The 144,179-nt window shown below is 41.5% G+C and overlaps 2 protein-coding genes across 8 annotated transcripts; one reads left to right on the plus strand and one right to left on the minus strand.

The window, feature by feature from the left end:
• The first annotated feature begins 1,305 nt into the window (after positions 1 to 1,305).
• On the plus strand, positions 1,306 to 99,529 carry LOC144605400 (homeodomain-interacting protein kinase 1-like). Of its 7 annotated transcripts, XM_078420585.1 has the most exons (19): positions 1,603 to 2,083; positions 3,750 to 3,867; positions 14,349 to 14,639; positions 23,078 to 23,212; positions 24,053 to 25,142; positions 50,101 to 50,224; positions 56,190 to 56,309; positions 60,359 to 60,445; positions 63,327 to 63,511; positions 64,772 to 64,934; positions 66,181 to 66,400; positions 70,482 to 70,600; positions 74,000 to 74,134; positions 79,589 to 79,731; positions 81,751 to 81,924; positions 86,115 to 86,324; positions 87,259 to 87,509; positions 89,239 to 89,351; positions 93,721 to 99,529. In XM_078420585.1, exons 4-19 carry the CDS (start codon positions 23,206 to 23,208, stop codon positions 94,207 to 94,209), a joined length of 3,630 nt encoding a protein of 1,209 aa, XP_078276711.1. In that variant the 5' UTR covers positions 1,603 to 2,083; positions 3,750 to 3,867; positions 14,349 to 14,639; positions 23,078 to 23,205; the 3' UTR covers positions 94,210 to 99,529. The 7 variants fall into 7 exon arrangements, with proteins under 7 accessions (XP_078276712.1, XP_078276713.1, XP_078276714.1 ...); XM_078420586.1 differs by lacking the exons at positions 1,603 to 2,083; positions 3,750 to 3,867 and adding an exon at positions 1,306 to 1,417; XM_078420587.1 differs by lacking the exon at positions 3,750 to 3,867 and having other exon boundaries at positions 1,602 to 2,083; positions 79,592 to 79,731.
• Positions 99,530 to 122,441: 22,912 nt separating this feature from the next.
• On the minus strand, positions 122,442 to 124,163 carry mcee (methylmalonyl CoA epimerase). Its single transcript, XM_078420307.1, has one exon. It carries the CDS (start codon positions 124,140 to 124,142, stop codon positions 123,669 to 123,671), a length of 474 nt encoding a protein of 157 aa, XP_078276433.1. The 5' UTR covers positions 124,143 to 124,163; the 3' UTR covers positions 122,442 to 123,668.
• Between the last annotated feature and the right edge of the window lie 20,016 nt (positions 124,164 to 144,179).

Below are 144,179 nucleotides of genomic sequence, written 5' to 3' on the forward strand. Positions count from 1 at the left end.
GGTTTGCTGATGTGGAAGTCAAGGATCTAGTCGCAAAGGGAGGTACCGAGGCCCAGGAGCTCGGAGGGGATGATAATATTGAACTGTGGTCAACAATATTGGTCTGTGGTCAATGAACAGCACCCTTATGTATGTATCCAGAGGGTTCAGAGCAGAGTGGGGATTCAATGAGATATAATTTGTTGTTGAGATGATGTGGTGATAGGCAAATTGAATCTGATCCACCTCATTTCTGAGGCACAATTTTCTTTGTGCCCTAATCAATCTCTCGAAGCATTTCATTATGGTGGATGCAAATACTATTGGGCGAGAGTCATTTAGGAGGTCACTGTGCTCTTCTTGGGCACCAGCATGATAGATGGTCCATGAAGCATGTGAGAAATTCAGACTTCAAAAGCAAAATGATGTCCTTGAATACTCCAGCCAGTTGGTCCACACAAGTCTTCAGCACTCAGTGTGCCATTTGGGCTAGGTGTTTTGCCTGGGTTCTTGTGGATTGCAGAAATGTTCTTTGTGGAAGGGAGTCTGCAAGGTTGTGAGCATAAACTATGAATTCAGAGTTAACAGAAGCCTCCTCTTTGCCTGCAGGAACCAGGAAGCAGGAAATGGATGAAAGTGCCAACTAAAATGAACTTTGTAAGTTTCAAATAACAGTTGTTCAATTCTTTGGGAGGGTTTTGAGTATTTGTATTGTGAGAGGCATACAAATGACAGTCGGTAAACATGTAACTAAGCCTTGTTTTCTGATGGGCTTTGTCATCAGAGGGATGAGTCATTGGACACGGTTGGTATAGTCAGTGTGAAAAGCTCCAGGTTAGTTTAAGGGTTAAATTATAAGGAATATCAGTTCTGATTGCTAAAAACGAAGGCAAGGCAAATCTGCTGTCATTACGTAGGCACTGATTAAGTTATTAAAAATAAATCATTTGAACTGACGAACTTTATGCGATTGAAGTAGAATTTTTTTTCTCCGGGATGTCTTGCTCCCTGAGTCATATGATGACTCGTTGTGACTACTTGTTTCACCGTCTGATCTGCCACTTGTAACATCACATCACAGCCTCCGTCATTAAGCCCAGTTGCGTTGGGAAGGTGGGAAACTCCAAGCCCCACACTGCATAGCCCACGATGTCGCACATGCGCACAGTCCATCCCCATCGGTCATGACGTCCGCCCGCCGACTCCCACGCCGCGCGGCAGCGGAGACGGGCGTTCGTGCGAGCCAATCAGAACGGGCGATTCGGCGCACGCTGCGCGAGAGGCGGGCGGGACTTCCAGCACAACATTCCAAATCGATGTGGTAGGTGATCGGCGGCCAGTCACTTGTGGGACGGCAACCGGACGGGTGGGTGGGGTAGAGGAAATCATTCGCATTAAAAAGAAAACGGCCGGGGAGCGGGAAAAGAAAACCCTTGGGGTGATGCGAGTCGGCGTTCACGTTATAAGCGCCTTTCCTATTCGTTTGTTGGAACCTCCCCCCTCCACTTGGTGGGGGATGTTTTGACGTGTGTGTAGCGGCGCAGGGATGGCAGCTTCCAGACGCTTCTAGAGCGGCGACGCTGCGTCGCGCGTCCACCTTTGGTCACGCGCACGCACGGCCGCGCGTCCGTCTTGGGGTGCGCGCACGCACGCCTGCCCGCCCGCGCGTGCTGCGAGCGCAGAAACAAAACAATTGGAGAGGAAAAAAAAAGAGAGGTCCCGGAGAGAGTCAGGGTCGGGAGAGGAGAGAGAGAGAGAGAGAGGCCATGCGGCCTGCCTCGGGCACCCCGCCGCCCCGTTACCGTCGTTGCTGTTGACACGGCTGCCGCCTGTCCTTCCCCTCACCCCCCCTCCCTCTCTCCCTCCTCTATCCCCACCCTCCGCCACGGACGCCTCGGCTTTAAACCCCCACAGGCCGGTGGTTGGGGGACGGCGATCCACGAGAGCGAGAAGAAGGAAGCAGGCTAGCGAGAGCGAGAGAGAGAGCGACATGGTGGGGTCGGGACGGGGTTGTCCGGGCCTTCTGATGGTGTCTCCGCCGGGCGACTGCTGGCATTGACCTCCCCCAACCCCAGACAGTCCCTCCAGGCAGCACCACAATCAGGTGAGACTCTACTGGGATCAGGCGCTTGCACCTTTTACCTTCTGGTGGTAGTGGAGTGGCGATGGCAAAGGGGCTTGGTGGGGAATGGGCATTTAAAGTTACGCTGTCCACTTAAAGATCTTTGCTCTTTATAATTTTTATTTACAGTGTGGAGGGGTCGGTCGGGTGTCCCACATTAAAAGTAGCACATTTGCTGACACCACCTGGCTGTGTGCTTACTCACCCCACATCCCCCTTTTACAGGAATTACTGTGATCAGTTTGGAAAGTTATGAAACGGCTTGTCATTTGAAATAGTCGTTAGTGGAAGAAGGGTTTTTCCCGTGTGACGCCCTTTTGGAACCTGGTTATTAGTTCGCTAGTTCATCGGATCCTAAGTCCAGTCCACTGCGACGTGCCTTTCTGCCTTTGTTTGGAGTATTGGTTTAGTTTGTGGCCCTGACGTTACTTTGGATAATTGAATCGCTGTATTTTATCACGCCAGATACGGATTTCTGTAACTCACCAAGCTATTGATTTTCTGGATAATGGCGCAGGTAGTGTAAATTTGTGAACAATACTTTGTTTTTCATCCTTTATAGACCTGGGTTTTTCAGTCTATGTTCCAAGGCCAATCCATCTATGAGCACAGAGGTTGATACTTTGGTTGAAATTGTTTACACTGCCTTGAGCATTCTTCTGATTACCGTTTCGTAACTCACATCCATTATTTTTGATAGTGTTCTCATTTTTGCAAGGAAGCCAGATATATTTTATTCTTTGGTTTAACGATGAATATTCAATGTTTTGAATATTTTAGCTACTATTTTACAGGTTTTTTGACACTGATGATTTTCAGATGTTTGGACGAATGGGGCAAGGAATGCTTGATAACTATTGCCATTCATTTCAAGGGAAGCCGTTTAGACTTATTTTGGATATGGTCAGCACAATGTTAATAGAGAAAATGTCACTTTAATGTTATCAATCCATGCTTGAATGTTGTCAATTAGGCATGAGTTGCTTATTTTATGTTTGTTTGTAAATGAATATTAATATTGAGTAACTATTTGGGAACATCTCCAGTTCTGACCTTAAGATATGTCAGTCTAACAGCTGAAGGTAGTTTCACCTTGGACATGGCAGCCATATTGGTACTTTAATTTATGTCTTTAATTTTTATTAAAAGTTTTCTGGAAATACATGAGCTAACAAGATAGGGATATGCTAACCATTTTGAAGGTTGAGAGACCTTGCTAACATTAAAGTAGGTTATCCAAGAAATAACCCATGGTGATTTTTTTTGGAATAAATTGAGAGATGTAAATTGTACAATGTGATACATTAATTTAAATGAAGCAAAAGTTCTGCATTACTGTTAATTTGTCATTGTTGGGCTGACAGTGACTCTTAAACAGTTTTTTCCTCGCACAATTCTTGTGCGTGTATTTGTTTTGTAAAGTTGTTGCTTGGTTATTGTGTTTTTTTAAATATGACTATAGCAGTTTCAAGACATTGCTGTTCTGTATGCTGTTTTCAGTGTAAAACAACTTAGTTACCACTTTTATCTGGCTGCTTGAAAGATATAATTTATGTGATGACCCTGCCTCAAAGTCTAGTATAAATTGTTCTGGTTTGTTGAATGTTTACACTGTTGCATTACATTTTGCCCTTTTGATCTTTCTTAGCTGAATTTGCAAATAAACTAGTGAACTAGAGAGGACCTTGTTTGACCACCACTAAATGATGTTGAAACATCTTGGTTAAGGAGAAGAAAATGCAGGCTTTCCACTATCACTATCTAGGGTATGTAAATGAGGGCATTGATTGCCTGTCATGTCCCTTGCAGCCAAACGACCTCAATGTTAATTATGACAGACAGTTAAAGTGTTAAAGTTCGTTTCTTAAAACAGACAACATAAACAGTTAAAGGTAAACCAAGCAAAGCTTTAATTATCGTCAGACGGGAGTGGGGGGGGATCAGTGCTGAGGGTGTATGACCATACTCAGCACTCCCCTTGCTTCCACTCAAAGATACAACATTTTGGCAGCATTTTTATACAGAATTTGCAGCCAGGATGTTTAACACAACATTTCCTTCAAATCAATCACAAACTGTATCAAACACAATATATTTGACACCCTACAGTCATAAAATATTCTATACAATAAGTCATTAGTCGTAGGTAAGGATCAGGCTCACCCTGTTCATTTATTCTACCATTTTATTATTTCCGTGGTTTCCAGGGATTATAAGTTTCAGCTACCAAACATCCTTATGAGCAATTAGCATTCCTTCACTTTCAACAATATAGAAGCCTCAAAAGCATACAAACAGGTTTGCAGACAATGGCCAAGCATCCCATCAAGCAAAGTTAATAGCCATTAACTCTTTCAAAATAATGAGTTCTTGGGCAAGGCATGAAGCAGAAGAGCCAATTGGTGAATGTAAAGGAACAAACATGGGAGGGGAAAGGCTCCCTGAGTGCTTCTTGAATAACTGCAGCTTGTGGGATTCCAATTAATAATAATAATAATAATAATAATATTCATTTATTGTCATTGCAACGAGTACAACGAAATTAAAAAATAGCCAATCCTGACGGTGCGTACAAACATATATGCAATAAATGCAAAAACAAATAAATACATAAATACAATTAAATACAATTATATTAAGTACAAGATTTTTTAACGGTGTTGCCTAGTGCAAAGGTAGTGTTCAGTTCTCGTATGGCCCTGGGGTAAAAACTGTTCTTAAGTCTGTTTGTTCGGGATTTGATCGACCTGAAACGTCGACCAGAGGGCAGATGAACAAACAGACGGTGGCCGGGGTGGGATGGATCTTTTATTATTTTGCCTGCTCTACTGAGGCAGCGTAGTCTGAACAGGTGCTCCAGGGAGGGCAGTGAGCAGCCGATGATCTTCTGGGCCGTCGTGATGACCCTCTGAAGGGCCTTCCTGTCCTTTTCTGAGCAGCTGGCATACCATGTGGTTATACAGTATGCCAGCACACTCTCGATGGAGCAGCGATAGAAGGACAACATGAGCTTCTCCTGCAGGTTGGTTTTCCTGAGGATCCTCAGGAAGTGGAGTCTCTGCTGTGCCTTCTTTACTGTGGTGATGGTGTTGGTAGACCAGGTAAGATCCTCTGCGATGTGCGTACCCAGGAACCTGAAAGCTGGTACCCTTTCCACACAGACCCCATTGATGTAGAGTGGGTCGTAATCTCCACTGGTTTTTCTAAAGTCAATTATAAGTTCCTTTGTTTTGGAGGAGTTCAGGACCAGATTGTTCACTGAACACCATGCTGCCAGCCTTTGGATTTCATCCCTATAGGCTGTCTCATCTCCTTCTGAGATGAGTCCAACCACAGTCGTGTCATCCGCGAACTTGATGATGGTGTTGGTGGGATGGGTGGGGGCGCAGTCGTGAGTGTAGAGGGAGTAAAGGATGGGGCTCAACACACAGCCCTGTGGTGAGCCGGTGCTCAGTGTAATGGTGGAGGAGAGGTGAGGGCCTATTTTGACGGTCTGGGGGCGGTTGGTCAGGAAGTCCTTGATCCATTGGCAGATGGTTTGGGAAAATCCAAGGTCGGAAAGTTTGGTGACCAGTCTGCTCGGGATGACCGTGTTAAAGGCAGAGCTGAAGTCGAGGAAGAGCATCCTCACATAGCTCCCCTGGTGTTCAAGGTGGGTCAGTGCAGTGTGAAGAGCAGTGTCGATGGCATCCCCTGTAGACCTATTTGCTCTGTAGGCAAACTGGTGTGGGTCGAAGGTGGGTGGGAGGCTGGCTTTGATGTGCTGCAGGACCAGTCTCTCGAAGCACTTTGTGATGACCGGTGTGAGTGCGACCGGACGGTAGTCGTTAAGACCGCTGATGACAGACTTTTTCGGCAGTGGGATGATTGTGGCGGACTTCAGGCAGGGAGGGATGGTGGATTTTAAAAGGGACAGGTTGAAGATTTTTGTGAAGACCTCAGATAATTGGTCTGCACATTCCCTCAGCACTCTGCCCGTCACACCATCGGGGCCTGCAGCTTTCCTGGGATTCACTGCTCTGAGCACGCGCTTAACATCATACTCCTGCACAATGAAGGTGTTGCTGTCAGGTGCTGGAGAGGGTGTTATGTCTGCCACTGTAGCTTTCACCTCGAAACGAGCAAAGAAACAGTTAAGTTCCTCTGCCAGCGAGGCGTCGGCAGTCGTGCGGTTGCTGGTCTTGTAGTTGGTGATGTGCTGGATGCCTTGCCATACCCGCCGTGGGTCATTGTTGGAAAAGTGGTCCTCAATCTTCCTCTTGTAGGACGCTTGGCATCCTTGATGCCTCTCTTCAGGTTGGTTCTAGCAGCACTGTATAGAGCTCTATCACTAGACCTGAAGGCGGTGTTACGGTCCTTGAGGAGAGACCTGACATCCTTTGTCATCCAGGGTTTTTGATTGGGATACAACCGGATGCGTTTGTCGACGGTGACATTGTCAACACAGTTTTTGATGTAGCAAAGTACAGTTGATGTGTACTCCTCCAAGTCATGATCCTCAAAAATATCCCAGTTGGTCCTTTCGAAGCAATCCTGCAGCTGCGAGGAAGCTCCTTCAGGCCATGTCTTAACAGTCTTTATGGTGACTGGAGCTTTCCTCCTGAGTGGGGTGTATGCTGGAGTTAGGAATATGGACAGGTGATCTGACTGCCCCAGGTGTGGTAGTGGTGCTGACCTGAAACCCTTCTTAATATTTGAGTAAACCTTGTCTAGTGTGTTTTTCCCCCTGGTAGCACATCTTATGTGTTGTTCAAGTTTCGGGAGAACTGACTTTAGGTCTGCATGGTTGAAGTCCCCGGCTATGATGTGGGCTGCTTCTGGATATGTGCTCTGTTGTGAGTTTATTGCACCGAGCAGGTAGCCTAAAGCTGTGCTAGCGTTAGCATTTGGTGGGATGTAGACTGCTGTTACTATAACCCCTGTAAATTCGCGAGGAAGGTAAAAAGGCCTGCATTTAACTGTTAGGGACTCCAGATCAGGAGAACAGTGGCTATCTATGAACAATCTGTAGAATGGTTTGGGTAAGCAACTTTGAGGGCAAGTTATGATCAATAAACACACTTGGTAAGCTGAACAAGAGGACACGCTTGATGTTGCATTACTTTAAGTAATTGCAATACACCCATGATACAGCAGCTGCAGTGATGCCTTTGGAGATTATGATTACAGTGTCAGTTTATCTTTGTATTAGGATACGTCACTGCCTGGGTTGGCTTTTATCAGTTGAGATGAATTGCTGGGGTAGTTTGAATCTTTTAAATTGGTTAAATTTTGAGAAACTGATTTCTACACTGTTAGCACATTAGGTGTAAACATTACCAACAATTTGGACTAGTCCGACTGCATTGACAGTGCAGCCAAGAAAGCACATCGATGTCTGTACTTCCTCAGAAAGCTAAGGAAGTTCAGCATGTTTCCAATCACCTCCTAGAGCTGCACTATGGAAAGCATCCTATCCAGATGCATCGCAGCTTGGTACGCCAACTGTTACCACAACAATTTGCAGAGAGTTGTGAATGTGGCCCAGTCAATCATGCAGCTATCTCTATTCCCCCCCCCCCCCCCCCCCCCCCCCCCCCCGCGGTCAATCAATACCATCTAGAAATGCTATGTCAGGAAAGTAGCCGATGTGTAGGTGTGCTCACATTGATTTGGGGGGGGGGGGGTGTACTCACACCCTGATTAAGGTGTACTCACACCCTGGTTATTCTCATTTCTATCTGGTGGAACATTCAACAGCTTGAAAGCACATGCCAACAACTTCAAGAACAACTCGAACTAGGGCTGCACGGTAGCCTAGTGGTAGAACTACAGCCTTACAGCGCCAGAGACCTGGGTTCGATCCTGACTACGGGTGCTTGTCTGTACGGAGTTTGTACTTTCTCCCCATGACCTGCGTGGGTTTTCTCTGAGATCTTTGGGTTCCTCCCACACTGCAGGTTTGTAGGTTAATTGGCTTGGTGTAAAATGTAAAATTGTCCCAAGTGAGTGTAAGGTAGTGTTAATGTGCGGGGATCGCTGGTCGGTGTGGACTAGGTGGGCCGAAGGGCCTACTTCTGCGCTGTATCTCTAAATTAAATTTCTTCACTGCTATTATCCAACTCTTGAACGGACACCTCTTATGCAAAGGATGAATTCCCAATCTTTCAATTTATCTTATGGCCCTTGCACTGTACACTACATTTTGCTTTCTGTTCATTTTCTCTTTTGCATAATCTATATATATATTGTATGGTCTGCCTGGATAGCATGCAAAATAATTTTTTAACTGTATTTTGGTATACGCGCCAATAATAAATGAACATGAATACTATTTATCAGAACAAATGGGGAGTGTAGGCTATAATGCTTGCAGGTGTTCTCCCAATGCAGTTTAGTAAAACCATAGAACTTTTCTGTTTATTATGAAGGCTATTCTGCCTTTAGTTTAAAAAATAAATTAAGTACATGCTTCTTTTGGAGATTGGAAGGTTGAATGTAAATGCAGAATTTGACCAGACTTTTGGCCTACGTAATAGTAACAGCTTTTGATCTGGTGCTTTTCAACTGAACTGATTCCCTCAGGATTTCGGAGCCATATTTAACCTTGATCTGCTTATTTTTTCAATTGCATGTGGTATCTTATGCGTGAACAAAATACTTGTTGAGAAAAATAGAATTACACCTGCAGATCTATTTTGAAGTGTCCATTTACATAGCTAAAAATCTAACTCATTGAGCCAGTCGGATGAAGTTAACATTTTTACGGCTGACAGAGTAAAGCTCTGAGTCAAAACATGAATATTTGAATACTAATCTGTCTAATTATTGTGCTGGTATTTTTGTTAGATCATTAAGTGATTTAAGTAAATTTAGCTATATCAAGCCAAAGCCAGTGCAAACCTACGTGTCTTAGCAGTGGATTGTAAGCAGTTAAACTCTTCTAGTAGATATGTTGATGTTTTGCAATTGGAATGAGAATATTAGCTTTTGATATGTTTAACATTTGGATTGAAATGGAAACCATTGGAAAGGCTGGTGTATAACTTTAGTTTCTAGCCGTACAAAGTTTAATGTTTAGATATTATCCCTGCAAGTTTTAAATTAGTATTTCAAGGTTCAGCTTTGAAGACTCATCATAGGTTGAAATAAGCGTGAATAAATAGGATATAAATTGTGGTTACTCGTTGGTTTTCTATCATTCCATATGAAGCATCTTTCTTTGAGAGCTTGTAGTTACGGTTGCATTTGGAAAAAGGTGCAATCTTTCATGTACATTAAAATTATGGGCTAGAAATTCCCTCAAAGGGAATTGGGGATGTGGAATGGAACTATTAGAACAATAATGTGCAAGAAATTTATGTTTGAAGTGGGTTATTGGGCCACTAGTGACACTAATGATCTGGAGTTTGTTCATTCAGTAAAGTTTTGCTGTGCCACTTTAGCTATTTAAAGGAGCTTCTCCTCAAATTTCAACAGCACTTGAGCTCTACATTCCAAATCTTTTCACTAATTTGAAGTGTACTGGGCAGCTTTCTTGGGTATTGGGGTTGGCTAAGAGTGTGATTTGTTCATTCACTATAGCCTTTGAGAGATTTTAGCTGGGGGAAATTACCTCTGCTGTAAAATCTTTGCATGGGTGATTGCTTAAAGCCTTCAGTAACCTGTCAGAACCATTGAGGATATTTTTATTTGGTACATTACAGTTTTTAGTTTTTATTTTACCTGTGCTTTGAAGCATGAACATTTGTCTAACATTGATTGCACTGCAGTTTATTACATCATTTCTATCCCATCCCATTTGATTTCCTCGTGTATTTGAAATGGTACCCGCAGTGATTTCTGTTGGTTCCATGTGATTAATCAAGATAATTTATAGTTGGTGTTTTTTCTGTAGAGGACTAACTAAAGTCTTCCATGAATCCCAAAGAGAAAAACCATGCTGTTTTCACACATTTTTGTTTAGCAAATACCTGTTTTATACTATCAATTTGCAATGCATTGTAGAAGTAAGTTGAAGAATAATGCACCCAAAATATCTTCTGTAAAGGAAAACAAAAAGAATTCCTAACAACCCTCAACCTTTCTAACTCTAGTTAATAACTTGAAGATGGAGTCACTTCATTATTTTATCTTCTACTTGTATTTTGTTTAGGATAATACTTTTGTATAATCGGTGCTGATGACCTAATTTAGGAGGAACTGGGTGGGAGTCGTTTATAAACTTGTCTACGTTCAAAGCTGCATGGTAAATTTGTGCAACAACATTTATCTTTGTCATGACTTTTCAGAAGCTTTGTTAAGTGTTTGAAATGTTCTGAAGCAATTAGTTAAGTAGAGGACATTGTGCTAATCCCTAACCGGTCAGTGCTCTATGAATACTGTCAACTGGGGATTGATAGCATTCTTTCTTGCAATGCAAGGTTTAGTAATTTATTAGAACAGGATTGAAGAACGAAAGTTAAATTGCAACAGTGACCTTACAATTAATTGTTGATTCAGCTCCGTTGATAGTTTCCTAATCTAATTTTTTGTGTTTGATCCATTGTGAATTTGGGTAATTCCTTTCTAATCTCTTGATACTATGTTTTTGAGGGTAACATTTTTGCCACTCCTTTGTAGTGCTAAATGGAAGAGCAGCAGCTGTAATCTTTTGGTTTGACATGGAGTTAGGATTACTGCAAAAATAATTGTGTTGGTAAAATTAAATAAATTGTTTACATAGTTCATGTCTTCAATATATAATTATAGAAGCTTCATATAGTGTTTTTGACTAGCCCTATGCAATTCATTAGTTTTTTTTTTTGGAAACCCTTGTGGTAGTGATGTTTAGAGTAGCACATAATTCAACTCAATTAATTGCATGCAAGTTGAAATAAAGGAATATATCAGCCTATTTTTGTTTTATTAAAAAAACGTTTGTGCCTCGTAATTCAAAACTATTTTTCTCTGCTTCCGATTTTATGTTATAGCATTTTTACATTGGTTCAACATGACTCACTAGGTGTTTGGAAGTTACTACCATAACCACTGGTACCCTCTTTGGGTCAGAATTTAGCTGCTAGTGTTTTCTTCAGTACACTGGACTGATGAATGGTGATGAGCCTCAGGAAGGAACTTGTCAGGCACAGTCTAGAGTTGAAGGGGAAAAAATTGTATTGAACCACAGACCAGAACAGTACATAATATAGTTGTATTTACATTTGATCTTGCAAGAATCTCCATATTGTTAGTGTATTTCGAGGCTGAAACTGCACTGGCATGTACACTGTACAGCAATCTTCCAGAACATATCCTTCCCACAATGTTGTCTGACTGTGTCAGGTTCTGGCATTTGTCTCTAACATGATTGCAACCATTCATTTTTGTTGCAATCTCCAGAGATTCCTCTGATCGTGCCAAATACTAAACATTATTTAAAATATGCAAAACTATTCCCCAAAAAACCCTTGTCCAAAATCAAAATGTACTACATCGTCATTATGAAAACAGCTTTTGTAGCTTATAACATGCACACTTTCACCAGACTTCTACCAAATGTCTGTGAATGGCATGATTCAATAGAAAGTATCCATCTTCATTTAGAGGAACAAGCATCCTACTTGAATTTTGTCTGTGTGCCTCTGTCTCCCACTTGAATTGTGCATACTTATTATCTTCCACAGGGACCCCTCGTCAATACAATGTTTTATAATGTTTTTGTGGTTGACCAGTGCCTACTGCTTTAGAAACACCAAAGCCTGGTCAAAGGCATCCATGTGGCTGTAACCAGTTAAGTAATGGCCAATACTTTTTATTTAGCAGTACATTCTTGCTCTGTAAAAAGTAGTTTGTTTGAGGTTTTATTAACTCTTCTGGTGTTAGAATTTGAAGTTGTGGGGCCATTGATAACATTTGCTGTGGATTGTAGTGAAATTAAGTTTTCGGGGCTTGTTTTTTCAGTATAACATCATTTCATGTGCAAAGGCTGGTCGTCATAAGACCTCGTGTACGTGTTGGTGAGACCAGAATGGTGCAGGATGTGCTGCAGGGAGTGACAATATTTGGGAATAGAATGGGTCAATGAGCATGTTGCGGCTGACGTCCTTGGATAGGAAGTCGGTGAGCTTGGTTCAGGTATTCAGGCATGTTATATGCACGGATTGGCGTGCAGGGGATGTGGCTGAAATTCAGCATTTCTTGATTTTATAGTTAGAAGTATTCTAGGGCTGATGATTAGCCAACTGTGTCCCACTAACATTAAAATGTTGCTGAAAATAATAACTCTTTATTGTTTGTAGCTATATTCAGTTGGGAAGGCATTTTTAAAATATACAGTTAAGTAGAGAAGCTGATTTAAAATAAAATTAAACTGAGTTTCAGAAAAGTTATTTGATTTACAAAATCCGAATCAATCTCAGTTTCCTTGTATGGCACCTTTGCTTTAGAATGATATAAAATATAGAGCCATAGCTAACATATACTTTATAACATTTATTTTCATGCCTTTATTGAAATTGAAGGATTATTGGGTACATTCACCAAGTATAATGTGATCAAAATTTCCCCTGGCAGTGTAAATTCCTGATGCATTGAATCTTTTTAGGGTAGTTGGTTTATTAACATTGCTAGATTGCCCATCTTCCAAAATTCATCTTAATTGTTATGTTAAAAAAGCAGTTTTGATGTTATGGTACATAGTGTGGATTTGGCTAGCTTTGACAATTCCGTGTGTTACATTAGAAGTACCACAAGAAACTGTCATTTACTCAACTGGTATTCTGCGATAATAAATATATAAGAAAATTATTTTACGTCATTCTCACACTTGTAGCCTTTATAGAATTCTCAGTTATAAAAGCTGTAAACAAAACAATTTTAACCAGTACATCCTTTTGGCCATTGTGGGTGTGTCTGAAATGTTAGTAAGCAATACAGAGGCAAGCATTGTAATCATTCACCTGTTCTTTTTTTCATCCTAATCAAACAAATTTACAGCAGAGTAGGTGTTATGTAGTCCTTTGCTAAGAAAGCTGCTAAATCTGATCCTACCTCGATCTTGTTGCATCTACTTCTTGGTCCTGCCATGTTAAATGTTCAACCAATAACTTTTTAAGTCTGGACAGAATTCTGCCTTTACCATTCTTTCAAGGCAGCGTGCTCACATCACCACCATGCTTGAAGTGGAAAAAATCCCGATCAACTAGCTATAATCCTTTTAAGATCGTGTGACCATTAAGATTTATCTTGCAGGGATTCCAACTCGCCCTTCCTGACATTATTTTTCATTTTAAATATCCTTGAAGCCTTTGACTTCTACATTATTAGTTTGATCCAACGACTCATTCTTAAAATAATTTCTAATATCTATTTTAATTTGCGGGTTTATCTTAATTTGCATTCAACCTTTTTTTCAGAAAGTAAAGGATCTAGGTGAATAATCTAAATGGACATGCAGTTGGTATTAATGGAGACGGGCATTGTGCTTTAGAAGAGATTACACTGTGGCCATGTCAATTTATTTTAGTGGTTGCTGTGATTCATAATCGTTCATGATACTTGTCAAGGGAGAAGGTATTTTGGGCAAAAATTTATCGCTTTACAAGTTGATACCCCAATTGTTTACCAACAGTATGTAAGGGTGTTGCCTTATTTACGCTATCATGTTTGTGGGGCTTTTTTCTTTGTCTTCTGAGATATATCATTAAGAATGAAACTGGACTCATTTTTCTCACCTTTGCAGATCAAATGCTAACCAGCGAGCACATTTTTTATTCGTAAATTGTATTCATAAATACCTTGGAGATGTGACAATTTGTGATTTGAGTGTAGGAGCCATGGGGAAGATATGTGGATTGCACATGGGGGTAGTTTAAAATAGTTTAGCAAGTAGTGAATGAGATATGATTCAAATCTGATATGATCCTGATTTAAAAATAAATACATTCTGAGGTGTGAGAAATTTATTGATGTTAGCACAACTCTTTAAGGCGTGGCGGTGGGGGGGGGGGGCGGGGGGGGGGGGGGGGGGGGGGGGGGGGGGGGGGGTGGGGGGGGGGGGTGAAGGGGATAAATAAATGATTTATCAACTATTGGGAAGTTGCACCAGGGCTTGGAGTTGTATGTAATTATACATGCAAATTTACCTTTAAAGATCACTTTCTACAAACTGCAATTGTTCTTTCAGTGAGCACTAGGAACTAAGTAACGTGACTTAAAAATAAATTGTCACTTTCCTACTTATTGTGGAATTTCTATGTTTAATGAAGTTTCTCTTTTGTTTATGCAGGTTCCTGCTGGAAAGGAGGGCAGACTGATCCTGGTGGAGAAGTGAGGAATTGGAAGTAAGTTCTGGTGCCATCATTTATGGTGAAGCAACTCGCTATTTGAAAGGAGGAGTGGTGCTTAAACAAGAAGCTATCAGTGGTGTTACTTGAATTGAAAATTTGTGCTGGTGGAGGAACTTATGCAGAGGATCTAGTTTGAGAGAATACTGACTGAATAACAATTGTGGACTGGGGAACCTCTGGATGCAACTTTGCCTGAGGAGAGCTGCTGGCATAACTGCTGCTTCTACAAGGTAGGTTTGCCTTTTGTTTTCGATTGGCTTGTGTGTTTCGGGAGGTTCTGGATAGTTAAACCATGGCAAGAAATGGTTTAACTGGCAAGAAATGGTTTAAATGGCAAGAAATGGATAAAAAATTTCCATGAGCAAAAGCAGTAATTGAATGTTTTGTAGTGGTGTTAAACATAACAATCAAAACAGAAAGTGCAGCAGGCGCTTGACACATCAGGCAGCATCTGAAGTAGGGTCCAGACCTGAAATATCGACTGTCAATTTCCCTCCACAGATGTTGCCAAATCTGCAGAGTTCATCCAGCACTTTGTGTTTTGCCTAAGATTACAGTATCTGCACTTTCTTGACTCCATACATGTGATGACAGTGGATTAAAAATGCTTTCTCATAGTGAGTGTTATGTAGACATAATGTTATTATATATCATTTCGCCTTTTTAATTTTACGTGTCCTTCATACAAGTGATGTTGCAATGGTTTTTGCGGGTCAAAGACAACTTTGTCTTTCTCAGTTCATCTGGAAAGTAATTACTTTTGGATCATTTGAACATTTAAAGGTCAGAATGGCTATTTTAAGCATAACACGAAAATAGAATGGGGAATCGTCAGTGTGTCTGAAAACCTTATCTGTTAAATGTTTGAAACAAAACAGAAAATGTTAAGTACACAGCTGAATTATGATCATGTACAAAACTTCGGCCCTTGCTCTTTGCAGCCACATGAACTTACTTTTTCATTTGCTCTTGTCCTTTTTAATGTTGAGGTCATAAAGGTTTAGGAGAAGGTAGTGCTATTGATTCTCGTGCATTATTAGAATCTTAACATGACATGTTTTAATATTTGTTAGTAATGCTATATCTAAATAAATGGATAGCTTGCTATGGACTATCCCAAGCTGACGTTAAGTTTGAGGCAAAGTGGTATGCAACTAATTGGTCTCCGGGGACAAAATAGTTTGACACACTAAACTGCAGGAAATCAGTTTAGATGGTCAAATATTCTCTCTTAATTGAAGGATTATTTTTGCTAATCTTTATTACTTTCCATACCACCAGTCTGGATACCCTTTTCCAATTTGTATTAGTGTCCTCTATTTTCAGAATAATATTCATGTCCTCTGCTATTTTTGTGTGTGCGGATGCACTGCAATTGGTTTAACTGGAACTTTAAGATTGTCCCATAGTCTTGCATTCTCAGTATTCATTATTTAAAGAAAGTTCCTTCAATGTCATGTAAAGGTGCAACATCGAAATGGGTCCTTTGGCCCACCAAGTCGACATTGACCAGCAACTATTCATTTACAATCATGCTTCATTAATTATTTTATATTCTTCAGACATTCTCAAACTCCTCCCAGATCCTACTGCTCTCCTGTTGGGTGGGGGGGGGGGGGGCACTCCCCTGAATGTTTTCAGTTATGTCATGTGAAACCATACCGCTGCAAATCCACATGAGTGATCTTCTTACCTGATCTCACAATAAAAAGGGCAAAGAGCCAAATGGATTATTTAGAATGACTCGTTTATCTATCATAAGGCTGTACTTGTACTGACTCCTTCATCAACTCACTCACTCATGTTAGCACTGGCAGTTTCTTCCTGTGATTATTAAACTTGTTTGCAGCTTGTTTCTTCCTTTTTCCCTGGAGTAAATGATGAACATTTGCTTTATAATCCTTTGTTATTTTTGGGTGATTTCAAAATTCATAAAAGTTTGTTCTTTCAGCATCCTTCAGCTTTCTGACTCTTCAGCATCCTACATCTGGAATCTGACAAAGACCACACCTGAAATTCACATTAATAGGCTTGGAAGCAATGTATTTGTCAAAAACCATCAACCTGCTCTGGGTTTTTGCTTTGATTTGGTAAAATCTGGAGACGCGTCTTCCACTGACAACTCTGAGACCAGCAACTGGGGGTGCCTTGAAGGTGCGGTGGTTACCACTGTTGCACATTTTCCCCAGAATGCATAGATTATCCTTATTGTTTCCATTTCCTTCCCCATCCTAGCGATGAGCATGCTAATTGGCCACTGTAAATTATTGTAGCAATGTACTGTCATATGCCCCTGTGTAATAGGCAGGAGAATTGGGAGATGATGGTTGTTGCTGTAGATGTGAGAGAAAACAGTTATAGGGACGGAATTGGGGTAAGGGGATTACTTGGTCAGCTGAATGTCATATCACTGCGCTGTTAACTGCCCGAGTGAAATATGAGATGCTGTTCCTCAAATTTGTGTTTAGCCTCATTCTGACAATGGAGGAGACCTAGGACAGAAAGGTCAGTGTGGCAATGGGAAGGAGAATTAAAGTGTTTAGCAATTGGGAAATCAGGTAGGTTCAGGCGAACTGAGCGAAGGTGTTCAATGAAGCGATCGCACAGTCTATGTTTGGTCTCGCCGATGTATAAGAGTCCACATCTTGAACAATGGACACAGTAGATGAGGTTGGAAGAGGTGCAAGTGAACCTCTGCCTCACTTGAAAGGACTGTCTGGGTCCTTGGACAGCGTCGAGGGAGGAGGTACAAGGACAGGTGTTGCATCTTCTGTGGTTTCAGGGGAAGGTAGTTGGGGAGGGGGTGTTTAAAAAAAACCTGCAAATGCTGGTTTAAACCGAAGGTAGACACAAAATGCTGGAGTAACTCAGCGGATCAGGCAGCATCTCAGGAGAGAAGGAAAGGGCGACATTTTGGGACAAGACCCTTCCTCAGACTTCAGTCTGACGAAGGGTCTCGACCCGAAACATCACCCATTCCTTCTCTCCTGAGATACTGCCTGACCTGCTGAGTCACTTCAGCATTTTGTGTCTACCTGGGGAGGGGGTGGTTTGGGCTGGAAGGAATGAGTTAACAAGGGAGTTGCAGAGGGAAAAGTCTGTGCAGAAGGCGGAAAGGGATGGAGTTGGGAACATGTGACTAGTGTTGGGATCCCGTTGGAGGTGGCAAAAAAAATTGTTGTATCCGACGGCTGGTGGGGTGAAAGGTAAGGACTAGGGGTCTCTGTCTCTGTTGTGATGAGGGGAGAGCAATGGCGGAGCTGCGGTGTACTGAGGAGACATGAGTGAGGGCCTCATCTATGATGGTAGAGGGTAACCCCAGTTCCCTAAAGAACGAGACATCTCTGATGTCCTGGTTTGGAACACCTCATCTTTCTATTCATCACTCTTAACCTTAGGAAATCTGGTAACCTCAAATTGGAAAGCTCAGACCCATCGTGTTTAGTCTCTTCCGTCTAATCTTTTAAATTACATTTTTTTTAAAATACTGAATGTAAAGCTACAGGCTGTTTTTGTAAATCTGTACTTTTTGTTTTCTGGAATCCTGTCAAACCTAATATCCTAATTTTAAGCTTGTGTAAACTTCAGTTTAAAGTCAATCAAATCATTATTTTAAAATGTGGTTAAGTTACTGGAAATTGCCAATTTTTTATTTCAGAATTATTTAGTTGATTTTATGCATAACAAAATGTATCTTCATAAATGTGCTGCTCTTCCAAATTTCTTAACCAATTTGTCAATGCTTCAAGTTTAACTTTGTTGTGTCACGCATGCATTTAAATATTTACATTTTTGTAATAGATATATTTCTTTAAGACTGAATTGGTTTGTTTTAAGGATAGTATTTGTCTCAACCTCATTTTTTAAATGTTACTAGAAAATGCTAGAAGTACGCAACAGGTTGGGCATCATCAATGGTGCGAGCAAGAGAGTTAATGTTTCGGATCAGTTACTTTAAGTGGGAACCATCAAAGGTCAGCAGCCCGAAATATTCAATTTTCCCCTCGCTTTGGGCGTTGCTTGACCTGTTCAGTATATCCAACAAACGTTGTCCTTTTTTAAACAAAAATCACAACATTTCCAGGTTTTATTTACTTTAAATATTTTTGAATGGTTAATGACAATGATTTGGATGGATATGCTGCTTCATGAAATTATCACAACTTGTGTAAGTTTATTCCCCTTCCGGTGTTAACTTTACCTATCTATGAGTGGGGGTGGGGGGAGGGGGGATAAGGGGGATTGAGTGGGGGGGGGGGGTGAGGGTCCTAGATCAATACGGGAGAGGCTTTGGGTCCACGGCTCGCTCTGGCTGCAGCCCTGGCGCCATGGGGCCGAGGTGAGTGGCACCCTCTCCCCTTCCCTGTCTGCCCTCTCAGATCCTGTATATATATATATATCCGTCTCCATCCTCAGATCCTGTATATATATATATCCGTCTCCATCCTCAGATCCTGTATATATATATATCCGTCTCCATCCTCAGATCCTGTATATATATATATCTCTCTCCATCCTCAGATCCTGTATATATATCCGTCTCCATCCTCAGATCCTGTATATATATATCCGTCTCCATCCCGCCATCCTCAGATCTTGTATATATATCCGTATCCATTCCTCCATCCATCTATCCGTGATTTCGCCAAAACCGTAAACTGTTGTGCCACAATTTTTGCACCACCTTAATCACCACTCTCCCTGCCAGTGCCTATAATATTTAAATTTAAATTGGAGGTATATTTTTTAAGTTAGAGGTTTTAAAGTTAAAACATTTAATTTCTAACCGATTTATTGAAGGACTTCAGCGTGTGACATCACAATGGGACCCGCGCGTCTATGAGATGAGCTCGCCCCCCCCCCCCCCCCCCCCCCCCGGGTACAATTAATGCAGATATATGTATAACATGTGGACCTGCAGCCAAAACGGTAAACCGTAACGCCACAATTTTAGCACCACCTTAATCACTACTGTCCTGGCGACTGTTTATAACAGGTTTTATTTAAATTGGTCGTATATTTTTAAAGTTACAGACATTTTAAAGTTTAAAACTCATTTCTAAACACATTTTTCAAAGTGCTGTGCATATCACGTCACCAGAGCACGGCCTCTCTTCACTCGCATAAACAAGATGGCCGCCGTTAGCGGAGCCGTCCGCCCACAATCAGGGACTCCCCTCTCCTCCCGCTTCTCTCCCCTCCCTTCACTCTCCCCCCCCCTCACTCTCCCACACCCGGGGGATACTCCCGAGCAGAAGGGAGGTGGTCGGACTGATGGTCCACTCATCCGTCCCTTCAACCCACACACGGCGTCCTCGAGTCCCCCCTCCCGTCCGGGCCCTGCACCCCGCACCATCGCCGCAGCGGCCAGCTTCTCCTCCTCCTTCAGCGGCCGCTTCCACCGATGGCGGCGTCCATTAGGGCCGCTGCCACCGACGGCCCCGTCGGGACTTCAGAAAGATGGCAGCCGCTCTCCTCCTCCTCTCGTTCAACCATCTTGTGTGCGCCTCTCTCCCCTCCCCACTCTCCCAGATCCGCCGCCGCCCGCCACGAGTAGTCCCACCTTCGCTGCCCGCCTCGAGTAGTCCCACCTCCGCTGCCCGACTCGAGTATTCCGGTGCTCCCTCCTCCTTCCTGCACGCTCTGTAAGTGCCTTTCGCCGCCAACGGCTCCACGGAGGGGAGTGGAAGTGGGGGCCGAGTGGGTGGAGGGAAGGGTAGAGGAGATTGGGGGAGGTGGGGGACGAGAGAGAGGGGGTGGTGGTGGGGAAAGGGGAGGTGGGGGAGAGTGGGAGTGGGGCTGGGGAGGAGAGAATGGGGGGGTTGGGAGGGATAGTGGGACAGTGGGGGGGGGGGAGAAGGGGGACAGTGGAGGTCAGGGAAGAGTGGGGAGGGAGGGAAAGGGGGGATGGTGGGGGAAGGGGTCAGAGTGAAAGGGGGAGGAGGGGTGGGGGGGGAGGAGAGGGGGTGGGGGGAAGGGGGTGGTGGTGAGGGGAAGAGAGTGGGGTTGGGGGGAAGGGGGACAGTGGGGGTGGGGAAGAGTGGGGGGGGACAGTGAGTGAAAGAGGGAGAAGGAGAGAGGGTGTGGGGGGAAGGAACAGTGGGGGTTAGGGAAGATGGGAGAGTGGGGGGTAGGGAGGGTGTGAATAAGGTGGATTGAGTAGGGGGTTGAGGGTGCTACACCAATACAGGAGAGGCTTTGGGTGCAAGACTCCTCGGTCACACCCTCTCCCCTTCCCTGTACCGCCTTTAATTGCGCTCCCCCTCCTCTGGAGGAGCACGGCACCACAGTGAAGGAGAAAGAAGATGGCCACTGGCAGGACGGTGTCAGTGACTCCCTTTCCCTTCCCCCCTCCTCACCCACCCCTCCTCACCCACCCCTCCTCTCCCCCCCTCCTCCTCTCCCCCCCTCCTCCTCTCCCCCCCTCCTCCTCTCCCCCCCTCCTCCTCTCCCCCCCTCCTCCTCTCCCCCCCTCCTCCTCTCCCCCCCCTCCTCCTCTCCCCCCCCTCCTCCTCTCCCCCCCTCCTCCTCTCCCCCCCCTCCTCCTCTCCCCCTCTCCCCCCCCTCCTCTCTCCCCCCCCCCCCAAATTGAGATTCTTTTTTTTTTTTAACAGACAATTTATTTTAAAGGAAAACTCGATTTCCCCAGGTCACAATGGGAACCCTATGAGCAACTTGGTCTAGTTTATTACTAAAACTCTGTTTGTATATTTGTTTGCTCATGCCTGTGATGTAACCTTATTTTTGTGCCCCGTCACACAATGGCATGACAATTTTAGGACCACCTTACTCACCTTTGTCCTGGGGACACCTTCATCCAGGTTTCATTCAAATTGGTCTTATATTTTTAAAGTTAGAGAGATTTAAAAATTAAAAATTAAAAAATGACCTTATTAAACAGATGCTGGCCATGTTCTGCGTATAACGTCACAATGGGACCCCGCCCGAGTGACAGCCAATGGGGGGGGGGGCTAACTAATAAATGCGCCGGGTGGACCGGCGTCCCCCACTCACCCGCGCCCCCCCCCCCACTGGGAGGACCGACGCCCGTCCCTCCCCCCCCCGCCACGGCGCTGCCGCTGGGAGGACGTGCTGCGTTTTCGACTTCAGTCTGCGTGTGCACATTTGGGGCCCATCGATCTATTAAAGATGCTCTCTGACTTAATGGGGGGGGGGCGGATGGAGGATTGAGTGGGTAAGGGAGGGGGGTGGATTTGGGGGGGGGAGGAGAGGGGTTCAGGGAGTCGAGTGTGGTGGGAGGGAGGAGGGCGGATAGAGGGGGGTTCATGGGGGATGGAGTGGGCGGAGGGGAGGAGGGGGTTCAGGGGGGTGGGAAGGGGGGAGTGGGGGAGGGGATGGTGGTATACCAATGCAGGAGAGGTTTGGGGGGTTGAGGAGGGATGGGGTGGGGGGAGATAAGTGTGGTTGTGGGAGCATAGAGTGGGGGAGGGGAGGGTGCGAGGCCAATGCAGGAGAGGATTGGGGGTTTGAGTTGGGATGAAGTGGGTGAGGGAGGGGGGGGTTGGGGAGGAGGGGGTGGAGTGGGTGAGGGGGGTTCAGGGGAGGGGGTGTAAGAGGAGGTTCAGGGGGATCGAGTTGGGGGGGGGGGGGGAGTGTGCTGGACCAATGCAGGAGAGGTTTGGGCCCAACAAATCAGCTTGGTCTAGTTGTTTATAAAGGTTTAAGTGTCTCATTAATCTGCCTTATTCTTTTTTGGGGCCCTTTCTGGTGCATTAATTATCCAGCCAAGTATTCTAAAATATTCTCAGCTGAAATATTTCCTTCCTTCAGAAACTTAATTAACTCTTCTGAATTCCCTGATAATTTGTCTTGCTTTCCTTTTCTCTAAAATTTAGAGATTGAGTACCATAACTCTGATTTGTGATAGATCATTGATACGGTGTATATTACTTTAATAAAGATGTGCGCTGAACTTGACAAATAATCATCTAACTGTAAATTTGTGGTGAAAATTTTAATCCAGGAGAATTAAATGTGAAAACCAGAACTAATTCCAATGTGATGTGAATTGGTACTCTATCTGCTCCTCGTAGATTTTATTACTGTGTCGTATTATTGAATTCTGACAAAATTGATAGTGTGACCATCTTAGTGAAGCAAAACTACTCTTCTGCTGCTCTGGATTTATTATGAAAAGATTAACTAAAACCTAAATCTAACAGTAAATTAATTAAATGTTTAGTCTGGCAATTAGAAGGTATTATGGAAGATAATGGCAAATGAAACGTGAGATGGGCATGTGAGAGTGAAATAAATATAACCCTTTCTCACCCCACCCCCATAAAAAACCCTCCATTTAAACTGATTTACAAAACGTTACCTTTTTTCTTTGAACGGCTGTTTAGAAATATTATGTCCCATACTTCATCTGCTCTTAATGTGTGAACCTATTTTTGTAGGAGGTGAGGCAGCATTATATGGCCATAGCACTGACTTCCAGAAAAGGTCGCTTGAAAAATTTCCATCCCTGATGTGGGTTGCAGAAATCTATAGTAATTGCTCAAGGGCTGCCCTCCCTTACAATTAGCTAGCTCATTGCTAACACCGTTCCTGCTTTGTATGATTTGGTTCTACTCCACGTGACGCATATATATAACTAAATAGCAAAAGTTTATTTTTCTTTTCTCCTGCTCTTTCTTTTGCACAGTTTTCTCACCGCTAAGGATACTGCCTCCAGCTGAGTTATGACCGCTCGAGTGCTGGCAGGGCAATGGTACCTCAACCAAGTAACCACCCTTCATGTGTGAGCTTAAACAATGATTGGCAGCGGGCTACATGACAGGTGGGGGCAGCACATCTGATTTCATTTTCATCTTTAGTAGTTGCCCATGCACAGGCATTTTTCGACAATGGTTATTGGTTAGCTATTTGAAGCAGAAGCTCAAATTTTTTATTGCATTGCATGGTTTAGAATATTTTGGTCAATTCTAGCACTCACCATGAATTGGCTGAGAATTCTCCCTGCAAAGCTGAAGATAAATATCGGACCTTTCAACCTCGGTGCCACCTCCAATGATGTGTTTGGCACAGATTACTTATAAATACTAAGAATTCTACTGTTATGACCACAATTGCACATTTTTAAATGTAACCCCAGGTGAAAAATCTTGGGTTGCACCTGAATTTGACTTACCAAAATGTGAAACTTATATTTTGCTTTGTGCTGCAGTAACACCTACATCTGAAGACGTGTCAGGGCAAAGCAATAGGTCGTTCAGGAAATTCCTCTTGATTTTATGCTTATAAATTTCAGGAATTGGAAACATATTTTACTTAGTAAGTGTTAAATACTATTTGCTGCATGTTTCGATTTAGGGGGAAAACAAAATCATAAGGACTTTTAGTTCGGTCAGCTTCAGGAATATGTCCAAATTTGAACTTGTCCACTTAAGTTTTAACAGAGTAAAATGCAGTTTTTTTTTGTTTGAAAAGGTAGAGTAAATGCTTCCTTTCTGTTTAAAACACCATGATAACTCTTGTCTACTCTGCTTGCTAGTAAACAGGAAATGTTTGTTTTAGTGTTTAATTTTTCAGGAATGTATTTTCAAATTTTTGAATTACAGTACGTTTTTGTGTGCCCAACCAGTGAATTTTATAAATGTTTGTCTTTTTCTTTTGACAGGTATGGCCTCACAACTGCAAGTGTTTTCACCAATGTCAGTAAAGTCCAGTGCCTTTTGCAGCGTGAAGAAGTTGAAAGTGGAGCCCTCCAACTGGGATGTAACAGGACAGAGCTGCACTGTAAAACATTACAATCAGAGCAAAAATCCACCAGTGACTCAAGGACAAATAAATCTGCCCCATCAGGCACCGAGTGTAGTAGTTTATGACCTGAATTTGCACCTCACCACCACCTCTGGGCTGATTCCAGTTACGAGTGCTGATAGTGGGGCCTGTACGGCAGCGCTCTCTGTGGGGTCTTCAAACGGAGTGCAGAGTTTGACACGGAGAAGTACAGTGACGTTGTTGGATACCTATCAAAAATGTGGTCTGAAGAGAAAAAGTGAGGAGATTGAAAGTAGTGGTAGTGTGCAAATAATTGAGGAACACCCACCTCCGATGCTTCAGAACAACACTGGCAGGACTGCGGTGGGTACTACTGCCACCACCACATCAACTGTAACTTCAAAGAATGGCAGTTCCACTAATGAAGGAGATTATCAGCTGGTACAACATGAAATACTTTGCTCAGTGACCAGCAGTTATGAGGTTTTGGAATTTCTTGGTCGGGGCACTTTTGGACAGGTGGTGAAATGCTGGAAAAGGGGCACCAATGAAATTGTGGCTATCAAGATCTTGAAAAACCATCCCTCCTATGCACGGCAAGGGCAGATTGAAGTGAGCATTTTAAATCGGTTGAGCACTGAAAATGCAGATGATTACAACTTTGTTCGATCCTATGAGTGTTTTCAACACAAGAATCATACCTGCTTAGTGTTTGAGATGCTGGAGCAGAACCTGTATGACTTCCTTAAACAAAACAAATTCAGCCCTCTGCCATTGAAATATATTCGACCAATTCTGCAGCAGGTGGCCACAGCTTTAATGAAATTAAAGAGCCTTGGTCTAATTCATGCAGATCTGAAACCAGAGAACATAATGCTTGTGGACCCTACTCGGCAGCCCTACAGGGTGAAAGTTATAGACTTTGGTTCAGCCAGTCATGTTTTAAAAGCAGTTTGTTCCACATATTTGCAGTCTCGATATTACAGGTTAGTGTAAAGTTCTCATTTTGTTCCTTGCGATGGTTGTAGATCATCTTGATAATTCCACATCACAATCAGGTGGGGCTCGCACCAACTAGTGTTCAGTCTTGATATCACTGAAGCCTTGAATACTTTAGTTCCTGGGATACGTAAACATCTAATTGGATAAATTTGGTAATTTCATCGGCATCTATGCTTAAAGTGCTCAGCTTAAAATTATTTAAAAATAGACAATAGGTGCAAGAGTAGGCCATTCGGCCCTTCGAGTCAGCACTGCCATTCAATGTGATCATGGCTGATCTACCATTTTGCCCATTTGTCTGCCATTTTGGGTAAATTTATGTCTAGATTCTCGCTTTAGACATGTGCATTTCTACCTTTTAATTCTGTGGTTGCTTCAAGGAGTGGGATGGGCGTGAGATATCAAGGTACTGTCTATAACATCAGTGGAGCAATAAATAGAAATGGAAATTTCTCCAAAGACGTACAGGTATGTAGGTTAATTGGCTGGGTAAAAGGTAAAAATTGTCCCTAGTGGGTGTAGGATAGTGTTAATGTGCGGGGATCGCTGGGCGGCACGGACTTGGTGGGCCGAAAAGGCCTGTTTCCGGCTGTATATATATGATATGATATGATATGATATGAAATAGTGGTTAGTATAAAAGTTGTTTAAGACTTTAGTTGTTTTGTTGGTCTGACTGCATTAATGTAGTATCAGAATCCGTAGTTACGGCAATTTCGGTGCTTAGTTTATTTTGGCCTGAAACAATTGCTTACTAATTGTATTGGCAAGCAATATTCAGCCCATTAGATAGATACTATTTTAAGTCCAGAAGTGTTAGCTGCTGAGCTATTGAAGAAAAGAATGAGACAAATCAGAATTTAAAAAGTGAAAATTTAAATTTACACTGGTAAAAGAACCAAAAATTCCAACTGTGTTCCAAGACTGAGAGCCATGATTTGCAATGAATGGCTATACTGCTGACAGTAAGGAAACTGTCAAGTCGGCTTGAAGGAATGCTGAATGTTGAAGACAGTGCCAGATATGAAAAGTTGGAAATCAGATTTGCATGGACGTGGTTTTTTTGAGGTAAAATGTGTGTTTGAGGGAACTGCCGAAGCTTTACCAAGGTCAATGATATGGGGAATACTGAGGCATTTGTGGTTGTATTATATTTAAGATGTGGCAAAGCATGAGTTTATATACTTTTCATTGTCCTAAATATACCAACTTAATGTATTTTTAGAAAGAAATTCAAATAAGAAACCAATTTAAAGTTTGAATCTTATGGTAGCAACTCAGTTTGCATAAACATATGCATTGTGTGGTGTGCATAGTATTATGAATCAACAGTAACTGCTTCTACCTTTTAGCAATACTATTTCACTTTTGGTAGTTTCTCTTAAAATTCGATAGCTTGATATTTCCCAGAGTTGTCTGGTGATTTGTGTACAATAATTTGAATATTAAAGCATAGAAGCAAAAAAGACTACTGAATTCTTGAAGAAAATTTGTCTGAAATCTTGATTTAAGATGTGTTTTTGTAAGCATTAATCCCATTTGCAAGTTAAATTGAGGTGTCAGATGAAGGTAAATGTTTACACAAGATATTAACATAAAATAGTATTAGATGTTGAGAAATGTGAATTTAGAATATTTGAAAGTATCCAAGGCAGTATTTGAATTTTGATTGTTCTGCATGTGCAATATGAATCTTGCAGAAACCTAGTGATTCCTGTTGGAGATTCAGCATATCTTTATTGGGTGCACTGTTGAAGAATTCTGCACTACAAAGAAAGGAAACCAGTAGGTTTTGTGAAATCAGCCTACTGATAAATTCATCCTGCGACAAAATACACTGAAAATTGTATACTTTGTTGCCTTAGGTGTATGATTTTATTTTTCAATCACTGCCTAGAAAACATATTGGCTGTAATAGTGACCCGTCAGGATCTTGTACTTCTCAACGTTCCACCCTTATTCTTCCAAACTAAAGAGTACAGACCCAAAGTGTTGGGATAGAACAATCCTCTCATCCCAGAAATTTGCCAGGTGAATTTCCTTTGGATGGCCATTGTCTCGATTTTTTGGTAAGGACTAAAGCTCTGCACAGTACTCCAGGTGTGTCCTCTTCAATACCTGTTGCAATTGTACCAAAATCTTCTTTTTAATCTCCAAACCATTTTCCATAAGGCCAATAGGCTATTTGTTAATTTCACTTGCTGGACCTGCCTGTGATTTTTGTGATTCATACATTAATATGGGTGGCACAGTGGCGCAGCAGTAGTTACTGCCTTACCTTACAGCACCAGAGACCCGGGTTCAATCCTGACTACGAGTGCTGTCTGTACAGAGTTTGTACATTCTTTCTGTCACCGTGTGGGTTTTCCCCGGGTGCTCAGATTTCTTCCCACACTCCAAAGACGTACAAGTTTGTGGCTTAATTGGCTTCGATAAAGATTGTAAATTGTCCCTAGTATGTGGGATAGTACTACTGAATGGGGTTCAATGGTCAGTGCGGACTCGGTGGGCAGTAGGGCCTATTTCCCAGCCTTAGCTTTAAACTATAAACATTTAGACCCATTTAAACTAATCATTCATTTCCAGTGTCTGCATTAAGATAATGTGCTTTTAATTCCTCCTACCAAAGTACATAACTTCACAATTTCCCACATCCTACTCCATTTGTCAGATTGGTAATTCACTTTATATCCCTTTGCAGGGTCACAGTATTCCTCTTGCCCTTCCACATATTTTTGCTCTCTTTCTCCAGGTCATAAATATAAATAGCAAATAATCCAAAGAACTGACATCAGGAGTACTCCACTAGTTGCATTCTTCAACCCTGAAAGAGAGCCTTTTATTCTAACTTTTGAAGAACTGTTTTGAATTCATGCCAACATCCTTCTTCCAATATCATGAGCTGTTAATTAGTCATAATTATCACAGCTCATTATTGTCAACGCAATGGGTCCTTTCTGTATGTGAACACCTCTGACATCTTTTGACGTGGGAAGATTGGGGTATGGACCAGCTACCACATGGTTCTTGACTGAGACAGACCCAGTTCTAATGGCATGGACTCCACAACTGTTGGGAGTATCTCCCTGCTGCAGCCTCCTCCTATCTTCTCAGCTATTGCGATACTTCATTTAATTTGCTGTTCATAAAGTGTTGACTTCGTTTGATTATATTAAACTTCCCTAAATGATTGATCTACTTCATCTGATTGTTGCTTCTATAATCTAACAATAGATGTTAAACTGCATTACTGTTTCCTGACTTTTGACCACCTTCTTCCTTGTACAAGGGCTACATGTTTGCAGTTTTCCAATGCACTGAATCACTCCTGGTGTGTTCTGAATAATTTCAAACAATGCGTGCAGTGTCACTGCAACCACTTCCTTTAAAACTCCTGAATGTGGGTCATCAGGTTCTGGTTACTTGTCTGCCTTTAGTTCTGTGAATTTCTCCAATATTATGTCCCTTGGGATTTGTACATTTTCTGCCATGTTGTTTGAAATTTGTTTTCTGTGACCATTGGGGTATTTTCAGGTCCTTCATAGTCCTGCAACAGCTTCAGTCACAGGAGATCCTGAATGTTGGATGTTTTTCTATATGTTGGGGGTTGTAGGGTGTTTTTCTATATATCCATTTCTATATTGTAATTTAATATCACATGCAATTTTTTTGCTAAATCAAATTTATCTGTATTACAACCTTTTTAATCTTACTAAACTCGCAACTAAAATTAAGAGTACGGATGGATTATAGTAATAATTGCTTATTGTGATCTAAAGTATTCTTTATGTGGGGCAAATATTATGCTGGGGTCTATTCATAATTGTGGGTAGATATGTCCAAAATTGGTCATGCTATGAGCCTTCTAGCTGTGGCTCTTTGCTGCAATCTTATTAGACTTCCCAGAGGACGACTTTCTTCAGTCAGAGGGTGGTGAATCTGTTGCCACAGACGGCTGTGGAGGCCAAATCAATGGATAATTTTAAGGCAGAGATTGATAGATTCTTGATTAGTAAGGATGTCGGGTGTTATGGGGAGAAGGCAGGAGAATAGTGTTGATAGGGAAAGATAGGCCAACCATGGTTGAATGGCAGAGTGGACTTGATGGGCCGAATGGCCTAATTCTCCTAGAACTTATGAACCTTGTGGATTGCAGGGAAAATGCTGGGAACTATTGGCCAGTGAGCCAGTCTGAGGAAAGGTCTCGACTTGAAACGTCACCCATTCCTTCTCTCCTGAGATGCTGCCTGACCTGCTGAGTTACTCCAGCATTTTGTGATGCCTTCGATTTGTACCAGCATCTGCAGTTATTTTCCTACACTAGTTATGTACGTGGGAGGTCGTGTCTCACAAATCTTGAGTTTTTTGAAGATGTGACCAAAAAGGTCGATGAGGGCAGAGCTGTAGATATGTATATGGACTTCAGCAAAGCATTCTACAAGGTTCTGCATGGTAGGCTGCTCTGGAAGGTTAGATCGCATGGGATCCAAGGAGAGGTAGCTAAATGGATAGAAAATTGGCTTTGTGGAAGGAAGCAGGGGGTGATGGAGGAAGGTTGCTTCTCAGACTGGAGGCCTGTGACGATTGGTGTGCCTCAGGGTTCGGTGTTGGGCCTGGTACTGTTTGTCATCTATATCAATGATTTGGATGAGGACACACGGTAAGTTTAGCAGGTTTGCAGATGATACAAAAGTGGGTGGTTTTGCAGATAGTCAAGATGGTTGTGAAAAATTGCAGCAGGATCTTGATCAGTTGGCCAGGTGGGCTGACGAATGGTTGATGGAATTTAATGCAGAGCAATGTGTGTGGAGATCTGTCCTTTTTCTTTGCTTCAGCCACTGGACTCCGCATGGGCTTTGCAGCATTGTGTGCTAGGTCTCTGATTATTGTCATCCAACTGACCGCGAACGCGAACTCGACATGTGAGGGGTTGCTTTTTGTGTAGTCTAACATGAGCAAGACCTAACCAAGGAATGTAGAACAGAGGGATCTAGGAGTGCAGGTATATAGTTCCTCGAAGGTGGAGTTGCCAGTAGATCGGGTGGTCAAAAAGGCTTTTGGCACATTGGCCTTAATCAGTGTTGAGTATAGAAGTTGGGACGTCATGTTACAGTTGCATAACAAGTTGGTGAGACTGCATTTGGAGTATTGTGTTCAGTTCTGGGCACCGTGTTATAGAAAACAAGTGTTATAGGAAAAATGTCAAGCTGGAAAGGGTACAGAGATTTAAGAGAATGTTGCCAGGACTAGAGGATATGAGCTATACGGAAAGGTTGAGTAGGACTATTCCTTGGAGTGCAGGAGGATGAGGGGTTATCTTATAGAGGTGTATAAGATCATGAGAGGAATAGATCTGGTAGATGCACAGAGTATCTTGCCCGGAGTAGGTGAATCGAGGACCAGAGGACATAGGTTTAAGGTGAAGGAGAAAAGATTTAATAGGAATCTGAGGGGTAATTTTTTCACACAAAGGGTGGTGGATGTCTGGGACAAGCTGCCAGGGAAGGTATTTGAGGCTGGGACTATCCCAACATTTAAGAAACAGTTAGACAGATACATGCATGGGACAGGTTTGGAGGGATCTGGACCAAATACAGACAGGTGGGACTAGTGTCGCTGGGACATGTTGGCTGGTATGGGCAATCTGGGCCGAAGGGCCTGTTTCCACACTGTATCGCTCTATGACTATGATTGGAACCGGGAGACGCATAGTTGTGCAGATTTACTTCCTATTGGGCTGGGAATTCTGCCCATTAAGGCCAATGTACCATATTAACCTAGCAACAGCAAGCAACTGTACTGTGCAGTAAAATTAGTTAGTCATTAGCTTGTGGCTGAGATAGTCAGTGACCTGTAACCTTTGAAATAACCAATGCCAATGTTTAACATATAATCTAAGCAAGCTGGAAGCCCCATGTTGTCATCAAGTTAGGTATCCTAATTTGATCAAAAATCCATTCAGTGATTGCAATCCAGTGGTCTGCCTATCCACAGTTTCTGCTAGGGTAAAACGATTGGTGTGCCTCAGGGTCGACAGAAATACAATTAATCTCTGAATAGTAAGTTAACATTGATTGCAAATGTAAATGTAAAAATTGTCCCTAGTGTGTGTAGGATAGTGTTAGTGTGCGGGGATCACTGGGCGGTGCGGACTTGGTGGGCCGAAAAGGCCTGTTTCCGCACTGTATCTGAAATATGAAAAAAATAAAAATAAGTATTCTACCAGGTTACCGCATGAAGGAAGCTCTGTCAATTGTTTTACATAAATCAGTAACTAGAGAGCTTGGTTAAGCTTCTGGTTGAGCTTGTTTAATGTTTAAATAGTGTTTTGAATTTCTGGCATTGCAATGGGGTTCAAGATATCACTAACCAGGAGACTGGCTATCTGAATAACAGGAACTCGTACATTAGACTGCTATTCATTAACTACAGTTCAGTGTTCAACAGTATCAAACCCTCCCTACTTATCACCCAGCTCCAAGACTTGAGCCTCAATACCTCTTTTTGCAACTGGCTCCTTAGCTTTTTGCACCACAGATCTCAATCACATGGATCAGTAACAACATCTCCTGACCGACTGTCATCACAGGTGCACCTTAAGGCTACGTGCTTGGCTTTCTGCTCTACTCTAAAGACGACCACAGATTTATAGATGCCAATGGCATCTATAAATTTGCTGCTGGCACCACTCTGGTTAGCCGAATCACAGGTGATGAGTTAGCCTACAGGAGAGTGATAAAATACATACTTGACTAGTGCCATAACGACTACGTCTAGCTCAATGTCAATAAGTCCTATGAATTAATTGTTGACTTCAGAAAGGGGGAGTTGGGAGACCATAATGCCAGTTTTCATCAAGGGATTCTGTGGCGGAGGGAGTAACCAGCTTCAAATTCCTGGGAGTTAACATCTCGGATGACATCTCCAGGGCCCAGTACTTAGATGTAATGACAAAGAAGGCGTGCTTGCTCATGATAGAAGTTTAAATAAATTGGGCATGTTGCAGAATACTCTTAACAGACTTCTACAAATGATTGCAACATGGCCCCAGTGTGGTAATTCCAATGCACGGAAAGGCAAGAAGCTGCAGAAAGTGTGGACTCAGCCCAGTCGATCATGGGCACAGCCCTCCCCATTGTTGAATGCATCTTCATGAGGCATTGCTTCAGGAAGGCAGTATGTATCAAGGTATTAATATTGGTTTATTATTGTCATGTGTACTGAGTTACAGTGAAGTTTTGCTGGCATGTTATCCAGTTGAACCATATTATTCAGGAGTACACAACCCAGCTATGCACAAGTGCAACAGGTGCAAAGAGAAAAATCTAGAGTGTAGAATAGAGTGTGACAATTCACTGAAGAGCTCTGACTGCAGTGGCAGGCTCATTTAAATTGGCTGTAGTGTCTGAATATGGACCAGGCCATCAACTCCAAGCAGTTGTGAAGGATTTCATCGGTTTCCTCAGTCCTGGACTGTATGATCTTTTGTACTTAATCCTCCTGCTTCAGTTTTTGTTTGTAAACCAGGATTAGAAGCACAGATGGTCAGATTTTCTAATATGTAGTTGAAGATGGATTTGGAGATGTCCTGTTATACTGCAGTGGTGGAGACTGTTTGGGCCTCCTGTGGGACAGGAGACAGGCTAATAGTATTTTTGCAGCACTCTTTTGAGGTTGGCCTGGTTGAAATCCCAACTATTATGAACAAGGATTCGGGGTACTTTGTTTCAAGGCTTATTGGTAGCGATGTGCAGTTCCCCCAATGCAAACTTTTAATCAGCATGGGGTGGGATGTAGACTACTGTCAGGATAGCCAAAGTGAATTCCCAAGGCAGGTAGTGGGAACGGCACTTCACTTTTAGATGTTCCAGGTCGAGGAGGAGTTCACTGGGACTGCCATGTTTAAGCACCCCTGTACCTAATCTTGCTTGAGGATATCCTATGGTCCATTTGGCAGTCCAAGTCGCATGGTGCCTTCAGTTGAAGCTTCAGTTGAAGCCATGCCTCTAAAATAGAGCTCACAGCAGTCTCTGAATTGCCCACTATCAGTGCCATGCTCTCTTACTGCTACCATCAGGTAGGAGTCAGGGGCTTGCACACCACTAGGTTTTGGAACAACTACTTTCCTACAACTGTCAGGTTCTTGAACCACCCACGCAAGCCTAATCCTACCGTGAATACCACAATCCACCTCTTGCACTGCCATGGACATATTTTCTAATTGTGTTTTGCACTAATGTTTTGCATTTCTTTTTTGCAGTCTTTATTTAGTGTCTTGTGGAATTTGTGTATTTTGTCTTAATTTATTTTTTGTGTTTTTTCGAATCTGAGTCTGATGCAGCTGTTTTTCTTTGTACCTGTAACTTGCTATACTTGCTCATATGACAGTAAACTTTACTTGACTTTACAAGCAAATGTTCCCTCAAACAAGGTGCTGCTTTAACTTACAATCCAATAGTTTTCTTTTGACATTAACCATCCATATTCTCTAAGGATGCTAGCCAATTGTTATAATTGGGAAAACTTTATTAAGTTCACAGGTTTAAATCAAACTTTCATATTCCCTACAAAATTATGGCATCTGGTTCTTCATGTTTGCCCTGCCATTCAATATAATCATGACTGATCTATTCCAGGCCTCAAATCCTCTTATGTGCCAATTATCCATAATGTTTACTTCTGCAATGTTTCAGATTATTTTTTTTTCTCCTCTCTAAATATTTCTGGTGACGTAATCTCCACAAAACACTGGGGTAGCAAATTCTAGAGATTTGCCACACAGAAGAAATTACAGAAGCTGCCTCAGCATACATAGTGCAGTAACAAAAGCATGAATTTGAGTTTCACACCTATTAAGGTGCATGAATGGTTTCATTTGAATGCTGATATACATTTGAATGCTGAATGCTGAGTAGAAGTATTTGTTTTGTAATGATTTCCATCATATCAAAGTGTTCGAGTACATATTGTAAGAAAATGTTTCCTGGTATGTGATGATACTCAACCTGTGTTTCTTATCGATTTGAGGGTTAGCTTGTGTCAGAATGTAACATTCCTGCATCGGTGTCAGAAAGATTGTGTTCAAGTCCTAAGGCATTAAGAGGCTGAGGTTGCTGCTTTAATATGTGCCATGTCAAATATTTGAAAATACTGACGGAGTGCTGCTTTGTTTGAGGTGATCCTATTTGAAACGGTAAATCAAACCAGGTCTTTTGCGAGTACTATTTTGTGTGGATTGATTTTATTCTCAGTTAATGACATTTAATTGAGGAAAACATAATCAACTGGCCATTCATTCAATCCATTGTGGAATTTGTGTGATTTGGGATGCAATTGGCTTAATGAGTTACTTTTTGTATTGCATTGAAATATCTTGAGTTGTAATTGCATGTGCTTCCTAAATGCACAAATTTGTGATTTTTTGTGTTTAAATTTTGCAGAAAATGGGGGGGGAGATATAGCAGGGAGAACTTATTTGTTTTCACAATAAATCAGTCGTAAGTATTTGACAGGGTATAATATAATGATGTTTGTTTGATGCTTTTGGTGTGCCTTTTTTGGCTTTTGTTTTATGACTCCCTTTCGTGCTTGCATTTAGGTACTTTAATCTGAAACACAAAGGTGCATTAAAATACATGCATGTGGCCTGCTCGTAAACCAAGACGATCAATTACAGATGTTCACCTAATTGGTTTTTTTTAGTGTGGGACTCACATACCGATGACTGGAAATGAAGCTTGCAATTTTGACTCATGCAGGAAAGTGTGTTTTTGCAATACTCTATTGCATACAATGGACGGTTTGAGTCACAAAGTTTTACGGTCACAGTTTTTTGTGGTCTTTATATTTTCCACAGCAATGCGTTATTGTACAAACCACATTAATCTTGTAAAATTAAAACATTGACAAAATAATTAAATAAAAATACAGTTGCTCATTTCAATGCAACTTTTGTCAATCGGCTGCTTTTCCATCACATCTTCCGCACTCTATTCCTTTGCCAACAATGCTGCTCTTTTTTTAAAAAAATTGAAATTAATGATGTTTTATTTTGGTACCTGTTTTTTTAGAGCTTTTATCGAACTATTAAATGTAAATCATAAAAAACGAGAACATCTACATTTCTATGTGGAAAATGTTGGTGATTCCAATTAATTCTATTTTTGTGATCTCCAATTGGCAGATTTTTCCCCAAAGGCTAATCCAATCTGAATAACTCCTTGTGTAGGAAAGAACTGCAGATGCTGGTTTAAATCAAAGGTAGACACAAAATAGTGGAGTAACTCAGCGGGACAGGCAGCATCTCTGGAGAGAAGGAATGTGTGACTTTTCAGTCGAGACCCTTCAGACTGAAGAAGGGTCTCGACCCTAGATGTCACCCATTCCTTCTCTCCAGAGATGCTGCCTGTCCCGCTGAGTTACTCCAGTGTTTTCTGTGTACCCTGAATAACTCCTTCATGGTTAAGGCATATCATTTTGTAGTTCAAGAGAAGGTGGTTGGGGATAATGAAGATCAACAAAGGTTTGTCATAAGAAATTGATGCAAATAGTATTACATTGGATAAAAGCAGTTTAACTATTAAGGTGTCTCAAATGAGCATGTATTTAGTATTTGCTACTAATGTGAAGCTCAGCTATTTGGAGAGTACCAGGAATTTTCATTAGTAAGTCCTGAGCTATTTTAATGAACATTTCCGGTTTTTAAAACACAAACCACGAGGATTATATTAAACAACAGAATAAGAAAATGTGAAACTTTTTAGTTGTGAAAGTAAAATCTTGTAATTTTTGCAATAGACGTGTTATTAACAAAAAATATATATATACTCGAGCACACAAGTTCATAAGAACTTTGAAAAGGGTTTTATAAAGTATTCCAACCCATTGTATTTATATTTTCATGTCATTTTCAAATAATATTAATCATCTTGCAAGTTGTTTACCATGAATTCTGGATCGAAATGCTGAGCTTATCCTAACACTCTTTGTGATTAAATTTTGAATGGCTTAATTAAAAAAACAGCAAGTTTCCTAGAAGCATAAGGAAAAGGCAAAAATGGGTATGAATGTAACAAAGTTAGTAGTGGTGACAAAAACTATCATAGGTGATATTTGGGTACAGATGAAGGGATTCAGATTAGTTTGTTGTATATACACGAGGGTGCAATTAAATTCCTAGTTCACATGAAGCTCGGAATAAACTGATTACATATGGTAATAGTAAATACAACAATAAATGCAATGACAAATGCAAAATAGCAGAATGGTTCAAGGTTGTTTTGCAAAAGAATGTCAAAGTACAATAACAGAATAATCAAATGTAGTACAGTTAGTCAGTATGTGGACGCATCTCTGGGATTGGGGTGTGAAAGAGTCAGAGAGCAGTGAAGAAGCTGTTGCTAAATCCAGTAGCCCAAGCTTTCATGTTATTTTTATCTGCTTTCGGAATATGAAAGGCACAAAAGGGAATCGTCAGGGTTACAGGTATTATGGATTATGCTCCCAGCCTTACTGAAGCAACATGCCAAGAAGATGGACTGGATGGATGGAAATGATGAGCCTGTGATGGATCGGACTATCTCTACAAATTCAAGCAATCATGAGCAGGGCATTTGCCAGTGAGACTTAGAAATTATTCAGAAGGGATGAATCTATTTCACATCTGTGGATGTGCTGAACCTCCATAAAAGCCTAAGAAAGTACAAATGCCTTTTTTAATCACTGCATCGGTGTAAAGGGACCAGAAGGTCTCTGAACTTAAAGCTGTCTGCCATCTTTAACACAGCTCCATTGCTGAAGACAGGGTCAGGTGAAGAGGCTAGAATAATCTTGGATTGTGAACGCAGGGCTGAACATAAAATAGGCCCAAGTGTCTAACCCATCCCAAGATACTATCTACGCTGATCCCATTTGCCTGCATTTGGTCCATATCCTTCTGAATGTTTCTAATCTATTGACCTGGTAAAATGCCTTTTAAATGTAACTTTGTCAGCCTCTACCTTTTTATGTCCCTCATTGTACAGGTCTTCAATGTCATCCTTAAGCCTATTCGCTCTGGGGAAACATTCTCAACCTATCCAATCGCTCCTTGTAATTCACTCTCCGTCAGGCAACATTCCTGTGTATCTTCTCTGCACCCTCTCCAGCTTAATCACATCTTTCTGACAGCATGATTTCCAGAACAGCATGGAATACACCAAGTGTGACTAACCAATGATTTGTACAATTGTAAATAAATGCCCCAACTCTTGTACTCAATGCCATGGCCGATTGAAGGCAATCCTACCACATGCCTGACATTATGTTATAATTAAGTGGCTGGAGGTGAAGTGAATGAGTTCAGTGTATGATGGTGTGAAAGTGCAAAATCTGTCGCAGTTAAGGTAAAACGTTTGCATTTCTCTGGAATAGCGCTGCCTGAATAGGAGGAGATAGGATATTGAGCATCTGCATTGTCAGACTGAGGCATCTGATCTCTGAAGTTGTGCATCAGTGCCCATATTCTGGTTTATAGGGAATGCCAAACTTAAAATGCTTGCATATGGTGCAGTGTGTAGCGTGGAAATGTTGATGCTGCAGTCATGATTGAACAGCTTCCTGTGGGTTCAGCAGGGGATGGATTATCTGGAAAGCCTTTTAAATTTTCTGCTCTAATGTCAACACAACAGCAGCAGACATAGCAAAATGCAGATTCTCTTATCAGATTTGAGACAAATCAGCACCTCTTTGTCTTCCGTAAGTTGAAGACAGTTTCTGCGCAACTTAAAACCTTGCAGAATGGCAACTTGCAAGTATTGAAATTATTAGCCAAGAGAGAGGAAGGTGACTTAGAGGGGCTAACATCAAATTAATGCAGCATTTGAATCTCCTCGCATTTGCTGGTGATGCAGGATTAACAAAATCATATTTTGTGTAGTTACTTGTAATTTATAACATTATAAAATGTTGGTAGAGTGCAGACAAAGGCAAAGCCATGTTTTGCTCCCTGTTAAAATTGATTTGTAATGCTTGAATGTAATTTGAGTATACACAAGCCAAGCTCTAAATGGGGAGCATTAGCTTTACCCTCTTAGTTAAATTCCTTATTCTAAAGTTAATGTCATATTATTACTGAAGAAACTGCTTTTATTTACTGTTTAAGCCAAGCTATTTGGCTTAGTTGCTGGTTTCTGCCAATGCTTTAAGTTTTATGTGGATTGTTATGATCAACTGAGCTAGTTTAAAAGAAGCTAGGCACCAAAAAACATCTGCATTTTCTCTATTTAGTCTAAGTTATACCAAAGGCTTGTTACACGACAATGATAATGGGGAAATATAAAGATTATATATTTGGGGAAATACACAAAGTGCTTGACTAACTTAGCAGGTAAGACAGCATCTCTGGAGAACCCGAATAAGTGATGTTTCGGGTCAGTTCCCCTTTTCAGAGATGCTGTCTAACCCACTGAATTGCTCCAACACTTTTAATCCTTTTTTGATAGACAATAGATGCAGTAGGCCATTCGGCCCTTCGATCCAGCACCACCATTCAATGTGATCATAGCTGATCATTCTCAATCAGTACCCCGTTCCTGCCTTCTCCACATACCCCCTGACTCCGCTATCCTTAAGAGCTCTATCTAGCTCTCTCTTGAATGCATTCAGAGAATTGGCCTCCACTGCCTTCTGATGCAGAGAATTCCACAGATTTACAACTCTCTGACTGAAAAAGGTTTTCCTCATCTCCATTCTAAATGGCCTACCCCTTATTCTTAAACTGTGGCCCCTGGTTCTGGACTCCCCCAACATTGGGAACATGTTTCCTGCATTTAACGTGTCTAACCCCTTAATAATCTTATGTTTCGATAAGATCCCCTCTCATCCTTCTAAATTCCAGTGTATACAAGCCTAGTCGCTCCAGTCTTTCAACATATGACAGTCCTGCCATTCCGGGAATTAACCTAGTAAACCTACGCTGCACGCCCTCAATAGCAAGAATATCCTTCCTCAAATTTGGAGACCAAAACTGCACACAGTACTCCAGGTGCGGTCTCACTAGGGCCCTGTACAACTGCAGAAGGACCTCTTTGCTCCTATACTCAACTCCTCTTGTTATGAAGGCCAACATTCCATGGGCTTTCTTCACTGCCTGCTGTACCTGCATGCTTCCTTTCGGTGACTGATGCACTAGGACACCCAGATCTCGTTATATGTCCCCTTTTCCTAACTTGACACCATTCAGATAATAATCTGCTTTCCTATTCTTACCACCAAAGTGGATAACTCACACTTATCCACATTAAACTGCATCTGCCATGCATCCGCCCACTCACACAACCTGTCCAAGTCACCCTGCAACCTCATAGCATCTTCCTCACAGTTGACACTACCACCCAGCTTTGTATCATCTGCAAATTTACTAATGTTACTTTTAATCCCTTCATCCAAGTCATTAATGTATATTGTAAATAGCTGCGGTCCCAGCACTGAGCCTTGCGGTACCCCACTAATCACTGCCTGCCATTCTGAAAGGGATCCATTTATCCCCACTCTTTGCTTTCTGTCTGTCAACCAATTTTCTATTCATGTCAGTACCCTACCATGTGCTCTAATTTTGCCCACTAATCTCCTATGTGGGACCTTGTCGAAGGCTTTCTGAAAGTCAAGGTACACCATATCCACTGGCTCTCCCCTGTCAATTTTCCTAGTTGCATCCTCAAAAAATTCCAGAAGATTAGTCAAGCATGATTTCCCCTTCGTAAATCTATGTTGACTCGGAACGATCCTGTTACTGCTATCCAAATGCTCCGCAATTTCGTCTTTTATAATTGACTCCAGCATCTTCCCCACCACTGATGTCAGATTAACTGGTCTAATTTCCCATTTTCTCTCTCCCTCCTTTCTTAAAAAGTGGGATAACATTAGCTACCCTCCAATCCACAGTAACTGAACCTGAATCTATAGAGTTCTGTCTGAAGAAGGGTCTCGACCCGAAACGTCACCCTTCCTTCTCTCCTGAGATGCTGCCTGACCTGCTGAGTTACTCCAGCATTTTGTGAATAAATACCTCTGAATCTATAGAACATTGGAAAATGATTACCAATGCGTCCACAATTTCTGGAGCCACCTCCTTAAGTACCCTGGGATGCAGACCATCAGGCCCTGGGGATTTATCAGCCTTCAGTCCCATCAGACTACCCAACACCATTTCCTGCCTAATGTGGATTTCCTTCAGTTCCTCCGTCACCCTAAGATCTCTGGCCACTAGAACATCTGGGAGATTGTTTGTATCTTCCTTAGTGAAGACAGATCCAAAGTACCGGTTCAACTCTTCTGCCATTTCCTTGTTCCCCATAATAAATTCCCCTTCTTCTGTCTTCAAGGGACCCTTGTTTGCCTTGACTATTTATTTTTCCTCTTCACATACCTAAAAAAGCTTTTACTATCCTCCTTTATATTATTGGCTAGCTTATCCTCGTACCTCATCTTTTCTCCCCGTATTGCCTTTTTAGTTATCTTCTGTTCTGCAGTTCCTTGTGTCTACCTTATATATTTGTACATGTTCTTGGGCATAATATCTGCTGGTGTTTTCACTATTTAAGTAGACTAACATGTGATTGACAAAGTTACTACTAACCCATCAAATGGGTGCCTTATCCAGAGCCATCATTTAAAGACTTCTGTGCACATCTGCATTTACACACATGCTTTACTGATCTTGTGTATTTTTAAAATTGGATTTAACATTTAGTTCAATAAACACCATGGTATAGTACAGTGCAGAAACAGGTCTAGATATTGGATTGAAAGTGAATGCGACCACTTTGAGAGACGAATGTCACTTCATATTCTATAGGCCGTGGCAATGTACTGGCTTTATCTAATGAACTACGAAGAGGGAAGTATTTTATTTAAAAAGAACTAGATGTTACTGGAAATTTAAGTAAATTATTTGAAACAGAGTTTGTCTTTATAACCAAACCACGCATTAAGAGCCAATGATCTGCACCCAATCAAAAGCAACGGTCACGAGAATTAGAAAGGCACAAAAACCTTTATAATGAAGATAACTAACCAATTTATGTTGTCTATTCAAGGGCCCAAGTCAATTCCAGTATTATTTCCAGTAAGCATAAATTTAGGAACATGATATCACCATAGTTCCATAACAATCACAGCCAGAACAGTCCAGTGTATTGCAAATAAATGACAATTATGTGCCCAATTTTACATTGTTGCATTTTTAATTTAAACATTCACTGACTCGATAGACTATTCAATATTTAATTCACTCTATGACACATTTGTTAATTGTATCCTGACATTAACGGAAATTTAGCATAGGGATTTTAGCCTTAATATGTAAATACTCATCACTATGGCCTTAATACACTTAGTTTTTTTCATTTCCTAGCACATTCTTTAGATATGCAGCTCTTATCTTACTTTGTGCACATTTTTTGCCTTCCTTCTCTGCTACTCCCTGTCCTCTCAATCCTTCCAACGAAATATCTTGGTTCTGCCACCACTGGCAGTGCCTTCAAACATAATCTCTGACAATCCTCCTTAAACTCTTTTTGTTACATAATTAAAATACTCCATGTAAAAACATTTCTGCAAAACATCATTGCAGACGTGCAGATCTCAAAGTCATGGCACAGCATTGCCTGCACCATTAATTCTGTTTGATACTTGAATTTTCAGTATCCTAATTTCACTCTCCTGCACCATATTTCAGAGAGAAAATGATTTGCACTTTGACAATTTCAAAGCATTTAATTGAAAGATTGTCTATTTTTCAAACCTAGTTCCAAAAGGAGCCTATTTTTCAAATTGTGAAGTTCAAATCTACAATATAATTGTAAAGTTATGGTTTTGTAAGCGTGTTTCAAGTGGTTCTTGGATTAAATCGATTTCTGTACTAAAATGCTTTTAGACTCTCTGTATAGCCAACAAATACTAGTACTTCACCAGGTGCTATTATATAAAACTCGGGTCATCCTCCATCTAGTTTTTGTTGGAAATGATTGTTTTGGTATCTATTGACCTGCATTTGTTTCCCATGTTCTTTTTAAACAAACATGGGCATCAATGGAGGGGTGAATAATATTTTAAGCCAATGAATTGTTGACCTGAAATGGAAAAAGGCAAAGACAAGTTTTGAGATGCAGTAAAAAAAGGAAATGGGGGAATCAAACAAAAGAAAGATCTAGGGTAGGGATGGAGGCCGATCAGCTGAATGGTGGCTTGCTATGTCAAATAAAAGTAGTATAGAATTGATCAAACTTTGATGCGTCATTTTGTACACATGTAGATGTGCATAAAGAATTGTCGAGTAGTATGTTAATTATATAATCTTGGGTAGATAATTGTTCCGCAAGTGCTCCGAATACAATTACTTAATCAAGCTTGGGTGTAGAGAGAACATTGCACGAGGTCAGAAGCAAGTCACACCTAAATCCATTTATTCTGTTATATAAACTTTAGATTTGTATTTTATATCAGTCCAGATTGCTACAGGTGGTATACCAGATTAATGTATGGCTACATCAGTCGTTGACCAATTTGCTGCTGCATTCATTCTTCTTTCCCAATTTTTTCCCCTGCTTTTTAACTCTTCACATTTCTGTATTTGCATTCACATTGATTTCCTGCTTTGTCTAAGTATTTGTGCACTTCAGAGGAAGGAATACAAACATTTTTTTCTTCTTACTTTTGGCTATTTTTGATCTCAGAATTTTGCAAAAGGTTCAGTAATTCAAATTATTATGATCAAAATGTTCCCAGTACTTGTCAATCTAGTCCTACTAGGAATTTGTAAATAAGTAAACTATTGTGACAGAAAAATGCATCGTAGTCATAATTAAGAATGATCCAGGAAATTAGTTAACGTATGATTCTACTGTCAAATTGGAATGTAGAAGCTAATTATTTACTTGACAGATTATGAAGTTATCTTCGATTGCAAAATAGTTTTGTATCTGGTAAGGTATTCTCATGTAGCCCATAAAGTTTACTAGTGTATTTTAATTGGTTAAGATTTTATAAAAACATTCTACCATTTGAATCAGACATTGGTGAGCAAAACTTATGGGAGAAGGAGAAAAATTATCACCACCAAGACTTCTGATCGTAACTTCAAAAGTAATTTAGAGTGAAAATGACGAGTTGGATTTCAAGATCTGAAGCATCCTCCCTCTCCATGTGATTTAATATATTATGGGTCAGATCTTGCTTGAATGTACCTGTTGCTTGCAGTAATCCCACCTCATTCTTTTCTAGTCTGTGGGTAAACTTTCAGCAGTGCATTTAAGTTTTATCTACCTTAGTGCTGGTCTTTGAAATAGTGTAGATTGTTTACTTAAATCTATATATTGAGGCATTAATCTATGCATAATTGAGTACGAGAAGTATGATATTGATGAGCCAGGTTTGTCTACAGATGCAAAGAAAGTTGTCCTGTTTTAAATTATTTATGTCAGGTTATGGTTTAGTTTATAACTCGACATGTAATTAGAGACGTTAGTAGATAGGAACTACTTTGTATTTTCTTCATGCTTTCACACTGCTGAAAGTTTACCCACTAAAACAATACAGAATGGTGTTTTTTAAAAGGCTTGAAATGAACATTAGATATGCAAAATCTTAAATGAGACTATCAAATTGAGTCAAGTTGACTTAACTGTCATAGGCACTCAGGTGAGGTAGGTCCAGGTAAAAATGAAAATCTTCCTTGCACATCACAGGCACATAGACTGACAAACTCACAAAAGTGTAAATTATACATAAATTGCACACAGTTCTTCAAGACAATAACATGATAAAAGACTGCATAAAACAAATCATTAGTGCAAAACATAACAGGGTTGTGGGGTTGATTCAAGAACCTGATAGTTGTAGGAAAGTAGTTGTTCCTGAACTTGGGGGAAAACTTCAGATTTCTGTATGTCCTGTCTGACAATAGCAGTGAGAAGTTGGTATGGGCTTGATAGCGGGGATCCTTGATGATAGGTTCTGTCACCTTGAGGCACTGCCTCATGTAAATGCTTTTGATGGTGGGGGTGGATTGGACTGAATCCACCACGCTCTGTAGCCTCTTGCCATTGTGTGCGGTGGCAGCCCATGATGTCACCTGTCAGGATACCTTCTACAGTACATCTATAGACGTTTGTTAGAGTCCACGGCAAAATTCTTTTAAATTTCTATGGCAATAGAGATGCTGGCCTGCTGCCCTTGCGATTGTATATATTTGTTGGGTAAATCATCTGCAAGTTAATGCACAGGAATTTAAAGCTGCTAACTCTCCACACTGTCGACCTACCGATGAGTCAGAGAGTGGTGAATCTGTGGAATTCTTTGCCACAGAGGGCTGTGGAGGCCAAGTCAGTCGATATTTTTAAGGCGGAGATAGATGGATTCTTGATTAGTACAGGTGTTGGAGGTTATGGGGAGAAGGCAGGAGATCGGGGTTAGGAGGGAGAGATGGATCAACCATGATTGGATGGTGGTGTAGACTTGATGGGCCGAATGGCCTTATTCTACTATCTCTTATGACCTTATGAAACTGGCAAGTGGACTCCTGACTTCCTCTTTCTGAAGTCAACGATTAGTTCCTTGGTCTCGTTACGTTAAGCTAGAGTTAGTTGATGTTAACTCAACCGGATGTTCTACCTCTCTCCTCTTAGCAGAGGTAATACATCACCTCTACTTCGATTATCCACAATGGTGATGTTAACACCGGTTAATGGATCGATGCTCGTCGCAGTGTAAAGAATAGACCAGGGAGTTAAACATGCAGTCATGGGCTGCACCTGTGTTGATGGTCAGTGAGTAAATGAAGGATCCAGTTGCAAAGGGAGGTACAGAGTTCTAGGTCTTGGAACTTGATATAACTCGAGTTGGATTTCAAGACCTGAAGCATCCTCTCCATATGATTTAGTATATTATGGGTCAGATCTTGCTTGAATGTACCTGTTGCTTGCAGTAATCCCACCTCATCCTTTTCTGGTCTGCATTTATCTTGCCCAGAATCTCCTGGACATCAGTTGCATAACTCTGGGATCTTGACAAAGCCCCATCTGTGAAATGTCCTAAAAGCTCTAAGAGTTGGTAGAGCCCTGTCCAGAGCTTTGCTGATTGCATGGGATTTATAAAAAACTCTAATTCTTTGATTGAAAACCATGCAGAAACTATTCAAAATGAAATAATGTGAAACCCCATAAATCTTAATTGGAATTGATCATGGTGCGGGATCTGAGTGCTAATTTTCCCAAGTGTAAATGCTAGGGAATCTCAGCAAGATTTGTGCTCTTCAACTAGATTCTTACAGGAGTCTAGTAATGGAGCAAACTGCAGATCTGCTTTCTGAATCTACTGCAAAGTTTGGGATTTTCACTTTAGAGCATACATGTGGAAAAGTCCTAGACTTCCAATTGAACAGAATTTCTAGAACTGCTGGCATTTAATAGCAAAATCTAGGCATTAGGTTAATTAGAAACATAAGTATCCTTCCTCACTGAAATATTTTTCAAGCACCACATACACTTGGGATCTAAAATGTCGGGACGAAAATTGTCTTGAATAAGTATGCCATTAACAATATGGCTTTTCTAACATTTTTATTTCTTGGAACTAGAAAATCCTCAGAAGAGTTTATTTTCAGTGAGGTTAGGGTACAGTGCAGAGGGATAAACTTGTAATTAATACCCAATACGTGAATGGTCATACTGAAGTATGGGTGCACAGTGATAAAATAACTTGTATTGACATATTTTGCAGTTAGTATAATAAACATGTACAATATTCTTTATCATAAGATTATAAATTACATAGACTTTTTCAGAGAACTTGGTGAGTTTGTCACACCTATTCTACCTTGGATTGTACTTGGTTATGGCATTGCTCTTACAAATAAAACCTAGCAAGCATTTGTATCCACCTGTACCTGGATACAGAATTTCATTGAAGTTTAAACATTAGAACCTTGGAAATGTTGATTGCACAAAATCAAATGGTTTTCAGTAAATCAAACTACTTAAAATGAACTTGGTTGTAAGCTTGCTAGCAACAATCAAGTCACGATAAAATATTTTCAACTGAATATGCCTGCATTGTGGATCATCATTAAAGAGTGGAAATTAAAAAAAAAAAAAGATTTTGGAGATCTAAAACAAATATTCAGCAATTTGGGCAACACAAGTGGAAATGGAAACAGTTAACATTGAGGTGCAGAACTGGTGAAGATATGTGTTAATTTTAAGTTGCAGGAAAGATGTGGAAACAATTGAATAGAACAATTGGAATATTTAGTTTGTCTCAACACCCGGCCATAGGGACATTCATTGCTGGGAAATCTGTGGAGGAGTACATACATTTGTGCCAGGTAATCTGGCGCAGTGGAGCGCAACCTGAGTAGATGCCTTTGTTGAAGTACAAATGAGTATGTACTATAACCAATGTTCTGTTGGGTGGCACTAGGTAATGTAACAGTGTAGTGAGTTCAGGTATTTAATTCCAGGAGCACAAAGACCTTGGTCCCAGCGCAAATTGGAGGAACAGCACCTCATATTTCGCTTGGGAAGCTTACACCCCAGCAGTATGAACATTGACCTCTAACTTCAAGTAACCCTTGTTTTCCCTCTCTCTCTCTTTCCCCTCCCCCTTCCCAGTTCTCCGACCAGTCTTACTGTCTGATTGAATTTTATCTCTGTTTGCTTTGTTGTTACCTTCTAACTAACAATGATCCATTCTATATTTTTCTTGATTTCCATTCAGTTTGTCATGTTGTCATACCTTACACTTCCTTATCTATGTAGCTCCCACAAATTATAGTCAACATTGCCAGTAAAGTGATCTGATCAGGTATTTACATTATACTTTGGATTGTATTTGTATTTTTCCACTGCGGTTTTAGGTGTGGTTTCTTGTCCGATGGTATCCTGTGTACCTCCTAAGTAGCTGTTGTTTCTGCTTGATTTGTCAGCAGGCTGTTTAGTCATTTGAAGAGGTATATTTTGTGCAAAACTTGATTTGAAAAATGTATGTATTTTATTTCTCTGCCAAATGCATTTATTCTAGTCATGTGAAAGGGAAGGGACATATTATTTTGATCGTTTCCAGATTTAAATTTAAGCAGTTGACCAACTTTATTTGTGTATGCGCGCACACACGCACAAGCACACACACACACCTGCTTAAATTTAAATTTGGAAACGATCAAAATAATATATCCCTTCCCTTTCACATGACTAGAATAAATGCATTTGACAGAGAAATAAAATACATAAATTTTTCAAATCATGTTTTGCACAAAATATACCTCTTCAAATGACCAAACATCCTGTTGACAAATGTGCATACTTTATTTCTAAAATCTTCAGTGTAATTATCCTATCAGCTTTATAATCCTGGGATTTACCAGCAAGGGAGTTGATCAGTCTGGTGCAAGTTGTTCACTTTAATCCAGTATCCCTGTCATTTCCTACTATACTTGTTTTAAAATGAATCAAATTAAAAGTCGGTTTACCCAGTCTCTAACAGCATAGGTTCAGGGGTGGGTTGCTTCCTAGAAATTGGACCGTATTGCAATTTTCAATGTGCATTTAAAAACAAGTTAAAATAAAAATAAATGTTATATTTATTTACTTTTTTTCACAAAATTCCATGAATGAATTTTATTCTGTGTCAGACTTTTGGGTACTGATTTGTAAATTCTGCAAGGAGAATCAATTTACAACTTTACAATCATTTTACTACTTTTGACTTGAACCTTTTCCAGGTTTTCAACCTTTTTTAGAAATTAAGCACAGCTATATTTAATGCCAACCAGTAGTTTATATAATTATTAGTGCACAGGTTGTTTGAAACTGTCTTAGTGCAGAAAATTGCTCAGAATGCAGGGGAAGAAAAAATGAAATATGGTTAATCAAAATTAACATCTAAACATTAAGCCATGGTGGTTGAGTTAGGTGAAAGCTTGCTTTCAACGGATGTTTGTCATCTTTTGTTTAAAAAAAAGCAAAGACTTCTTGTGAAGCTTAGTTTCAATGAATATGGTGGAGCGTTACATGATACGATAGCATTGCTGCAAGTGGTGTGGAAACTATGTATGAAAATGAACAATGTTTGAAAATTGAGTTAAGATGGGATGAGTGAGAAGATAGAGGGATTTTGCCTCAAGGGGAAAAGGATTTTGACTGAATTTGGGAGACATTCTAATTGGGTGCAAATGTTCCTATTTGTCTGGGAAGAGAATAAGGGCGACTGAACTGATTAAATTAATTTGAATTGGTGTGGAATGGAGGGCTGGCAAGGAGGTCATTGGCCAAAGAGGATTTCAAAGCAAAACAATTATATTTTGTTTTAGTCAAGTCGTCAATTTTATTAGTATAGCACATTTAAATACAACCCATGTTGACCAAAGTGCTGTACATCAGTGCAGGTACGAAAAAGAACATACAATAGCACATAAACCTAACGACACATACATAAACAGTTTACAGTTTACAGCGCCCTCTCAGAGGGCCTCAAACGCTAGGGAATAGCAATAGGTTTTGAGCCTGGACTTAAAGGAGTCGATGGAGGGGGCAGTTCTGATGGGGGGAGGAATGCTGTTCCACAGTCTAAGTGCTGCAGCCGCAAAAGCGCGGTCACCCCGAGCTTAAGCCTAGACCGCGGGATAGTCAGTAGCCCCAAGTCGGCCCACCTGAGGGACCTGGAGATTGAGTGGTGGGTTAGAAGAGTTTTGATATAGGGTTTTGTATGCGAATAGGAGGAGCTTGAAATCGATTCTGTACCGTACTGGGAGCCAGTGGAGAGAGGCCAGAATCGGGGTGATGTGGTCCCTTTTACGGGTTCCCGTCATGAGTCTCGCTGCGGAGTTTTGGACCAATTGCAGGCGGGACAGGGATGATTGACTGATTCCAGTGTACAGGGAGTTGCAGTAGTCTAGGCAGGAGCAAATGAATGTGTGGATGATTTTTTCAAGGTTGTCAAATTGGAGGAATGGTCTGATTTTAGCTATGGTACGAAGCTAGAAACTGGCTTTTACCACAGAGTTGACTTGCTTGTCAAACTTAAAACCGGAGTCAAATAGCACGCCAAGGTTTTTGACATGCAGTTTGACTAGGGGGATAGGCTTCCTGGTATCGTTTTGATGGGGGGGGGGGGGCTGAGTAGGATGACCTCAGACTTGCTCTCGTTTAACTGAAGGAAGTTCTGTGCCATCCAACATTTTATGTCCTCAAGACAGTGGCTGATTAAATTTGACCGGTTGTTGGGTTTCAGGGGGAGATAAAGCTGTGTGTCATCCGCATAGCAGTGTAAAGAAATGCCGTGCCTTTGAATGATTTGGCCGAGGGGGAGCATGTACAGAGAGAAGAGTGTAAAGAAATGTTTTATTTTGATAATTGAACATTTCAGTTTAGTTAACACAAGTTTTTGAAGGCCTAGTTTGGCTGAGGAAGTAGGTAGGCAGAGGCATATAATTAATGATGAATAGGGACTAAGAAAATTGCTCTGGCTTGTCTTTTTTTCAGTTGTTCGTCTACAACTGTGGCAAATAGTAGATACTAACTATTTGCTTAAATGACTTATTAGAATTTTTTTGAAGTTATAATAATAGAATTTTCTGATTTAAAAAAAAAAAAGAAAGAATTTTCTGATTTATAGCAATTAGTTATAAACTAATTAGTTACTTGGGAAGTTATGACAAAAATATCAACCATTCATTTCTTGAATTTCTACTGATATTAATTGCTTCAATTTTGATTTTTTTAAAATGAAGATTGCCTGCTATAATATTTGATTTTCTAGGACTGTTCATAATTCCTTTTGTAATGGCAGTGGGATGTTTAAAATGATTAAACAATTAAACCAGTGTGATGGTTTCACTTTACAAAAATAATACATATCAATCATACATGAGTGGTGGTACATTACGGTTTGTTCCTTTTCCCCCCCCAGAGCTCCTGAGATCATCCTTGGACTACGATTCTGTGAAGCTATTGACATGTGGTCTCTGGGTTGTGTTATTGCTGAGATGTTTCTGGGATGGCCATTATATCCAGGTGCATCAGAGTATGATCAGGTATGGACAGTCTTACAAAAAAATTTAAAAATTAGATTTCAGATATTATTTTTCTGCTGAATTATATTCAGTCCAAGTTGGATCCAATTGTGTTCACTGCACTTTAAGAAAGATGTAAAGTCCTTGGAGTGGTGCAGAGTAAATTGGTGCTCGTGCATAAAGAACAATGGGAAAGTATGGATTGAAGGAACAAGAAATGAAGTGAAAATCAAGGCAAATGACATAATGTATGTCCTTTGATTCTGTGACTCAACGTTGTAATTGATTCAGCATCAGGTAGTTGTCTAAGCTTCGCTCTATGTTCTTGACTTCACCTTTGTTGGAGTGCAATGATAGGCTTCTGCAATTTTCCCAAATTCTGTTTCAGCATTGTTTTTGGTTAGTCATCTGAGAGTGGAATTTGGGAGGCTTACATTTGGTTGTTTTTGACTACATGTGTTTACAAATTTAGTTTAATTTAAGATGTAGCATTTTGTGTGTTTTTTCTCTGAGATTGCATAGTAATTTTTTCACCTAGTAATGATTAGAAAGCTGTTACGTTTTTGAGTTTGTAGCATGACATTGTTGTGTAATGTTATGCTCTCAGCACCACCTAGAGGTAGAGTACCTGTGGAATGTTGTTTACAAAATATTCTTAAATTGGAGACATTTTACATAATTTGAGAAAATCTAGAATTTCCAATTTTTCTTTTGTGATTTACCATTGGCGTTGGTCTGCTTTACTTTGTTAAATACAACACTTAACAAAGCCCATTTTGAGACAACTGATCTTTGCCTGCTGATCTTTGCCTGGGTCCAAAGAAGGGTCCAGACCCGAAATGTCACAGTGTTCCTCCTCAGATGCTGCCTGACCAACAGACTTTCTCCAGCATTTTGTTTTTTGTGCATCTTATTTTGACCTGCTATGTAGCACTATTCTTTGGTATTTTAATGTACTGTTTTCTAAATGAAAATTTTGTCTCGGCATGTTTTCGACAATCAGTTGTCAAATTAAGATCCTTCATCTTTACTTTCCACTGTAACAACCTTCCTTTAAAAAGCTTGGCATCAAGAATCATAATTTTTTAGTAATAAATGGTCACCACGTCTTGAAGCCCACATTATTGAGATTTTTTTTGAGGGGGTGTTTGAAAAGGAAACATTGATATTGACCGTTGAACTAATATGAAAATAAATAAGGACAGTTGAAGCTTTTATTTTATAGTGAATTAGTATGTGATGTTGCATAAGTTAGAAATGTCTTTGACTTGCAGTAATTGACATGTATACATGTTAATGTTGAGGAAATACAAGGCCTGATTATGCAAAAGTGAGATTAAGAATGTTATTAAAGAAATAATTGCTTCAATTGTGCTTTTGTCATATATGCCAAACATGCAGTGAAATTATTTTCTTAGAAACGGAAGGATAGTCCAGTAGGTTATTGCAATAGCTAAGCACACCCCCGATTAGCAAATTGTTCAGAAATAGTCCACTGATCCTGCATGCTAGCGGCGCCATGTTTTGGCGCCATTTTCAAAGGCTAGTCCGGGTCCAGTTGTTTTGAGCGATGCCTGTTCATTAATCACCGCTTTTATAAAAGTTCTTTTAGATAACAATTTTGCAAAATTTGTAAAGTTTGCAAAGTAATGTGAAACAAGTTATGATAGTGCTTTTCCTTAATAATGTAGGAATGTGAAGACCACTTATTGCTGCAACCCTACTGTTAACTGACCTAGTGTAGGCAGGGAATTGAAAATGAATTTCTGGTCATATGACGTTACCTAATGAGCCGAAGAAACAAAATTGCTTTGTTTTAGGGGTTTTAAGCTTCTTTAACCTTGTGTATATTAATAACTATCTAATGCTATTGGTTTTCCGTTATGTACAGTCATTGATATTCATGCTTCCATGTGATGTCCTTTCATTACATATTAAGACAATAAGAAACTGGAATAATGAATATGTCCTAAGATTGTGACTAGACTTTATTTTCCTGTTTCCTTGACAACCAGATCCCACTGTACAGTTATCTTTACTGCTATCTTAATTGAGCAGTGTGTATCCCAAAATGGAGATTGAGTCTGAAGCATTGCTTATGATTACAATTCAGTTCCAGGGTTATGCTAGTAGATGCATTTCCCAATTTGGCAGAGTTAACTTACGTGAGTGAGGCCTTTAAAAGGTCAGTTAGGCTAGATATGCCTTTGCTCCCTCAGAATCTGATGCCTGGCAGAGGCCAAATGATTGTTTTAGAAAGTTCTGTTCCGCTCTTTACTATTTTTGCAACATTTGTTCCTCACCCATACCAGAAGAATGTAATCACATTATTTCCTGTTGCTGTTTGTAGCATGTTGCACATAAATTGACAATTTATTTTCTCCCATTCTACTGAAATGTAGTTCCAAATGTTAATTGGCATGAAATACTATGGGGTGCTCTGTCTGAGGAAAATATGATCAGAAATGCAACCTTGCATATATAGTGGAGGAAAGAACTGCAGATGCTGGTTTAAATCAAAGGTAGACACAATGCTGGAGTAACTCAGCGGGACAGGCAGCATCACTGGAGAGGAGAAATGGGTGACAATAGGTGCAGGAGTAGGCCATTCGGCCCTTCGAACCAGCACCGCCATTCACCGTGATCATGGCTGATCATGCACAATCAGTACCCCGTTCCTGCTTCCCATATCCCCTGACTCCGCTATCATTAAGAGCTGTATCTAACTCTCTCTTGAAAGCATCCAGAGAATTGGCCGCCACTGCCTTCTGAGGCAGAGAATTCCACAGCTTCACAACGAAAAAGTTCTTCTTCATCTCCGTTCTAAATAGCCTACCCCTTATTCTTAAACTGTGGCCCCTGGTTCGGGGCTCCCCCAACATCGGGAACATGTTTCCTGCCTCTAGCGTGTCCAATCCCTTAATAATCTTATATGTTTCAATAAGATCCCCTTTCATCCTAAATTCCAGAGTATACAAGCCCAGTCGCTCCAGTCTTTCAACGTACGACAGTCCCGACATTCCGGGAATTAACCTCGTGAACCTACGCTGCACGCCCTCAATAGCAAGAATGTCCTTCCTCAAGTTTGGGGACCAAAACTGCACACAATACTCCAGATGTGGTCTCACTAGGGCCCTGTGCAACTGCAGAATGACCTCTTTGCTCCTATACTCAACTCCCCTTGTTATGAAGGCCAACATTCCATTGGCTTCCTTCACTGCCTGCTGTACCTGCATGCTTCCTTTCAGTGACTGATGCACTAGGACATCCAGATCTCGTTGTATGTCCCATTTTCCTAACTTGACACCATTCAGATAATAATCTGCCTTCCTATTCTTACCACCAAAGTGGATAACCTCACATTTATCCACATTAAACTGCATCCGCCCACTCACACAACCTGCCCAAGTCACCCTCAACCTCATCGCATTTTCTTCACAGTTCACACTACCACCCAGCTTTGTGTCATCTGCAAATTTGCTAATGTTACTTTTAATCCCTTCATCCAAGTCATTAATGTATATTGTAAATAGCTGTGGACCCAGCACTGAGCCTTCCGGTACCCCACTAGTCATTGCCTGCCATTCTGAAAGGGACCCATTGATCCCCACTCTTTGCTTTCTGTCTGCCAACCAATTTTCTATCCATGTCAGTACCCATGCCATGTGCTCTAATTTTGCCCACTAATCTCCTATGTGGGACCTTGTCGAAGGCTTTCTGAAAGTCAAGGTACACCACATCCACCGGCTCTCCCCTATCCATTTTCCTAGTTACATCCTCAAAAAATTCCAGAAGATTAGTCAAGCATGATGTCCCTTCGTAAATCCATGCTGACTCGGAACGATCCTGTTACTGCTATCCAAAAGCTCCGCAATTTCTTTTATAATTGACTCCATCACCTTCCCCACCACCGATGTCAGACTAACTGGTCTATAATTTCCTGTTTTCTCTCTCCCTCCTTTCTTAAAAAGTGGGATAACATTAGCTACCCTCCAATCCACAGGAACTGATCCTGAATCTATTGAACATTGGAAAATGATCACCAATGTGTCTACGATTTCTAGAGCCACCTCCTTAAGTACCCTGTGGTGCAGACCATCAGGCGCTGGGGATTTATCAGCCTTCAGTCCCATCAGTCTACCCAACTCCATTTCCCGCCTAATGTGAATTTCCTTCAGTTCCTCCGTCACCCTAGGATCTCTGGCCACTAGAACATCTGGGTCAACATTTCGTGTCGAGACCCTTCTTCAGACTGATGTCAGAGGAGTGGGCGGGACAATCGCTGTTCCAGGCGTATACTGATCCTATCCCCAAACTCTACCTCCACTACATTGACGACTGCATCGGTGCTGCCTCCTGCATCCATGCAGAACTCACGCACTTAATCAACTTCTCGACTAATTTCCATCCTGCACTCAAATTCACTTGGACCATCTCCGACATCTCCCAACCGTTTCCGGATCTCACCGTCTCCATCACAGGAGACAGGCTATTGACCGACATCTACTATAAACCTACTGACTCCCATAGCTGTCTAGACTACAGTTCTTCCCACCCTGCTTCCAGTAAAGACTCTATCCCCTACTCCCAATTCCTCCATCTACGCCGCATCTGCGCCCAGGATGAGGTTTTCCATACTAGATCATCGGAGATGTCCTCATTCTTTAGGAAACCGGGGTTCCCCTCTTCCATTATAGATGAGGTTCTCACTAGGGTCTCCTCGATATTTCTTCTGCTCTTGCTCCCCCTCTCCCCATTCGCAACAAGGACAGAGTCCTCCTTGTCTTCACTTTCCACCCCATCAGTCGTCGCATACAGCATATAATCCTCCAACACTTTCACCACCTCCAAAGGGATCCCACTACTGGCCACATCTTCCCAACTCCACCCCTTTCTGCTTTCTGCAGAGACCGTTCCCCCCGCAACTCCCTGGTCAACTCATCCCTTCCCACCCAAACCACCCCCTTCCCAGGTACTTTTCCCTGCCACTGCAGGAGATGCCAACACCTGTCCCTTTACCTCCCCCATCGACTCCATCCAAGGACCCTTGACAGTCTTTTCAGGTGAGGCAGAGGTTCACTTGCACCTCCTCCAACCTCATCTACTATATCCGCTGTTCCAGGTGTCAACTTCTGTATATCGGCGAGACCTAGCGCAAGCTCGGTAATCGTTTCACTGAACACCTCCGCTCAGTCCGCCTTAACCTACCTGATCTCCCGGTTGCTCAGCACTTTAATTCCCCCTCCCATTCCCAATCTGACCTTTCTGTCCTAGGCCTCCTCCATTGTCAGAGTGAAGCCCAGGGCAAATTGGAGGAACAGCACCTCATATTTCGCTTGTATTTATTCACAAAATGCTGGAGTAACTCAGCGGGTCAGGCAGCATCTCAGGAGAGAAGGAATGGGTGACGTTTCGGGTCGAGACCCTTCTTTAGATTTCGCTTGGGTAGCTTACACCCCAGCGAAATAAACATTGACTTCTCTAATAGTCCTTGCTTTCCCTCTGTCTCCATCCCCTCCCCCTTCCCAGTTCTCCCACCAGTCTTACTATCTCCAATTACATTCTATCTCTGTCCCGCCCGCTCTCCTGACATCAGTCTGAAGAAGGGTCTTGACCCGAAACGTCACCCATTCCTTCTCTCCAGAGATGCTGACTGTCCTGCTGAGTCATTCCAGCATTTTGTGTCTATCTTGCATATATAGTGCTTTCCAAACTACTTTCCTTTTCTGCAATTTAGTTTTAATTTCCATGATTGTGAGAGCAATTACTCCTCTGTTCTGTGTTTATGCGAGTTTCCACATCGTTTTTCTAATGGTATAGTTAATATATGCTGAACTCTGTAGTGGCATTCAAAGTGTGGGTGGAAACTTGGTTGGGGAGTAGGAGGGATGTCGGGTTGTTGTTTCATGTGCAGGAATTTTCCAAATGGAAAATTTTGGACTAGACTTTGGAAAGAAGAGTTCATATGTTCTGTACTTTCTTTCAGATTCGCTACATTTCCCAAACACAAGGTTTACCTACTGAATACTTGCTAAGTGCGGGAACAAAGACGACAAGGTTTTTTAACAGAGATCCGAATTCAGGATATCCATTGTGGAAGCTCAAGGTTAATCATATCTGTTTTTAAAAAAGACTGCACTCAGCAAGGATGTTAAAAGTTACTATTGCAAATCACATTTGCCTGTTCTAAACATTCTTTTGTTTTTTTTATGCAATGTTTATTTCAGTTTACAGCTGAATTTGTAAATGGCCTTGTATTTTCGGTGACTGTTTAATAATGAAGAAAAAAGAACTAGTTAAGTGTGTAAAAGAAGTATACAGTGCCCTTCATAATGTTTGGGACAAAGAACCATCATTTATTTATTTGCCGCTGTACTCCACAATTGGAGATTTGTAATAGAAAATAAATCACATGTGGTTAAGTGCACATTGTCAGATTTTATTAAACACCATTTTTATACATTTTGGTTTCACCATGTAGAAATTACAGCTGTATTTATACATAGTCCTCCCATTTCAGGGCACCATAATGTTTGGGACACATGGCTTCTCAGGCGTTTGTAATTGCTCAGGCGTGTTTAATTGCATCCTTAATGCAGGTATCAGACAGCTCTCAGCACCTAGTTTTTCCTCCAATCTTTCCATCACCTTTGGAAACTTTTATTGCTGTTTATCAACACGAGGACCAAAGTTGTGCCAATGAAAGTGATGAGACTGAGAAGCAAGAATAAAACTGTTGGAGACATCAGCCAAACCTTAGGCTTATTAAAATCAACTGTTTGGAACATCATTAAGAAGAAAGAGAGCACTGGTGAGCTTACTAATCGCAAAGGGACTGGCAGGCCAAGGAAGACCTCCACAGCTGATGACAGAAGAATTCTCTCTATAATAAAGAAAAATCCCCAAACACCTGTCCGACAGATCAGAAACGCTCTTCAGAAGTCAGGTGTGGATTTGTCAATGACCACTGTCCGCAGATAAACAGCAATAAAAGTTTCCAAAGGTGATGGAAAGACTGGAGGAAAGACTAGGTGCTGAGAGCTCTCTTATACCTGTATTAAGGAGGCAATTAAACACACCTGAGCAATTACAAACGCCTGTGAAGCCATGTGTCCCAAACATTGTGGTGCCTGAAATGGGGGTCTATGTATAAACACAGCTGTAATTTCTATGTGGTGAAACCAAAATGTATAAAAATGGTGTTTAATAAAATCTGACAATGTGCACTTTAACCACATGCAATTTCTTTTTCTATTACAAATCTCAAATTGTGGAGTACAGAGGCAAATAAATAAATGATGGGTTTTTGTCCCAAACATTATGGAGGGCACTGTATGTCAGGTTAGATCTGATGCAGAATTTAACGGTATTAATTTCAGTGTCACGTTGGGCAAACATTAAATTCTGGTTTAAATTATTTGTATGTTTTTAGATATTTTTATTTACACCATTTAAAAAATATTTATACTATTTTAAATGTGAAGAATAAAGAAAATGAGTATTTCTTACATTGGCAGGCTGTGGTGACTGGGGTGCCACAGTAGTGGGTGCTTGGGGACTGACTTGTTAACTATTTATATCAGCGATTTAGCTGAGGGGCCAAATGACATATTTGCAACCTTGCTGATGATGCAAAACTAAATTAGATTGTGAAGAGAATGGAAATTGCCAAAAGCTTCTGGAGGATACGAACAAGTTTAAATGAATGGATGAGAATGTGACAGATGGATTACAGTGTGGCAAAAATGAGAACTCAATGCCTCTGAAACACAAAATAGCAAAGCGTAGAGGGCCTTGGAAAATGCTGATGTTTAGAGACTTGGGTGTCCTTGGATATGTCATTGAAAATTAATGTGCAGATAAGGCAAGCAATTAGGGTGGTAAGTAGAGTGTTGGCTTCATAATGAAAAGATTTAAAGGCAGGAGTAAACGTGCCTTACTGAAATTAAAGTGTATCTTGAAGACCACACCTGAAGAATTATGTGCAGTTTGGGTCTGATTATCTAGAAAAATATATATACTTACCATGAAGGGAATGGAATAAAGATATATTGAATTAGTTTGTTGAAATTAAAACTTGCTAGGAGAAGGGATTGTATTAACGGGTTTGTGATAAGAGTTTAGAAGTGATGAGATCTCTTTGAAAGTCACAAATCGTACAGAGCTTAACAGTTTGGATTCTGAGAGGATATTTTTTTCCTGATAGACGAGTTTTGATCTGCAATCACTGATTCAGGAAGGAGTATGTAATTTGGACGGATGAGAAATGTCTTTGTTAATGATGGTGAATCTTTGAAATGATCTACCTCGGAATGGTGCGGAGATTCGTTATTCATTCAAACCTGTTACCAATAGCTTTGTGGATATTAAGGAATCCAGGAATGTGGGGATAAGCAGAAAAAGAAGAGCTGAGGTGGAAGTGCAAATACACTGTGGTCCCTTTTAACATTAATGCTACTCCGTTCTCATAATTTAAATGACACTTTTTTTCTATAATGTGCACTAAAATGGATAAGTTCACCATTTTTGACATTTATATTCCATCTGCCATGTTCTTCCACTCACTTGGCTAGTTTGTTTCTCCTTGAAGCTTCTACACCTTCTTTACTTGCAGTCCTACTTGGAATCATTAGTACACTTAGAAATGTGATGTTTTGATTCCTCCAGGAAAATTGTTGATATAGATTGTGAAAAGCTGAGCTCAAGCATTAAACTCTGCATACCCCACTAGTTGCAGCTTGCCAACCTGAGAACGATCTATTGATTCACATTGTTTTCTGTATGATAATCAATTCTCAATCCATATCAATATAGTACCCCAATTCCATGTGCTCCAATTTTTCTTTACAACCTCTTGTGCAGGACCTTTATTTACAAAAATCCAAATGCATTGGTTTCCTCTTCAGCTGTTAGTCACAAACCTTAAAACAAATCTCCAGTTCAGTCTAATATGATTTTCCTTTTATTAATGTACACTGTGTCTGTTCAATCCTTTTCATAATGTACTGTTGTTATGCCCCTCATGATAGATTTAAGCATTTTGTTGATCAGTGGGGTCACGTTTACTTCCTTCTAATCTACAAGAATAATTTTAGTAGCATCTGTAGCATTCTGAAGGATGACAACCAGAGCATTGTTATCACTAAAGAGAGCACTTACAAAACTTTGGCTGTGTATATGATATGGTCCTGGGGAGTAGGTGGCCGAATAGCTCACTAAATACGTTTTCACTATCTTATAGACAAGTGCTTAATTCATTCACAGCCTTTCCTATTGGATCATTGATTCTCTAATATATCAGATCCAAAACATCTTTTCCTTTTTCATGATTTGATCCAAAGAATCTTATCTATATTTCATGAATTCAGTTCCACCTTTATTAGAGCAAATATGACTCATTCAATCTATACATAAGTCTCACATTATTGTCAAGTTGGATGTAATATCTGACTTCACGTAAATCAGGGGTATTACAAGGGCTATGTCAAGTTGTATATCACATCTACTATTAGGTGACGTAAATAAATCCTATTTCTGTTTTCTGCCCTTTGGTATTTTTTAGCTTGATTCAGTGATTCTAGTTTCACAGCAAGCCAGGATCCTTTCTCATCAATGTATTGTTCTCCCATATTTAGAGTGCTGCACTACTCTCTTCCTTTTTGCACTCTTTCCAAAAAATCTACTGCCCTGGAATATTTAGTTGCTAACTTTGGCACCCTGCAACCATGTTTCCATAATGAGAATTAGATAATATCTGTTAACTTTGATTTGTGTCAATCATGCTATGAATACATTGTCATTTTAAGTTTTTCTGCATCTTAACATAGCTGCTTGATGTGTTGTAACCAGCTACATAGCTTACTATTTTTTAAACTTCCCCTTCCTACATTTTTTGCTCTTCTTCCAAAATTTACGAACTTTAATTAGTAATCTAAAAATATTATTGTATTTGACCCTTTTGGAAAATTGATTTGTGTGCTCCTGGGAAAAAAATAGTTTGCCGATTGTCAAGTTAGTTATTTATTCAGCACTCTTATCTGAATTCTCTATTCAGCACAAACTGCATATTTAATTGACTTTGTTTATATTTCATTGTTACTATACTTTAATAAACTTCCATAATTAACTTTTTCTCTGAATTTTTTTACTGTTTAGACACCAGAAGAGCATGAGTTGGAGACAGGAATCAAATCGAAGGAAGCAAGAAAGTATATTTTCAACTGTTTAGATGATATGGCTCAGGTAAGCATTGAGCTTAATGTTTGGTTTACTGCAGAGTGTAGAATATTTTTCCTGTAGATGGATTCATTTAAAATTAACACCAATTAATAATTTAGATGACAGCGTGAGAGAAGCACTGATTATTGGGGTTTCAATTCCATTGTAAAACATGATATTTTTTGACTAGTACAAAAGAAAAGTACTTTGACTTTGAGTTGCATTGCAGTAGAGAAGGGGGGAGGGGGGGTGTTGTTTAAGGGAAGAAAGCAATGGAGGAGAGTGCTATCTAGGTCAGTGCCGGTCAGTCAAATTGAACTAGCTTTCAGTTAAAGGAGCAGAATCTATACTTATACCCAGGGAAAGGGAGGAAGCAAAAACCATTACCTTCACCACAGATAGACACAAAAAGCTGAAGTAACTCAGCCGGATAGGCAGCATCTCTGGAGAGAAGGAATGGGTGATGTTTCGGGTCGAGACCCTTCTTCACCACAGATTGGTTCTTTAGTTGTTAATTCCATCTCCCTCTCCATTGAAGCCCTTCTGAATCTAAAACTGATGTAGTATTTGGTAACATCAAGTTTCGGACATAATATCTCTTGTCCCTGAGGAAATCATTTTTCCATATCTGTAATGTCTACAGGTTTTGCCCTTGTTGAAGAGTGAAAGGACAGAGGTTCAATCTATTCACTCACGTACCCTAACCATTTGAAATCTAATGTTAGCAACAACAGCTGCTTGGCCTTAGTGTGTCTGAGATAACAAAATACGTCAAGTGCTTCACATGAAAAAAAAACTTGACATAACACTAGTGAAGATATTTAGGTAAATGATTCAGAAATCTCCACAGAAGGTTTTTTAATTTTTCAGGATGTTTTGGGTAATATCAAAGTTAGTCATTATTGCATCTCTCCTTCATTTGAGAAGGTGTTGGGTTCTCATCTCCATCTTGCACTGCTGCAGATCCTCTGGTGATGATACTCTTATGAATGCTGTTGGGGAGGGCATGTCCAGATTGGATTTGGCAACAATGAAAGAATGGTGATATATTTACAAGCTAGTGTGCGATGTGTCGGAGTCCTGTACGTGATAGAGTTCCCATCGGACTGCATCCTCGACTTTGATGTAGATGCTCGGGTGAATAACAGCAGCGCATTTTTTTCCATGACAATGACTAGCCACCATGGTAGAGGGAATGGAGGCATTGTGGAAGGAGTGTCAATCATTGGACTGTGTTGTCCTGGATGTCTGGAAATTATTGGAAATTTGAAAGGCTACATTTAAAAAAAACAAAATATTAACGCTATCTTCTCTTATTCGCTTACCCAAAATAGCTTTGTTTTTCTTTTGGAATGGTTGAATTAGAGCCTTCTACAAGTTAGTAGTTGAGTTGCGCTTAAATATATCAATGGAGTTGTATTGCTGAGTGTTGGCGTTTCTTGCTGAGATAAAGGCGGGGAGATTTTTCAGGGGCAAGAAGCTGACCTGGCTGCTGAGTGGGCAGTCAGAAGGTTGCCAACTGATTGCTTGGCAAGTCATGCCACAACTGTGCCCACTTCTTCCGGAATGTGAATGCCTGCAGTTATTTCCATAGCTATTAATCAGATGATCTGGCGCTTTATTTATAGTCCAGTGCCTGGATCAAGTGACTACTCGCTGTGTCCATCAAGGAAATGAGTGCTTGACAATGGCTTGATGAGATGCCAGACCTTTCCCTTGTCATATTTTTTTTAATTTGACATTTCTAATCTGAGCCTGTAACTTTTTGGCTTCCCTTCTGTTTCATTCTGAGACTATTGATGGTACTTTGGACGGTAACCATAACTAGAATTTGATACAGGATTCTAGAATATATGTAAAATTTACCATTGGGAAGTTTAGATTTTTGAAAGGACATTTATGGAAGGATTACATATCTAGCAAAAAAAAGTTTGGCGTATATCTTGATTTACTATCTGATGAATTTAAGGGCTTCACAGATTAAATTATAAATGCAAACAAAATTAAGTATTAGGGCATAGAAGTGCACATAATTTGTAACATTAATTGATATAGAATTATTGTTTGTCTTGTTTAACTATCCTTGGCTATAGGGAAAGTTTGGACAAACTTGGATTATTTTCTCTGGAGGTAGGGGGGAGTGGGTCCTAATTGAAGTGTATAAACGTATTAAAGGTATAGATAGGACAAATAAGGATCTTTATCCCATGTGAAAATATCAAATACAGGCGAGAATAGTTTTAAGATGAAAGGGGCAAGGTTTAAAGGAAGTGTATTAGGCACATTTTTTTAACTGAGTAGATAGAACCAAGAGTACGAGGCCTCGGGAAGTTCTGGAGTCAGATAGCAACATTTAAGAAGCATTTAGACTGCAAGCAAGCAGGCAGGGAATTGGAGGGATGTAGACCATGTGCAGACAAATGGGGTTAGTTTAATTGGATTTATGAGAGGCATAGACATCATGACCAGAAGAACCTGATCCTGTGCTGTGCTGCAAATATTTGGGAGGAGGTCCCATGAATCCTTTCATTACTAAAGTGAACAACTCTAATCCTGAAGGTTATTTCTAAAGTATTGAGGATTTTTTAAATTTAAAAATGCGTGGAAATACTGCTTAAACGTATTACAGGAAACTGGATATTTAATTATTAATGATAATGCACAAGCATGTACACACTTGAGTGAAAATGGTTAATCTCCTGCCTGTTCAATTTATCCTTGTAAGTATTAAACTGCATGTCAATTCAGCTGGCGTTCAAATTCTGGTCTGATTTCAGATTTTGATGCCATAGTAACCCAACATATAATGGTTTAGGTTATTTAAAATGGTTAAGGATTAGTCTATTGTTGTTTTGTCTCTTTAATGATGTACATTTATATTGTTTAATGCTTCTTGTACTTTCAGGTGAACATGCCGAATGATTTGGAAGGAACAGATATGTTGGTTGAGAAAGCAGACCGAAGGGAATATATTGATTTGTTAAAGAAAATGTTGACAATAGATGCTGACAAGAGGATTAATCCGTTAAAAACCTTAAACCATCCATTTGTTACCATGACACATCTGCTTGACTTTCCTCATAGCAATCAGTAAGCCATTTAGATTGTACAGTTTTGTGCAACAAAGCTCTTTAGGACAAGATGTGAATGTCATTTTGTTGAGACTTGCTGAGCACTTAATCTAAAATACTTCCTAATATTACAGTCGCTTACCTTGTCTATAGCCGGCCTGGCACATGCCTGTACTGCCTATTAATTATTCTTTTGTAGTCCTAGTTTGCCTTTTAGTTTCCATTAATGAGCTTGTTTATGACTAGTTGCCATGCCCGACTCATCCATAATCCCTGTGCTTGTTATCCTGCATTTTCTCCTGGGAAAGCAGTGTCTCTTTTTAAAATTCCCATTGTTTTTGTAACTCTTCCAGGAGCTTGCACTGTTTTTTTAAATCATCTCAGCACTCGTCTGTCAAGATACATGTGCGAGTCATGTTCTGGTTACTCTCAGGCCCAATTTTGTAGTTCTGCAAATGATGTCCATTCCTCGGGCGGCATGAGCCTAAATTCTGAAAGTTATTTTGATATTTTCCTTTCCACCCTCACTCCCTTCAAATCCACATATACACTGCCACCCCATCATTGAGATTCTAACCCCCCTCCTCCAATTCATCCCCATGTTGTCTCTTGTTTGTTTTCCCGTTTAAAACAACCTCAACCAAGCTATTGTCACCTGAATATCCCCTTTTTAGGTTTTAATGCAACATTTTGACAGATAATAATCTGTATAAGCTAATTTATTTCTGATATTTTTCAAGATGCTATTTAATTGAATGTTGTTCTTTCTTCCGGGAAGTAGGGCCATTATTTCATGCTGCTTTCATGCTGTGTAAGAGCTATGCTGCGGCTCCCAACATTTGGTGCAGTTTGCAAAAACTTACACGAAGGGAGCATGTAGTTTTGTGTACTCAATCTACAGGCTGGAAAATATGCCTTCTTCCCCTGCTTTGATTGATGAGAAATTAGACACGAGCAAAAACAATTTAGCTGGACATAGATCTTAAACAGCACCCAATTGAATGTTAAATAACTTATCTGTAATTCCATGAGATCTTTATTTATGCTAAGCATATGGCAGTCGAAGTGCCTATCATCAAATCATTATTTGAAAGGTATTTGTTGTAGGCTTAATTTTTAGAAATAGATCATGTAACCTTTCTTCACTGGCTCACTGCAACTTGTTTAGAAAAGAAAAATGTGCAACATTTATGTTAGTTATTTAATGTTAACGTGAGCTGCTACATTTACATTTAAATTTGATACTCCCATTTCTAAATTAGATGCTTTTCTTTTATAGTGTGAAATCCTGCTTTCAAAACATGGAGATTTGCAAACGGCGAGTCAACAACTATGAAACTATAAACCAGAATAAAAGCCCGTTTATTGCACATGTTGCACCAAACGCAAGCACAAACTTGACGATGGCCTTCAATAACCAACTCAACACCATGCACAATCAGGTATGAGCCACTGTACATAAACATATCTTGGAAGCAACAAAAACAGCATCCTCTCCAGTCAATTTTTCTCAATGAAATGATCATGAGCAGTCTTAAGGCAGTTTCTATTAGACAAGGATGCAAATATAACATACCACTGCAGGCACACACGGAAGCAAGATTTGACATGGAAATGACGATTTCACATCGTCAACAGAATAATTGTTGTAAGATTAAGGGAGAGCCAACTCATTGCTGTTGTAAGGGGATGTTTTTTTTCTGACTTTAACCTGCAAAACACTGAACAGTGAACGTATCTGGAATTGTTGCAAAATTCCTCACATAATATCCATTTGGTTCTAAAATTGTCACACAAGCACCTTAAAGAAGAACTGGAAATTTGCTTCACTAAATTGAATATTTATGCTAATTGTAATTTTGATGTTTTAAATTAATTTATATTCTGAAATTGAAGTTTCAGTTTATTTGATTGGACAGTGAGTTAGAGTCTACATTGATTGGTCTCTGATCATTGAAATTCATGCAAAGAGGAGGCCATTCAACATACCATGTCTCTGCTGGGTGAAAATAAAATATTCAGTGTAATTTCACTGTTTAGTTTGTGACCTATTGTCTTTTGGCATCAGCTGCATATAAAAGTATAATTTATTCAAAGTACAAATACAAAGCTTCTCTATCATCTTTTTAATTCCAAGTTCTAAACTCTTTCCCATACCAAATTTCTCTGGGTGAAAACTTTCCTGCTTACTTCCCTTCAATTTATCAATTATTTACAAAATTTCCCTCCATATTTAATCTCTTTGATAAAGGAAATGTTATGTGGAAATGTTATGTACAAATGTTGTAACCATGAGCACTGTGTTCAAATGTAAACCACTGTACACCAACAGGAAAGGACCTAGTACTGACTTTGTAAAATGCACTGTACTTCAGTGTCTTCATAGTAAGGCCAATGAATTCGAATTACATTTTGCATTAGTTTGCCAAATAAAGTGGGGAAAAAATGAAGCTTTCACAGCTATATTAAGATAATTGCTTTGTATGGTGTGTATTGGATCTTTAAAGGGCAATAATTTCAATGTTAATTCCTTCACTTCAGATTTTTGTCACATTTGTTACAGATATAATTTTTATTCTGAACATTTTAGTTATATGTTATTCTATTAGATGTTTAAAAGAAAATGCAAAAGTTTATGCACTTCATGTTTTTCTTATACCTATAATTAACAATGTGAAATTTCTTTAGGCCAACACCCTAGCTCCTACCTCCACTGCAGCAGCTCTTTCATTGTCCAGTGCAGATGTATCTCTGCTCAATTATCAATCTGCACTCTATCAACCTCCAACAGCACCTGTGGCGGGTGTTGCACAAGCAAGCATGCCTCTGCAGGCTGGAACAACACAGCTGTGTGCACAGGCTGACCCTTTCCAGCAAGCCCTCATCGTGTGTCCACCAGCATTTCAAGGTGAGTGTCTTCTTTCCGACTAGACTCTTTTGAAACTTGAATGTCTTCTGTTTCACTTGTCGTTTAAACATATGGAATGACCAGCTCATAAGATAAAATTAGTCCTATCATTTTGAAGCATGCACTTTAGGTTCTTGTTTGCTTAGCTTGGCATTTTCTTTTGTCAGGACAGATGGACGTCCTTTATGAAAAACTTTATTTAGCTCGGTTTGAATTTTCTTCAGCATGACCTGAAAGCAATTAATAGGCTCTGAGGCGTTTATTGCTTGTTTTATAAACTGGTTGTGGAATGTATTGACACAAGTTTGTGTTTGCTAATTTTGACTGGAGAATATTTAAAATAGTGTTTGGCTGGCATTTTCTGTTACTTAAATAATCTTTGACTAAATTCACTGAGGATTGAATCTTTTTGCGTGTTTGTGTATAGTTTGATTTGAGTTTCTAGTTGGACGCAAAGTAGAGGAATATAAATGTGAACTATAAAAAGGCATTAAAGAGGAACATAAAGTGATAGAAATTAGTAAAGACAGGATAAACAGTTGGGAGGAAATCAAGCAAGTAAATGTGAATAAGCACATCAGTATGGATATGTGGAACTCTACCTATAATTATTTTGTTAAAGGTGGTAGAATGTGGCATCGTCTGTTTAGAAATAATTAAATCTATTGGGTATTTAATATTTTGAGACTGTAAAAAGCATATACATTTATCAGTGATTGGAGAGTCCTACAAGCATTTTGCCTTTCCAAGTAATGTGATATTAGTACAGGTGTCAGAAGCTATGGGGAGAAGGCAGGAGAATGGGGTTAGGAGGGAGAGATAGATCAGCCATGATTGAATGGGCCAAATAGCCTAATTCTACTCCTATCCCTTATAACCTATATGGTCAGAAGAATGTAAACGCAAGAAATAGATGCAAGAGTAAACCATTCGCCTCCTTTCGCTTGCCCTGTAACTTACTGAAATCCTTTCCTCATCATCGCTGCTTGGCTGATGCTTTACCTTGACACTCTACTATCTTGATACCCCTTGCATTCCCTTGAAATCAAAGTGGTTATTTGTCATATACACCGGGTATGAATTGAAACAATGAAAGTCCTATTTGTTAGTTTTCATATGCAGTTGCTCTTTAACTTACGATGGGGTTACGTTCCAATAAATCAATCGTAAACTGAAAATATCGTAAGGCAAAAACACATTTAATCATATCATATCATATCATATCTATACAGCCGGAAACAGGCCTATTCGGCCCTCCAAGTCCGTGCCGCCCAGCGATCCCCGTACATTAACACTATCCTACACCCACTAGGGCCAATTTTTACATTTACCCAGCCAATTAACCTACATACCTGTACGTCTTTGGAGTGTGGGAGGAAACCGAAGATCTCGGAGAAAACCCACGCAGGTCACGGGGAGAACGTACAAACTCCTTACAGTGCAGCACCCGTAGTCAGGATCGAACCTGAGTCTCCGGCGCTGCATTCGCTGTAAAGCAGCAACTCTACCGCTGCGCTACAGGATCGAACCTGAGTCTCCGGCGCTGCATTCGCTGTAAAGCAGCAACTCTACCGCTGCGCTACCGTGCCGCCTGCATGTGATCATGTGACCGGAAGCGAGCTGCGCCTCGCTGCTGTTGCCCAGCGTTTGCAAAATCGTAAAGTCGTAAATTGAGGAGCATCTGTAAATGTATTCTGTGACTGAGCCTTCTGAGAACACTCGGTAGAAAATATCTAAAGTTTCTTCTCGTCACTGTCCTGAATGTCCAAACCCTTTATTTTGAGACTGACCTACTGATTTTCAATGCCCCAGCCAGGGGAACAATCCCAGTCTCTGCCCTGTAATAATTTTGCATGCTTCAATGAGATCACTTTTCATTCTTCGAAATTGGAGTTTAGTCTATTTAATCTCCCCTCATAAAACAGTTGCTGCCCCATCTTCTCCACAATCCCAAGGTTCCATCTGGTAACCTGTTGTTGCACTTCCCCTATTGATATCAAGTCATTCCTTAGATGGACATACTAAATCTGTGCACAAAGTTCTAGTTGCTGTGTTGCTAGAGCCCTGCTTGTTTTGGAGCAAAATATCTTGTATATTTAAAATCATCTTTCATTCAACATAATATTTGGCTTCCTGATTGCTTAATATAACTGAACATGAACTTTCAGTAACTTATGTAGAAGGTTACTGTTATGTATTGTTCGGGACAATAACAATGGAGTAAGTAATTTAACAGTAGTTTACTAATTAACGTTGAACTTAACATCATCACAACTTACCAAAAATGGCTGCAGCTTTTCAAACTGATGGTGTTTCCAATCCACCGTGTACACCCATGATGTTTCTGGCCGGCAGGGATGCCAGCACGCATGGCGGAAGTTAACCATTTAGGACAGTACAATTACCTAGGTTCTTTTGAACACCCACACCTTTCAATAATATTCCTTTTAAAAGTAATACTCAAATAGATGACTATTTTTGGTTTAGCTGCCATGTCCTTGCCTACCATCTTAACCCGTCTCCATCTCCTTGAAAGCTCCTTGCACACCACACCCTACACTATTGCTCCACACCCTACACTATTGCCATCATATGAAAACATGGATATATTGCATTTGGTCTTCTCACTCAAATCAATGATGTTGCTTGCAAATACTTGGGGTCTCAGCACTGAGCCATATGACACCTAGTAGTTCAAAGCTCTTAACTCAAAAATACTTGTTTCTGTTCATTAACCACTACTCTTTCCATCCTAATCCCATGTGTAATTTTGTTTAGTAACCTCTTAAGGTGGTACTTTATTGAAGGCCCTTTAAAACTACAAATACATGACAAGTTTAAGTAATTTTGGCTGGTAAAGAAGGTGTACTGCATATTTGCAATCATCAATTAAGGCACTGATAATAAAATATGGCAAATATATCTTGCAGCTGCATGAAACTTTGGGTCATATTTGGAGTATTGTGTGCAGTTCTGATCGCTGCATTAAATAAAGGATATGGAGGCCTTGTGAAGGATGCCGAAGAGGTTTACCAGGATGTTGCCTGGATTAGAGTGCATTGGCTATAAGAAGAGGTTGGACAAATTTTCTTGGATTGTTTTTGTAGAGCATTTGAGACTGAGGGGAGACCTGATGGAAGTATATAAAACGTTGAGAGGCGTGGCCAGAGTAAATTAGCCAGACCCTTCCCCAGGGTGGAAATACCAAATATTAGACTGCCTCATTAAGATGAGGGGAGGAATGTTTAAAAGACTTTTGCGAGTCAAATTACTTCTACACACAGTTGTTGATGCCTGGAATGCACCACCAGGAGAGGCAGTAGAAGTTACCATAGCAAAGTTTAGTAGGTATTTAGATGGGCACATGAGCAGTGAAGAAATACAGGGATGGGGAACACATACAAGCAGATGGGATTAGATTAAATTGGCATCGTTGTCAAGCCAAGATGTGGACTGAAGGGCCTGATGCTGTGCTGTTCCATGTTCTATATTTGCTGGTCAAAGATAATTCCCCATTTCTGAATCCATGTTGACTGCTCAGTCCTATTATGTGCTTTCTTTCTGTGCACAAATATTGGACCAATGGAGCTGAGCATCATTGGCAGAGCAGGCTTCATTAACTGGAATATTTGATTAATTGATGCATGTTAAGTCTGCCATGTAACAGATAACATCGATTTCATTGTTTGTCCTGTAACGACTTTCTTAATTATGGACTCCACTATTTCCCTGTTATTGAAGTCAGACTCATTGGTCTGTAGTTTTCTGTTTACTCTCAGAAGAACTGATACCAATAGTTCCCACAGTTGAGTACTGTGATTTGTGATTTAAATGGATGTAACAATGGTTTACAAGAACTGGATTTACACCTTTCATTTGGTTCAAACCAAGGTTTGCTGTTTGAATGGAACATCAGTATCTAGCTATGATTCTGCCATTCTATTTGTTATGACCTCTGTAAAAAGACCTTGTTAAAGTACCAATGTAAAATTGTTTGATCTTTTAACTCTTTATTTATTTTTCTTCACAAGCCAATTGTTAGAAATGATCTAAAAGCATATACTGCTACTTTTCTTGACAGGGCTACAAGCATCTGCAAAACATTCTGGTTTTTCTGTTCGAGTGGAGAATGCAATGCCTGTTGTACCCCAGGCACCAGCTGCACAGTCAATTCAACTTCAGCCAGGTGTTCTTGCTCAGGTAAGTGGTTGACTAGTTCATGTTAAATTCAGTTTTGTTTCCTGCAATTCCCGGTGTTTCTGTCCTTGAAGGTGGGGCTCAATGGGTAGAATTATCTCATCTTGCATCAGTGCTGTGGTGTCAGCAGCAGTAACTATTAGACACAAGAGACTGTAGATGCTGGAATTTAGAGCAAAGAATAAATGGCTGAAAGAACACTGTGGATTAAGCAGCATCTATGGTGGCAAAAGGATGATTGACATTGTAGGTCAAGATCTGGTATCGGGACTAAGAGTCAAGAGGGAAAATAGCTAATATATAGAAGTAACTGGGAAGGCAGGCTGGTAGGTGAATTGTGGATCCAGATTTTTGTAGTGGGGAAGGGGGAATGATGGGCAAATGGGAGATAGGAGAAGAAGGGTACAGCTTGGGAAAAGTGATGGGTAGGGACTGGTGGTGGACATGCGGGAGATGAGAAAGTTGGACACCCGGAAAGAGAAACTGAATGGACTGGTGGGAGTGGGAAAGGAACGCTGAAGGTGGGTTACTTGAAATTAGAAAATTCATGGTTCATACCTTTGTCTGTTAGTCACCCAACTGCATTGAGGGGCTGTTCTTCCATTTTGTATTTGATCTCACTGTGGCATTGTAGGATGCCCAGACCAAACAAGTTGATATGGGAAGGGAAGATGTAATGACATCCAGCCAGAAGCCCAAGCTGGCCATTGTGAACAGGATATAGGTGCTCTGTAAAATGGTCACCTAGCCTAGGCTTGGCAAAACTTGTAAGGTGAATGTGGGTCCATGGTAGCTTCTGGAGTAGCACAAATAAAGTTATTTTAATGATATAAGGCAGCTTCCCAGTGCCCAATTTAACATTTTCTATTTTCCTATTTTCCTTGTAAGAATTACGCTAGGGAGCTTCAGATTGCGCATATGGAAGATTAGAGCTATGTAAAGCTTGTGATTCATGTCATCAGAGATGTTACTTAACCACAGGTAGTTAATTACATTAACCTTACAAGCTTGTATAACTGCAGAGTTCTTGATTTTTCTTGTCCTGTTTTGCCTCTGACTCAAAACTTTGGCTTTTTAACTGAGTTGGAATTCCACCAAAACAATATCTGCTTGCCTTGGATGAAATTTGCAAACAGTTTTGACCGCTGGGGCTACAATTACCAGGCCAGTTCAGTCTGGTATGAGAATAATGAGAGAGAGCAGTTGTAAATGTTCTCTGGTAGCTGTGGTCATTGGTATCATTGTATCCCTTTCTTGCTGAAATAATACTAACCAGACATTGAACCAGGTTCAAACCTGGTCATTCAAAAATTCCCAGGTTAAATTGGGCGAGTTTGTTGAACAGGCAGGGGAATGCAGGAATCAAACATTTTTCCTCATTGATGCTCCAGGGTTTATATTTACTTTTATTTTAACGAAAACTTAGATAATTGAAAAGCAAAAAATTGCCGGAATTAAAAATCTGAAATGAAAATAAAGTACTGCAAATGTCCATCAGATCAGGCCACAACTGTAGAGAATGAAATACAGTTAAAGTTTCAAGTCGATTATTTTTTTTGTGCAGATAATATACATCAATTGCAGAACTAAATTTTTGTGAAGACTGTAGCAACTTTTGAAGAATTTTTATAAATATTAAAATTCTGTTGACCTGGTTGAAACAAATCAGTTCATTGCAAAACCATCTGCAAGTTCTGAATGAAAAGTTGAAACAGTTCCACAACAATTAAACAAAATATAATTTATGAAACATGATCTTGTGAGTTAACTGAAAAGAGGCAAGGAGAGAACAAGATTGGTAATGTTAATTCAAACTAATTTAAAAGCTTCGGAAGAGGCACATTCAAATTCTTGTGTCCAACACGCCAATATATTTTAGTACTGGAATTTAGAAGGATGAGAGGGGATCTTAGAGAAACATATAAAATTCTTAAAGGATTGGACCGTCTGGATGCAGGAAAAATGTTCCAGATGTTTGGGGAGTCCAGAACCACGGGTCACAGTTTAAGAATAAGGGGGAGGCCATTTAGGACTGTGATGAGGAAAAATGTCTTCACCCAGAGATTTGTGAATCTGTGGAATTCTCTACCACAGAATGCCATGGAGCCCAATTCACTGGATGTTTTTAAGAGTTAGATTTAGCTGTTGGGGCTGAAGGAATCAAGGGATATGGGGGAAAAAGCAGGAACGGGGTACTGATTTTAGATGATCAGCTATGATCATATTGAATGGCGGTGCTGGCTCGAAGGGCTGATTGACCTACCCCTGCACCGATGTTTCTATGTTTCTACATATGTGGGAAATTAAATTAAATTAAAAAGTTTTTATGTCCCACGTCCGCTGAGATTCAGCTGTGCACAAAACAAGTAAGTTGTCATGGCATATTTTTAGTGTTCATGTGACATCAAGGTGGTTTTGAATCAATGAACATCAATGGCATGTCAGAATAATTTTATAAAATGAGTTCCCTATTTAAAAAAAACACAATTACTTAATTGATATACAGGTATCTAATCGTGCAAGTCGTTGGTCTCAACTTGGCATTGTATCAATAATTGTTGAAGCCTATTATTGTACCACTGGTGTGTTGTTTGATATTGAAATACAACCATTGTTCATATTTAATTTTGTTTGTCTTTACCTGAACACAGTTCTGCAATTTGAGGATCTTGTGCTTTGCCATGGTTCAGATTCCTAATTAAATTGAAAACAAGAGATATGGCCACAATTGATTGTATTCAATTAAAAAATCTCTTGCTCATTACTAATTTTCTTTCTTTTTTGTCTAGGATTATAACAGTTAGGAATAAATAACTACTTCCTTTTTTTTTTGCAGTATTGGAAAATGTAATTTAGAACATTTTGTAGCTTTGAATGTTTTATTGATGGGGGTCAGAAGTGTTTATCTCCCAATTCAAGATTTTGAGACTATACATCAATGCTGTCGTTGTTTCATAATTTTGTTCAGGAGTAAATTATACTTTAAAACTAGAAACTAGTATTATTTGTAATAATATAGGTGCAATCTTACCTGTTTTATTTTTAAAGCTGTGATGGGGATCCTTTTTCCCTTTTACATAGTTGGCAGCGTTCCTTTTTGTTTTCCCCATCTTGTATACGTCAAATGGGACGAGCAGCTGAGTCGTAATGTTTTTTTCCTTCGCAAACCCTGACCAATCGCAATCTTTTATTTGAATAAAGGAGCGTGGGTATGAGGCAGATTTTGGAAGATTCCTGAGCAAAATGAAACTTAATCAAAATTTTAATTCCTATTTCACTTGGTATGTTATTTATTTCACATACTCAGCTGATTTTTATACAATCCAAGGAATCAAAAAGGAACGTTGCACTTTTTAAAAACTAATGTATCATATAACTAACTACCACCCCACCCCATTACAGGGCAGCTGCACACCGCTGATGGTGGCCACTCTACATCCTCGCGTTGCCACTGTTGCTCCGCAGTACGCGGTCCCTTTTACCCTGAACTGCGCAGCCGGCCGGCCTGCGCTGGTCGATCAGACGACCACAGTACTGGTAAATGCTCCCACTTGGTGTGATTCTGTGCACTAACAGATGCTCCTCTGAGGCTGCTGCAGAGGAACAGAAGCATGTATCTCCGTGTGCCAGCTTATATATTTTCACGTCATTAGACGTCTCCTCTGTTCTACATTTCCGAGCAATTTGAATGATGAAAGAAGCTATACTTGAAGCCAATACACTTAACATTTCTAAAAGGCTCATAGTCTAATAACGTATTTGTTGAAGCAGAGGATAGAAAATTAATTTCAGTATTGCTTAACGGTTTGTTTCCTTGAGTTATCCAGAAAAATTCAAAGCAGTCTGAGGTTTTAATTGGCTATAGAGTAGAGTAATGAATGGAAACATTAAGGGCAGGTGTCATATCCAGATATTTTCATCCACCTCGAACCAAACAAAGTGAATCCACCTCAAACCAGGCAAGTTCAGCTACAGAACATGGAAAAGATGAGGTAAATGATTACGATGTGTACAAAAATCAGTACTATTGTGTGGATCCTGATATATAAACTAGACCATTTAAAAATCAGGTCAGGAATTACTGTCATTTGTTCCTTCTCATTTCTACAGTTCAAAACTTGCGAGAACCTAAATGACCACTGGAATGAGAAAAGAACGCGATGTGCAGTGACATGATGAGGAATGGGAGATGGCTTGCATAGAACATTAATTTTGGATGAGATGATTGGGGCCAAATGGGTTTTTTAATGCTGCAAATTCCTTAAATTCCATTGATTTCCCCCAATATTTTTCTTTAACAGTTATGTCTTTTACAAATTGTCCTTGATATAAAAATCCCACGGTGCTTTACTAAATTTGGAGCTGAGCCACAGGGCGATATCGAGGTAAATGACCAAAAGCTTGATCACAAATATTAAGAGTATCTTAAGGGAGGAAAGAGAGATAGAATAGCAGAGAAATTTAGAGAGGAAATTTAACTCAAGGCCATATCTCAAAGATTGTAGGAGATTGGGATGGAAAGAGGGTGAGGCTACTGAATGATTTGAACACAGGGATTTCAAAATTAAGACATTGCTTAATTATGATCCATCAATGAGCAAGGGGTTGATAGAAAATTAGCACTTTGTGCAACAGGATTACAGAATTTTTGGTGACCAGTCAAAGAAATGATGAGAGGCTGTCCCTGAGGTTTGTGGGAATAGTCAAGCCTAAATCAGATGAGAGTTTTAGCAGCAGTTAATTTGAGGCAAAGTGATTTAATAGAGATTTAATAATAGGCCACTTTAGTTACGTGCATTGATTTTGTCAGGAGCTTATCTTTGGGTCAAATATGACACCAAAGCTGCACTAAATGTAGTAAAAACTTGATGATAAAAAGGAATGAGTTTGTAGCAGAGACTAAAACCAATACTTTGAGTCTCATGTTTGGTTAGAATGTTCTGTTTATCTAATATTGGATGTCAGGCGTACTGTTGATAATTTAAAGGCACCTATAGCTCCTTAACATTGATGACAAGGTGGAACTCGGGCACCTTTTCATGTTTTCTTTATACCATTATGTGAATAGACAGATACCCTGCTGGAATGTAACCAATTGCTAGGAGACTTGAGATTATTATTAGACCCATCACTTTAAATTGTATTACATTGCTTTTTAGGGTAAGTAACTGGAACATTAATTTGTTCTTGGGTTTGAGTTTTATATTGCATTGATCAGGGTATAGATCCTTTGGTCCATTTGGAGAGGTATTTGTGCGTTAGAATGCATGCAGATATGTATTAATGTCTATATATGGAATTATAATCGTAATCAGAAATGTAGTTGGATATTTAACGGAATGAGTAGGGCTCTAGTAAAGGGGCTTGAGTCAAGTGAAATCTGAAAGTTACCCCTGTTTGACAGGCATGTGAATTTTCCACATTTCCACAGATTTCCGCGTTTTTAAAATCAATTTTCCGCACTTTTTGCATGATTACCGAGTTTTTCACTTTGCCAAAATCGCGTTTACCAGCGGAGAAATCGAATCAAAAGAAAGAAAAAATAAAATAAAATAAACGATGTATATAGCAGCATTTCTCAACTGGGGTTCCCTGAAACACTAGGGTTCCGCTAGAGGTCGCTAGGGGTTCCCGAAAAATAGTCGCTAATCATTGAAATCCGGACAAAATTACAAGAGCCCACTTGAAATCCCCCCCGCCTTGGAAGTCTCCCTGAAAATGTAGCATCTGGGCTGGGCAAGGCAGCCAATCTCGACCTCATCAGGACTTCCACGGCCAATCGGTGGGTTGAATTTGCAACCTGCGGCCGGGGCTCTGGAACTCCAGCTCAGCTTGAGCCAGCATATCTATCCCCATAGCCAACCTCCTTGGCCAACTGGATAAACCAACAAAGCTCTGGAACCAAGAGTGCCAGAAAATCAGTGGTGGAACTGTAATGAGTAAATATTAAATTTAAGTGCAAGATTATATATAAAAATTAATTAAAATAATAAAAATGTTATTAGTATACAATGACATATTCACATTATTTTGTAATATCTTTGAAATGCATTAAAAGAGACTTGAAATAGGTGATTTTGTGTATAAATTTACAAAATGTTTCTGATTTTTTGACCCCAGCTGTACCTCCGCAAACACTCGGCTCTTTTCCTCTTTTTTTTTTTACCTCACTCACATGCCTGTGTTTGATACAGTATTTAAAACTCTCAATTAATAGTACATACGTTAAAGATATGCCTATAGAATTATTACTAGAAACAGGCACAATTGGGTATGTATTGGATATTAGTTTTGACAAATACAATACAATATATCTTTATTGTCATTGTACAGGGGTACAACGAGATTGGGAATGCACCTCCCATACGATACAATAAATTAATTAGCTAATCAGTATAAATTTATACAACCCAGTGAAACAATATTAGAAACAGTTTTAAAACAGTATATAGAGTTCAAGTAGGTCTGTGCTGGATCACTGTGCGATGTGACCATCTGGCTCAGCAGCACTGGTTCATAGCAGCTATGGCCCTGGGGATGAAGCTGATTTTATTTAAATTATTTTATGAATAGTAATATTACAATATTGTCTTGTCATTCTGTCACATCATCTCCTTTCTCTGTTTAGTTCAAAGATTAACATGCATATTGTTACGAAAGCTTAACATGGTTAAGTTGGGAGAACTGAGCTTGGACTGTGACTGCCTCATGTTTATGGATTACTTAGTTTTTGTTAATTCGGGAATGACTGCTGTTAAATTGCAGAAACTAGCATTTTTCCTGCCTTGCAGCTAAGGATTTAATTTGTAGCTGTGCTTTCTATAGAATTCCATTGAATTGCATATACGTGCTTGCAGATGGGTTAGAGCCTTTTAGTAATGTTGAATCCATTGGATTTTAATTGATATTTTTTCCGTGTTCAATGATGATGTGGTAAGATTGATAATTCAAACTGAAATCTGAACTGATATTTAACATTTACAGTGAAGACCACAAAATTGATTAGTATTTTTCTTGTCCTTAATGTATAGGAGTAATAGAAAAAAATATGGATTTGAAGTGGAATTGCAGTGATATGAGTGAGCAAACTAGTTTCTGCAGGGACAACTGTTTAAACCAAAGTCAATGATTTGCATCCTGCCTAACTCCACCTTCAAATAGCCTTCATTGAAAAGATTAAATCTTATCTGTCTGGTAACAGTCAAAACTGAAGATAGTTTGAAAAGGATATCATTTATTTTCAAACAAAATACAAGCTTCCCTGTAACACCCCGATAAATGTGAATATTATCATGATCTTAAGTCATTACTTAACAATATTCATTACTTAAAAATAATTAAATTTATATTTTTTGCAAATATTAGACGAATACGAAAAACTTTACTCGGCTACAGTAGCTTTGCCTCTGTTGCAATAATTGAAGAGGGAGAACATCTGCTGATTTTTGGGTACTGTTATGCCTTGATATGAAATGATCGTTGGTTTCTAAGAATTTGAAGAAAGACACAATTTGCATTGCTCTTTTCTAAATTACTATTTATTTGTTTAATTTGAAAAGTTATCTCGAATATCTTGCATAACTTATCCATTTAAATTATACAATTAGTAACAAATCCCAATGTAAATTTACTGGTAGTTTAATCCTTTATAAACAAGATCCTACTGTTACATTAGAATAATAATTCAATTTAATAATGTGGCTTTTGAAAGACTAATTTGGCAGCTAAATGAATTTGTTTTAAGATATGTTATACCGTATTTTGTTTAAAGAGTACACATGGCAAGTGTAATACTGAAGTTAACTCTTAATACCGAGTTTTGTAGGAACTTTTTAATAAATATTATCTGGTAATATTTGTAGGCTAGCCACAGCTATAGAGCGTAGTGTAAGGTCATGTGATGGGAGAAGAATTAGGCCATTCGGCCCATCAAGTCTACTCCGCCATTCAATCATGGCTGATCTATCTCTCCCTTCCCCCTAACCCCATTCACCTGCCTTCTCCCCATAACCCCTGACACCTTTACTAATCAAGAATCTATCTCTCTGCCTTAAAAATATCCATTGATGGCCTCCGTAGCCTTCTGTGACAAAGAATTCCACAGATTCACCACCCTCTGACTAAAGATCACTTCAACAAAGTCATTAACGCATGCTGCTCAATCTAATACCCGAGTGCAAACATTGATATCTACTCACTGAAGAAAATACATGTTTTCTCTGATCTGATATATAATGGATTAAGTAGCTTATAGATATTTTGTAACTGATTCCTAAAATTACCCTCATAATAATGAATAAAATATAAAATCTTGCATAGATTATGTATTTCCTGAATGGAATTACTTTGTGTCATAAATCATGTGCATTTTTCATATTTTTTAATAACATCCTGAAAATCCTTAATTTGCCACCATATTAAAACATACTTGTACAGTACTGCCACTTTTAATGAAATACCTTTCAATGATTAGAAGATTGCTAATTAAGTTCTGTGGTCTTGAATTAAACCATAGTAGCATGTTTATCTTTAAGTGGATCATGCAACTTCTGCTGTCGCTTCCAGTGACAATGTGCATTTTGCTTTCTCAGATCAAAGGTTGGTTAGAATGTTCCCTCCCTTTTCCCCTTGCTGCTTAGCATGAGCCTGCTTAGAAGAAATTGCTGTGTCTGTGTGTTTGTATTCCTGCAGAATGGCTCGTCGCACAGAATATTCAAATGTATGTTTCTGCTTCAGAGCTGCAAGATAATGGATACACTCACTTTCTCTTTCTCTCATTAAACTGTAATGCCTTGTCCTGTGCAGGTATTGGCTTTGGAGGGAGGCGTTGTGTCAATCTAACATCACAAATCTTTGTTTTACCATTGTGCTTCTCTTGCCAGCTGTGTGCGGTCTTCCGCTAGATGCTTTGTGTTCTTTTCTGGGTGTCTGCAAACTTTTGGGCATGTGTCCAAGGCAGTGACAGTATTAACAATTCTTCTTTGTTTGCAGCAGGCATGGCCTGGTGGAACCCAACAAATCCTCCTACCGTCAACTTGGCAGCAGTTGCCTGGAGTAGCTGTCCACAACTCCGTCTCACATGCCACTGTCATACCAGAAGCTATGGCTAGTACTCAGCAGCTAACAGACTGGAGGTACGTGTGCTTTGAATAAAATTTACTTTTTTTGTTTGTTTTAAACGTGGCTTAAACATTTGCATTTTCCCCTGCTTTGATGAATTGCAATTGCATTTTGTCAAAAGTACTATAATCACAATAATCATGAATTAAATTGTTTTGTGAAAAATGTCCTTTATTTGGAATTTTGTGCATTAATAGAGCAAAGTTCTTTACTTTTTTGTAAAGGCATAAGAAGTAGGAGTAGTAATTGCCCCCTTAAACCTGCTGTACCCTATGAGCATCCACCCTGTCAATGTCCCTCAGTTTCTCAACTGTTTCAATAAAATTGCCTCCCATTCTTCACATGTAAGTGCATCTTGCCCAACCTCTATTTATATTTCAACCCCTTCATTCCAGGAATCAATCTAGCAAATCTCAGTTTGAACAGTGGGGCTCCCCTGGTTACAAATGACCTGACTTGCAGAAATCTGACTTCTCGCAACTTCTCCCATACATTGCAAAGCATATATTTAGCCAGTAATAATGAAATGTTTCATGTTATTTGTTAATGACTGATACAGTATATATCTCATTAAAATCTGGATATATATTCTATAATGAGTGTTGGTGAATATTCAATGACATTAAAGAATTGTAGCAAGTGGACGTGGAGCAATATAGTATGTTTTACTGTAGAAAATGAACATTTCTGAACTATAGAGAAATCAGATTCCAGGCAGTTGTCAGCAACAGATCCCGTGGATAACCCAGGGGTTGTCTGTGTACACTTCCTTTACACATGAAGTCCAAAACTCTCCATGGTTCTCCAGGTGTAGCCTTGCCAGCATCTGGTAATGTTGCATCAAAACTTTAATGCCCAATACCTAACCTTTGCAATAAAGGCCATTGACCTTCCGAATAACTTGTATCTTTATGCCAACCATTTGTTTCTTGATACAGATTCCACCCCCACTCCACCGATCATTTCGTCATTCCAGTCCAACTAAAATAATTTGCTCGTCTTTCATCCAGTGGATAAATCTCATATTTCCCACATTATACTCCAACTGGCAACATCTTAGCTACTCTCTCAACGTATCTATAATCTCTTTGCAGGCTCTTCATGTCCTTGCAACTTGCTAACCAACCTATCCTTGTAGCATCAGCATATTTGGCTGCATTTCATGTTTTTTCAAGTTATAAATAGTTGAGGCTTCGGCACAAATCACTGTATTCCCACTATTTACTGATCGCTATTCTGTAAATGACATTTATCCTGATTCAGATTTCTGTTCATTGGCCGCACTCCCATCCATGTCACGATCTTACTCGTGTGAAGTAACTTTTTACATGCCACCTTTTTGAATTCCTTCTCAAAATCTATTTACTTAATTCCCTTTATCATAAATTACCATGAAAAAATCCAGAGAATCATCTTTGGCTAACTTACAATAAATCAGGTATTTTAACAATTTTTCAAGTCATAAAACATGCCTAAGAAATAGTAGCATTGGACAATTAAAACTTGCTGCATATGGTGAGCCAATGTGGATAGTTTACTTCAGAATTGTAATGCCTTAATTGCTTCCGTTTGTGATTTATTCATTTATGAATGATGCATTCTGATTCGCAGTTCATAGAAATGGAGACCCTATCCAGAGGTGTACTCTGTCAGTCAAGACTGAGGAAGATGCTACAGATTTATTTCTTGTTGCTATGAAGTAACATGTAAAACAACTGTGATAGATAAGATAAAATAGATTAGATAATGAAACAGTTTTGTGGTAGATTAAAGATATGGTTACTGGGTGGAGAGAATTTAATTTTAAATACATTTTCTATTTCAGTGTAGAAATGAACAATAGCAAATTAAGTTTTTCAGTCCTACTTTCTGATTTAGGACTCCATTTTTAATGTTAAAATAAAGTGCCAGTTGATTTATCCTCTGACTCCGAGCCCAGGCTTTATATATAATTATTTTATTTATCGTTGCTTTATTGTTAGAGATATACATACTATTTTCTATTTTTAAGTCTGTTTGCTCCTTTTTGTCAGGAATGTACATTCCCATGGAGGCCAGTATAATGCCATTGTGCAGCAGCCATCGATATTAGCTGGTCATGTCACCTTGGCTGCGCAGCCCTTAAATGTTGGTGTTGCCCACGTAGTACGACAGCAGCAAAACTCCAGATCTTCCTCCAAAAGGAATAAGCAAATTCACCACACAAGGTAAAGCATTTGCATGTCGCACGTTAAAATTTTTTGTAAATTGTGTATTATAATTGGTGCATTTTAAGTGGCATTCCAGCTATAAACACAATTTTGATTAAGTATATGTTCAATGTTAAGTTAATGTTAAGTATATGTTCAATAAATATATAAAATTCAAAATGGGGCAATAGGGCTCTGACATCTCCCTACCGTTTCTTGATCTCACCGTCTCCATCACAGGAGACTATCAACTGGCATCTATTATAAACCCACTGGCATCTATTATAAACCCACAGCTATCTAGACTACACTTCTTCCCACCTTGCTTCCTGTAAAGACTCCCAATTCCCCTGTAAAGTCCCCTACTCCCAATTCCTCTGTCTATGCCGCATCTGCGCCCAAGATGAGATGTTCCATACCAGGAGATGGGGTGAGGCCAGCTCCGCTGCAGCTCCCTTCTTGCTCCTCCCCCCAGTCGTAACAAGGACAGCATCCCCCTAGTCCTCACCTTCCACCCCATCAAATGTCGCAAACAGCTCATAATCCTGCGCCATCTTTGCCAACTCCAACGGGATCCCACCACTAGCCACATCTTCCCAACTCCACCCCTTTCCGCTTTCTGCAGTGACTGTTCCCTCCGCCACACCCTGGTCAACTTGTCCCTTCCCACCCAAACCACCCCCTCCCCAGGTACTTTCCTTGTAACTGCAGGAGATGCAAGTGCCTATATCTCCCCCCTCGACTCCGTCCGAGCACCCCAACAGTCTTCAGGTGAGGCAGAGGTTCACTTGCACCTCCTCCAACCTCATCTACTGTATTCGAAGTTCCAGGTGTGGACTCCAATATATCGGCAAGACCAAGCGCAGGCTCGGCGATCGTTTTTGCTGAACACCTCCGCTCAACCCACCTGAACCTACCTGATCTCCTGGTTGCTAGACACTAACTCCCATTCCCACACAGACCTTTCTGACCTGGGCCTCCTCCATTGTCAGAGTGAGGCCCAGTGCAAATTGGAGGAAGACCTATTCTACCTTGGATTGTACTTGCTTATGGCATTGCTCTTACAAATAAAACCTAGCAAGCATTTGTATCCACCTGTACCTGGATACAGAATTTCACTGAAGGTTAAACCGTAGAACCTTGGAAACTTTAATTGCATAAAACCAAAAGGTTTTCAATAAATCAAACTACTTAAAATGAGTTTGGTTATAAGCTTGCTAGCAACAATCAGGTCGTGATAAAATATTTTCAACTGAATATGCCTGCATTGTGGATCATCATTAAAGAGTGGAAAATTTAAAAAAATCTAGATTATGAAAATCTAAAAATATTCAGCAATTTGGGCAACACAGGTGGAAATGGAAACAGTTAACATTGTGGTGCAGAACTGGGGAAGATATAATAATTGGTTTTAAGTTACAGGAAAGATGTGGAAACAATTGAGTAGAACAAATAGAATATTTAGTTTGTCTCAACACCCGGCCATAGGGACATTCATTGCTGGGAAATCTGGAGGAGTACATAAATTTGTGCCAGGTAATCTGGCGCAGTGGAGAGCAACCTGAGTAGATGCCTTTGTTGAAGTACAAATGAGAATGTACTATAGCCAGTGTTCTGTTGGGTGGCACTAGGTAATGTAACAGTGTAGTGAGTTCAGGTATTTTATTCCAGGAGCACAAAGACCTTGGGCCCAGCATAAATTAGAGGAACAGCACCTCATATTTCACTTGGGCAGCTTACACTCCAGTGGTATGAACCTTGACTTCAAGTAACCCTTGTATTCCCTCCCTCTCCATCCCTCCCCTTCCCAGTTCTCCGAACAGTTTCACTGTCTCCAACTACATTTTATCTCTGTTTGCTTTGTTGTTACCTTCTCCCAGGTAACAATAATCTAGTCTATATTTTCCTTGATCTCCATTCCCTTTGTCCTGTTTTCACACCTTATACTTCCATATCTATGTACCTCCTTCTCCCCTGACATCAGTCTGAAGAAGGGCCTCGACCGAAACGCCACCCATTTCTTCTCTCCAGAGATGCTGCCTGTCCCGCTGAGTTACTCCAGCATTTTGTGTCTATCTTCGGTTTAAACCGGCATATGTAGTTCCTTCCCACTCAAAAATGGGGCAAAATCAGTTACTTGGATTATGGATCACTGTTTTCAGTGAGAACATTGAGGTGCTGTTGTGTAGATGTTTCGTTCAATGTACAAATATTAGGAAGATTTCCAATAAAAACGTTTGTTTCTGCATATTGGTTAGATACCAGTTTAGGTTTGGCGGTGTATTTCTTTCTTATTACCCTCTCCACAACTTTATGTGGAAAGGAAAATGACATTTAAGGCAATTTTTCTTGTGAGAAATGAATTCTGGAATATCTGAAGCCAGGCCTGCAAAAATTGATAAATCATGAAAATTGTAGGAGTGCCGCAGTCCCAGGGTTGTATGTAGAAAGCAAGGCAAAATTCTTACAAAGTTGGCTGCGATGTATGAAGTCACCAGCAATTCATTTTAATACATCATATGGGTCAATGAAGGGAAGTGCAGGGGCATTTATATCAATATAATATTGCCTATCGACAAGTATTGCTAACCTTTGGAGATAAGTGGCTTTAAAAAAAAAAAAAGAAACGTGCAACAAAACTAAAAATCCAAGTAATATAGAACTTGCTGGATTCTTGCCAATTGCTGTCTAAAATATAAATGTTAATATAGTATGCTGGTAAGAAAGAATATCCATCCCGAGAACATGAGTGACAGAAATGATATTGAAATCTTAGAAAGCTATTTGGGTAGACTTGTGTAAACATTTGAAGGTCACTTTTAAGATTCAGTTACTGGAAGTGTTTTTTTTAGAAAAACCACATGAAAGCTTGGAATCAAATGCACACATTGCAGTCAGTGCACACAGGATAACTGGAAGATTACAATCAAGCATTTATTTTTAATGCATGCTAAGAATGTTTTTGCCACACAGTTTATGATGTGTAGTGTTTTATTTCAGGAAAGCATTCAACTTTTTAATGTGTTACAGGAAACTTCCAAAATATAATTTCTCTGATGAAATCTGATCTTATATTTTTTTTACATGGTGGGGTGATTAATTATAGGGTATTTTTGTGAATTTCAGCATTTTCTGAGAACCTTTAATGGATAAAACTTTATTTCTTGGCAGTAAACAGTTACTGGTTTTGTACTTTTTTTTAGAACCTGCAACCATGCTTTAAGCATTTGCTGCAACAAATGATCAGAATGCATTTGTATTTAACAGTTTAACTTCTGTAAGTTAAAGCAAAATATCTAAATACGAAGAGTGGTCCAGGCTTCACTTTGTCCCTGTGGTTCTATTATCATCATTCAGTGAAAAATCTATTACATGATAAATGGTTTCTTATACTCACTTTTGATGGATGCTCAGACCTCAAACTTACCAAACACAGCTGGTCTCCAAATAAAAGTACAGATAAGTATAGGAAAGGAACTCCAAAAAAAATCTTGCCTCTAAATAGTTTGTTATAATACATGATGCAGTTAGCAATTAAAATTTAACATTATTTGAATCTGCAGATATTGATCCATTTTAGTTTGTCTAAACTCTAATCCAAGTGCATTTTTTTGCTTACCATTTTTATATGCAGTGCTGCAGATGTTGATGAATTGAAGATAGTTTAATTGGTTAACTCTTTGAAAGGATTTGGAAAAGTAGACTTTATTAAGGAATCTGTTGAATTTCATTATAATCTTTCAGTGTGATACAGTGCAGGACAGAAAAGATATTTTAATCTCATATAAAATCAACCTACTGAAAACATTTAGCCCTTTTGCTTAACACCTTGTCAATGACCCAAATTTGCTGGTCTCGCCATAGCTGGATATCCCCTTTGTCTTCTGTGCAATTTAAAGCTAACTTGTAATCTCATTTTCTCCATTCTGACAAGGTCTTTAACCTGAAATTTTAACTTTCTCTTTACACAGATGCTGCCTCTCCTGCTGAATGTTTACATTTTCTGTTTTTCCCCCAAAATTTCCAGGATGTGTAGCTTTTTGATTTACTTGTCCAATTTTAAGATGCTCAGAGCAGCGTCTTGCAAAATACTACTTGAGAATAACTTGTTTGTTGTGACCATTAGATGAGTCTTGGGCAATAACTTGAGTACAAGTTTTTAATTTTAAAACTCTTATCTCAATAAATATTTGTAAATCCTTCACCAGGAATGTTCCCTTGTTGGATGTCACTCCCTCCCAAACATACATGGTGGTTCAGAACAGTCCAGCAAGGGCACCCTCCCCATACTGCAGCACAACATTTGATAATCAGCGACAGACCATTGTGATTCCTGATACACCCAGTCCTGCTGTCAGTGTTATCACCATCCGTAGTGACACAGATGAAGAGGAAGAAATGAAGCAGAAACATGGGAGGTAGGTGGACCTGTGTAAAGTGGTTGGATTGAAACAATAATTTAGTGCCCAAACTGCTTTCAAGTACAACCCAGGTAGATAAAATTTCAGAGGGGACGATGAAGCATTTATTGTTTCTGCAGTTCTTTAGGACATGGTTTACTTGTCTTGGAGCCTGGGTTACAACTTCATCATCTTAAAAACAGGGATTTGAATTGGCATGTTATTTTGGTTGCTACTGCTGGGTTTTAATTAAATCTAACAAGTTTTCTTTTTTCCTCTAAATACTGTTTCAAGTTGGTGGTTGAGATTAAAGTCGGCTCAAAATATTTGAACTGGCAAATTTGAACATCACAAAAAAAAACCCAAAAATTCTAAATTGTGAATTCATTGTTTTTTTAAACTTTTGTCCCATTTATGTGTTTTACTTTAGCTTGAAGTGCCGAGTGTGATCCATAACTGACACTCTCCCTCTAATTTTTCGGCACATGTCTGGACAAAAGTTTCAACAAAGTCAAAACATTCATAATTTAAGCATTTTTGAAAATTAAAACAAAGTTGACACCAAAAAATGTACATGCTCAAGCAACTAAAAACATCTAAGCTTTTTTTTATGGAGTTTCCACAGTAACTGGTGAAGAATTACTGTTTCCTCACTGGAATCCTCTGAACCTGGACAATAAAATAACTAGAGCAGACAATAACTTCAGGACCTAACATATATACAACAATCTCAAAGTTGCTGACTTTTCTTGTTCTTTGGGCTGAAAATTAGGAAAAATATAGCTCAATCCAGTAGAAGTATATTCTAGAACCTATTTCTACCACTTGAGATTCCAGTAATATTCATATAGTCTGCCTTTCACAGTGTCAGCAATTCAGTGCAGCACAATATTTTCTCATCGCAGTCGTGCATAGTATTGAAACCTAATCCATTTTTTTATTTTCTCTCCAGCTCTGGAGTGAAACAGAGGTCAAATGTCATCAGCTATGTTACTGTCCATGATTCTTTGGAATCTGACTCCTCAAATAGTAACAGTCCCTATCCATGTGAACGGCCTCGAGCAACACACGTTATCAGTAGTACACAAGACTTGCCTAAGAGAAGTATGGATGCTTGTCATAATTCTGGATCACGCACCATCATCGTTCAGCCTTTGAAGGCACAAGTCAGTGAAAGTATGGGAGAGAGCGGCAGTTTGTCAGGTAGGAATGCAATTTTACATCAAAATTTAATTGAGTTATCCAAATTATTGTAATCTTTCTTGGATCATTTTATCTTCATTTCCAAACTTATTCTGAATCTGTGGCAAACAAATGTATCGGCAAGAGTTTAATGAATGGAGATATTCATCAACATTATTATTTAATTGTGATTCCCTTTTGTTCATCCTCTCTTAATCTTATATATACTGCCATCTGTTTCCTATGGAACTATTCTGAAGAAAAGTAGTGGACTTTCCCTAGTGCTTTGGCCAATGTACCTCTCCCTCAGGTCACTGTAACTGATTACTTGGTTATTAATACATTCCTATTTGTGGAAGCTTGCTGTGTACAATATTGGCTTACTATAACGATTACTAGGTTTTGAAACTATTTCATTGGCTTTGGTACACACTGAGTTTATAAAATGCATCGTATAAATGGTCTGGTTTCTTAAATGCAAGCCTTTAACTTGTTTAATATTGCAAGTTTATTGAGACTAACTTATTAAACAGACCACTTGTGACTACACTGGCAGCACTGGGTCAGTGATTTGAAACATTAATTTAAAAAACAGACACAAAAATGTGCTGAAGTAACTCAGCGGGTTAGGCAACATCTCTGGAGATTATGGATAAGTGAAGCTTTGGGTCAGAGCCGTTTTTCAAAGTGAATGTGGTGGGTGGGGGTGGCGTGTGGGGGCAGGGGAAAAACGCTGGAAGAGAGAAGGGACAAGACAGCCTGGCAGGTAATAATGGGTACAGGTTATGGGGGGGGGCTGGATGGGCAGATGGTTGGGCAAAGACCAGAGATGATAAGACAAGGGGATTAAAGTGTTGCGAATTGTAAGGCTAGAAAAAGAAAAATAGGTGGAAAGGTGTGTGGGGGGGGGGGGGGGGGGGGGGGTAATAAGTGCAAGTCCAGCTGGAGCTTGGGAAAAAGAGGAAGGGGGAAAAGAAAAGGGGTGGAGGGTTTGGTTATCCCTTCTTGAAACATCAACTACTTCTTTTCAAATCTCATCTTTTACTTAGCCTAACCTTTTCCTCGTATTGACAATTAGAGTCCTTGCAACTTGTTCATGGTTGAAAAATTTGCCATTATCCCTCCCAGCCTTGCATCTTCAAATTGTTTGTTATTGATCAGTAAAATTCCAATAATATGATGCTGGACTCGCAAATTTTCCAGACTAAACTTTTTTGTTAATACGTCACCTAATTTACCTTTATAAAACGTTCAGTCATACAATTTTTGGGTGAACCAGCTGAGTTTAAAAGTATAGGAAAGAGGCCTCACTGAATTTAAACAAAGTGCTGAAAATGTAAATTCACCATGGCCCTGGTTCCCAAGCTTTTTATAATCTCACTAAATGAATAAATAGCACAGGAACACTACCTGGTGAGTCAGATACACACCATCCTGAACAGCGAGGTAACAAATTGTTAGACTTCACTATTCTAAAGCTCCAACAAGACTCGTATTAATTTTGTGGACAACTTTATAAAGTGGATAATTTGAGCGCTGCACTCATTGTGGAAACACTTCTTCAAAAAAGATACTGATTAGATTCTTCAAATGGGATTACTTGTGCTCAGATAAATTGGTTTGTGTGGCTCTTTATTCTGCTTCCTCTGCTATGCTGGCTTGAATTCTTGCCATTCAATGGAGTTAAAGTTTTGCATATTTTATTTTGATTGTGGTTTATCTACTCGCCTCTTTGCTGTGCCCTTTATAGGCTTTTTTACAAATGTCTACAAGGCTAAAACAGGCCTGCCTATGAATGGGCAGACTTCAAGCTCAACTACATCAACGATGTACCGGCAACGGCAGCCTCTGAACCTCAGTCAGGTATGGAAAATCTTCAGTTTTATAACAGCAGGGTACATTTTTGCTTTGTGGGAGAGGAACAGCTTTTCAAAGTTTCCAGCAGTCATTCTTCAAGATGTTTCCTGCCATTCAGTTTATATGCAATGAGAAGCCTAAGTACCATGAAAGGAAAGAGAACATATCTTGCATAGATGAAGATTGAGAAAGTCGCAATGAGGATCAAACACATTACTGTGACAAAGGTTTTATAAAGTATTCTCACAGTAGAACAGTAGTGGGAGACAAATAAAATGGTGATCAGCAGTGTCAAATGTCTTTCCTCCACTAGCAGCAAGAACACATTAGGCAGTAATTATGCACAATGGAGAATCACAAAATAAATGCTGAATTGAAATTAAGTAACAAAAACACTCTGTACATAACAAGCAAGGATATGTGCAAAGATTAGGGATAAAGTCAAACACCAAAATTAGAAGCCAAAGGGAGCATAAAAATGCAAGTTCTTATGGCAATTATTTAACCAGATAAATATCAAAATGGTTAGGATAGTGAATGGATAGTCCAAGGAATGGTAACCTAATCAGACTAATGGCAGTGGCAGGAATAATATGTAATCTTATTCAAAAATGTTAGAATAGATATCCAGAAATTGAAAATGTCGGAGGTTGGTGAAATGATCGATCGTAATTGAAATGGAAATTAAAGCCAAATAATGTTCAGTGTAACTGCTTCTTTGCTTGACTTAAAACTAATTGCTGAAGAAAGTGCCCTCAATGATATGGCCTCCAATGTCTAAAATATTCCACGTTGCCAAATTGAATGAATTATCTTTGGATGTTTTAAACATTGTGCTATTTTGCTGTCACAAACTGATTTAAAATCATTACTTGCAGTTGGTTAACTGGGTAGTGTGATTTATAAAAACGCTTCTTTGGTGATTAAACCATTTCAGCTGTAATCATCAAATTATGCCAAGTACCATTTAAAAAATATTATTTGAATATTTTTCTTTGTTTTTAAATCTATGTTATCACGTTGGTTTATAGCAAACAGGTTTAAATCAAATTCCTTCTCACTAGAGATGCTGCCTGTCCTGCCGAGTTACTCCAGCTGTTTGTGTCTATCTTTGGTTTAAACCAGTATTTGCAATTCCTTCGTACACAAAATTATCAATTTGTCTTGGTTGCAGTTTTGGCCTGGATTCCAATGGTGCCCAAAGAGACCACCCAACATTTGGATTCCCAGAAAGTTATTCATAATATATTTCGGAAGATGCAGGATGAAAGTACGAACTTGGATTGACAATGAATCACACTTAATGCACATAATTAACTCAAAGACAAGTTGATTTTTAACATTAAATTGTGCAAGTTAAGAAGTAAAATTTTAATCTGGGCTTCCTGTTGCACGGGAAATCTGTTGTATGAACAACCCGATTAGGAGTTTCTTACTGAAGCCTAAGGTGTGTGACAATCCTTGCACCACTGGCAAGACCCTGGGGAGTGGGAGTTTGGAGCCTGAATAGAACCAGTCCATAAAACTGGAAATTAAAATTTTTGATAGATCTGATAGCCATCAAACTTGTTAAAAAATACATTCCAGAAAACTTAAAAAAAATCTGCAAACCAATAAAATTAATGAACTTTTAATTCGGCTTGGTTCAGAAAATATTTTAAAAATTGATTATTGAACAGTGCAATTAGAACTGAATAACTCATGATTAACTTTTTAAATCGCTTGATAGCCCTAGTAAGAACAAACTGAGTTGTTACAAGTACCAGCTGAAGAGGGATAGCAAGCTGGCTTTGAAACAAAAAACAGAAAGCAAGGGTTAAAGGTAGTAACTCAGGTTGGCATATGGTGGGAAATGGGTTAATGTTGGGACAATTGTTAATTTCTACAAATAAATGGCAAACTAGAAGCAAAGAATTGCAGTTACTGATTTACAAAAAAGGACAAAGTGCTGGAGTAACCCAGTGGGACAGGCAACATCTCCATGGAGAACATGGATAGGTGACATTTCGGATCGGGACCCTTCAGACTGAATGTGGTAGGGGAGGTGAAAACTCGGAGAGGTGGGGGTGGGACAGTATCTAACAAATAATAGGTGGACAGGCAGGCACAAAATGCTGGAGTAACTCAGCGGGACAGGCAGCATCTCTGGAAAGAAGGAATGGGTGACTTTTTGGGTCGAGACCCTTCTTCAGACTATAATAATAGGTGAGTACAGGTGAGGGGGGTTTTGATTGGCAGATGGTTGGACAAAGGCAAGCAATGAAACGATTGTGAGAGGGGTAGAAGATGTTCAAATGAGTGGGATAGATGTGCGAAATGTGAAGCCAGAAGAAAGATACAGGTGGAAAGGGATAAATGGGTGCTCATCCAGGGATGAGAAAGGGAAAAAAGCAGGGTGGGTATTTGTAGGTAATTTATCCAAAATTGGATGATTCAGTGTTTAAACCATTGGGTTGTAAGCTATCCAAGTGGAATATGAGGTGCTATTCCTCCAGTTTGCGTGTGGCCTACTCTGGCAACGGTGGAAGCCCTGGACAGAAAGGTCAGTATGGGAATTGAGAGAGGAGTTAAAATAGTTAGCAACTGAGCGATCCAGCAGTCCTTGGTGTAAGAAAATAACTGCAGATGCTGGTACAAATCGAAGGTATTTAGTCACAAAATGCTGGAGTAACTCAGCAGGTCAGGCAGCATTTCAGGAGAGAAGGAATGGGTGATGTTTCGGGTCGAGATCCTTCTTCAGACTGAAGAAGGGTCTCGACCCGAAACGTCACCCATTCCTTCTCTCCTGAGATGCTGCCTGACCTGCTGAGTTACTCCAGCATTTTGTGAATAAATACCTTCAGCAGTCCTTGGTGGACGGATTGCAAGTGTTTGGCTGCCTGGTCTACGCTTGGTTTCACCGATGTAAAGGAAGCCACATTAGCAGCACCGAATGCAGTTAAATCGATGGCAGTGCATTTTGATGGGTAGATAAAGATCTCAAATCAAAATGTCCTAAAATGGGGTGCACTAAAGACTAAAAGATGTAATGTAAGTTGAAGCAAGCAAAGCAATGGATCTCATGTTTTGAATAGCATTAGAAGTGGAAAAATAGAAAGGTTTTGTGAACCATGCATAAAACTTAATTTGGATACTTAAAGCATTTCTGGCTTTTTACAGAAAGGATGTAGAGGTACCAAGTAGTACAGAACATATTTGTCTTTATGATACCAAGAAATTAGTTTATAGATCCCTTGAAAGACTGAATAGCTACGGTGCCTTTTTTGTCTCCAAAAAAGGGCTGATGGAGGCCTTCAAGATTATGAAATAGGTGGCTAGTAATAATTGTCTAGGGGCCATAAAAATTGAGGGAATCACAGAAAATGTACCACACAGGAAGCAACCACATTGATGGGTTCTAAGATGTAACTATCACTATTGACCTTTTGTACTACAAGGCCTTTTTTGGAATTGCAACCAGGCCATTCACAGTGCACAGATGCATGATAAAGGTAAAAACATTTCATGCAAGGTAAAGCCAGTAAATTCCTGTCAAAGGTAGTCCGGGGATCACCAATGAGGTAGGTGGTAGTTCAGGACTGCTTTCTAGTTGTGGTAGGATGATTCAGTTGCCTGATAACAGCTGGGATATCCCTAAATCTGAAGGTGTGCGTTTTCACACTTCTATACCTTTTGCCCAATGGGAGAGGGGAGAAAAGGGAATGGCCAGGGTGCGACTCATCCTTGATTATGCTGCTGGCCTTGACGAGGCAGCTTGTGGTATAAATGGAGTCAATGGAAGGGAAATTGGCTTGTGTGATGGTCTGGGCTGCTTCCACATCTCTCTGGCGGTCTTGGATGAAGCTGTAATACACCCAATAAAATGCTTTGATACACCCAATAAAATGCTTTCTATAGTGTATCAGTAGAGGTTAGTGAGGGTTGTAGGGGACATGCCAAACTTCCTAAGCCTTCTAAGGAAGTAGAGGCGTTGGTGTGCTTTCTTGGCTGTTGCTTCAATACGGGTGGTCCAGGAGAAGTGGTTGGTGATATTGACTCCTAGGAATTTGAAGTTTTCAACCACATCTACTTCACCGCTAATGCAAACTGGGGTACGTCCTGAAGTCGATCACTATCTCCTTTGTCCTGCTGACATTGAGGGAACAGTTGTTGTCTCGACACGAGGATCTCAATATCTTTCCTGTATTCAGTCTCATCATTTCAATTTTTTGGATTAACTTGTTGATGTCCACAAGAATTTTAAAAAAAAATGCTTATTGCTGTATCACGAGTTCACTTTAATTGTCTGTATTTTCCAGAAGTCACTTTAGATAAAGGTAGAAACAATTTTGAAATGAAGAATGCTGTTTAATTGCTACTTCCTTTCTTTTCTTAGGCCCAACAGTCTATCTCTCAAGAGCGGAGTGTGAATCCTGGTCCCCGCAGGCAACAGGCATATGTGACACCCACTCTTGCCCAGGCTCCTTACTCTTTCCAGCATAATAGTCCGACGCATCCGGGTGTTCATCCCCATCTGACGGCAGTGTCGGCTCCGACGCATCTTTCAGGACAACCCCACATGTATACCTACACACCAACTGCTGCTGCTTTGGCAACCTCCAGTTCCATGGCCCATCTTTTGAACCAACAAAACTCCTCCAGACACGCCATGCAACAAGCCACGTACGCAGCTCATCCAACCAGTCTCCTCCAACAGGTGCCAGTCAGCATGGGCCCTAGCCTTCTGCCCTCTGCCAGTGTTGCTGCTAGCCAGTACCAGCATCCATTTGCCACCCAGTCATACATTAATGCCTCTCGGGCTCCTACACTCTATGCTGGCTATCCACTCAGTCCCACTAAAATAAATCAGTATTCTTATCTGTAGCTCTCTTATTTGCAAATGTGCTGTGCTACTGTATGAGATCTAGACAAATCCAGTTTTGTATGAAGGAGGAGTGCACTTCGTTCCAATGATCAGGACTCTCTTCTGTGGCATCATATTTTGCTCTTGAATCGGGTCACGTGTCTGCAGAGCATCCATCAACAAGGAGACTTGGTTTTTAACCCTTTTTTCCTGCAAGGGTATGGAAATGGACCATATATTTTAACTATATTTTACAATGATTTCTAAATAATTTTCAAACCCTACAGAATTGCTGTTTGTTTTTAATTAGCTGTTGCTTTATTTTTGCCAGCTCTTTGCCTAAACACACTGAATCTGCTACTTGAAATGGGTTTATGCTGCTGAAAGTGTTAATACTATTGCTTAGGAAGTTAAACAATGCATTTTTTTCTAGACCTATTACATAATAAAATAGTGAGTAATGGATGTTCAGGTTGGGTTGGTTGTCATTGGAGCCTGAGCCAATCCTGACTTTCTTAACTCATTAATGGACATCTTCAGACATATCACTGTTTTGAGATGTTTTGGACCAGTTTTGAGAGGGCTTCGAAATTTAAAATGTCATTTTTAAAAAATAGTGCACAAAGTAGTTTTAAATATCACTTTTGTTATATTGTCAGCAACATTAATTTTGTGTTAATTTAGATTTCTTAAAGTATTGATTTTTGAGGGGTAAAATGTGTAATTAAGTATTTTTAAATGAGATTTGGAAACATTAACCTGCTCTCGTAAGAAATTATTCCTTTTAACGTTTCACACAGTGGTGATATGTTGATGGAACTGCCATCCATGCAGGATTAGTGAGCTTTACTTAAAGCTGCAGGCTTAAAAGCAGTTTAATCACTGTTTCCATAATCTAATGGCTTCTGTAAACTTAACTTGCCTGCATCCACATAATTGATCGAGAACATGATATCTCAATGACATGATTTGGATGGTGACTGCTGGATTATGAAAAAAAAGTGAATTATTCCAAGACATTCATGCTTTAATTTTATGAAGAATGAGGGAATATTTTAATTGTACAGCACATACTATACCATCTCTCTAAACAGGTATTGCAGTGATGTGTTTTGATACCTGTATCACTGTTTGAATCCTTGTTCTGTACAGCTGTCACTTAAATGTCATTAGTGCTGTTTTACATTGAAAATAATTGTGTGCACACATCCTATGTCTTTAAATTATATCCAATATTGTTCTAGTGCCATTTTGTTCCTTCCCCTACATAGCTTAATTGTTCCCTTAGTGTCACAGGATTAAAAATGTGTTGCGCATCGCCTCATTGTTTATAGATGACCTTCATCACTAAAATCTTTGGTATTAAATTGTTGGGTCAGTTATGCTTGTGCAAGACAATGATATTACTGCTATAATATCCTATATACGTGAAGGTCTAGTTAGATTAATTCTAGCAAATAATACAGCTTTAGCATCTGGGCTGCAAAAGCAAGTCATGTGACTCTGAGCTTCCAGTGGAATTAGCTACAACTGTCTTTGGAATAAGTAAATTATGATACTTGAATTCTGTACTTTTAGTAACTTTTAGCTCCTTGATCATCCAGAGGATTTTTATTTTACCTACCTGTCATTTTATGATAAATTAAGTTGGAACCTGTTGGAATGTACATGCAATGTCTTTAGATACATTTTGGATCTTTATTAATTGTTGTAGCACTGATGAAAAAGAAATTGTGTTTGAGAAGTGGTTGCAGAACAGGCATCATCTGTGTGTTCTGAATGGGAGTAATTCTTTGACTCAGTTTTTGCACAGGTGTGAATGTTGTGGGGGTTTATTTGAGGAGTCCTTTCCCCTAGATAGTGCCTTAACAGATTTTTACATAGTGCATTGAATTAATACTTTTACACTGTGCTTTAGAAAATCCCAACCTGCTACAGTTAGAACATTGGACTTGTGTGTGCACGGAACACCTCTGGAGAGTACAAAACAAAGTGATGGGAGAGGAGCACAGGAGAGGGTATTATGCTGTTGAAACTGATTTTAAATCTGTTCGTCTTTTTAAAAGCAAAATCAGTTGACAATTTTAAAGTTTGTTTTAGTTTAGAAAAGGGAGATGACATTTGAAACAGTATTCTTTCTCTTGAAGTTATTTTTCTTTTTGTTTGGCACATATAACCATGCTCCTTTTAATGCAGCAAGCTACTTAGAATGTGAAAATGCATGTATCCATGTACTGTCCTTTAATTTTTAAGTTACAATGGTATGATTGAGCATATCATAATTTGTGTGAGGGTAGTGCAGTATTTTGATTTTTTTAGTTTTTGGACACAAAGTTATGTGCAATTAGGTTTAGGTGGTTGTGGTTGTTCTAGATGTGTTTTTATTTTCATTGTTTTTTGATAGTTTGTGGATGCTTACATTCCTTGTGGCAGTAGGATTTGATTTTGAGTAAACCCTTGGAAAGCAACAGTCCAGATTTTGGTTTCATGCAGGCAAACTGCCTGTGAAGCACATGTTCATCACACCAAAGAAAAGCCTATTTATTCTGCCTCATTCACAGGGCATGGAATAAGTTGTATTGCTGAACAGATATGCAAGTATTTGTTAATCATTATTTTCAATTTTTTCCCTCCTAAATCAATCCTGCTATTGATTCCAACAACCTAAATGTTCTTGCTTGCAAAATGTTGCTTTATGCAGTTTGCAGTTGAAAGTAATAAGCACACTACTTCCCCTATATGCTGTTGAAAGTGTTTATGTAAGCCATTTGTATTTTATAATGTTTGAAACCCTTATTTCATGCCCTGGTTTCAAGGTTGCAAGGAGTTGGCATTTGTTTGGCAATCTTCCAGAGAAATGGCTTTCAGAGAAATGGCCCTGGTGTTGCGAAACCTATCTTGTTTTAAGACTTAATAGGGATGGTGTTTTTGCAGGTGTGTCTGTACGAAAAGTTGTAGTTCTATGTATACATTTGGAGAGTGCAGATCTACATTAGCATTTACCATAGTGCCAGCTTCATATTATGATGAACTGGTAGAAATGTGAGGATTTACAGAAAAACACTAGCCTGCCGGTTCAGATGTTTTTTTAGAAAAAATTAAATTTCTAACATGGAACAAACATTCCACAATTACTTATGTACCAGTTAACTTTCTATAGCATTTTTTTACAGTGTGCTCCATCCTATCAACCTTTTGGGTATCTTGAGTCATGTACTTTCTATTCACAACAAACTAGGTTTGTATGAAGCAAACCAAAGTGCGATTGGAGAGTAATTGGAGCTTGGTTTTCTCTGGCCCAAGCATCTTATGTGCCCAGTCTTGCATATGACACTGTCCATATACATCATTAGTGGGGTGGGGACTGTTCCCAGGCTCACAAAAATCTGCAAACAAAGTTAGTGTGTGTTTGTTTGGGTTAATTTGGTTCACTTGAACTTATGGGGGGGGGATTGGCTGGTGAAAAACAGTGTATAAAAATCTAATCATTCAAACTTGATGAGAACTTTTTTCCAGGAGTGATTTTTCACTGCTGTATTATGCTAGATAGATTTTGATCAATATCAGAAACTCACTTTGCTGCATCCCTCTCCCTCTCCCCCTCCCTCCAAATCCCTGGATAGTGCAGCATCTGGAATTTAGAAAATAAATTTGTATATTTTTATTTCACATTGGAATTTTGACAAGCAAAGTGCTCATTTTCTCACAACCAAGACATTGAGACTCATACTGTGGCATTTCATAGTCCAGCTGTATTGTCTCTGCTGGTGCTCTTTTAGTAATTCTTAGCCTCCTAAAATTAGAGGGGTTTTAAAAACTTGCATTTATAATCATAAAGATCAAAATCAGTCTTAAAATCTATGGCCAAACACACTGTATTCTTTTATTGTTGTATAACGTAATCAGGAAATGCATTTGCTGCATTTTGATTCATGTAGACTATTTTATCCTGTCCACAAACTGAGAAGCACCATTTCCATGGAGCAGAGGAAAATACTCATGATTTACAGATTATTTTGTTCATTGTTATTGGTTGCAGGCATTGGATACTCTTGCAATGTTAGATATTTGCCCAGCTCTGTATTAAGACGGCCAAACTTTCTGTGAGAAATCCGCAACGGCAAAACTCATTGAGATTTTCTTGTGGGATGGAGCAAAACACACAATTTTAGAAGTTTGATTTTATTTATGAAAACATTTGCCCAAGGAAAAATGCTGGTTTTAACCATCAATACAGGTCAAATAGATCTGTGGATAAACTTGCCAGTGCCCTTGCACCTTTAACGTACTACTTTGTAACAATTTTTTTGTCTAATGTTATGTAAGGAAACCATCTGTATCCTGTGTAAGTCATTTAGTATCTAAAATGTATATTTAAAGAGATAGGCGCCCACACTGGTTGTATTTGAAATGATTGACATGCAATCAAAGCAACACCGAAATGAACCTTGTCACAGTCCACCTTGTGAATATGGATACAGTTTACTTTTATTTTGTTGGGGAGAATGAAGGGATTGGGATTTAGACCAAGACTAATCATGAATCAAGTTAATTATGCAGCCAATTGATTTAAAAAAATCATTATAACAACTTGATTTTGGTTCAACTGAGCATTTCTAGGGGTTGAAGTTTGCTGCACTGATTCAAACAAAATTTTCCAGGATTTTTGTTTAACATGACCTGTGTAGGGCTGCAAAAGCACTGTCTCTTTAAAATCTATATAAACAGTATATATTTATAGGGTTGACTTATATGGTTACATATGGGTGTGTCATTATTTACTGTTGGCTGGAGCATGTTCTCATTATTTTGCTGTATGTGTCTGCATTTATTAATGCTAATCATATGTGGGTGAACCTTAGTGTTTTTTTAAATAGTATGATTGTAGCGAATGCAACAATTGTTAGTAGCATATTTGGCTTGTATCATTGATATTGCTATAATAGGTTATTTGACTGGTTTGTATAATGTTATTTGCTACTCTAGTTCTTGTATGAACTGCGGTTTCTTACTTTTTGATATAGCTATGTGATTATCACATGTAATGTGTAGGCAGCTCATAGAAATTATTGATTTTTCTATGGTAGTCTGGCAGTTAAACTGTAGAGGTTATTGTAAAATAATAAATTTAACAAAAGATAAAAGAGATTATAGTTATTTAAAAAAAAGTTCATAATACTAACTTTAAACTGGGAAAAGGGGTCCATTGTGATGAAACTGTTTTATCTTGTAATTCACTGTTTTATTGTCTTTGGTTTCCAAAGTAGCTTGTCTTCTGATTGAAGTATTTTCTACATATGTTAAATGCATTGAGTTACCAATAAAATGGGCTACATTTGTGTATTTCTTCTGTCATTTATGAGTCCTGGAATTGGCCTCTTTTACAAAGCCAGCTTACTAGATCAATAACAGCTTCCATCTTTAGGTTTGTTGTCATTATCCCTTTGGGAATCCAATTCTAGACAGAGTACTAGAGGGAGAAGCTCAACTACAGGTACATTAAATATATCAAACGTGTTTAATTTCAGTTGATATTCCCAAACCTGAAGGATTTTGCTCATTCTAATTACAGCTATGTAGATGGTGTCTTCCATCTTTGACTCTCCATCCTTGAGACAGAAGTGTGGCTCGTTCAGTGGGATGGATTGAACATGATGGGGATGAAGATATTTTGTATTAGAGCTTAATCTAGTCCAATTCCCATGTCCATGTGTACATGTTCTAATGGATTCCCCTCCTGCAGGAATAAACCAATTGCAAAACTCCCCTTGTTTGGGTTTGGAAAAGGCCATAGTTAAACGGCAACTTTCATAAGATCATAAGTGATAGGAGTAGAATTAAGCCATTTGGCCCATCAAGTCTACACCATTCAATCATAGCTGATCTATCGCTTCCTCCTAACCCCATTCTCCTGCCTTCTCCCCATAACGTCTGACATCCATACTAATCAAGAATCTATCGCTGCCTTAAAAATATCCACTGACGGCTTCCACAACCTTCTATGGCAAAGAATTCCACAGATTCATCACCCTCTGACTAAAGAAATGCCTTCTCATCTCTTTCCTAAAAGAACGGCCTTTAATTCTGAGGCATGACCTCTAGTCCTGGACACCTAGTGGAGATATCCTCTCCACATCCACTCTATCCAAGCCTTTCATCTTTCTGTACATTTCAATGAGGACCCCCCACATTCTTCTAAACTCCAGCGAGGACAGGCCCAGTGCCGTTAAACATTCATCATGTGTTAACCTACTCATTCTTGGGATCATTTGTGTAAACCTCCTCTGGACCCTCTCCAGAGCCAGCACATCCTCCGATATGGTGCCCAACTTTCTGACATATTTTGCAGTTTCAGAATGTTCACATATGATCTAGATGCAAACGCATCTGAATTGCCTCAAAAGTTTTCCTATTTGGCTTACGTCAGTCATCTCTGAATGATCCTCAGTAAGATTATGGATAGTATTCTTTACTATTAAAATATAAAATCATATGTTGTGAAATAACACAACATGCAGCACAATATCTAAAGAGCACCAAATAAGTAATGTAATGAAATTGAAATGTTTTTATCAGCCTATACGAGGATTTAGAAATTATTCTAGTTGAAGCAATAACTATTATAATGATTTATTTCTCTTTTTACAAAAACAAATCAGTTTAAAAACCTTAAAAATAACGTGCATGATTCATCGAAAGAATAACAAGTACCACACCGCCCATCACGGCTTACACAATGAGGTGATATTGCCTGCTTTGAAGTCCCAAATGGCTCTGTTTACATAGTGTAAGAGGGTTTAGAATTTATCAGAAAGCCTGCAGAAGAATTTGAAACAACATCCTGAAGCTAATATGTGCAAGTCGCCAGCAAAACTAGTATTTCTGCATTGCCCTAAATCTCCTCCATATATGAGTTGTGTAAGTAAGATTATTTGAAAGAAAGAAATGATTGAATCATCTGTCTGAATGTGTAAGAAGGAACTGCAGGTGCTGGTTTAAACTGAAGATAGACACAAAAAGCTGGAGTAACTCAGCGGGACAGGCAGCATCTCTGGAGAGAAGGAATGGGTGACATTTCGGGTCGAGACCTTTCTTCAGAATAGTTAGGGATAAAGGAAATGAGATATAGACAGTGATGTGGAGAGATAAAGAACAATGAATGAAAGATATGCAAAAAAGAAACAACGATAAAGGAAACAGGCCACTGTCAGCAGTTTGTTGGGTGAAAACAAGAAGCTAGTGTGACTTGGGTGGGGGAGGGATAGAGAGAGGGAATGCCGGGGTTACCTGAAGTGAGAGAAATCAATATTCATACCACCGGGCTGTAAGCTACCCAAGTGAAATATAAGATGCTGTTCCTCCTATTTGCGTTTAGTCTCACTCTGACAATGGAGGAGACCTAGGACAGAAAGGTCAGTTGGGTTTGGTTTTGATTTGGACTGGGCGATGGTTTTGCTGAACACCTTCACTCAGTCTGCCAAAACTTACCTGATCCCCCGGTTACTAAACACTTTAATTCTCCTTCCCATTCCTGCATTGTCAGAGTGAGGCTAAACGCAAATTGGAGGAACAGCATTTCATATTTCATTCAGGCAGCTTACAGCGCAGTGATATGAATATTGATTTCTCTAACCAAGTAACCCGGGCATTCCCTCTCTCTCTCTATCCCTCCCCCACCCAAGTCACACCAGATTCTCGTTTTCACCCAACAAACGGCTAACTGTGGCCTGTTTCCTTTATCATCATTACTTTTTTGCATATCTTTCATTCATTGTTCTTTATCACTACATCATTGTCTACATCTCTCATTTCCCTTATCCCTAACTATTCTGAAGAAGGGTCTCGACCCGAAACGTCACCCACTCCTCTCCAGAAATGCTGCCTTCCCTGCTGAGTTACTCCACCTTTTTGTGTCTATCTTCGACCCATTACCTGCTATGCAAGTCTGACCCTCCCCTTTCCAGTTTTCTTCTCCCCCCCCCCCCCCCCCCACAGTTAGAAGAAGGGTTTCAACCCGAAACATCACCTTTCCATGTTCTCCAGGGATGCTGCCTGACCTGCTGAGTTACTCCAATACTTTGTGGCCTTTTGTGTATTTACCAGCCTCTGTAGTTCTTTGTTTCTATATCACATCCTCCATCTTGGCATGTTGCAGTTATGAGTGCTCAATATTAAACTTAATTATTTCACATCAGTAGCCATTCTAGTTTGTGTCAGAATCGGTACAGCTAACGTAAGGTCATCTACTTGCGATATTAATTCAAGTTTTTCTTTCTCTCTCCATGAATTCTCTGTCAACTTGGGTGTTTTTCATCTTTCAGTTCCAGCATTTTATTTCCACCTTCCACTGGCCTCATTGATCTCCTATTTATATCCCCTCCAAATCAGCTGAGTAAAGTAATCTTCACCACCCACTCTCAGCTGGCACAATGTCATGTTTGCCCTTTTGCCCCTAGGGTCTCCCATCTGTCACAAGCATTTCACTGTCTCGGCAACAAATGTCTTTACTTTCTAACTTTGCCTAGTTTTAACAAAAGGTCAAAGTTGTATTGTTATGATTAAAACTTGTGACATGCAAATTAAGTACATGATGTAATGAAGCAATGTGGTTAAAAGAGTGGGAACCGATGCAGAATGAGAAGCTTGTTGGAACTATTTGAAAGTTAACTACAACACAAAGTGCTGTCTCCATTTATTTTACACATGGACTTCAAGACAACAAAACATAAACATGGTGGCAGTGGTTATGATTCCTACGACGACCTTTAAATCATGGGCTACATGGATAGGACAGCTTTGAAGGGATATGGACCAAACGCGGGTAGGTGGGACCAGTGTAGCTAGGACATGTTGGTTAGTGTGGGCAAGTTGGGCTGAAGGGCCTGTTTCCAGACTGTCTCACTCTAACACTCTAAATGTTAAATAGGCTTTAGCCAGCTACTGAGAACTCAAATATTCAACAAAAGATGACTTTATTTTGTCACTAGATACGAATGAAAATGAGTCAGTAATCACACTGCAGACTTAAATATTTATAACTGATTGAATCTGTTTAGTGATACAGTGCGGAAACAGGCCCTTCGGCCCAGAGTCCGCACCGACCAGTGATCCTCGCACATTAACAGTATCCTACACACTCTCGGGACAATTTTACATTTATACCAAGCCAACTAACCTGCACGTCTTTGGAGTGTGGGAAGAAACTGAAGATCTCGGAGAAAGGTCACGGGGAGAACGTGCAAACTCTGTACGGACAGCACCCATAGTCAGGATTGAACCCGGGTCTCTAGTGCAGCAAGCATTGTAAGGCAGCTGCGCCCCTTATTTACTTGTCATGTACAATTGGCAACGCTGTGTATACATTTCAACTGACGTGATGTAATAAACATGCACGTTCTAGTGCCACTACTAGATTGGGAATTAAGCTTTAGACAAAAATATGGCCGGATGTTCAACAGTGTCCAAAGACGTACAGGTATGTAGGTAAATTGGCTGGGTAAATGTAAAAATTGTCCCTAGTGGGTGTAGGATAGTGTTAATGTGCGGGGATCGCTGGGCGGCACGGACTTGGTGGGCCAAAAAGGCCTGTTTCCGGCTGTATATATATGATATGATATGATATGATGATAGTGTGTTAATGCTAGTGAGAGCGAGAAAGCTCGCTATCTGTTGCTCTGGACAGGAGAGAAGGGGTTAGAGCTGTACTACAGCTCGACATTTGAGCAAGAGGAAGATGGTGTGAAGTAAAATGTTCTCTTAGATCAGTTTGAAAAACATCTTGAACCTAAGACCAGCCATCGTCTACCTCGCTACACTTATCTCGTTTATCACCATACGAGAAGCACAAGACAGAAGATCTTGATGTCAAAATCCATCACGTTGTAAATGAGATGACTACAAAGCTGAGCCGCATCGGAAATGTGACCAGCGGACATGAGGAGTTGCAGCTATTCACTCAACAGTGATCCAAGGATGGCCTGAGAGAATCACGCAGGTTCAGCCAGAACAAGACGACACTGGTCCATAAGAGATGACATCTCTGTGGAAGATGATGTAAACGATTTTTTTTAGGAAGGGGGAGATGTTATATTGTTGTGCTTGAAAGTGTGTTGTGACAAGCTGTGCTGTGACAGATGTAATGAAATTGTGTGATCTAATGAGCAGGAACAGATCCACAATGAAAACCTTGTAGAACACATTTAAAGTCAGAACTATGAAAAGTGAACCACGACACAAAGTGCCATCTCCATTCTTTATTTTAATCATGGACTTCAAGACAACATCACAAAGCAGTCAACAATCCGAGGCATTAAGTGTGGGAAGGAACTGCAGATGTAGGTTATGCTCTGAAGATAGACCCACTGGGTTACTCCAACATTTTGGGTCTATCCGAGGCATTACATTTGTTTCTCTTTGTACAGATCCTGCTTGACCTGCTGGGTATTTTCAGCACTTTCTGGTTTATGCACCAGATTTTCAGCAAATGCATTTTTTTGTTTTGTTGTGCTTATCAGCATCAAGTTGCTGTTGCATGCCTTGATGTTAGCAAAACTGACTTTGTGTTAACAACAAAGAAAATATTGCGTCTTGAGAAAAGCTGCCACTCTGACTAGATTTCATATTGTTAACACACAGTTTGTTTCCCTCGGGTAGAGAAAAACATGTTAGTTATGATATGCTAGAAGAAACAGTCTGATTAATTGCAAAGCTCATTTACAGCTTTAAAAATAAATTGCTTTATTTGTCAGTGTGAAAGGGCAAGAGTTTTATAAAGTGAATTTTGTACTTCTGCAAGTAAAATATTGTAGCATTTTTTTCCTTGCTCAATAACAACATAACATAACATAACAACACTTTATTGTCACTCGGCACAACACCGAGCGAAATTTCAGCAGTCACACAAAATACAGCAAAAAGAAAAGAACACAGGACACCCGACCCCAACACAAACATCCATCACAGTGACTCCAAACACCCCCTCACTGTGATGGAGGCAACAAAACTTCCCCTCTCTTCCCCCCGCACCCACGGACAGGCAGCTCGACCCCTACCGAGGCAAACGACACGCACAGCCCCCGCAAGGAGATGGAAGGCCCCCCGGCCGAGCCGCCCCGGGCACCGAAACGTCCCGCGGCCACACCGGGCGATGTTAAGTCCAACGGCCGAGCCGCACCGGGCACTGAAACGTCCCGCGGCCGAACAGCGCTGACGATGTTAAGTCCAGCGGCCAAGCCGCACCGGGCACTGAAACGTCCCGCGGCCACACCGGGCGATGTTAAGTCCAGCGGCCGAGCCGCACCGGGCACTGAAACGTCCCGTGGCCACACCGGGCACTGAAACGTCCCGCGGCCACACCGGGCGATGTTAAGTCCAGCGGCCGAGCCGCACCGGGCACTGAAACGTCCCGCGGCCGAGCTGCGCCGGCAATGTTAAGGCCCGCAGCCGAGCCGCACCGGGCACTGAAACGTCCCGCAGCCGAGCTGCGCCGGCAATGTTAAGGCCCGCAGCCGAGCCGCACCGGGCACTGAAACGTCCCGCAGCCGAGCTGCGCCGGCAATGTTAAGGCCCGCAGCCGAGCCGCGCCCCGGGGAAGAGACCTAATAAAATAAAGGTTTCCCCCCGCCCCACCCCACACCCCCACCACACACCCCCACCACACATACACAGCCAAAAACAGAAACAAAAACCATCCCAACACCGACACAAACAAAAAAAAAGAAAAAAAGACAACAGACTGCCAGAGAGCCGCAGCCGTTAGGCGCAGCCAACTCCTCCACGATATGGGCCGATTACTCCCAAATCAGATGTGTTGATTAGACCAAGGTTCTTTAATCTCTGCCAAAGGTGGACAGTAAATCTTGTAACTAATCACAAACAACATTCCCGAATATCCTGGTGAGCATTAACTTTCTTCAGGCCTTTTGGTGAGATTACCAGTGACACATTTGTACTGTGAGCCCAGCTCTATCATCAGGCCTGAATTCCTTTAAATTGCTCAAGGGAGGCACGGTGGCGCAGCCTTGCAGTGCCAGAGATCTGGGTTCGATCCTGACTACGGGTGCTTGTCTACGGAGTTTGTACATTCTCCCCGTGACCCTGCATCGCTTTTCTCCAGGATCCACCCACACTCCAAAGACCATACGGGTTTGGCTTGGTATAATTGTAAGTGTAAAATTGACCTCAATGTGTAGGATAGTGTTCACGTGCGGGGTCGGCGTGGACTCGGTGGGCCGAAAGGCCTGTGTTAACGCTGTATCTCTAAACTAAGACTTCAGAATTGCCAGCACACCTGCTGGAACAGCCAGCTTTTTCCTCCCTGCCATTTTCAAGCATTGCATTGCAAAGGATTTCTTGCCGATATCGTTACCATGTTGAGGCTTTTTGTTTTAATTTATTGATTGAATGATGCATCATGGAAACAGGCCCTTTGGCCCACATGCCGATCCTCGACCACATGTTCATACTTGTTCTATGTTACCTGCTATCGCATCCACTCCCTCTGCTGGACTGCAGCCTTGCCACGGTGGAGAGACTTGCGTGCTCCAGTGATCCTGTGAGCTAGGCTGGATGGGGTTTTATATCCCTGGCAGGTTCAACCAAACCGGACAGGTCATGGGTGAGGAGGCAGACGAAGCAGTCCCTGGTCCACCAAGTTGGGGGTTGGGCGTGGGGTTAACTACTCCACCCGGGACTAAAGTGTGAGTTACAGAAACTTTGACGAATGAAAACCAAATTACACACTTGGTTGAAGAAGGTGCCCCAGCGACGGGGAACATGACGCTTCCCAGCCAAACCCACAAGGGCGCTGGGAAGCTGACACACCTTCTGACGCCAAAGAAATCCATCCTTGTGGGGACATGGAACATCTGAACCATGTTCCAGGCTGGCAAGGCTGCCACTGTTGCCAACGAAATGGTGCGCTACAATCTCTCAGTCCTGGGCTTGGCAGAAACAAGATGGACACAGTCAGGGGAGATCAAATTGGCCAAAGGGCAGTCCATTATCTACTCCGGAACGGAAGAGGAGAGAGCGAAACAAAATGGAGTTGGATTGGACACACCCTCAGAAAACCTGCCACAAACATCACCCGGCAAGCCCTGAAATGGAACCCCCAAAGAAAAAGGAAAATAGGTTGCCCCAGGAACAGCTGGAGAAGAGGTGTCCAGGCAGAAATGTCTGGGAGTGGGCTCAACTGGGGAGATCTCGAAAGAACCGCCAACAACCGAGTGAGGTGGAGGACATTTGTCAATGGCCTATGCTCCCTAGAGAAGCAAAGAGCTTAAGAAGAAGAAGATCGCATCCAATCCCTAAACATTAAGGACAATTTTAGAGAAGCCAATTAACGTACAAACCCCCAAGTCTTTGGGATGTGAGAGGAAATGGAGCATCTGGAGGAAACCCACACAGTCATAGGGAGAATGTACAAACCTCACACAGCCAACATCTTGGGTCAGGATTCAACTTGGTCTCTGGCATTGTGAGACAGCAGTTCTACCAGCTCTGTTGCTGGTCGACTGAACAATTGTAAAGTATTCTCGCTCAATTATTTTAGATAATGGAAAAACTCCAGTAAGATTCATTGTGCTCCGTCTTAAAGTTGCTGTGCCACTTTTGATGGTATTTAGTGTTTTAGAAGGCATTCAGTGTAGGAAAGCTGAATGGACCTTGCCTGTTCATTATCAAAACCATTGTGCTTCATTCTAATTCCCAGTGAGATTATACCCGTCTGAGAATAGTAAAACAATGCTCATTTTGAGCCAATTTATTACATTAAAAGTGAATCTAACCCACATGCAGGTGTCATCTGACAGAGAAACTGAATGCTGGAAATATTCAGCAGGTCGGGCAGTATTTGTGGAAAGAGTTAGCATTTTGGAACTGGCAAATGTTCTGTCTCACAAATGTTCTGAATAGAAACCCATTAATAACACTTGTGGAAGAAAAAAATCATAATCAAGCTACTAAAAAGTGGCAGGGAGGCACAGAGATAGAGTTGTTGCCTTACAGCGCCAGAGACCTGGGTTCGATCCTAACTATTGCTGCTATCTGTACGGAGTTTGTACGCTCTTCCCCGTGACCTGCATGGGTTTCTGCCGGGATCTTATGTTTCCTCCCACACACCAAAAAGGTACAGGTTTGTAGGCGAATTGGCTTAGTAAAATTGTAAATTGACCCTAGTGTTAGCGTGTGGGGATTGTTGGTCAGTGTGGACTTGGTGGGCCGAAGGGCCTGTTTCTGCACAGCATCTCTAAACTAAACTAAAACCTAAACTGAGCTAAATTACAAGATAGATTTTGTAATGGTCTAACTGAAAGATATTTTACATGTGGGCTGATCACTTCTGGCACAGACAGGAGAGGTTGATTATCTGAAACTCTTGAATTCAAATTGACTCCCAAGGCTGTAAAGTTGTTTTTGATAAGGTGTTAGGTTAATGGGATTTCCAACTGTGTCTTGCTCTTCAGGCTATTTTCCTTGTTTTATAATAGGGTGTTGACCAAAACTCTTTTCCACAGCATTTCCAGCATCTGCAGATTATGTTTTTGTGTTTTGCTTTCTTAATTTACTTGATTGTTTTTTTCCCAAAATGTAATGGAAAGAATTGAAGGTGTCAAAATGAAATTCTAAAAGTATGATGGGCTAAATGGGGTAGAGTGAGGAAAGATCTGGTGGCTCACATGTGGGCAACCACAGTCAGCTGGTCCCAGCCTCTTGGTGACTGGACAAGGATGAGTGCAGAAGGGAATTGTGCTAATGATCCATAAGAAAATATTGTAGATTATCATGCAATCTTTTTAACCAACCAGATCTACATAGCGCTTTTAGCTATTGAATTCTCTTTGTTTTTAATTAACTCCCATTTTAGTGTCATGTGCAAACTTACTAATCATGCATTGTACATTCTCATCCAAATCGTTGAAATAAATGACAAACAGTAATGGACCCAGCACCGATCTCTGAGGTACTCCAAAAACCAACCTTCTGCCATCGTCCTTTGCTTCGTTCCATGAAGCCAATGCTGTATCCAGTTAGCTAGCTCTCCCTGGATCCCATCCGATCTAACGGTTCCAGAGCAGCCTGTCTTGTCGAACCATATTAAAGGCCTTGCTGAAGTCCCCAGAGACTATGTCAATGGGCTTGTCCTTGTCAACCATTTTAGTTACTACTTCAGAAAACCCAATCAAATTTGTGATACGTGATCTCCCACAGACAAAACCATGCTGACTATCCCGAATCAACTATCTGTTGCGATGTTTATGCGTCTTGTATCTCAGACTTCTCTCCAGAAACTTTCCAACCACAGCTGTAAGACTTACTATATTTCTCAGGTTTTTCCTTTGTAGCCCCTTTTAAATAAAGGCACAGATTAGCTACGCTCCAGCCTTCCAGCATCTCACCAGTGTCTCGCGATCATTCATACATCTCAGGAGTCCTTCAATATCGTTAGCTTTCTACAGTGTGATTGGATATATCTGATTATGCCTCGGAGATTTATCTATCTTCCTATGCACCTCCTCAACTGCATTATGAGCTGTCCTCGAGACTTCTGCATTAGTTGTCCCAAGTTCTCCTGAATTCATGTTTCTCTTTGCATTGGAAAGGAGAGGAGAAACAGAGGAAAGGGCAAAGCTTAACCTACTCTTAGGGAATTGGGCAGAGTAAGTGACTGAAGTGGCAATGGACAAGCCTTTTGGGACCAGGGAGACAGTTCTATTGGCTTTAAAACAGTTACGGGTAAGGACAGTGCTGGTCCAACAGTTGACATTGTAAATTGGGGCAAGGCCATCTTTAATGGTATTAGACAGGAATTTTAAAACGTTGATTGGAGTAGGTTGTTTGCAGGCAAAAAGGGTGTCCAGAAAGAAGAATTTAAAAAAAAAATGTCATGTGAGTTCAGGGTATGCATCTTCCTGTTGGAGCTAAGGGTAAGACAAGTGTGAATAAGGAACCCTGGATAATGAGAAAAATTGAGGCGCTGATCAAAAAAAAAGACATAGTTCCGGTCAGGCATTCCTGGAGGAGTACAGAGAATTAAGAAGGAAATCAGGAGGGCAAAATGGTGGCATGAGATGGCTCTGGCAAATAAAATTAAGGAGAATCCAAAGATTTTCACAAGTACACAAGTTAGGCCATTAGGCCCATCAAGTCTACCCTGCCATTCAATCATGGCTGATCTCTACCTCCTAATCCCATTTTCCTGCCTTCTCCCCATAACCCTTGACACCCGGTTCTAATCAAGAATTTGTCTATCTCTGACTTAAAAATATCCACTGACTTGGCCTCCACAGCCCTCTGTGGCAATGAGCTACACAGATTAACTACCCTCTGACTAAAGATGTTCCTCCTCACCTACTTTCTAAAAGGGCGCCCTTTAATTCTGAGGCCGTGACCTCTGGTCCCCCTGGACTCTCCCACCTGTGGAAACATCCCTTCCACATCCACTCTCTCTATGCCTTTCATTATTCTGTAAGTTTCAATGAGGTCCCCTCTCGACCTTCTAAACTCCAGTGAGCAGAAAGAGACCTGGTGCTGTCAAACGCTCATCATATGCTAACCCACTCGTTCCCGGAATCATTCTTGTAAACCTCCTCTGGACCCTCTCCAGAGCCAGCATATCCTTCCTCAGATATGGGCCCCAGATTTGCTCACAGTGCTCCAAATGCAGCCTGAGCAGCGCCTTGTCCAGCCTCAGCATTACATCTCCTGGATATGGGACAAATGCGACAAAGGAGATTAACCTTGATGCGATATCTCAATCATCATGGACGAATTGAGCTGAAGGGCCTGTTTCTGCGTTCTGCATGATTCTCATTCGAAATATTCAAGTTTACATAATTTCTCCTTGACGATTTTGCAGTCTGTCTGTAGAACATCTCTGGAGGGGAAGCATTTTCACCAGATGCCAATAAGCCCTGAGTCCTTCCCCACTATTTGAACACTCCGGTGAAAAATCATGACAGAACATTAATTGGGACAGGGCGATGGCCTTTGGAGGGCGTAAAGTGAAACTAGAGGGTGCAATCATAACATTTGTATCAATCTCTTATCATAGGCATGAATCTTTTGTTAAGAGGTTCAAGGGAAAATCTGGGCAATTTGCAATGAAATTACTGATGAGTCACCTCAAACTGCAGGTAAGGAAACATTTGGGTGAGTCTTGTCCACATCCAGAGTTAAAACGCATTAAATGGTAGCTGGCAATAGAGTTAATTACGAGTTAACAGTCCTGTAAAGATTGTTAAGAGTTCAAACAGCTGCAGCAATGCTTGGCGCGTTATAGTTTGTAACATTTTTGTGATGCAGAAGTATATGATGAATTCCTTTGCAGCTTGTAATACCTCATTTGACAGATTTTGCGTTATATTACACCCACGGAGGAACGTTGTAAACAAATGAAGTCAGAACACATTGGCTCAGTCCTCTGGCCCAGCAGCCACGGAGAAATGGGGTCTCTGAGGAAGGAAGAAATCAGTCAGTCAAACACAGATTCTGATGGTTCTGGACTCTACCCAGAGATGAGGGGAGAGGAAATGTCCAGATTGTGCTGGTTTGTTTGACAGTTATTGCTATTACTTTGGTCAGCAAGTAAATTACTTCATAAATGAATCACTAGCTTGTACGTCTTGGAAGAAACTAGCAACCCTGGAGTGTGATTAAAGCTTACAACTACAGTCTCCCCATGAAGTAGCATGGAAGGCTTCTGGAGATGGAAACCACAAGCTGGATAACTACCGCCCCCAGCTGGCCACTGTGCATTAGTGCGGTCCATTTCTGCATGTTGTTCTACCATTTATTTGTTGTAGAATATCTACAACTTCATTAACTGTGGTGTGATATTTTTTTGAGCCAATGTTACTTTAAAAATACTGAATTGGTTGCATTTTCTATTGTTTCATCTGCACTAGTTTACCCACTTGCCTGCAAGTCACCATCTTCCAGTCACCGACGTGGGCTTCATGCGCTCCAACACAATTGTTTGAGAGCTTGATCACTGCGCTTGGAGAGAACAGCCTGCGTGGTTCAGCCGTGGGAAAGAAGGCTCTGAAAAACGGGCATGGAGAGTCTGGAATAGGTCTGCAAGAATTGTCGTGACGGTCAAGCTAACCAAATATCATTGGGCTGCTAATTTGCTCCAGAGCCAAGAGTGTTTAATTACCATATGTACTGAAAACAGAACAACAACATTCTTACTTGCAGCAACATAACAGGTCTGAAAAACTCAATACTCATAGATAACATAATACATTCACGTAATACATGTGTGAGTGTGCAGTCAGATCGTATGGTTGCAGACATTTTTAGTTGTCTTGCTGCCAGCATTGAGTTAATGTAATAAAGACTTCTGTTGTACCTTGAAGACTCTCAACATTCAATAAATTAAAAATCCCCAATACTATTACAAAAGTCTGAAGTCCTTAATGCAACCAAGACAGCTAGTAGTTCATAGTTTAGTGTTTGTATTTGTAGTGTGAAGAACCTGATGGTTGTTGGAAAGAAGCTGTTTTTGAACCTGGAGGTCACGGTTTTCTGACTCTTAGACTTTCTCCCCGATGGCACGAGTGAAATGAGAATGTGGTCAGGGTGATGTGGGTCTTTGACTTTGGCTGCATTTTTGGTACATGCCTCCTACAGATACCTTCGATGGAGGGGAGGTTAATACCCGTGATGAACCGGACAGTGTCCATTACCTGTAATCAACTTTGTTCCTGGGCATTCGAGTTGCCAAACCAGGCCACGATGCAACCAGTCAATATGTTCTCTACGATGCACCTGTAGAAGTTTGAGAGATACCAAATGAAACTTACCGAATAGTGAGAGGCGTGGATGTGGAGAGGATGTTTCCATGAGTGGGAGAGTCTAAGACCAGTGGTCATGCCTCAGAATCAAAGGACGTTCCTTTAAGGAGATGAGAAGGAATTTATTTAGTCAGAGGGTGATGAATCTATGGAATTCATTGCCACAGAAGGCTGTGGAAGCCAAGTCAATGGACATTTTTAAGGCAAAGATAGATAGATTCTTGATTAATGCGGGTGTCAGGGGCTATGGGGCGAAGACCGGAGAATGAGGTTATGAGGGAGAGATAGATCAGCCATGATTGAATGGCAGAGTAGATTTGATGGGTCGAATGGCCTTATTCTGCTCTGATCACTTATGAACATGAAGAATGGCGCCTTGATGTCGGGAAATGGAAGTTCGTTATAGTTTTTCCAGTAATTCCTGACAGTGTAGAACCCTCGCTCATGACAAATGTTGATTTAACTCTATGAATACCCTTAACAACACTACTGTGCTTTTGGAAACAGTGCGCTGAGTGGCTGCCCTTAACCCAAATTAGCAGCCTGATGGTATTTGGTCAGATCCACCATCAAAACTATTTTCACAGGCCTTTTCTCAGTACAGCAGACAGAGAAAAACATTTAGTTGCTCAGAGGATTGCTTATTCACCAGACCACACGTACCTGGATCGGCTTAACCTTGAGCTGCGGTCAGAGGCGTGCGTGACATCATTCCAATTCACAAAGAAGCCTGCTGGGTGGGTCACCAAGGATCCTCAGGAGACACATTAACGCATTGAGTGAGGCCAAGTTGATCGTTGAATTTTTATGCATTGGCTCTTTCAAGTTTGGTTACAGTGGTGAATGCAACATTGCGGAGAATGCAGCACCCAGGTAACGGGTGCAGAATTCAAGCCCGAACATAAATGATGTGAGTTACACTGGAGTCCAGCAAGCTGCATGGGTCAAAGGCTGCTCCAAAGGGCAGGGCCCCAACCTTCCACCAGAGTCTGGATTGGTGTGGGTGCTACGGATGGGGCCACTGGCTTCAAGTTGCTGGCATGCACACCTCTGAAGATCTGTCCTCGGCCCAGCACTTTGATGCAATCACAAGAAAAGCTCATCAAAGCATCTACTTCCTCGGAGGTTTGCGGAGTTTTGGCATGTCACCGAATACTCCATTGAATTTCCAGTTACGCAGTGGAGAGCATAGTGACAGCTTGCAGCACAGCCTGGTTCAGTAACTCAAACACCCAAGAACGAAGGAGCTACAGAAAGTGGTGCATGTTATTGGTCTATCCCAGGTGCTGATCCCCCCTACTGCCATCATTGGGATCTAGAGGAAGAGCTGCCTCCAGGCATTTAATATCATCAAAGGCCCTCGCCACGCTCTATCTCATTGTTACTATCAGGGGGAAAAGGCAGAGGGCCTTGAGAACTGTTCTTATAATGCATTGTACATCCCCACTCACAATCCTGTCTCTACAAGTGTGACAAGGGAACAGGTTCAAGGATCTGACTGGTAGAACAGACCAAAGGCACACTCGTCCGTTAAGTTATAAATCAGATTTATTCGCAAGAGAACAAAAACAATACTTATCTCAGTATGCGTGTAAGCAATACACACAGCAGTGCAGACTTGGTGTGTAAAGGTAATACACACAGCGTTACAGATTTGGCGCGTAAAGGTAATACACACAGTGTTAGACTTGGCGCGTAAAGGTAATACACACAGTGTTAGACTTGGCGCGTAAAGGCAATACACACAGCATTACAGACTTGGCGCATAAAGGTAATACACACAGTGTTACACTTGGCGCGTAAAGGTAATACAGCGCATACAGGTAATACGCACAGTGCTACAGACTTGGCGCATAAAAGTAATACACACAGCGTTAGACTTGGCGCGTAAAGGTAATACAGCACTACAGACTTGGCGCATAAAGGTAATGCACAGCGTTACTGACTTGCCGTGTAAAGGCCCTGTCCCAGTTAGACGTTTTTTAAGGTGACTGCCAGCGACTGTCATAGTCGTAGCAGGTTGCTGAAAAATCGGCGACTGCCCCCCTCCCCTCCCCCCCCACCATGACAATGTCTACGATAAGCTACAACAACCTACCATATAGTCGACGTCAAACTATGCAAGCTACCAACAACCGACGACCCAATCGCCGCAAGTCCACCTATGACCGCACCTACGACAACCTACCACCAGAGGCGGCAACCTACGACAACCGAAGAAAACCTATGTCCACCCACAGCTATGACCCTGAAGACTGAAGACAACTGAAAACAATTCACGTTTCACCCACTTTCCCGAAAAAAGGGGGAGTATGGTTGGGTTTCCAATCATTCTGCATCATGACTATTTGAAAGTGATGCCATGAGACACTACTCTGAAATGCAATGACTTCATACATCAATTTTCCATCAAAATGTCAAGAATTTCCTTTATTGATATTCAAACAATTAAAAAAATTTTTTTGATAACATACAAAAATATTGTAATAAACTTCAATAAACTTCAAACTTTAAAATTCAAACTTTAAACAGAATACAAGTGCAAAAACATACAAAACCTAACATCATTTATGGACACATTACACTGATGGATGATCAGATCAAGTCCACACTTGGAATTCGCTGAAGTCAACACTGGCGACAGCCTTAATCACCTGGCGACAACCTGGCGACAACCTTAATCACCTGGCGACAACCTGGCGACAACCTACAACAGCGCCCCCGTCAGGAGTCGTCAAGCTACGCTCATTGGCGTCAAACCAACAGTCGCCAAAAAAATTCATGCCTTCACAAAATCCAGCGACGACCAGAAAAACGCTGCGACTCTGTGGAGACGACTCACGACCGTGCCCGCGACACCCCGGCAACCGTGCGGCAACAGCCTAGTCACCTGTAGTCGCCTAAAAAAATCACTGAACTGGGACAGGGGCTTAAAGGTAACACACAGCGCTGCCGGATAAGTGCATGGGAATTTAAACAAAGCACTAAGGGTTCTAAATATAGCTCTACTGGCCACAGCGCCATGGGCTTTAAACATAGCACTACCTGCCACAGTGCCATGGGCTTTAAACATAGCACGATGGCCACGGCGCCATGGGCTTTAAACATAGCACGATGGCCACAGCGCCATGGGCTTTAAACATAGCTCTACCTGCCACAGCGCCATGGGCTTTAAACATAGCACTACCTGCCACAGCGCCATGGGCTTTAAACATAGCACGATGGCCACGGCGCCATGGGCTTTAAACATAGCGCTACCTGCCACAGCGTCATGGGCTTTAAACATAGCACTACCTGCCACAGCGCCATGGGCTTTAAACATAGGGCTATGGCCGCAGCTCGATGGGTCACAGACTGTTCGTGCAAAAGTCTTCTACAACAAGAAGATACTATGGACCTTTTATAGGTTGCACTACATAATTTTGTCTGTCTACCAAGGAGAATTGCTCTTTTATTGCATTAATGTTAACTGTATATTGACTTGGTGTGTTGTTGCGTTAAGGTGCTTGTAAAGGTGCAGCAAGTAAGAATTTCATTGTGTAGGAAGGAACTGCAGACGCTGGTTTACACCAAAGATAGACATAAAATGGTGGAGTAACTCAGCGGGACAGACAGCATCTCTGGAGAGAAGGAATGGGTGATGTTTCGGGTCGAGCCCCTTCTCCAGACTGCTTAAGAATTTCATTGTTCCATTTTGACGCAAAAAACAATTGAAGGCTCTCCAAGGCGAATGTGTTTGTCACAACGAGGAAAGGCTGATGATACGTTCTACTCAGTATCATTCTCAAAAGCACGCATTGAGTGGGTGACCAAAACAGGACACATCTGGACACAAGATCGCCATTTTAACTTTCTGTGTTTTCTTGCAATGCGCAGGCAGCTTTACCATATTGTTGCATGTATACATCACATAGCAGCTTTACCATATTGTTGCATGTATACATCACACCAGAACACATCATTGTTCTGGGTGTGATGCATCCTTTGAGTGAATGCTAATCACCAGATATATCCATAGAATAGATTCATTCTGTGGCATTAAGTCCTGCATGATGTCCACACAGCGCCCCTGCACAGCGTCTGGAAGATGAGGATTGCCCATTGAAGCCAAGGCCGATGTCCCATGTTGCCAGACCAATTGTGCAGCTCACGACAAACACAATCCTGGACAGCTGGCAGATGCTGAAGAGGACAATCACAATTTGTGTGCAGTTCTGGTTGCCCCATTGAGGATGCGATGGTCTTGGAGCGTGCAGAAGAGGTTTATCAGGCAGCTACCTGGATTTTAGCTATAAGGAGAGGTTGGAAAAACTTGGATTTTGTTCTCTCCAAGGCTGACCTGATTCTGTGGCTGCGTACAGAACTCCAGGGTGATGTGCAGCCTCCCTGGCAACAGAGTCCAAGATGTTTGGGAGCAGCTGCAAAGGAGATGGTAGGCAGCCAGAGGTTGTTGTGCACATTGATACCAACAACATAGGTACGAAGAGGGATAAGGTCCGTGGAGTGAACATGGGGAGTTAGGAAGAGGGTGAACAGCAGAACATTGAGAGGGGTAACCTCTGGATTACTCCCAATGCCAAGAGCTAATTAGGGCATGAACAGGGTGTGCTAGAGGAATATGTGATGTGCAGCTGGTGCAGGGTGCATAGATTCAGGTTTTTGGATCATTGGGGTCACCTCTGGGGCAGTGGTTACCAGAACTGAAGGGGGAGCGACCGATATCCTGTGAGGGAGATTTGCTAGTGTACTCAAGAAGGTTTAAACAGGATTGGTGAGGGTGGGTCACACAGCAGAAAGAAGACAGATGAGAGGATGGGGTGGGGTGCTGTAGACAAGGAGAGTAAGATTAGCAGACACGTCAGCCAGGTGTACGATAAAGAGAGAATAAAGACCTGTAGGTTTAAACTATTTATTTCACTACTAGATTTTAGATTTTTTTTTAGATTTAGAGTTACAGCGCGGAAACAGGCCCTTCGGCCCACCGAGTCCGCGCTGCCCAGCGATCCCCGCACATTAACACTATCCCACACACACTAGGGACAATTTTTACATTTACCCAGTCAATTAACCTACATACCTGTACATCTTTGGAGTGTGGGAGGAAACCGAAGATCTCGGAGAAAACCCACGCAGGTCACGGGGAGAACGTACAAACTCCGTACAGACGGCGCCCGTAGTCAGGATCGAACCTGAGTCTCTGGCGCTGCATTCACTGTAAGGCAGCAACTGTACCGCTGCACCACCGTGCCGCCCCGGCTCAACAGGTAAGGCATTCAGAATTCGGGGCATGGGTTGGCTTGGGAGACTTGAATACTATAGCCATAACAGAAATATGGCTGAGAACGCCTGCAGTGACATGCTGCAGCTGTTCTACCAATCAGTGGTGACCAGTGCCATCTTCTTCGCTGCCGTGTGCTGGGGCAGCAGGGCGAAGGCCGTGGACACCAATAGGATCCACAGACTCATCGGGAAGGCTGGTTCCATCCTGGGGGGCGGAGTTGGATTCAGGGGAGGTGGTCTTGGAGGGGAGGATGCTCCTCAAACTGCAGAGCATCCTGGACAATACAGCTCACCCCCTCCATGACACACTGGTCAACCTGAGTACCTTCAGCAACAGACCGGTTCCATCAAGATGCAGGACAGAACGCCACAGGAGATCCTTCTTCCCTGTGGCTATCAAACTTTACAACTCCTCCCCCTTCTGTCGTGGGGTAGACTGAGACTGACCCCCCCCCCCCCCCCCCCATATCCTCAATCTTTGTACATCCCCAAAGTTTGTCCACATCACTTTAATTTCATGTTTCATGTATTTTGTGTTTTTTATGACTGTTGGCAAATTAATTTCACTCCTGTGATAAATAAAGTTCTATCCTATTGTGTCATATCGCATCATAGGACAAGACTGGCAGCTCAATATTCCAGGGTGTCGATGCGACAGGCGTAATTGAGTTGCAAGTAAGAAAGGAGAGGTTTGCCTTTTTGATCAGGAAGGACATTCTTGGGGAATCAATAGACAATAGACAATAGGTGCAGGAGTAGGCAATTCGGCCCTCCGAGCCAGCACCGCCATTCAATGTGATCATGGCTGATCATTCACAATCAGTACCCCGTTCCTGCCCTCTCTCCACACCCCCTGACTCCGCTATCATTAAGAGCTTTATCCAGCTCTCTCTTGAAAGCATCCAGAGAATTGGCCTGCACTGCCTTCTGCACATTAACATTATCCGACGCACACTAGGGACAATTTTTACTTTTACCCAGTCAATTAACCTACATACCTGTACGTCTTTGGAGTGTGGGAGGAAACCGAAGATCTCGGAGAAAACCCACGCAGGTCACGGGGAGAACGTACAAACTTCGTACAGACGGCGCCCGTAGTCAGAATCGAACCTGAGTCTCCGGCGCTGCATTCGCTGTAAGGCAGCAACTCTACCGCTGCGCCACCGTGCCGCCCAATATAGAAGTATATAAAATTGTGAAAAACATAGGTAGACAATTGGAACGTGTTTCCCAGGATGGGAATGTCAAAAGTATATAGGAAATGGAGGGATATGAATCACATGCAGGCCGAGGAGATTAGTTTAACGGCATCATTTTCATCATGGGCACAGTGGACCTGTTCATGTGCTCTATTCACTGGACAGGCCAATAGGGACGTTGCAACATTCACCCGGAATGTTTTGCAGGTTGTGCCTGGGTGTTGAGCACTGTACAACTTGGCACTGTATGAGGGACTTGGCTTCAACACCACAGATGCTGTTAGGGTGAAAATGTAGAATGCTAATGATCAATGCACGGAACTTACCGCTGAGTTGCTGATGCAGTAATGGATGACAAGACGGCTGCAATGGTCATGGAACACAGGGTACGGATACCTATGACCACAGATGCTGGCTGAAAGTAAACTGGCACATTCCACCAGTCAAGGCATGGTCATTCACATTTAAACAGACCCGTGTAAACAGCCTGTTGTACCTTGTGGTGGTCCCTGTATTACTGCACAGTGATGTTTTGGAAATACTTTGTTGGCTGTAAAGAGCTTTGGCAAGTCACAAAAGTTGATGCAAATGGAAGAACTATCTTTATGCACAGATATAGATTTGATGTTACTCTTTTCAGAGTTTGCTGATTTCAGCTGGATTCAGTCCTTATGCGGGAGTTGTGGGAGGGGGTTAAATAAGCTAAAGTTCTAACTCCTGCTCCTAATTCAAGGTTCCATCCTGTGTGAGGGCTTCAATCCAGGAGTAGTTTAAAGATACAGTGCAGAAACAGGCCCTTCGGCCCTCCGAGTCCGCGCCGACCAGCAATCCCCGCACACTAACACTATCCTACACACACTAGGGACAATTTACACCAAGCCAATTAACCTACAAGCCTAAGAGTGGACCCAGCCAGCTCAGCACAATTTAAATGCATAAAATTGTGAAATAGATCAAATTTCTTTCTGTCTATGGCTAAAATAATATTACTTAATAGTTTTACATGATAGAATGGGACAAAGAAAAGGAGACAATCGTTATTTGGTGAGACTACAAAAAATGCTAGTTTACGCTCTTTAGAGAGCATTGTTGGTAAAAGAGATATTTAATACGTGTTTATAATTGAAAGATTAATAAAAGGGGGAACTTAAAAGAGGAATTTAGGATAACTGGCAAAATAATCGAATAGTTCATGAGTTCATAAGTGATAACAACAGAATTAGACCATTCGGCCCATCAAATCTACTCCGCCATTCAATCATAGTTATTCTATCTTTCCATTGTAACCCCATTCTCCTGTCTTCTCCCCATACCCCTTGACACCTGTACTAATCAAGAATCTAACTATCGCTGCCTTAAAAATATCCATTGACTTGGCCTCCACATCCTTCTGCTTCACAGGAAGTAAAGAGAAGTTTTATAATCACTTTGAAAGGGTGGTTTGATAGTAGCTAGCAGGGAGTTGAAAGATTTGATAGTAGCTAGTTGGGAGTTGAAGCTGCAGCTGTGGTTTGCCTGCAGTCCGTCTGTCTTTTGTGTTTTTTGTTGTTTTTGTCTGAATTGTAGTTTTAATATGGTGTAGTGTTTGTATGTTATGTTTGGGGGGGGGGGTGGGGAGGGAACGGGAACTGTAAAATTCTCTCTCCCGAACGGAGACGCGACCTTTGTTCTGTGTCGTGTCTCCATTCCCGTTGCGGCCTACCACCGGCCATGCACCTGGGACCACCTGGGGCTCTGGTTTGCAGAGCCCGCGGCCCGGACTCACCACCTGCGGCGCTGGCTGCCTGCGGATGCTGCGGGAGCGGCTGCGATTCGTCTCCGGAGGCTCCGGCGCGGGCCGCGTGGATGTCGGAAGCCCGCAGGCCCCTGGGTGGGGGCCGACATCGGGAGCTCCGGCAGCGGCAGAGGCAGCGTGTTCGCCCGCCCCGAATCGCGGGGCTTGGGTCGGCCCGCCGTGGACCTTTCACCGTCCGGCGCGGCCTGGAATAGGCCGTGGACCTTTCACCGTCCATCGGGGGCTTCAATATCGGGAGCCCCGACCGCCCCGACGTGGCAACTTCAACAGCCTGACCGCAGGAGAAGACGGCAGGGAAGAGAAAAAGACATTTTTGGCCTTCCATCACAGTGAGGAGGGACTGGAGGAGACTCACTGTGATGGATGTTTCTTTTTGTTTGGTGTTAGTTGTGATTGTATGTGTTATTGCATTTTTATTGATTATTCTTATTGGTCTTATTGTTTAACTGCGGGTAATGTTTCATTTCACTACACATTTATGTGTATGTGACAAATAAACGACTATTGACTATTGAAAAGATTCTTGAAATGGTTGCATTTGTGGGGCTGTATAAAAATACCCAGTGAGAGAATAAACGGAACTGCCTCCAAAGGTGTAATTTTCTGAAATTGAACCTCGCTGCATTAAGTCAAGACCACCATTCATTATTACGAGGTGAGCCAAAGTTCTGATTTAGAAGAACTGGCCATGCATCTGGACCTGCGACTCCTTAATATTTGTTCATGTTTTGTTTTCAAACATCAACAATTTGTCAGGGAAGCATCCATCTTAAGAAATAACTATGGTGTGCAGTTTTCCTGTTGGTCTTGGTTAAGTATGTCAGTTGGAGGCGGGAGAATTTTGAAAAAGAATGTAAATGGGGAAGTAACATCAGATTTAAAAAAAACATTAATGCTCCATGCACTTTTTTGTTTTCCCAGGAGGCAAGCGTTTTTCCGGTTGTTTTTCCCCCAAAGCAACACATTTCACAATGCCAACATTTTGCTCACATCTTGGAGTGTTCCTTCAGTATTCTAACTAAAACTAAATTCTAACAAATGACTTCTTGAAGGAGTTGACTTAATTTTGTTTGAAGGCTATTTAAATTAGAAATGTCAACATTTTGAACAACGCTCATGGTAATTTAATATTTGAATTTGTCCAGTATATTTAACATAAGAGAAACAAGTTGTTCACAAATAACGCTTCCAACCTTTATTAATGTTGATCTCGAAAGTGGTGATGACCAAAAATGTTGTAGACACATAAATCTATGTCTAAACCCATGTCTAAATTATATCAATAAATTATAGAAATCTTTACTCATCTCTCCTTGTGATCAATGGAGTCAAAATCTTCTGGTCTGATGACCATTTTTGGTGAGGAACTGAGTCCAACTTGAACCACATCAATTTTCAAATTAAAAATTTGGTGTGCAGGTACAACAGGCAGTGAAGAAAGCTAATGGCATGTTGGCCTTCATAACAAGAGGATTTCAGTATAGGAGTAAAGAGATTCTTCAGCAGTTGTATAGGGCCCTGGTAAGATCACATCTGGAGTATTGTGTACAGTTTTGGTCTCCTAATTTGAGGAAGGACATCCTTGTAATTGAGGCAGTGCAGCGTTGGTTCACGAGATTGATCCCTGGGATGACAGAGTTGATGCCATGATCACAATGAATGGCGGTGCTGGCTCGAAGGGCCGAATGGCCTCATCCTGTACCTATCGTCCATGTTTCTATTAACCACAGCACACAAAACATTTAATCTCTCCTTGTGATCAATGGAGGCAAAACCTTCTGGTCTGATGACCAATCTTGGTGAGGAACTGTCCTGTGAGGACTGTCCAGCTTGAACAACATCAATTTTCAAATTAAATTAACCACAGAACACAAAACATTTAACCTGCTTCAGGCCAGCAGAAAAATAAAGACTGCAGATGCCGGTGATCTGAAATTGAGGAGAAGGGGCAGCTGGGTAGTGGGTTGCTGTGAAGTTGAAGCAGAAATGGCTGGAAGATGTTGTAGATACATAACATAGACTCAATAGGTCAGGCAGGTGGCATCTGTGGAAAGAGAGAGTCACTGGTTTCGAGTGAAACTAGTCTTCTCACAGATGCTGCCCAGACAGATGAGTTGGTCCCAGCATCCTTGACTCAGACGCCTGGAGTGAAGCCTCCTGCTGAGTTACTCCAGCATGTTTGTGTCTACCTTTGGTCTATCTGCAGTTCCTTCCTGCACATCTGGATTGACCGGGCCGGGGGTTGTAGGTGAGAAGATATGAAGTTAAAGCAGTCATGGTGGAAACCATCAGCGGGCAGCATCCGTGGAGAGGGACAGAGAGCCGCCGCCGCCGCCCGGTGTCGGTCAGTACCTGTGTTCAGATGCCGCTGCCTTCAGGGAGGGAGGTGATGGGGTTGACGCCGGGGGCTCAGGCCTCCTCCAGCTCCACCAGGACGCCGCCGCAGTCCTTGGGGTGGAGGAAGATGACGGGTTTGCCGTGGGCTCCGATCTGGGGCTCGGGGCTGAGGGTGCGCACCCGGCGGGCCCGCAGTTGCTCCACGGCGTCGGCCAGGTGGTCCACCTCGATACAGATGTGGTGGACGCCGCCCTGGCTGTTCTTGCGCAGGAAGCCGAGGATCGGGCTCCGGTCGCCCAGCGGCTCCAGCAGCTCCAGCTTGGTGTTGCCCAACTCCACGAAGGCCGTGCTGACGCCGTGCTCGGGCTGCGGTGTCGCCTCGCTCACCCGGCCGCCCAGCACATCCCGATAGAAGGAGCGCGCCGCCTCCATCTCCGGCACGGCGATCGCGACGTGGTTCAGGCCGCCCAGCTTCCAGCGGGCGCCCTGGAGCCCAGAGCTGTAGGCCCGGGCTGCCATGGCAATCCTCACCGTGGGGGCCGCCATCTTCGTGGAGCCCACGTGACCGTGACGGCCAAGGTGACGGTGACGGTGACGGCGCCCATCACACAGCGGCGTGGGCCCGGGCCCAGCCCCAGCAGAGCAAGGGTAAAGCGCGGAGCCCTGCTCCTATCATATCATATATATATACAGCCGGAAACAGGCCTTTTCGGCCCACCAAGTCCGTGCCGCCCAGCGATCCCCGCACATTAACACTATCCTACACCCACTAGGGACAATTTAAAAAAAAACATTTTTACCCAGCCAATTAACCTACATACCTGTACGTCTTTGGAGACGCACTCCCTGCTCGGTCCTGGTCCTGGTGTTGGTCCTGGTCTTGGTGTTGGTCCTGGTGTTGGTCCTGGTGTTGGTCCTGGTCCTGGTGTTGGTCCTGGTGTTGGTCCTGGTGTTGGTCCCGCTCCTGGTGTTGGTCCCGGTCCTGGTGTTGGTCTTGGTCCTGGTGTTGGTCTTGGTCCTGCTCCTGGTGTTGGTCCCGGTCCTGGTGTTGGTCCTGGTCCCGGTCCCGGTCCTGGTGTTGGTCCTGGTGTTGGTCCCGCTCCTGGTGTTGGTCCCGGTCCTGGTGTTGGTCTTGGTCCTGGTGTTGGTCTTGGTCCTGCTCCTGGTGTTGGTCCCGGTCCTGGTGTTGGTCCTGGTCCCGGTCCCGGTCCTGGTGTTGGTCCTGGTGTTGGTCCCGCTCCTGGTGTTGGTCCCGGTCCTGGTGTTGGTCTTGGTCCTGCTCCTGGTGTTGGTCCCGCTCCTGGTGTTGGTCCCGGTCCTGGTGTTGGTCCCGGTCCTGGTGTTGGTCTTGGTCCTGCTCCTGGTGTTGGTCCCGGTCCTGGTGTTGGTCCTGGTGTTGGTCCTGGTCCTGCTCCTGGTGTTGGTCCCGGTCCTGGTGTTGGTCCCGCTCCTGGTGTTGGTCCCGGTCCTGGTGTTGGTCCCGGTCCTGGTGTTGGTCCCGGTCCTGGTGTTGGTCCCGGTCCTGGTGTTGGTCCCGGTCCTGGTGTTGGTCCTGGTCCGGATCCTTGTCCTGGTCTTGTTTTGGTTCTGGTTCTGTTCCTGTTCTGGTTATGTTCTGGTTCTGTTCCTGGTTCTGATTCTGCTCTGGTTCTAGTTCTGGTTGATTACTGCGCAAACACCTCACAAGTGGCTATCTCGTGCAGGTCGGAGTGAGTAGAGTAGTGATTAAATTTTGAAGTGGGCCTTTTTGACCAAGTTGAGGAGATCTAGTTGCTCATCTCCTTTTTAAATGACTTAACATCGGGAGCGGCACGTGTGTTGGGTGGTAACATAGTTGGGAGTAACTCAGCGGGACGGGCAGTATCTGTGGAGAGAAGGGATGGGGGACGTTCTGGGTCGAGACCCTTCTTCAGACTGAGCGTCAGGGAACAGGGGGTTAACAGATATAAGGAATTGTCAGAGATTAAAAGTGATGAAGCGTCAAGGAAAATGTAGAATAGATCATTGTTCGCCAGGAGAAGGTGACAGCAAAGTACACAGAGATACAATGTAATCATAGGGACAGTGTCTGGTTAGAGAACTGGGAAGGGGGAGGGATGGAGAGAGAGAGGGAAACCAAGGTTTATTCATACCGCTGTGTCTATCTTTGTTGTAAACCAGCATCTACAGTTCCTTCCTACACATTATTGACACCGCTGTGGCCACCGGTTCAAGCCCAGCCCTCTCCCACAATGGAGCTGGCAAAATGCCAGCCCTGGGCACCCAAGGCACTGAGAAAACCAATCCAGCTGCAGGGGACAAATGGGTTTCACTGAGTGTTTTTGTTTGTTAGTCGTAAAATGTCAGCAAATGGCGCTGGAAAGTTGGCTACTTTTGCCTGCTGTTCCAGATGAGGATCTATTGTACTCATGTTTAGAGATACCACGTGGAAATAGGCCCTTCAACCCATCAAAGATAGACAAAAAATACTGGAGTAACTCAACGGGGCAGGCAGCATCTCTGGAGAGAAGGAAGGAGTGACGTTGCAGGTCAAGACCCTTCCTATTGGGAGTCAGGGGAGAGCGAGACCAGAGATATGAAAGGGTAAATTGTGAAAAGGACAGATTAAAGGAAATGGTGATCATGGAAATGTAGAATAGGGCTCTTGCACGGCCGGCGAGGTCACAACCCCTGACCCGTAATGTTGCCACGCAACGTCTTCTGGAGGACAAGCGGTGTACTGGAGGCAAGCACTTACTATGGCTGCCAGTACAGTGGGACCGTCTTCGGTCCCAGCAGCCGTTGAATTGTCGCAGTATTTTGCCAAAATGCTGCCAGAATTTTGCCAGAATTCTGCCAGAGACTGAAGCCAAAATCTCCACTAAACTTGCAACACCTCAGTTCCTGACCAAAAATCTTTATAAATGGCACCACATAATTACAGTGAATCACATCAGGCTGCTTAACTTCATCCCAATAAACGTAGTAAACTCCAAAGACGTACAGGTATGTAGGTTAATTGGCTGGGTAAATGTTAAAAAAAAATTGTCCCTAGTGGGTGTAGGATAGTGTTAATGTACGGGGATCGTCGGGCGGTACGGACTTGGAGGGCCGAAAAGGCCTGTTTCCGGCTGTATATATATGATATGATATGATATGATATGATGATAGTACAGCTGCAAACCTCACGCTGCATACCACAACATGCATACACTGCCTGTTGAACCATGTCAATCTCACCACCCCAGTATAATCCACAACACTTCCTCGTTCTTGTAGAAGACAAGTTTCTGCAATTAGAGGTCGCAGGAACTAATGAAAATGGGAGAGACGTTCCTGCAGGGCTTGACCCCCATGGGGGATATAATGTTGGTCATTGTCAGAGAGACATTAGACAGGGCCGGATGAACATTTGAATTACCAAGGCATAAAAGACTATAAATGAAGTACTGTAGATGGGATTAATATAGCTAGGTTGTTGATGATCGGCAGGACATGATGGACCAAAGGGCCTGTTTGGTGCTATATTCCTCTATGATTCTATGAAATGCTACTTGACTGCTGAGTGTTCTCACTATTCTTTATTTTTTGTTTCAAATTCTGTTTTTCTTCTTTTTCTTTTTGGAAATAAAGGCCAAAACACCATTCGACCCACAGCATTTTAATTTTCTATGTTTTATGCATCAACAGTCTTGTAACTCTTTACAGTGATATTTAGCACAATGTTTTCAAAATAAATCTGTTTTTGTTTTAATTCTTCGTATCAAAGTAAATAATTCATCTCATAGCTGAAAATAGACAGGATATGTTCCTCAATATTTCTCTCCTTGTGAAGCAGACCATTTTTTATTCAATTTTTCTATTTTGTTTCCTCATTTCTGGAAATGACTTATGGAATATGGCAGGAAAAAACCTGCAGATGCTGGTATAAATCGAAGGTAGCCAAAACATGCTGGAGTAACTCAGCAGGTCAGGCAGCATCTCTGGAGAGAAGGAGTGGGTGACGTTTCGGTCTGAAGAAGGGTCTCGACCCAAAACGTCACCCATTCCTTCTCTCCAGATATGCTGCCTGAACTGCTGAGTTACTCCAGCATTTTTTGTCAACCTATGGTATATGGTTCTCTCCGCTCTGTTTCTGAGCTCTGGCTCTGAGCGCTGGTATTTTCTCCATAACCCCCAGCAACTTCTTTCCTACATTCTCCCTACCCTTACTCATTGATTTGGTGGACTAATTTGGCCTTGTGTTAGTTTGTGCCATTTGTCGTAGCGTTCTTTGGGACCTCTTTCTATGGTGAAGATGATATTTAAGTTTAAGATGTTCTTTTGATGACAGATGATAAGCCAGATACCAGCTGCAGAACTCACAAATCACTGTTCCTTGTGGCTTGTAATAACAAGGAACTGCAGATGCTGGTTTATACCAGAGAAAGACACATATGCCAGAATAATTCAGCAGGTCAGGTAGCATCCCTGAAGAACGTGGATAGGCGACATTTCGGGTTGGAATCCTTCTTCGGATCAGTCCTGGCTCAAAACATCACCTTGTCCATGTTCTCCCGGGTTGCTGCCTGACCTGCTGAGTTACTCCAGCACTTTGTGTCTTTCATCAGGGCTTAATGAAAAAGAGCTTACAGTTTTACAGATCCTTTTTCTTGCTTTGGTACACAGGAGACCAATTGCAGTGGCTCTGGTTAGATTTCAAAAGATATTCCTGCAAAGCCTTTAAGGTTATGGATATTAGTGGTGGAGAGATTTAAGTCAGCTCACTTAAATGCTGGAATTGGAAGACAATGGAGACAGGGCGTGTAGCCAGGCTGGATGAAGTTAAGGAGAAAAGGATGGCCAAGGGTTTGGCCTGATGAAATAATATAACAGAATCACAGATGCTGGAATAACTCAGCGGGACAGGCAGCACAAAAACTGACCATTTTGACGGTATTTTCCAGGTAAGAACATACATGTTGCATTGTGATGAGTGTATGCCAGAGGCTTGCTTGTCCTCCAGAACTCTTGAGCGACTCCGTGCGTCAAGCCCTTTGACCTATTGACCTACGTGCAAGGGCCCTAATGCTCATTGTTGGCTGAGAGGAAGGTGACAACGAGGCATGCAATCAGTAAAATTAATCAGGAAGACAGTGACACTAGTCGGAGAACTAGGGTAGAGGAGGGATGGAGAGAGAGGGGGAGCAAGGGTTACTTGAAGTTGGAGAAATCAATATTCATACCGCTGGGTTGTAAGCTGCCCAAGTGATTGACACCACTTTGGCTGCTGGTTCAAGCCCTGCCCTCTCCCACAATGGAGCTGGCAAAGCCAATCCTGAGCACCCAGGGCACAGAGAAAATCTATGGAGTGGGCAGACAAAAATGTGTTTCACGCAGTGTTTTTGTTTATTAGTCGTAAAAAGCCAGCAAATGGTGCTGAAACATGGCCATTCTGCATGATGTTCTAGATAAGGACCTACTGTAGAGATGTTTAGAGATACTACATGGAAATAGGCCTTTCAACCCATCGAGTCCATGTTGACCATCGATCACTGATTCACACCTATGTTATCCCACTTTCTCATCCACTCCCTAAACCCTAAGGGCAATTTACAGGGGGCAATTAATTAACTAGGGGCAATTAATGACTCTACAAACAGAGATGTCTTTGGGATGTGGGAGGAAACCAGAGCACCCGGAGAAAACCCGCATCGTCTCAGGAACAACGTTGAAACTCGACACAGACAACACTCGAGGTCAGGATCGAACCCGCATCTTTGAGGTTGTGATTTTGTGTATAGAATGAAAAACAAACATTTCACTGTCTCTCAGCACACCTGGCAATAAATAAGGTAATTAAATAACTAAAGTCCAAGAGACGAGAACAAAAATCTGTTTGATGTAAAAGTAGAATGCTGGAAACACTCAGCAAATCATGGAATCAGAGTAATATAGCACAAACACAGGTCCTGAAGCCCAACTTGTCCATGGCATTTAGATGGGCAAGGGCTGATTCGGGATAGTCAGCATGGTTTTGTACGTGGGAGGTCGTGTCTCACAAATCTGATTGATTTTTTTGAAGATGCGACCAAAAAGGTTGATGAGGGCAGAGCTGTAGATGTGGTGTACATGGACTTCAGTAAGGCATTCAACAAGGTTCTGCATGGTAGGCTGCTCTGGAAGGTTAGATCGCATGGGATCCAAGGAGAGATAGCTGAATGGATAGCAAATTTGCTCCATGGAAGGAAGCAGAGGGTGATGGTGGCAGGTTGCTTCTTAGACTGGAGGCCTGTGACTAGTGGTGTGCCTCAGGGTTTAGTGCTGGGCTCGTTACTGTTTGTCATCTACATCAATGATTTAGATGAGAACATACAGGGCAAGATTAGCAAGTTTGCTGATGATACAAAAGTGAGTGGTTTTGCAGATAGTGAAGATGGTTGTGAAAGATTGCAGCAGGATCTGGATCGATCGGCCAGGTGGGTGGAGGAATGGTTGATGGAATTTAATACAGAGAAGTGTGAGGTGTTGCATTTTGGGACGTCAAACAAGGGCAGGACCTACACAGTAAATGGTAGGCCTCTGGGGAGTGCTATAGAGCAGAGGGATCTAGGAGTACATGTGCATGGTTCCTTGAAGGTCGAGTCGCAGGTAGATAAGGTGGTCAAAAAGGCTTTTGGCACTTTGGCCTTCATCAGTCAGAGTATTGAGTAGAGCAGTTGGGAGGACATGTTGCAGTTGTATAAGACATTCGTGAGACTGCATTTAGAATATTGTGTTCAGTTCTGGGCACCATGTTATAGGAAAGATATTGCAAGCATGAAAGGGTTCAGAAAAGATTTACAAGGATGTTGCAAGGACTAGAGGGTATGAGCTGTAGGGAAAGGTAGAGTAGGCTGGGTCTCTATTCCATGGAGCGCAGGAGGATGAGGGAAGATCTTATAGAGGTATACAAAATCATGAGAGGAATAAACTGGGTAGATGCACAGAGTCTTTTGCCCAGAGTAGGGGAATCGAGGACCAGAGGACATAGGTTCAAGGTGAAGGGGAAACGATTTAATAGGAATCTGAGGGGTAACTTTTTCACACAAAGGGTGGTGGGTGTATGGAACAAGCTGCCAGAGGGGGTAGTGGAGGCTGGGACTATCCCATCGTTTAAGAAACAGACAGGTACATGGATAGGACAGGTTTGGAGGGATATGGACCAAGCACAGGCAAGTGGGACTAGTGTAGCTGGGACATTGTTGGCGAGTTGGGCCGAAGGGCTTGTTTCCACATGGTATCACTCCATGACTATGTCAACCAGGTGTCCATCTAAACGAGTGATATTTGCTGTGTTTGACCCATATCCCTTTAAACCTTTCCTATCTGTTAAAATCAATTAGACAACTCCAATGGATGCAAAATGTCCCATGGACCATCTTGACAATAAGCAGAAGAATTCCGATTTCCAACAAATATTTATCCCTCAAAATTACTGAACCTGATTATCTGCTCTTTATCAGGAATGCTGTTCATGGGAACTGGCTACATGCAAAATGGATGGGTTTCCCGAAGAAGTTCAATGAAGCAAATGACCTCTTCCTGACCAAGTGACCTTTGTTGACATTACGCATGAACAAAATATGCTCACTGGCAGTGTCTGTAGTGAGAGAAACAGCATTGGCATTTGAGGTTGACGACTGGGAAATGTAGGGGGGGGGGGGGGTGGGGGGGGTGGAGAGGAGTGGTGGTGATAAGGTGGAGACACAAAGGATGCAAGGATTTATTTCAGATGAGCAAGCTTGACAATACCAACCAATTTGTCTGATGGAAGTAATTGTAATTGCAATTAATTTATTAGTCAAGTATGTAAAACCATACAAAGAATTTGATTTGCCATACAGTCATACCAAAAAAGCAACTAGACACACAATGACATAAAAATCAACATAAACATCCACCACAGCGCACTGTGATGGAAGGCAATAATGTATTATCTACTTCCCTCCTTATAGGGGATGGAGAGAAGAGAACAAACAAAAAATGCCGAGGGATCTGTGAGATGTGTTCGATTAACAGCCAGAGTTCATGTAACTAGAGTCACCTGTCCTTTCAATAAGGGAGTTAGCTCAGAAGTGCATTAATGAAAGGGTGTGATCAAAGGATTGCCATCAGATCAAATAGCAAAGTGGTACCTGCTATTTAGTTGCATCCCGTCTCATCTAATCCTGTCAAATACACGAGACCACATTCAACCAGGTAGCAGAGTTTCAGCTAAAGCAAAAGGTCAAACAGAAGAACGATATGTTATGTCCTTGCACCAGGCTGCAGAGTAGAGTATTGTTGTCGGTTATTCATTCACTAAGTCACAGAGCTTCAAATAAATGCAAGGACATTGGTGAAACCAAGTGTAGACTAGTTTTACTGAGCACCTGTATTCGAACCACATTGGTCATCTTAAGCTTCTGATTGTATGTTACTTTAACTCTCCCTCCCACTGCCACACAGACCTGTCTATCCTTAGCATTCTGATTGTCATGGGATGGTCAAATACAAATTAGAAGAACAACACCTCATATTCTACTTGAGTAGCTTAAATGAATAATTGAATTTTCCAACAACGCACACCTCCAGTATTCCTTCCCCCATACACACTCACCTATCTGCTTAGTTTTGTTCTGCCTTTGTTCATCTCCCTCTCCTTCCTGCTCCTCCCCCATCTGATTTCTTCTACCCTTCTTCCCCAGTTGCTGGCAGCAACTCCACAACCATAAGCATTTCCCTCACAGTTAACAGAGATAAACCATCTTACTCTCCCTTAAGGAAAATTAATAATACTATTTCAAAGGTTTCAAAGGTCTTTTATTGTTACGTGTACCAATCAAGGTATAGTGATATGCGAATGACCATGCAGCCATACTATAAAAGCAATAAGATACACGACTTGTGCTTAAAATGAACATAAACATCCACCACAGGTAAACATGCTTACAATGGAAGCATATGCAGACTTAATCAAACTAATACAGGTTACACAGTCAAAACACAAGTTGCTGGACTATGTTAGCGGGTCAGGCAGCATCTGCAGAGGAAGTGGGTGGGGAACGTTTAAGATGGTTATTCAAACTGATTGTAGTAGGGAGGGGGGGGGGGGGAGGAAGTGGAAAAGAAGTGTAGGTGAGACAAAGCCGGGCAAGTGATAGGTGGATACAGGTGGAGTTGGGGGGGGGGGGGGGGGGAGGGTTGATTGGCAGATGGATGGAGTTAGTGATAAAAGCAAGAGATGAAAAGGAGGGAAAAGAGTGTCAGAAAAGGAGGGAAGAGGAATGAAATGTAAAGCCAGAGGTAGGGATATAGGTGGAAGGAGATGGGGGGGGGGGGGGGGGGGGATAGTAGGAAAAATGGGTAGGAGTGGGGCATAGGAAAGTGAGAGGGGGTAGGAGGGGTATTACCTAAAATTGGAGAATTCAATGTTCATTCCATTGGGTTGTAAGCTACCCAAGTGGAATATGAGGTGCTGCTGTTCTAGTTTCACGTGGCCTCACTCTGATAATGGAGGATGCCCAGGACAATAAGGCCAGTATGGGAATGGCAGGGTTCAAAGGTCCACAGCCACTTTCACGTTAATTTCCCACTCCCATGTTTGAAAACTAATATTTAATATTTAACGTAACAAATTAAACAAAATCCACGCTTCCAAATAAATGCTTGGACACCCTTTTGAAGAAGGAACCACATCAAATGTGCCCCTTACACTTCTGTAGTCGGTGACATTTTTATTATTTTTGCAAGTACTGGCCCTGACTTCCTCTTCTTTCGCGACCATCATCTATGTTTCAAATGTTACATCACTGTCATCGTCCGTCCTGAAAAGGACGCAAGCTTCCGGCGACAATCAGTGGGAGCCATCACTTGTACAAAAGGTGGCGATGGTAGCAGAATTTGCTCAGAACACTTCCACAGTCAAAAAGGCCCAACAGAGGATGTACTTCCTGCGGCAACTGAAGAAACACAATCTGCCACAGGCAATGATGGTCCAATTCTATATTGCTATCATTGAGTCCGTCCTCACCTTCTCCATCATGGTCTGGTTTGGCTCAGCCACCAAGCACGACATCCGGAGGCTGCAACGCATCGTTCGCACAGCTGAGAAGGTTGTTGGCTGCAACCTTCCCCCCATTGACAAACTGTACACTGCAAGGGCCAGGAAGCGAGCGGGCAAGATTATCTCTGACCCCTCTCACCCTGGCCACAAACTCTTTGAAGCACTTACCTCAGGAAGGCGACTCCGGACTGTCAAAGCAGCCACAGCCAGACATAAAAACAGCTTTTTTTCCACGAGTGATAGTTCTACTCGATAACCAAAGTCTGTAGTCTCTTTTTTGTTCTGGTTTATTTTCACCCACATGTTTAGACCGTAATGTTGTACCCTTATTGTTTTGATGTGGTTATGCTTTATTCTTAATTGTTAACTGTATGTTTGTGTTGTCATTTGTGAGCGGAGCACCAAGGCACATTCCTTGTATATGCATACTTGGCCAATAAACTTATTCATTCATGCATTCATTCATTCATTCCAGTTTCCACATGGACGCTTCTGGTATGGGGCCTAGCTCTGACTAAACCCCTGGTATCCCCTGCCACACGTGAATTGTGAATGTTCTTTGCTACTTATCGACCCAGACTTTACTATTGTCTGCGCCTCTCTGTGTGCGGGTCGAGCAAAGGTTGCTTCATTATCGGAGAAGCAAAAGGGAGCAGTGAGAATTATAATTGTCAGCCTTATCTTGGATTGTTTTCTCTGGAAGGTCGGAGGTTGAGGGAAGCCCTGATCGAAGCATATAAAATTATGGGCGACATAGATAGGGTAGACATTCAGAACTGTTTTTTTTTTCGCTGGGTGGAAATGTGTAAGACTAAAGTGCTTGGATTTAAGCTGAGAGGGGAAAAGTTTAAAAGAGATGTAAGGAGATTGTACATTGTAAGGAGATGTGTGCAAGTTATTTACACAGAGAGTAGTGAGGGTGTGGAACATGCTGCCAGGAGTAGTGGTGGAGGCAGATACAATGATGGCATTTAAAGCCTTATGGATATGTAGGGGGTGGAGGGGTATGGATTCTGGTTGTGTTTGATTAGTGCGCAAACAGCTCATAAGTGATTATCTCGCGCAGGCCAGAGTGAGTGGAGCAGTGATTAAATTTTGAAGTGGGCCTTTTTGGCCAAGTTGAGATCTAGTTGCTCAATCCCCTTTTTAAATGACAACATCGGGAGCAGCATGTGTTTTGGGTGGTAACATATTCCATTCCCTTATCGTCCTCGGGTAAAGGGAATATTGGTAGCGAAGTTTATTGAAATTCAGCGAGCTGATGATGTAGGGACCGGTATTTTGTCTTGTTCCATGGCAGTTGGTGCTCTGGGATGACGGGAGATTTGATGGTGTGATTTTGTGAATCTCCTTGCAAATTGCAATAAGTCTTAGCCTGATTCTGCGGAGCTCTGGGGTATCCCATCCGAGAGAAGTCAGCGTATTATTCACGCTTGATTTGCGCTTGTAGTCATTACATGCAAAGCCAGCTGCTTGGCGATGTACTTTCTCCAGGGTGAGGAAATGTAGGGTCAGGGTGATCGAGTGTAGGCTGAGGAAATTAGTTTAACTTGGCATTCATGGACATTGTGGGCTGAAGGGCCTGTTCTTGTGCTGTACTGTTCTATGTTCGATATTCTATATCTCTACCACGTGATAACAGAAAGTAGTTAAAAATGAAAGAAGGTAATGACACTGCCATGAGGATCTCCTGCTGTGACGTTCTGGGTAAGAGGTTTATATTATTTCATGTGTTAAATACATTATTGCTGTGTTTATTAATGTAAATTGTCACTCCATTTTGTGTTATAATATGATGCTTAACCACTGCATTATATCACTGTCTTGTGATACATTACTATGCTGTATCAGTGGCACGTTATTGCAAAACATTGCAACAGTGCTATATTGTACTATATTACACAAAACCTTCCTGTATTATCACTGCATGATATCATTGGATAACATTTGTGTGCCACAAAGTGTGATATTCTGCACTCTATTTTGTGCTAACTTACCCTACATCTATCCATTATTGTTTTATTACAGTGCTATTACCATCTGACAATGAAAGTTATGCTCTATTAATGATAAAGATGGCACAAAATCACTGTGGGGTGAATATGGAGTGAAGCAAACATCAGCACAGTCAGCACATCTTCAGTCAGCAGGGTCACATGGTCCGAATGTACCCACTGCCACATGTAAAGAGAAGCAAGCCTCTTTGCTGAGAAATTTACCGAGAGAAAGTAGGAAGCACTTCCCACAAGGGCGGGAACTGAGAGAGGGCTGTGACCCCTTTGAGGAGAGGCAAAGGCAGTTATAGAATAGTTGACAGGTGATCAACTAGTTCCAGAGTCGAGGAGTGGGCAGTAATGTAGTTTTGTAGCTGGGACAGAAGCACATGTGTTCTTATTTGGGATAGAAAATTCCCTTGGTCTGGTAACGTCCCCCATAATTAGTATCTAATGGACACTGATGGAGGGGCCAAGGGCCTCTGGTCTATTAATCTGCCCAAAATAGTGTACCACCTTTTGCACCTCCCCATCTTCACCAGCTCCCTGGCCACCACCCCCCTCACCCCCTCCCCCACCCCCGCCAATCACCCCACCCCATCCCTACCACCCCACCCCATCCCAACCACCCCACCCCACTCCATCCCTACCACCTCACCCCATCCCAACCACCCCACCCCATCCCAACCACCCCAGCCTATCCCTACCACCCCACCCCATCCCAACCACCCCACCTCACCCCATCCCAACCACCCTACCCCATCCCAACCATCCCACCCTATCCCTACCGCCCCACCCCATCCCAACTACCCCACCCCACCCCATCCCAACCACCCCACCCCATCCCTACCACCCCACTCCACCCCTACCACCCCATCCCAACCACCACACCACATCCCTACCACCCCACTCCACCCCAACCACCCCATTCCTACCACCCCACCCCACCCCACCCCTACCATCCCACCCCATCCCTACCATCCCATCCCATCCCATCCCATGCCTACCATCCCATCCCACCCCATCCCTACCCCCCACCCTTCACCATGCACCACCCCACCCCATCCCATCCCATCCCTACCATCCCATCCCATCCCACCCCACCCCATGCCTACCATCCCATCCCAGCCCCCCACCATTCACCACGCACCACCCATCATATTCTGGGATATGCAAGTGATGATCGCAGTAATGAACACATTTTCCAGATTTTCCAGAATGTTGAAATCTTCAACATTCTGGAAAATCTGGAAAATGTGTTCATCACTGCGATCATCACTGATTGCGGAAGCATATTTACAAAATGTATCCATTTATTATTTCAGCTGATATGGTAAACGGCTTATTTTATAAGAGGACATTGCTGCTGTGTATAATGAGCTCCTCAGAGGAGATTAATATCTGCCAGATTGTGAAAGATTGCCATTTATGTGGCACTTTCTCTCATTGTTTTACTTCAATGCACTTCCAGAACAATGGACTACTGCTGTACATGAACTACTGTGTGCATAAATGGAAACTATGAGTTACTGAGAGGGAAGTTGCGAGTTGCTCTGCTCCTGGATTAAGCCTACATTTCCTGTGGCCCCCACTAAACATGGCATGTGACCAAGTGCTACCACGTCCCTTCGGCCCTGGTCAGTGGAGAGGGTGGATGAGCACTGAGCACTGAGCACTGAGCACGGACCTTCGGACCTAGCTGGTGTGAGTCCTTGCTCTGCCGCTGGATGCTGCTGCTGACTCCCCTGACCCGTACATTGTCCGGTGACCTCTCCTTCAGTGCTCCAGGCATTGCTGAGATTAACGGGAGACTTCATACTGAGTGGGAACTTGGGAACAAGTTGGGAATGTGCAGAGGCCACTGGAATGTAATATATGTTCCATTTTTGCCCCCTTTTCACAATAGGGTGACTGTCAATATTTTGATGATAATTAATTAATATAAATTATATTCTTTGAATCCCATCCACGTTTGTGGCTTGAGCAGATCTGTTGAAGTTCAGGCTTTGGCTAAGTTGAATAACAGGCTTTTGAGATACACCTTTACTGTTGACGTCATCAGTATGTACACAGGGACTTGATAGATTTGATAACTTGTCTGTTACATATTGAATTACCACATACTGAAGGTCAGATATCTGCAGCAAGAACCAAATAACTCAAATTACTTTGCAAGTGATAGGTCCACAATAGGCCAGTGTTTAATATTAGTGCAGGAAGCCTGTGGAGATTGTTGAGGAATACAAGCACCTGGGCACAGTCTTCCACAACCCGCTGAAATTTGCCTCCAACACAGAGGGTATCCTCAGGAAATGCCAGCAGCGGCAGTATCTCCTGAGAAAGCTCAACTCCTTGGGAGTCGGCAAGGACATTATCATAACGTTTTACTACTGCTTCATTGAGAGTGTCAATAAACAATAGACAATAGGTGCAGGAGTAGGCCTTTCGGCCCTTCGAGCCAGCACCGCCATTCAATGTGATCATGGCTGATCATTCTCAATCAGTACCCCGTTCCTGCCTTCTCCCCATACCCCCTGACTCCGCTATCCTTAAGAGCTCTATCCAGCTCTCTCTTGAATGCATTCAGAGAATTGGCCTCCACTGCCTTCTGAGGCAGAGAATTCCACGTCATCACGTTCTCCTTCACCTGCTCTTTCCACTCCGTCAGCCTCCAGAACAGAAACCGCCTGCAGAGCACAGCCAAAGCATGTTCCAAAATTGAGAATGTTCAGCCATGATCACATTGAATGGTGGTGCTGGCTCGAAGGGCTGAATGGCCTACTCCTGCACCTATTGTCTATAAAATGATTGGACCCCCTGTCAGAGCCCTCTCTCTCCACCCTCTGCGACCAGCAGATGCTAAGGGCAGCTGGCAGGATTTTACAGGACCCCTCACACGTCCTGTTCTCTGCGTTTGAGTGGCTCCCCTCAGGACGCCGGCTTCACTGCCCAGACTGTGGGACACAGAGGAGAAGGGCAACCTTTGTCCCCAAGGCTGTTCAGCTCCTCAACTCCCAACCACCCCTGTCCCGTACCTCACCCTGCTAATCCCCCCCCCCCCCCCAGTAATTTTTGTACAACTCTACGTGTCTTTGTAAATTGCCCCATGGGGACAAATAAAGTGTTTTTGAATTTTGAATTTTGAACTTTGAACTTGAACTTGAGCTAAGGGCCTTAGCTTCAACACGATGGGCAGTTGGCACAGGAATACTCCTGCATATTCAATTCACTGCTGGACACAAAGTGCTGGAGTAACTCAGCAGATCAGGCAGCATCTGTGCTCAGTCTGACAAGCCTGACTGGATCTCCGGGTTGCTGAACCATTTTAATTTTCCCATCCCATTCCCACACTGACCTCTCTGTCCTGGGCCTCCTCCATTGCCAGAGTGAGGCCACACACAAAGTGGAGGAACAGAACCTCATATTCCACTTGGGCAGCTTACGACCCAATGGTAAGAACATTGAATTCTCCAATTTTAGACGACCTCAAACTAACCCCACCAAACCCCCCTCCCCCTCCCATTGCCCTCTCTTCCTCCCCCCCTGTGTCGCACCTGGACTCCCACCCATTTCTCCCCTCTACACCACCCTTCCCCCCCACACTACTTTTCTCCCTCTGGCTTCATTATCCACAACTCTTCAAATGGCCTCACACCTTTTGTTCCAAGCATCTGCATATAAAAAAGAATCCTTGCCTCTGCCGACCCATTGCCAGCCTCTCCCCTTTTGCAGCTTCCTTCTTCCCCCCCCACCCCCCCCTCACCGCAATCAGTATGAAAAAGTGTCCCAACCCGAAACACCTTCTATCCATGTCCTCCAGGGATGCTGCCTGACCTGTTGAGTTACTCCAGCTCTTTGTATCCTTTTGTGTATTAACCAACATCTGCAGTTCCTTGCTTCCACTAAATCTCTTGCAGTTGGCAGTCTGTGCATTTTTACTGCTACGGGGATGGTCCGAACAGGTTTGTCAGAGGGGAAGTGTAGAGTGTGTGCAGGAGTTTCCCGGTGTGAGCTTCCCATAGTGTGGGAAGCTAAGGCCCTTGCACTTTCTGTATCTGTACTTTCTCTGTAATTGTAACACTGCAATGCTGTAGCACTATATTCCACACTCTGGTTATTTTTATATTTGCGATACTTGTGTTTGTTTATGACTTGGTTGTACTCATGTGACTAGACAGTAGGCAAACAAAGCTTTTCAATCTATCTCGGTACAGGTGAATAATAAACCAATAGTGAATAGTAAACAGGTGAATAATAAACCCGCGTTTGGTCGCTTCTTTCAGAGTAGAACCACTTGGGGGTGCTGTTGCCCACATTGTTTAAACTGTAAGCCAACTACTCAGCAAAACACAAAGTGCTGGAGGAACTCATTGGGTCAGGCAGCATCTGGGGAGTGGATGGACAGGTGACGGTTTGGGCCAGGACTGTTTGTCTATTCCCTCCCCAGCTCAAGATTCCAGCATCTGCTGTCTCTTGTGTCTCCATTTTATAGTTCAGAAATTAAACCAGACTGATGGTATCCAAGGATTCATCAGCCAGAGGATTATGTTTTTATACCACTGGTTTCGTCACACCACTTTCTGTTTCAAATAACATGGTGCAAGTTAAACTCTTACCTATTTCTCCCTCCACCCCCCCTCCCCCCCTCCACACTGCTTTCCTCCCTCTGGCTTCACAATCCACAACTCTTCAAACGGTCTCACACATTTTGTTCTTATCTCTGGCCTTTTTCCAACCTATTCCCTATAAAAACCCCAGCATTTTAGGGAGAGGGGAGTAAGTGGAGCAACACCCTGCTAGCTGTGTTCCCCTGTGGCAGGTTTGAGGAAGACTGAGGCACAGGGCCAAACCCGAAACCACCAGCAACAATTGTGTGGTCAAGACTGATCTGCTGGGAAAGGAGCCCCAGACAGCCAGCGCCTCTGCTTGAGGCTAAGACTGAGTGGATGGGATAAGCCTGAGATACCAGAACCTCTGCCCGCCCATAGATAATGAAGTATTGCATTCCCTCCCCCCCCCCACACACACACACACACACACGTCACACACACACACACACACACACACACACACACACACACACACACACACACACACACACGTCACACACACAGAATACAGAATACAGAACTTTATTGTCATTCGGTACCAAGATACCGAACGAAATTACATTTCCAGCAGTCACAGAACACAACAAAAAAGAAAAGAACACACACACACGCACACACAAGTCTCACACACACACACACACACACACACACACGTCTCACACACACACACACGTCTCACACACACATACACACACACACACACACACACACACACACACACACATCTCACACACACACGTCTCACACACACACACACACACACACACACACACACACACACACACACACAGGCAAAGACGAAGCCGCCAGGATAATCCAGAAACTGCCAATGTCGCTTCTTAAAGGCCAAAGCTGAGCCACCGGGAAGAAACCTGTACCGTCAGCACCTCCCCTCGCGGCAAGGGTGAACTGCAGGAAGAAGCCTGAGATTGCCATGCCTCCTCCTTCGAAGACCAGGACTAAGCTGCCAGGACAAGCTGAGACGACCAGCGTTATGCGATCTGATGGTGAGGGACAGGCAACTGCGGTCTTGGACTTTCTTACCATTGTAAATAGAATAAACCATGTGTTCACCCTACTGTGAGTGTCGGTGTGATCACTGCTGAACCCAGAGTCAGTCCCTGATGCCACAGTACCTTTTCTAAGTTATCTTTATTTGGCACAATTGCGTTATTTCAGTTATGAGAAACAAACCTTTAGGCAAGAGCATCAGCTTTTAATTATGCATTGCATCTAAATTGCTAATAATAAATGATATATAATCTGGTGTATATCAATATGCTTCCTCCATATTGTGAATTATAGTTTTAGGAAAGGACATTTATTTGGTTTAAAATATATTTAAAATTTCCCCAGCATGTTTCAGGGCATAAATCAGTTAAAATCTTGGAATCCTATTTATTCCATAAAGAAAGTACTGTGATAATAGAATCATAGAGAGCTTATGGTACAGAAACAAAACATTCAGCCCAACTTTAAATTTACTTGCTTTATGTAAAGATGAATTAAATATAAGCAAACATGACAATTTAAACGTCAATAAATGGTATCTTGGAAAATAAAGTTAGAATGCTACCAAGTCTTATTTTACTTAATGAATTGCAGCTGGATATAAGTATTTATTAATACTGCAGTCTTATACCACATTTCCACATTTTAACCACAAATATGTGCACCAGTTTTTACCAGTCCATTCCTGCTCTCAATTTCAATATTTTGTTTCCTTCACAACAATTGCACAACCAAAAGTTTGTTATGTATCCTCAAACAAATCCATTTGGTCTGTGACTGCAGATGCTAGAAATTTGAGCAAAAAACAAACTGTTGGATGAACTCAGCGCGTCAGGCAACATTTGTGGAGGGACATGGACTGACAATGTTTTGGGTCGGGGTTTGGTCGGTAAATTGTGCAATTAATATATTTTGAAAGCCACATTCTTAAAGCAAAATTGATAGTTGACACTGTGAAATATGTTGCCAATACAGAGTTTTATTGATGGAAAAATAAACATTTCCAAGTAGGTTCACTTGGATATTAATAGTTAAAAAAGAAAATTCCAGGGCTTGGGAACAAAATAAAAATGTAAATCTATTTCAACTAATATTGATGACATGTTGGGAGGTTGGTTTTATGGTCTCCAAGATAAGGTGCCCCTGATATCTTTGTGATCTCATTACTTATCAAAGTATTGCTTGTAGAGTAGCTTTGATTGGCAAAATAGCTTCATTATTGCCCTGAGTTGGGAATGAGTTCCTACTGTCTCCTTTCTGTATTCATTTATTTATTTACTTATTTATCTATTTATTAATTTCCCTATGTTCTCAAAATCTCTGTAAAGCGTCTTTGAGTATATGAAAAGCACTATATAAATAAAATGCATTATTATTATTATTATTATTAATTTGATCGCATCCTCAATGCACATTTTTTTCTGGCTCCCATGTTGATTGAGCTTCAGTTTTATAAGATGAACTTCGTTCGAGGACCTTTTATGCTTGTGGGAAAAAAATGATGTTTTGCCTGATCTGTGCCAGAACAGTCTCCTTTAGTTCCAATGTACACAACATTTTAAAATGATCCCCAAGCAGGGGGTTTATTTTGACCAAAGAATGAATTAGTATGAAGTAAGTCAGATTGGATACATCTGTTTAGAAGGTCGGGATTTAGCAAACTATTTTGACCTACTTCCTGAGTACTGTACTTAACTTTTGCATGGAAGTGCTAAAGCAGATGCTTGTAAATGTAACATTGGAGCGCGAAGGAGATGCGATCTTCACTGAATGTCTTGTAGCATGTCCACTGAAGCTGCATGGCATACTCCCGAGAGAGAGGGGAGCATAGGATGTGATATTGGAGATTTCATGCAGAGACCTGGGTAGATCATAGATGTAGATGGGGTAGGCACACAGTCTTTGGCCTCGAGTAGGGGAATCAAGAACCATAGGACGTAGGTTTAAGGTGAGGGGCAAAGATTTAATAGGAACCTGAGGGGCAACTTTTTTTACACAAAGGTTGGCTTTTGAATGGAACGAGCTGCCAGTGGAGATAGTTGAGGCTGGTACTATCGCAATGTTTAAGAGACATTTAGACAGGTACATGGTTAGCATAGGTTTCGAGCGATATGGGCTGAATGCAGGTTGGACTAGTGTAGATGGGACATATTAGTCGGTGTGGGCAAGTTGGGCCTAAGGGCCTGTTTCCACGTGGTATGGCTCTATGACTTTAATTATGGAGGAAAGATGATTATTTTGGACCATGGAGTGGAAGGGTGCCACCTTGCCCTGCTGTACTTCTCTCCTCAACATTTGGCACTGTGCCGCCTGGCTTCATATCTTCCTCCTGTTCCATCTGATAAAATGCCAGTGAGCAAGTCAAGTCAAGTCAAGTCAATTTTTTTTGTATCGCACATTTAAAAACAACCCACGTTGACCAAAGTGCTGTACATCTGATTAGGTACTAAGGAAAAAAATGAAACATACAGTAGCACGCAAACCTAACAGCACATACAGAACAGTTCACAGCACCTCCTCAATGAGCCTCAAACGCTAGGGAGTAGAAATAGGGTTTGAGCCTGGACAAAGGAGTCGATGGAGGGGGCAGTTCTGATGGGGAGAGGGATGCTGTTCCACAGTCTAGGAGCTGCAACCGCAAAAGCGCGGTCACCCCTGAGCTTAAGCCTAGACCGCGGGATAGTGAGTAGCCCCAAGTCGGCCGACCTGAGGGACCTGGAGTTAGAGAGGTGGGTTAGAAGATTTTTGATGTGGGGGGGGGAATGTCCATTTAGGGCTTTACATGTGAATAGGAGGAGCTTGAAGTTGATTCTGTACCTTACAGGGAGCCAGTGGAGAGTGGCCCTATCCATGTGATGACTCCTGTAATCTACCCAACAAGTTAACGTAGTCCAGCAGTTACTTTTTTGGGGTGAGGACCTAA

This window comes from Rhinoraja longicauda, chromosome 24 (genome assembly GCF_053455715.1).
Source record: "Rhinoraja longicauda isolate Sanriku21f chromosome 24, sRhiLon1.1, whole genome shotgun sequence".
NCBI classification, from domain to species: domain Eukaryota; kingdom Metazoa; phylum Chordata; class Chondrichthyes; order Rajiformes; family Arhynchobatidae; genus Rhinoraja; species Rhinoraja longicauda.

Coding starts and splice junctions, on each gene's coding strand:
- LOC144605400 (XM_078420586.1), top strand. Junction 25,143..50,100: donor TTGCAGTCTCGATATTACAG/GTTAGTGTAAAG, acceptor TTCCCCCCCCAG/AGCTCCTGAGATCATCCTTG. Junction 63,512..64,771: donor GACTTTCCTCATAGCAATCA/GTAAGCCATTTA, acceptor TTTCTTTTATAG/TGTGAAATCCTGCTTTCAAA.
- mcee (XM_078420307.1), bottom strand. CDS start 124,142: ATGGCGGCCCCCACGGTGAGGATTGCCATGGCAGCCCGGGCCTACAGC.